The sequence below is a fragment of the Ruditapes philippinarum genome, unplaced genomic scaffold (assembly GCF_026571515.1).
Source record: "Ruditapes philippinarum isolate M1 unplaced genomic scaffold, ASM2657151v2 ctg815_1_1_1_1, whole genome shotgun sequence".
Classification (NCBI taxonomy): domain Eukaryota; kingdom Metazoa; phylum Mollusca; class Bivalvia; order Venerida; family Veneridae; genus Ruditapes; species Ruditapes philippinarum.
In genome coordinates, this window is record NW_026856539.1 from 46,727 (window position 1) to 190,905 (window position 144,179).

The 144,179-nt window shown below is 32.2% G+C and overlaps 11 protein-coding genes across 19 annotated transcripts in view; 7 read left to right on the forward strand and 4 right to left on the reverse strand.

Annotated features, from left to right (window-relative positions):
- LOC132746911 (opioid-binding protein/cell adhesion molecule homolog) overlaps window positions 1-590 on the forward strand; it is an 8,353-nt gene extending 7,763 nt beyond the window's left edge. Inside the window, exon 9 of the mRNA XM_060736185.1 lies at window positions 1-590. This exon is cut by the window's left edge and continues 735 nt beyond it. The gene's annotated coding sequence lies outside the window, so the exon portion shown is untranslated.
- A 760-nt stretch (window positions 591-1,350) lies between these two features.
- LOC132746912 (ileal sodium/bile acid cotransporter-like) lies at window positions 1,351-3,249 on the forward strand. Its single transcript, XM_060736186.1, has 3 exons — window positions 1,351-1,795; window positions 2,131-2,335; window positions 2,698-3,249. Exons 1-3 carry the CDS (start codon window positions 1,398-1,400, stop codon window positions 3,160-3,162), a joined length of 1,068 nt encoding a protein of 355 aa, XP_060592169.1. The 5' UTR covers window positions 1,351-1,397; the 3' UTR covers window positions 3,163-3,249.
- A 1,419-nt stretch (window positions 3,250-4,668) lies between these two features.
- On the forward strand, window positions 4,669-8,768 carry LOC132746908 (collectin-12-like). The gene is made up of 4 exons (XM_060736182.1): window positions 4,669-5,014; window positions 5,572-5,657; window positions 6,934-7,021; window positions 8,512-8,768. Exons 1-4 carry the CDS (start codon window positions 4,669-4,671, stop codon window positions 8,766-8,768), a joined length of 777 nt encoding a protein of 258 aa, XP_060592165.1.
- A 454-nt stretch (window positions 8,769-9,222) lies between these two features.
- On the reverse strand, window positions 9,223-11,325 carry LOC132746913 (uncharacterized). Of its 2 annotated transcripts, none has more exons than XM_060736187.1 (2): window positions 11,196-11,325; window positions 9,223-10,494 (listed from the first exon to the last, which is right to left on the reverse strand). In XM_060736187.1, exons 1-2 carry the CDS (start codon window positions 11,223-11,225, stop codon window positions 9,568-9,570), a joined length of 957 nt encoding a protein of 318 aa, XP_060592170.1. In that variant the 5' UTR covers window positions 11,226-11,325; the 3' UTR covers window positions 9,223-9,567. The 2 variants fall into 2 exon arrangements, with proteins under 2 accessions (XP_060592170.1, XP_060592171.1); XM_060736188.1 differs by having other exon boundaries at window positions 11,285-11,306.
- A 7,623-nt stretch (window positions 11,326-18,948) lies between these two features.
- LOC132746915 (uncharacterized) lies at window positions 18,949-32,054 on the reverse strand. Of its 3 annotated transcripts, none has more exons than XM_060736189.1 (18): window positions 31,892-32,054; window positions 30,369-30,480; window positions 29,064-29,744; window positions 27,357-27,433; window positions 26,320-26,472; window positions 25,639-25,785; window positions 24,731-24,879; window positions 24,394-24,452; window positions 24,076-24,261; window positions 23,728-23,850; window positions 23,000-23,074; window positions 22,641-22,765; window positions 22,206-22,295; window positions 21,632-21,721; window positions 21,200-21,301; window positions 20,533-20,707; window positions 19,901-20,057; window positions 18,949-19,034 (listed from the first exon to the last, which is right to left on the reverse strand). In XM_060736189.1, the coding sequence occupies exons 1-17, from the start codon at window positions 31,919-31,921 to the stop codon at window positions 19,960-19,962; spliced, it is 2,472 nt and encodes an 823-aa protein (XP_060592172.1). In that variant the 5' UTR covers window positions 31,922-32,054; the 3' UTR covers window positions 18,949-19,034; window positions 19,901-19,959. The 3 variants fall into 3 exon arrangements, with proteins under 3 accessions (XP_060592172.1, XP_060592173.1, XP_060592174.1); XM_060736190.1 differs by having other exon boundaries at window positions 29,064-29,741; window positions 31,892-32,053; XM_060736191.1 differs by lacking the exon at window positions 26,320-26,472 and having other exon boundaries at window positions 31,892-32,052.
- Window positions 32,055-32,083: 29 nt separating this feature from the next.
- On the forward strand, window positions 32,084-42,526 carry LOC132746916 (protein rolling stone-like). 2 transcript variants are annotated; one of them, XM_060736194.1, is made up of 5 exons: window positions 32,084-32,220; window positions 37,055-37,296; window positions 37,568-37,778; window positions 38,330-38,446; window positions 40,023-42,526. In XM_060736194.1, the coding sequence occupies exons 2-5, from the start codon at window positions 37,087-37,089 to the stop codon at window positions 40,403-40,405; spliced, it is 921 nt and encodes a 306-aa protein (XP_060592177.1). In that variant the 5' UTR covers window positions 32,084-32,220; window positions 37,055-37,086; the 3' UTR covers window positions 40,406-42,526. The 2 variants fall into 2 exon arrangements, with proteins under 2 accessions (XP_060592177.1, XP_060592175.1); XM_060736192.1 differs by having other exon boundaries at window positions 32,099-32,243.
- A 2,650-nt stretch (window positions 42,527-45,176) lies between these two features.
- LOC132746917 (bis(5'-nucleosyl)-tetraphosphatase [asymmetrical]-like) lies at window positions 45,177-49,221 on the reverse strand. Its single transcript, XM_060736195.1, has 2 exons — window positions 48,926-49,221; window positions 45,177-45,794 (listed from the first exon to the last, which is right to left on the reverse strand). The coding sequence occupies exons 1-2, from the start codon at window positions 49,038-49,040 to the stop codon at window positions 45,478-45,480; spliced, it is 432 nt and encodes a 143-aa protein (XP_060592178.1). The 5' UTR covers window positions 49,041-49,221; the 3' UTR covers window positions 45,177-45,477.
- A 2,696-nt stretch (window positions 49,222-51,917) lies between these two features.
- On the forward strand, window positions 51,918-69,864 carry LOC132746918 (serine incorporator 5-like). Of its 2 annotated transcripts, none has more exons than XM_060736196.1 (14): window positions 51,918-52,081; window positions 55,322-55,489; window positions 57,610-57,788; window positions 58,819-58,895; window positions 59,987-60,080; window positions 61,083-61,132; window positions 61,512-61,685; window positions 63,010-63,105; window positions 63,340-63,428; window positions 63,753-63,904; window positions 64,583-64,637; window positions 65,097-65,142; window positions 66,360-66,498; window positions 67,112-69,863. In XM_060736196.1, the coding sequence occupies exons 1-14, from the start codon at window positions 52,058-52,060 to the stop codon at window positions 67,341-67,343; spliced, it is 1,575 nt and encodes a 524-aa protein (XP_060592179.1). In that variant the 5' UTR covers window positions 51,918-52,057; the 3' UTR covers window positions 67,344-69,863. The 2 variants fall into 2 exon arrangements, with proteins under 2 accessions (XP_060592179.1, XP_060592180.1); XM_060736197.1 differs by having other exon boundaries at window positions 52,032-52,081; window positions 55,322-55,407; window positions 67,112-69,864.
- Window positions 69,865-76,676: 6,812 nt separating this feature from the next.
- On the forward strand, window positions 76,677-94,997 carry LOC132746919 (sodium/glucose cotransporter 4-like). Of its 4 annotated transcripts, none has more exons than XM_060736199.1 (17): window positions 76,677-76,970; window positions 77,374-77,491; window positions 78,025-78,096; window positions 81,332-81,436; window positions 81,920-81,979; window positions 82,745-82,849; window positions 83,305-83,357; window positions 83,623-83,675; window positions 84,483-84,563; window positions 84,980-85,185; window positions 89,409-89,544; window positions 90,538-90,645; window positions 91,634-91,784; window positions 92,389-92,557; window positions 93,302-93,517; window positions 93,794-93,914; window positions 94,638-94,997. In XM_060736199.1, the coding sequence occupies exons 2-17, from the start codon at window positions 77,384-77,386 to the stop codon at window positions 94,844-94,846; spliced, it is 1,953 nt and encodes a 650-aa protein (XP_060592182.1). In that variant the 5' UTR covers window positions 76,677-76,970; window positions 77,374-77,383; the 3' UTR covers window positions 94,847-94,997. The 4 variants fall into 4 exon arrangements, with proteins under 4 accessions (XP_060592182.1, XP_060592183.1, XP_060592184.1 ...); XM_060736200.1 differs by lacking the exon at window positions 83,623-83,675 and adding an exon at window positions 83,676-83,728; XM_060736201.1 differs by lacking the exon at window positions 83,623-83,675 and adding an exon at window positions 83,941-83,993.
- A 1,576-nt stretch (window positions 94,998-96,573) lies between these two features.
- On the reverse strand, window positions 96,574-99,052 carry LOC132746907 (uncharacterized). The gene has a single exon (XM_060736181.1). It carries the CDS (start codon window positions 98,030-98,032, stop codon window positions 96,977-96,979), a length of 1,056 nt encoding a protein of 351 aa, XP_060592164.1. The 5' UTR covers window positions 98,033-99,052; the 3' UTR covers window positions 96,574-96,976.
- An 8,867-nt stretch (window positions 99,053-107,919) lies between these two features.
- On the forward strand, window positions 107,920-113,171 carry LOC132746921 (alpha/beta hydrolase domain-containing protein 17B-like). The gene is made up of 2 exons (XM_060736202.1): window positions 107,920-108,747; window positions 111,290-113,171. The coding sequence occupies exons 1-2, from the start codon at window positions 108,101-108,103 to the stop codon at window positions 111,507-111,509; spliced, it is 867 nt and encodes a 288-aa protein (XP_060592185.1). The 5' UTR covers window positions 107,920-108,100; the 3' UTR covers window positions 111,510-113,171.
- The last annotated feature ends 31,008 nt before the right edge of the window (window positions 113,172-144,179 follow it).

Consider the following 144,179-nt stretch of genomic DNA (forward strand, 5'->3'; position numbering starts at 1 on the left):
CAGTATGACATTGGATGCTATAACAACGATTTTATCTATATCACAAAAACTTCTTGTTTGTTTTTTAATTTAAATTCTACCTTTAGCAGTTTAATGAAGTTTTTCAGATTTCCTCTAATAATCAAAGACTTTTGTCCCTTATTTTCGACCTGATGTTTATCTGTATATATATTCTGTAACATTATGTATATATAGTGTTGATAAGACATACACCACTTTCTTATCATAATCCTTCATTTTCAATACGTTGATGGTAGTTCATATTAGCATAAACATAGTTGTAAGATAAGTACTTTCAGCTTTCATTATTAAAATTCTAGTCTACCCCCTTTGGCTTGAGCGATCGAAATATGAGAGAAAAATGATGTGATCCAAGTAGGTTCAAACTTAAATTCTCATAGATTGGCAGCAGACACATTTTCTCCAATATCTTGCTCCCAATTTAATATGTTGATGATCTTGTAACTAAAGAAAGTTGATAGAGCTCAAAAACGTCAGTGTAGTTCTTAAGATTTTACATTTTCTTTCTAAAAATACATATTTGTTTACCATTTTCGTACGAACAGTGCTAAATAAATTTAGACAATTTATACCTTTCTTTATTATATATGTGTCCATCTATATACCCTTGTAGACCATTATTTATATATACATGTACGGTGTCCAACATGTTGGTTTTTCATGTAAAATATTTCTTTATTTCAATCTGCAAAACGTCGAAAAGAGTCTATTGCCTTTGGTATCCACATACAAAATAAAGCAAGTTAATTGTAATGTACGAAATACCGGTAAGGACATTTCAACTTCATGAATTTCAGATGTCATCATCGTGAATTCACAATTTTAACTACTTCTTACTTGGATTTTTTTTACCGTATTTGTGATAAGCGAACTTATAAAAGTGCATCAGAATGTTAAGTATAAATTTAGGCCGTTGGTCGTTGCTTTCAAACCATTTGTCCCGCTCCGCTATGGGTTCGAATCCCGACAGGGCTTTTGCATTCTTTCAAGTGATGCAGCTAGCTTCCGGAACATCAGTGGTTCTACTCCGGTTCTCGCTTGTGCCAGAAATAATGCACAGAAGGGTACCATAAGTTTTTCCTTCACCAGTATAGTTTGAAAGTCGCCATGTGACCTATTCTATGTTTGTGTGTCGTAAAACCGAACAAAAATATTTTGAGACAAACAAAAATAGCCGTAATTGTAGAATAAGAAATTGCATCCATATCTCGTTTTGGACAATTTAAATACAGAAGACGGCATGGAGATAAATCAAACTTCTAAATAGTTTGACATGGTCATCTTGTCAGATGTTTATTTTCCCACGCACTTGACAAACAAACAACAGGTGCTATACTAGATTGTTTGATTCATTTGGCAACAATTTAAATAAAGAGATGGAAACTGTAACAGAGGCTGACCATCTCATACCGGATGTTACTAATGGAACTAATGTATCACTATCCGACTTTAATATTACAACAGCAGCAAGTGGACTTTCAACATTAAAAGTCGTTTCGGACGTTGTTATTACCACAACTTTAGTGATCATAATGTTTGGCATGGGCTGTACAATAGAACTGTGGAAACTTATCGGGCATTTACGGCGGCCAATCGGAGCAGCTATAGGAATGCTTGCTCAGTTTATCGTGCTACCATTGGTCACATTTGGATTCGCGCATGCGCTTCAGTTAGAACCTGTTGCCGCCATAGGGATGCTGGTAATGGGTAGTTGTCCTGGTGGTTCTACATCAAATATATTCTCGTATTGGGCTGACGGAGACGTGCCCTTAAGGTTGGTTATATTTTACAATAAACATAGTCGTTTATGTTCCGAGTTAAACTTATCCATACATTCATTAATTATTTTCTGTCCTTTTTTAAACATTACATGTATCTATGGTTTTTAAGTAAATTGCATCATTGTTAAATTCAAAAATCTACTGTCAAAGGAAATAACATTAAAATAAAGGCTTTCGTGTTTCTCAATTACGGAATTGCGGGGGATGGAACCTTAGACCACAGTGCATCTAGTCGCCATTAAATTTTAACATTTATAGTGTCAGTCAGATATATATTGCCGCTAAACAATAATTAACTGTCGTACATTTTATTTCGTTGCCTTTTCAGTTTAACTATGACATCATTGGCTACTCTTTTGGCGTTGGGTATGATGCCTTTAAATATATGGCTGTACAGTAGAAGCTGGACGAATGATGATCTTGTCATACCTTACAAAAATATTATTATCTCCCTTGTAATGACAGTGGGGCCTGCTGCTGTGGGAATAGCTTTACGTTGGAAGTGGGAAAGGGTCGCTTTATTTTTTGTCAAGGTAAGAACATGGAAAGAACAAAATTGAAATTAAAAATAAAATCGCAACTTGAAAGTTCAAGAGAAAATTCTTGGCATTCATTTATCAGATAGAGACTATTTGGGATAACTTTAAAGTGTTGTGTGAGGGTGTGCCATACGTATACTTTCCCTGGGTATAACGCGTCTTTACGAGTTTCTGACCCTTCTTAAATCTAATTAGATCTCCCGAGCCACAAAGAAGGAATTCAGTTGACAAGGAAGTTTTGTCCTGTGTCACATGATCAAATAATTCTGTTTCTGAAACATCTTTGATAAGTTTTGTTTAAACACTGTTTTCTTGTGACACTAAGATACGGCATGCTCTTTGTTTTTCTTTTTCAGATAGGAAGTTTCTGTGGTGGTTTGGCGGTGATTCTGTCAATGACTTTAATGAGCCTACTTTATCCGTTCATGTACAAATCTTCTTGGAAAATCTACATCGGTGCCTTCTTTTTACCCTTTGTCGGATTTGCATTCGGATACATTGTAGCTAAGATATGCCGAATGAATGCCACGCATGCGCGAACAGTAGCGCTTGAAACAGGAATTCAAAACTTTCCATTGTGCATGACCCTTATTAGTTTATCTTTCCCGAAAAATATGATTCCGAAATTAGCTCTTTTCCCTTTATTATACGGAGTTTTTGTGCTGACAAACAGTTGTGTGTTTGTGTTACTTTATCACGTGATGAAGAAATTAAAGGAAAAGTATGATAAAATGGCGGGAAAAGAATTTACCAGAGTACCAGTCAACGAAAATAACGGTACTGTTGATGTAGAGAATATAAAGACTCTAGGTATGAGCTGAAGGTCATTTTCATTTTTAGGTCATTTTACAAGGTAAAGATGATTGTTTTGAGTTCTGAAATAAAGTTAGTTATATTTGTAACTATTTTGAAAATGTTGTATAAATAAAAGAGAAAAGGAAGGTAATAAAAATATTATATATAAAACATGCTTGTCATGAAAATTTTCTGCTTATCCTTTACATGTATATTTAAAAAAGAGTATTTCTTACTTATGTTTGAGATATTTGATGCAATAAAATGATTGTTTATGTATCTATTTGAAACCTATTTTTGGTCATATCTTGAGGGTTAGTCCGCCTTATTGGCTTTCCTACAAATTTCTCGGCAAGTAACAGACTGCCTATCTCACACGATTTCTATATCAGCAGTGTGAGAAACATGTCAATTAATAAGACTCAAGTCTGACGGAGAAAATCGTCACCTTTGGGGATTGAACCAACCACTCCTGGAATACAAATCAGATGATGTGCCTAATGAGCAAAACGGGCGGACTCGAAAGTTGGATAGAATGATATGTCTGAAATATATTAATTTGCGTTCCATTGTATTGACTATTGACGCCTGAACTCTTATATTGCTAATATGTATACATATTGCTTTGATTGTTTGAAATGACAGTTTATAAATGCGATGGTGTAATATCAATATACTAAAAAAATAGTGTGCCACCTGACAGCATGGGAGTGCATGGGAGTGCAGACTGGCTTGGGTCCATGTTAAAAACCATGTCATTATACTTGCTAGCATTTACAGTGTCAACAATTATTCAAAACTGTGCTGTCAGTGGCAAAGGATGGTGTGTGCTCGTTAATGAGAATAATTGATGTAAATTTAAGAGCACAAATACATACAGTTTTACAGTGGGAAAACGCCTCAAGTTTTTGCACTCCCAAAAAATATATGAGCTTTCAATTAATGATACTGTGGACGTGTATAAACTTGAGAATTTCGTTTCTAAGTTTGATATCCATACTCACGACTGCTTATTTCAACTTGATAAATGTATGAACATTTCCAGTTTTTTTTACAGTGAAAAATGAAGCCTCCTCTATTCTATTCTTCACAAAAGTAAGACAAACAAAACCAAGAACTGTTGTGTAACCCATGTCAACCAGTTACTATATGTAGTGTCTCACAGTAGCAACTTGTTCATCATAAAACTGTAAACATTGGAAAGGTCCATTATCATGAATATGGATCAATTACAAAAATACAAATTATATTCTACTTTTAACTAGAGAAGTGTTATTGCTAAAGTATCCAAAAACATCACCACGCTTAATCAGCATCGCAAACAGAAATAATTATGTATGTGTGTCGTCTGCTATTAAAACAAGAACTGTGAAAGACCATTAACAAATTAAACATGTACATGTAAATATTTATAATCCGTCCTATTAAAGTTTGGCTTATTTGCTGTGCTTACACTACATGTAGTTATATAGTATGAACATTTCCATTACCTTTACCAAAGTGATACTAAAGCATTTTGTCTGAATAAAAACATGGAGTATGGCCTAAAGAAGTTTTGGGCGCGTCTGCGACTTATGCAGTATATTTTGGCAATTATGCTGTTGAATAATGAAGTTACGGCGGTCAATCATGTCATATCAAAATTGACAAGAGTGTCGTCTTTGGATGACAAAATATGTGTGACTAAAGATTTAATATTTTCTTCAAATTTTGGAATGTTGAACAGATGTCTGTTAATGTGTATAAATGAGACAAAGTGTCTATCTGTTTTTTATAATCAGATAGACGGCAAATGTCGCGGATGTGCAGAGATTTATTCATCTCCGGGCGGGCTGATTTCATTCACTGGATTTATATATTTTCAAAAAGAACCTAAAAGTAAGAACTTATTATAACTTTTAAAACAGCTAAATGTACAGTGTTTATATAGTCTATATCATATCAGAATTTTATATATCACAAAATCATATCTAGCCGTTAACAGGTGAGTATCAACATATAACATTGAACAAATCAGCATTTTTTTACATTTTCCTTTTATACTAGTACATTGTAACAAACAACCAAAGTCAGGGCTTATTATAATGAACACTGTATTGTGTCTGGTAGTAGTGAACGTCTTATCGGCTGCCAAAACAAAGGATCATTATAATTTTAAGATTATACGTTAAACTGCCAATCACGAGAAGGGACAATATTACAATTTTAAATAATCTACTTACTGTTTATTTTTCAAATACGTACTGTACGACATTTCATTCTAGTAGGATACTACATTATGATAAGTTAAATATAGATATCTTAAAGATGACATCTATGTAATATCCTAATACTGCTTTCTTCTTTTATAGTTTAGATACACATTTTTCTTAAGACAATACTTTTACTTACATGGATTGGGCAATTATTTGTACCTTTTAACACTCTTTCATTAGCAGTCTGTGAAGAATCTGGTTCGTGGACGGCCTACAAAGAGTCGTGCTACATGTCAAGTCCGAGTGGTACCTTCCAGCAAGGAGTGGTATGATTCAATTTGTTTCATATTTGAGCCGCGTCATGACAAAACCAACATAATGGGTTTGCGACTAGAATGGATCCAGACCAGCCTGCGCATCCGCGCAGTCTGATCAGGATCCATGCTGTTCGCTATCAGTTTCTCTACTTGTTATAGGGTGTGTAAGCGAACAGCATGGATCCTGATCAGACTGCGTGGATGCGCAGGCTGGTCTGGTTCCATGCTGGTCGCAAACGCACTATGTTAGTTTTGTCATTGCGCGCTCATTTGCTTTTCTTCTTTGCCAGTACATTGTATGATAATAATATATTGATAATAATTTATTAAAGTGTTTTACGTAATATGATTATAAACGCGATATACCTAGAACAATTTACTTTGAATAATGTAAAAAAATAATTATAGAGACCTGTTTTTGTATGTGACTTTATATTAAGACATTTGTTAGTATTTACAATAATAAGTCAGGGCCTGCGTTAGCTAATTGGGAAAAGGCCCCTGGCATAAATTGGGAAATAAAAATATTCGGCATGTTGGGAAATTTGTGAAATTTTGAGAAAATGATAACTTCCTAATACATGACTTGTAAATTTTGAGCATTTGTCAAATCATGAAACATGTTACTTTAAGAAACATGCCAAAATAGTTCAAATTTTCTCACAAGTTTAAACAGTTTGATAGTTTTGCGCTTCAACAGTTGGAATTCTTTTTCAAATTGGGAAAAAGAGGCTATTTTGGATAAGGAATGGGTCTTTTGTGTATTTTGATTACTAAATACGCATTAATACATTTTGTATTAGAAATGCAATACTGATATGTACTAATCGTTGCAAAACGTTTGCTTCTTATATATTATGATTGCTATATCTTATTATTTCTTTGGGTTTTTTGTTTGTTTTATTCATTGCTGTAAATTTTTCTGGTGTTTCGGAATCATTGATAACACCACGTTAAGAGCTGTGGATAGAATACCTTTGAAAGCGGTGCTGGGGGCATGACAGGAGTTGTATTTGGTATTATTTCTCACAGCAAAACTCAATTATTCTGCGATTTTAGCTAAATATTTCTTTTATTCTTGCTCCCTCTTTTAAAATATTTTAAGTCAGGTCATATGGGGGCTTTTTCAGAACCCAAGCCATGTAATTAGAACGGCTCGCTTACTTTACGTAGAAAAGCTTACTCAAAAAAATCTGACACTTTCTGCAAGAAATATTAAATATTAGATAGATACATGTGCATTGTTTATTGTATTTATTTTGATAAGTAGTGTCATTTAACACAGGATTATTGTCAGACGAACGGAGCACACCCTGTGTATGTAGAGACTTCTGACGAAAATGAGTTTCTAAAGACCTTTCTAGCAGAACAGGGTAAGTTTGGTTAAATATTATTCTTTTAAAGTATTCAGGAAATCACGTAAAAAATCGTTAAATGATACCTATATGCACGAAAGCCTTCATGTTGTAACTTTACTTTCTATTGAAGTAATACATCACCGTCTGTATTCATGGTTAAAACACAGACGCTTGGGGGTCAGATCCTGCCCCCCAACGTGATACGCCCCTGTAAACACTCTACCAAAACTATTTTAATATTTAAACACGAATTGTACATCTGTTACAACGATAAAAATGGTTTTCGAACAATTTTTACGTATATGAAAAAAAATACCGTATACCATCAAGTCTCAATACTTTATTGAGACTTGATGGTATACGGTATTTTTTTCATATACGTTAAAATTGTTTGAAAACCATTTTTATCGTTGTAACAGATGTACAATTCGTGTTTAAATATTAAAATAGTTTTGGTAGAGTGTTTACAGGGGCGTATCACGTGGGGGGGGGGGGGCAGGATCTGACCCCCAAGCGTCTGTGGGTTAAAATACCCGGTAAAAAATGACGCTCTGCAATTTGTCCAAATGCATGTTAAAATACAGAATTGTAACGATTAATTTGTTTAACTGGTTTAATTTCCCATTTTTATGTATTAGTAAAAATATTATTGTAATGCTGTAACGTTAAGAGGGATGTTAATTGGTGTTTTAAAAGGATGTTGTTACTATAAAATTCAATATTTGATTAGTGTTAGTTACTTTGTATTGATTATATGATAACAAACTAATGAGTATAAAATTATTTGCTTTAAGATTCAATAACTGAATAATAGAAGATCAATATTTTTACAATGTTTTACACCCTTGGAGTAAATTTAATGTGTGCACGTGGGTGGGGGACTTTGGTCGGGGGTATATATTGAATCTTCTTTGAAGCTACACTTTGATTGTGTTAACGATCATCTGTTCATAGTAACATCTTTTATGCAAACAGTGCTGTATATTGAGTGGGTCTTATTAAAAGCAATTCCGTTTGATATTTCAAAATACAAAATGTAAGTGAAAGTGTCTGTAAATTTTATCACCTTTAAACATAAAATATAAAGATTCAAAGTTGTAATATTCATCATTGGATATGGGGAAAAAATAAACAAAAAAACAAAGAACGAAACACACACACAAAAACAAAGAACAAAACAGCACGCTCATGTTTATTGCAACTAGGAAATGACCGAGGATTTTAGGTCCTTGCCATGGCAAATCGTACGAAATATATCGAATCGGTCTTGGCTACGGCTTGACAGCGAGGTGTTCTAAATGATCAAGAATTTCTAAATGGGACTTGAAACTATATAACTATTATTTAACGATACATTTTCTTTGTACGATAAAGGACAGGCAGTTATTTCTGGAAATCAAAAAAGCGCAATTTATCTTGTACATTGTATTTTTCTACAAATATTGAATTTCTATCCAATTGAAAACTATCCAAAAAGTTAATAAACGACATATTTTTATTTTTAGTTTCGAACAATGGTTTATGGTTCATGGGAATGAGCGACAGTACTAAACAAGGGGAGTGGAGATATTGGGGTACTAATGAAATAGTGACGTTCCTAGACTTCTTCCACTCAGAACCGAATGATGATGGGTCTAATTCCCAGCAATGCGCTGTTTTTGTGCAACCGTACCGTTTTAACTACCAATGGGCGGACCATTTCTGTACTGACATTTCTCCAACTGTTTGTGAAAAATCCTGCTGTGAAACCATATATACATAATTATAGTATATGATACAGAAACCTCATAAATAACGTACTATTAATAACGTCTTCTGTGTCATGTATCACAAGAACTGATATAGATGATGGTATATCACGTGACGAACACGACTTTATTTGCTAGGTACATATGTGTATTTAACAATGGTAAAACAAACATTTATACAAGTAACACAGAATCTCCAGCTTCTTTAGATTATTATTAATGAAGAACGTAACGGTGATATAAATTCATCTATAACATTCACCGAACACTTGATCAACTAGTATAGGCAGCTTTTGTTGTAAGTATCATTTATGAAGAGGACATAATAATGTTTGATCAAATCAAACATACATTGTAACTGTATAATTTCCTGTTCGAATAATAAGTAACAATGAGAAAAAATAACAACGACAACAGCAGCAGCAGCAGCAGCAACAACAACAACGAAAAATCAAACAAACGAACATGACACGGAAATGTTGTATATTGTTAAACATGCTTACATAAATGGTGTGAAGTTCAAGGCTGAAGATATATCAGTAAACAATACTAATTTATTTAAATTATTTGCCACCAAAATATAATAATGGTCATTAATAAAACCTGTGGATTTAAGAAAGGAATAGTGATCAAAATCAACAGTGTACTCAGCAAGTTTTAATGATGTATTGGTTATCTGGAAAACAAGCACATACCCTGCTCTTGTCATATGTAGCTTCGAAATAACGTTAATTATTTTATTTTGTTCCTTTAATTCAACACGTTAACAGGTCATCAAAGTTGTTACAATGTAACATCAAACATAGTTTCACTCTATAAATCATTAAAAATTGAATCAAAATCATCATCAATTTCCTTTTCAATATCTTCAATATTCATCCCTTGGGTGAAATATTCTAATGATAAAGCTTTTGACACAGAGAGGCGACTGTCAGGTTTAAAAGCAAGAAGTCCACGGACAATGTCTAAATAGTCCTGGTCAAAATACAAAAAGCGTTCCTCACTCTTTCGCAATTCGAAGGACCGCACAGAACGCATTTTCTTTATATATTTGGCGATTTTTGTCTGATCAACTTCACCAAAAGGAAATCGTCCAGTGAGCATGATAAACAAAACAATTCCGATACTCCATTCGTCAATTGCCCGGATGTCGTAGGTGTCGTCTGCTGTGGCACAAAATATTTCCGGTGGCAAATATTCTGGTGTTGTTGCTATGTAAGCGAAATCATCGTAGGTTGCCTCTGAAACTCTGAGTGCAGACCCAAAATCAATGATCTTTATGTCTCCTGTTGTATCGATCAACATATTTTCAAGTTTCAGGTCACAATGAGCAATTTCTCGGTTATGCATATGTTCAACAGCTGACAGAATTTGCTTGCTATATTTTCGCCTTTTTTCAGCCGACACAGGCCAATTACGGATGATATAATCATGTAGATCCCCTTCAGGTAATCTCTCTATTGCCATGGTAACTATTCTGTTACACGCTATACAATCAAACACTTTCACGATGTTTGGATGCTCGAGGGTTCTTAGTATTTCATACTCTTTGAGGAGACCATCACAAAACTTTCCATCTGTCACTTTGCAAGCGTTTATTTTACCATGACATTCAGCTTGATAAACGGACGAAGTGCCGCCATGACCAATTCGTCCGTTAAAAACATAGTTGCCAACGACCTTGCCCGTCATCCGTTCTTTTCGCCATTTTTTGCCCTTTGGTTTCTGTCGATCATTGTTCTGGGAAAAGAAAACTTTTTATTTAATCTTTTTTTAGCTGATGATATTTGATAAATCTTGCCCAATGAACTACTGATAGATGATAAATACACATAGATATGGTAGGATACAAATCGAAGACTTTGTCGCCAAACTTATATATTTTTTCTATTTTTTTCCTTTATTTAAAGAAGGTAACACATGAAGATATAGCATCGTAGGAAACAAATAACAAATCTTAATTTAAAATGTGGCCTTTTAAACAATATATAAATACACAAAACATCATGATATGTTAACTAAACTCATAACTGACCAAAGTCTCAATATTTGATATTCACTAAGTAAAACAATGAACAATATATAAATATATTAATTATGGCCGCCAACACGCAAAGTATGTAATGTCGAATGCCAACTTCCGGTGGAATATTTAAACATAGAATACCAAAAAAATACTCTTAAGTTTAAACTATAATATACATTAATACATTTGACAGAAAGTCGGCAGTTGTTTATAATTACGTACTTTATAGCGCATTTTATAATTTCTGGTTAAATTCTATGTACTATTTGTAAATTAGATATAAAAATCACTGATGATAATAGAAATAAATAACTCAAACAAGCAAAAAGAAACAAGTTTAACAAATATGGATTGATCTTTATTTTTTATCGAAATTATGTTTAACATAATAAAATTTCTTTGAAAGAATACCTACCAAAAACGTATTCACATCATCCAAGTCCATTATTTATAAACAGAATAAAGATAAATGTATGACACTAGTTTTTGTCGCGCCTTACTTACCAACTACTTCAGTAACTTCCGGCCACAGGGGTTGAAATGTGGTGACGTATATAATGTAAGTTATAGACGATTCAAGTGGGTGTAAATCTCAGCCTTTAGAACGTGTGACTAATATAGATGATGGAATGTACGTTAACCACGTTTTAATGATATTGTCTAGAAAGCACTTTTTTGTTACTTTAAATATCTATTTGTAAAAAAGAAAAGACATGTTGAGAGTTTGGATAAGGAGTTTGACTTACATAAAAGAACTTTTGTTCTGTCTGCATTGCCAATAGTCTGACATATTTGAAAAAAGAAAAACTTGTAGAATTTTGAAGAAACCTTAAATTCATTCAAAAATTAAATTGTTTTAATATACGATAAAACAAGTTACCTTTAGTGATAGTGATATACCGGTATTTTATCTTTGTAATATGAAAACAGAGAAATAAATGTAGCCTTATCGATATACTTCGCCGATATTAAATTCGGAATTGAAAACGGTTATCGCGTGCTAATGATTGAGTAAACAGGCACAGTTATTTGATTTTGATTTTTAACTGCTTTTCGAATGTTTAAAACTATTAAAATTCGTTTGTATCAGTTGTAGGCAGATTGAACACTGTTTCATAGAAATTATTTTAATTTCCTTTTGTTATAGAATATAATAACATATTTTAGCAACAAAAATGGTGTGTCTTTCACGTACATGTATTATGTATTTTCTAGTTATCTGCCTTCCAATTTCAAAAGTTTTATTCCAATAGCAGATAATTAAATTAGTCTAAAATATAGTTTATTATTCACTTTGGTTTATGTTTGTCATTTAATTCGTGGTCACAGTATAAAATTTCACGGAATTCTATAAAATATTTATTGTTCCTTAACTTCCAAGGAACATTCCGCGTGTAACCGTTGACCATTGGATGGTACCGACCGATCGGATAAACAAACGATCAAACGCATTTATACATGTATTTTATACATTGACATTCTTTCATTCGTTCGTCCGTCTGTCAGTGCCAACATCAAATGGTTTATTCACTTCATTCCGTCCATAACCACGGTGAAATAGAAGGACAGCACATTTGTTTAAGATAAAAAAAATCCTATAATTTATGTGGAAAAATGCAAAGAAAAAAACAATAAGAATAAAATAAATAATCAATACATTGTAAAAAGATAAATAAATAAATAGAAGAAAGAGTCCATAAATCCCAGATTTTTCATTCATTCATTCTTTCTTTCATTCATTCATTCATTCATTCATTCATTCATTCATTCATTCATTCATTCATTCATTCATTCATTCATTCATTCATTCCTCTATATGTCTCTATTTGCTATTGTAATGAGAACTGCACAATGATATGATAATATGGAAGATAAGGAAACGACATATTCTTGACGTAAATGTCTGACAAGTAATGTTGCCGCTGTTTCCCCCTTCACATTATTGAATACAGTATATACAATGTATATATCACTGTCCTTTTCAGGAAATTTGTATCGGAAATAAATTTCAATTGCATGTCAACATATATATACATGTTATTAAGATAAAGTGGATCTTTGTGAAATATTTCCTCCTTATAATAAATTTAACCCTTACACCGCTAAATTTCTAAAATTGACGTGTCCACCTTTTAATCTGGACGGCACCATTGAGCATTTTAGGGATAATTTCAAAATAGATAATGACTGCAAACCATGATCAGACGGCAAAGATGACCTTAATCTGTCGTCTGCACTAGTTACATGTTTATATTCAGCGTTCGCCAGTCGTGTTAGGGATAATATTTTTAAGTATCGTCATCTGATTTTTGATATGACCATTTTCTTATACCTTTGTCATATGTCATGAATTTAGTTTTCGGAAACAAATTAGAGGAACTCCGTTGATGTCGAAAACCCTTAAAATTTGAATTTCTTACTAATATCAGCTGGGGCACTTATAACAAGATAATAAATAAATATAAATGAAAATCGTATTTTTGTGCTATTCTCAGGTTCATTTTTCGCAAAAATTAATCCCGAAACATTATTGCAAGCCATGTCATGTCAAAATACCTCAGTGCAGTCCCTTTAAAAGATTTCAATACGAAATTCACATCACTTAATCAATTATACTATAAGACAATTGTAGACATGATAGTTCTGGCTTCCAAAACTTTGTAAGCCACTTTTTTAACATTTTTGTTTTTCATCTGTTCACGTCATGTCATAGTATATACACGGGTGCGCTGAAGACCTTAAGCTATATATACATGGGAATGTATGTAGTTGTCCTGTTACTTTCATAATCTTCCCAAACAAAATATTCACACGATTTAGGCTTATTAACCCCGTAACAATATTCAAACAAACTCCTCGCAGCGGTTACTTCCCCTGACAAGACCAACCACACTACATTCAAAGTTTCGCCCCGCCATCTTTGCCGTCTTTGTCCAACAAGCAATATGTATATGGTAATTTTGATCCCAAACTACACAACCAGGTAAAACAAAATACATTTTCTCAGCGACGAAGGGATACTTTGGTCTAGGACCTTACCTATATGTAGAAAAACAGCTTTCGGGTCTTTACCAATCAACGTGTCCTTGGTGGAAATTTCAGGCAAGCTCCAAATCTTCTGCCGATGCCCTGCAAATTCTCTACGACGTAGGATAGAAAGAAATGTGGCAGAAGAAGTTATTTACTATTACAATCGCATCCTCTCGGTTCTTTCCTGTAATTTTCGGATTTGTATTAATTATATAAAATGATTTATTTGTAGTGGGCAATGTCTCCAGGATAAAACCATTTCTACTGCTGCTGCTATTGCTACAATGTAGCTCTCTACTATTGTTACTACCGACACTATACAGTATGGTTTAGCATTTTTGTATTATTCGTATGCTGTTCCTTGCTGTATTATTCAGGGGCGTTACTATTTTGATAAGTACTCCTTAACTATGGGGGGTTCGGGGGCATGCTCCCCCAAGAAAATTTTCGAAAGAGGAAGCGATATCCTGGCATTTCGTGACTGTCTAGATGCTATATTGACAACATATTGGTGATGATTTCAAACTATTTTATTAATTTTAAAATACAAAAAAAAATGTATGTAAAATGAACAAGTACGTTACATATACAATAAAACCGTTTTTTATATTTATAATCGAATTTTTTGGCATTAAAAAGTTATTTTGCGACCTTCAAACTGATGTTATGGCAACAAATCTCTCGTATTCAGTAAATCTTAATCGCTAGACGTCTGTTTCGTTGGTATGCCAGCTTGTCTACTCGGCATTCACTACCCTATCTTTATAAACATTTATGAGGCCTAGACCAGACATACGCTCAGTCTCCAACGTACGTACTTCTGACGTTTTAGGTCAGTTGTTGCCGTTGACAGACAATGCCTCATGTTTGGGTACAGAGCCTTGCTTTCTTAAGAAAAGATGGGGCCGCTGGACGGCAATTGTCAAGTTCAGGTTATTCCATCACATAAGTCACAGCTAACACTCGGAAAAAATGCGAGGTACAATGCCCCAATGCTCTCTCAGGAAAGAATGTCATACTGCACCTTCATAAGTAGCAACTGTTGTAACAATGTATTAATTTAAGAATGATAATAGCGTGAACATTGTGACTTATTTGGCTTGTAAAATATTTCATTACATTACAATATATCAAAAATACCGCGACATATTACACGCTAAGATATGTCAAAATTAATAATCGTTGCGTAAAACATAGATTATTTGGAGTTAAATATATAACTCACGTGAATACATTAAAGGATTCATTTAAGATATTTTGTTATAAAGTAAATTCATTAGCAGATATACGACTTTAATAATGTAACTTGCTTGATGACTCATCGCAATGTTTTGATGACCACAAAGAATAATAATCTCAACAACTAATATTAGAATCTGGCATTCTTTTAAATAAATGCATAAAATTGTACACTCTTTGTCTTTTTCTGCCTTTTCGGCACGGCCAAGTAATTCTCTGCAGTAATCAAATGATAGAAACGCCATTGAGAAATAACATCAATTTGTTACTTGTTTTCTAGGTAAAAGATGAGAACAAAAATCAAACATACAAGGCGACGTTGGCAGATAGCAGCCCCTACACAATCCAGCCCCACCAGCAGGGCACCCAGAAGGAAGGCACCAAACCAAAAGCAGAAGAGGGAGAAAGGGCCGATACGGGAAATAAGGAGGAAAAAAATACTGCGGGCGACCTGCTAGCCGAATAAGAAGCACGGTGCGCAAAACATGCCGCCAATGCTTGGTGGAATATCTCCGCCAAGAATGGGTCCTGAACCAGGCACATTAAGCTTTTCGTCACTTATCTCCGCTGAATCTGTATAAGATATTGCAATATAGATCATTTTAAAAGATGTATGTTATGATTTTTTTATATAATGATAAAGTCGAAAGAGTCAGATCGAAGGCCTATACAAATATATGTGCCCGACCACACTACCCCCTCTGTTTTTATCACTTTTTTAGAACTTTTAGCGCATGTATTTTTTTAGAATAAAGGATTGATTTGTACACACGGGCGTACAGGAGTACGCCTAGTTAAGCCCCTGTTATTATACTTCACCTAGATAGAGATGTGTACACGTGTATATGCAAAATAATAATTTCTTAACTTGTACAATCTTATTTTATTTGTGAAATAAAATTAACAATATATTACAAAAAAACAACCCAAAAAACATTGTACCTGTTTATACACATGTGAATATAAATAATTTCTATTAATTAACCCACTAATTGCTTTTTATGCCAACTAAAAAATAAAATGGTTTAACATAATGTACTTGGTCCGTCAAGAAGTATGTACATATATGTATATTGTCAATTTTCAGACCTTTTTCTCAAACAATTAACAATACCACATTGAAAACACTTAGGTCTTAAATTGCATACGGTATCACAAGGTCAAAATGTGATATGCTTTAAAACTCAATTTCTTCCTAATATTCTAACACCGTTTTGCTTCATAACTTTATAATATTTCAGCATTACTAGAATACGGCCACTCATGCCTATACGATGAATATAAAAACGTGTTATTTATAGCATTAATTGTGACTTAAAATAGGTAAGCAAAACTAAACCTGAACTACAATTACATAACACCAATCAATGGCTATTAACATACTTTCTTCTAGTAAATCAAAGATTCATAGATTTTGTTTTCAAACATGTTCTTATTCATTTCACAATTTGTCATTGAGGACTTCAAATGTGCAAATGTATTTATAAACCTACATACCAATATACACGGTGCTTATATATGATGTATTTTATATGATATACAGTAGACAGTATTCAGTATTTTCCGTAATGTTCATGTAAACCACGAGAGAATGCCCCCACCCCCACATATATTCATCATGAATATTTTTATAACAATATCCCACAATGGTCCACGTGATTATCATAATGCCGGGCAATATCCTACATTGTATTATGGCCGTACACTGGTCATGTGAAGTGAAACCTCGTGTCAAGTTCCCTTTCTAACGACAGTAAATTTTTCTTTCGTTTCAATGTTTATTTTCTCCATTCTCGGGAACACAACTCGATACCTAAAATAATACATGTATATACACAGATCAACTCATAATTTGCATCATGATTATTAAGAAATATAATTATAGCATTATAAACAGAATATTATAACTATTAAAAGTTACATTTTCATAAAACCAGTACACGCCGTGTAATACATTTATGGATAAAATCACGTGAACACGTGCGGGCTTGTTGCACGTTTACAAAACATAATATAACTGACTGCAATAACACCCCGTTAATTTCATTATCAAAACATATCACATGCACAATCAAGGAACTGAAATCTTTATACAAAAACAATTACTGAGATATGAAATAACCGTAACACATGTATAAGTTTATGCAATAATAACGTTCATGCATTTTTTTGCATTTTTGCCTTCGGACTTATTAAATCCCTGCGGGCTCGGACTTTCAATCAATGCTTGCGCACCAATTTTCGTGCATAAACATCTGCATAATCACACGTTTATGCACGAAAAATGGTGCACAAACCCTCTATTTCAAGTGATTTATTATCTTTAATATTTACATTATTTCATCTAGCCGTATTACGGTCGTCCCTCTCGGGTTTCTTTTGTATCCCGATTCTATTTTCTCAATGATATCTGGTGAATATGAACGCCATGTGTCCCCGTCAAGCCACATCCATTCTACTTTTTCTTCTAAGCATTTACCTTTAAAAGAAAACAGAACATATTTTTACCCTTTTCCGTCCCTTCAGTACACGGCCAAGTCAGCCAGCACATGCAGTATGTCGATGCATTATGCTGTTGGAAGTTCAATTTTTGTATTTTGATATTGAAATCATTTCCTTTTTCAAACAAACTGTTCCAAATTCAAAGCTGTGAAAATCAATAGGTTAATAGTTAATGATAATTGAAAACCGATTGGTATATATCTTCAATACAACAAGTAGTGTGTCTATAACTATCGTAAGAATCCAGTTTATTTCATTTCAATGTTTCTCAACTTTATCACTATTAATATAATAATATGCAGTATAATTAGTTCTTAAGATTAAAAATTCAACAAAATAAAACAGTGAAAACGGATTCCTATAAAGAACATCAAAAACGGTATACACATTTTTAAAACAAAAAAAAGATATCTAGAATAATTTATTCATGCTATAGGCTCACCTGACCCACCCTTCGTAGTTCCTTCCACAGAATGTTTAGGTTTATGTTCGGCAAATGATGTACTGATATTTTCTGCCGAACTACTTTTTATCGTGTCTGCATGTTCTCGTTTTAATGTATTATTTTCACCATTTATATTATTATCTGACGGCATATTTTTCACTGGTTGACTGTTTCTTTTATTTTTATTGTTTTCGACACTATCGTCTGCAGGTACTTGTGAAGTGGCGCCCCCTGTTGGTTCCGACATCTCCATGTCATATATTGATCTGTTCCGCTCGTTCATTTTCTGTACTCTCATTTCTTCTGTTAGATCATCGTTTGGTGGTTTGACTTCTGTATCTTTAGGAACGATCTTCTGGACGATTTCCTTCTTGTGACCACTTGTACTAAAATGTTTAGTTGCAAACAGAAATGACGATTTAACAAGAGCAAAATTATCTCAGAAATGTCATCAGAAATGCAAGAATTAGTTTGCAATGTTCAATACAACATTTTTTCTGCGACATGGTTAAAATTGTTATTGCATGTAATCCATTTATAGTTGTTGAAAAAGGTGTTTTTGCTGTAATAAAAAACAAACAACAATAACTTTCATGATATCTTGGAAGAAGGTAAAAAAACTACATGTATTAGCCGCTGATATCACATAATACATAAATAAAAAGACTGCGAGACTTCTGAAAATATTTGTGAATTTAAACTGTACTCACACTATTTCTAAATCAAACTTGCCCTCCGCTCCGAATTTGTATGTATTCTTACTACCATTATCCCAGCGAACCTAAAACAGTATACACTAAATGTTTTCTTACTTTCACAAATAAATAATACGACTGGCTTCTTTGTTATTGTTAGTACTTTCATGATACTATATTTTGTCTGTGTCAGTGTAAAGCAAAGGAGATAATATTTCTGGTTATAAAAATGAAATATAACTAAAACTGATACATACGCTGACAATGCCATTTGGTTTTATACTATAAACACTTCCCAAGTTGCCTGGCCCTCCATCCTGATCAGGGTAGCACCAATCCTTGCCTGAAAAATGTTCATCATGAGTGGCATTTTTGAACATCAACATCATTCAAAATTGATTAACGACCCACACAGTGTTAAAATAGTCAAACATGACATCAGTCATACTTTAAAAGAATTATCCTAATTTGGTTCAACAATTGTATTAAAGAACAGTCTATTGTACGTATAATGTAATAGATGAGACAGGAGAAGAAAACTAGATCGAAAACTCGCGACGTTATATAATATTTTCATTTCTTGGATGTAAGAGAAGTTAGCTTGTGTCAAAAACAATTCTCAACATTTTGGGGAGATAACCTATGCTATTAAACCATTCAAGCCGGGCTAAATCATTTTGCATTCTGGTAATGTTTTATTATAAATAATAGTATTTGTATAATTTTGTTAAGTGCAACCGCTTAGGACTATTTAAAGATCCTGTATGTTGTGTGATCAAAGTAGTAAACCACACTAAGTGAAATCATATACGTGTATATGTACATAATTATGCAAATAAAACAATTTTCAAACATCGAAGAATATTTAAAATATGTACTGCAAATATTTGTACATATTATATGTAATCATTAAAATATATGCATTCATTTCTTATTGTAAAATTTTACTTAAACTTTATAGAAAATAATTTTTTATTACCTCCTTTTATTTACATGAAATGTTAAAATCGGATATATCTTTATAAATAATGCTTTTTGGAACCTACAATATTGATCAATCCTAATTTGAGCATCATATTTATGATTTAAAACCATAAAAAATTGTGTTACATGATCTTTAAAGAAACGTTTACATATTTACGTGGATATATGATTTGAAAAGGAAACACTTTGCCATGTTTTAGTCCTTATACATGTATACATATTTACCTCTTGTCACTCGGCATCCTTCTGCAATCATTTCGTCGTCCTTCAGTACCCGAGGTTCGTCAACAACAATTAACGTTACGTGCACCAGGTTGGTACGGTTTCTTCTCTCGTAATTTACCGTTGTCATTCGGCTCGTCCCACGTGATCCCAATATGACCTATTTCATAAACAGTCCATGGATATAGAGTATTGTTCGGTTGGTTTTGTACATTTTATAAACTAAAGCACCAGGTTCATCTATAAAATGTTACTCTTTTTAGGCATTTAATCTTAATACAGTGATAAATTTTAATGGAAACATTTCTGTTGTTGGAAACCAACAAACAATCATGGTGTCCTCACCAATACTGAACAGATTAATGCAGTTCTTTCAAAACTATAAAGAAATACAGAATAAGTATTTCATAAATCTATGTGCTATAGCGCAAAACCATCCAAGTATGCATTCGATTTTACAAATTAAAATCATTTAAACACGAAAAGAGAGAAAGTACACAATAAACTTTCCATGAAACTAGGAAAGACAAGCATTTTACTATATATAATACAAATAAAAACAGTTAAAGCCGGTAAGTTGTTTTACATATCGCTTTAAAAAAGAACACTTCACTCGGTGTTAAAGCAATGCTCACCATCAGAAAAATGTTTTGTTATTGTCCCAATAGCCATTGACTCTGTCATTATTGTTGATCCAGGATTGTGACCACGAACACGTGACCCTAATGGCGGGAAAGTGTCCGTTTCCTGGTCGTCTGAATCCTCGTCTTCTTCCTGTTCATGTCTGTGTAGAAATTCCTCCATCTGTATCTGTTGTAGAAACATGACAACATTTACTAATTATAATACTTTGACAGTATAAGTATATTGCAGTGATCACTTAAATACAAACTTTGTTCACACTTGTTCAGGGCTTCATTGAAGCATCAACAATTCATAATTCCATAATCGGCATTTCCAACATCTTATTTCCATAGCAAACTGTGTGACACATTTGTTTGTTATAATTATTATCTTCTGTTCTTTTTTATTTAAAAAAGCAAAATGAATTAAAAGTCGAAACCAAATAACACTTTTCGAAATTTTGTGAATTTAGATGAATATTGTAATTTAAAACATGCACTGATCAAATAATGTAAAATAATAAAGACAAAACTCCACCACAGAAAGGAATTAAAATAAGTGTTATGCTTGTTTTCCAATCCATATATATTGTGATGTAAAATGATACATGCTTGTAAAATTGCTAAATAAAATATGTTTAGACTGGCTAGGTTTAGTTAAAAGCTGAGTAAAACCAACCTTATCTTCTGGTGATGCATTAACAGCGTCCAACATCATCGTCTTCAGACCTGGAGCTAGCATCTTAGCGAATGGTCCTCCACATAACTTGGCAGCAGCTAACTGAGGGAGGTTAATGAAACTTTGGTATTACTTTTCATTTTCAGTAGAAATTATATCTTAATGCAGGGTTTCGAGTTTAATAAGCAATGTAATGTTAAGCTTAATGATAACTTAATGTTAAAGTTTACTCAACTCTTTTTTTTTAACAAAAACATTTAATTTTTGTTATTTGGTTACAGTTTCGGAAACAGCACTTATTGGTCATAAAGCTGAGTTATTATTGATTTTAGGCTATTAGTCAAATTACTGTGATTTTGATTGATTTGTATTGAAGACAAATTACCACTTTGTTTAAATTTTTAATTTAAGAATAAGAACAACGAAACTTACATAGTTTTTAAAAACTCTGGACTGCATTCTCCAATCTTCTGGTGAAATCATTTTTCCTTTTGAAATTTGTACAATTTTCTCTAACAATGTCTACAAAGTAATATTTGTTTATTATTGTTGTATCCGATTTAACAATATTCTATGATGTTAGCTATGTACATTCAATCAAGTTTACACTTTATACAACATCTTTCTTTTAAGTACATGTATATTGTTGACAACAGTCATACTATTTTAAAGAAAAATACAGCCATGAATATTACCTACCATTTATAACCACAGTAAGCTTCTTGTATTAATAACAAATATTTAAGTGTAAAATGCTTGTTTTGCTTTTATTGCTATTATAACATCCAATGTAGTTTGAACCTGATTAAAAATTATCATGTTTTCATGATACATGTATATTAATAAACGAGTATACATGAAATTTACCAGAAAAAGTCTGCGTGGTAAGATGAGTAATAATAATAATGCCTAACAACTTCACAGACAATAGACTTAGTGTATTTCTTTCATTTTTGCCTAATTTTGTTACTAGGAAATCTTGTAATAAAATAAGATAAATTGATACCGCATCGCATTCTCCAACCGGAACTGTGTTAATAGTCACGTGGTATTTATCATGAAGTTCTTTCACCACTTTGAGAATAGGAAACTGCTCCTGTAGTAATAATAATCTAGCAATTAATGACATTGTATAATCATAAAAAATGAACATTAAACATTTGTAATGTCTTACTTATCGAACACTGACTATAAGAACATCTTATATCTACAAATAAATATGGTACAATAATATGCGAGTGCAAACATCCTATTAGAACCGTTTGAACGTGAATGTTGTGAGCTGTTTTCTCTTTAAGTCAAAAATTGAAAGCAAGAATCTTGAAAATTTCAAGGAATTCTGAAAAGAAATTGTTTAGTATTATTCTTTACTCTATAAAAACAAAAATTTGCAAAGCGTGGATATTTTTCTAGTTTAAGAAACTGAAGACTCGTATCTCACCTGTTGTAAAAGTTCTGGTGGACATACATCTGGTCCTGAAACCATACCGGCTGGTGTTGCTCTCCCGTCCGTAATCAAAAATACCCTAGGATACATTCTATAACCATTGCATTTGAAGACCATTCCTAAGAAAAGATTAATAATGAAACTAAAGATTGTTGAATAACTGGGTTACTATATTCTTTATTCGTAATGAGTTGAAAAGAATGCATGTACAAATGTATATAAATTAATCATTGGATGCATAAAGTAATATACTTTCTCTTTATGCATAAAAAATTCAACTTGGGCTAATTAACAATCTGTGGATTCCTTCCAGCGTTTTCAAGAACTGAAGATATTGCAAAATTGAAGCTAACCGGCCCCAAGAATAGCGGCGTGTACCATCTGTAACCCTGCATACATCGGGGAGGGACCACTTGGTTTGAGACGATCTGAAAAATAAAATCATAGAAATACACCAAAAATTATCATAATTATATCCAATGATAAAGTGACAGAATTTACATCTAACAAAATGACCTCAAAAAACAACAGGGGAATTCCGAATATTTACATCACACGTGTGTCACACATATGACATGGGGATGCAGAAAAATGTTGTAAAACTAGGTTACTGAGATACAAATCCGTTATATGTATATAAATGTCTCTGTTCATTTCATTTATACGATCAACACAATAAATATAGCTTTTAGAACTGTCCTGTAAGTTACAAACATGTTCCGTATGAAAAAGATTGTGTAAAAACACAATTAATATATGAGCCGTGTCACGACAAAACCAACATAGTGGGTTTACGACCAGCATGGATCCAGACCATCCTGCACATCCACGCAGTCTGATCAGGATCCATGCTGTTCATTTACCAAACCTATTACAAGAAGAGAAACTGAAAGCGAGCAGCATGGATCCTGATCAGACTGCGTTGATGTGCAGGCTGGTCTGGATCCATGCTGGTAGCAGACCCACTATGTTGGTTTTGTCGTGACAAGGCTCATATATTTTAACTGAGTAGCAAACTATTGTTCTTCAATGAAGATAGTACAAACAGATGTTAGAGGACTGGAAGGTGAAATGTTCTTACACAACTTCCGGAAGATCTCCACATAATCACAGGTCAAATGTTGTTGTACTCGAGTCTCGCTGCCATACGTCACGAGGGCTATGTGTTCGTATGATGTGTCCATTAATGTAGAATTTTGAATACCTAATATGATGGACAAATAAAACATCAAGAAAAGTAATGCCATCGTGTGTTTTTATATAGTAAGTCAATCAATATATAAATGTATTTAGCTGATTAAATAGATAAAACATTATTGTTATACAATTAATTCAAATATGTCAAAAAATAGACAAAGGCATAACTTCTTAAATTTTATTTCAATCATTTTAAGTAATAATTTAGCTTCAAAATGTGAATAGCTATTACCTTCAACAAAATTCTTTATAAATGTGGTAGCTTGCTCCCACGCATATCCCCTCATGGAGTGTGATAGGTCAAGACAAATAACTGTGTCCATACCACTTTCACGTACATCCTGTGCTACCTTTCCCTTCACTACCTCATCATTTGCATATTGAACCCACACGTCTGGGTCTATATCAATTCGTTCCACTGAAGTTCAAATGGACAAACATGTATTGTTATGTATAAAATTTATGCAAGAATAAGCGCAAAATAAACGCAGACGGAAATATAAACACTCTGTCAACTCATAACTGTTATTATAAAACTTTACAAAATTACCTTCTGAATCGTTTTCATCTGTTTCATTTTCCTCTGTTTTATATGTTAATGCTGCAGCACTGTAAACAAAAGTTATGTAGTAAGAATTCAAATTTGATTAGCTGAATAATCTACACAGTATAGACTATATTTACACTTCTTTCACTGATCAAAGACACACACATGTAAGACTCTTATGCATGAAAAGATCAAAGAAAATAACAAGTCGACAGGTTAACCATATAATAATGACGATAAACGACAATAACAAAAAGCTAGTGCTCCAAATGCTTATCGTTAAAATTGTAATAAAGATTTGTTTCTGACATTTAAACCATGTATATCTGTAAGATTAAACCTGTGCCCAAAAGAAGTGTCACGTGACTTGTCACTTTCGTCATCTTCTGCTTCGTCGTCGTCTGCTTCGTCATCATTTTGTGATTCTGCCTGTCCTAATGCTTGATCCATCATAGATTTAAACTGCCCAGTCCATAAACCCTGTCCAGCCTGAAGTATTCAAGCACCAATATAACAGTCTGATTACGCAGGGCATAATATTTTACAAATCAGTGATACGTCTGTTTTGACCAATATAAACGAAGCAATCGTAAGGACATGAAATATACAAAGAAAACTGAAATAGACAAGATTTTCATTTTGTTTACTACATACTTGAATGTTGTCATATCTAAACTTATTATCTACTGACACACATGCAGTTACTATAATTAGAGGTCATCATTTAAAGGGTCACTGAGGTTTTTTTTGACATGATGTGATTGAAATTTTTTTCCCAGATAAATATACTATTTGATGTAGGTTTAGACCACTAATCATTTCGAATAATTTCAGATCATTCGCGCACTTCGTTTTTCCTGAATAACTATTCAAATTGGTAAAAAAATGGCCCAAAATGAAAAGCGTTTAAACGCTTTTCACTCGAATTCCGGCTAAGAAAAGCATAAAAATACGATTTTCAATTTATTTCAAAGTATATTTCTTACCTATCTTTGCATATATTTCTGTTTAAAATGCCCAAGCTTATTCATGTTAGAAATTCAATGTTATATTTTTTAGGCTTTCAAACCTCAGTGGAGTCCCTTTAAAGGTTAAAACAGATGATGAATCCTATATCATCAAACTAATAAATCATTCACTTTGTGATACAATGACTAAATACAAACCAATTCTATTTGACTTTTCGTACATAATCATAAATTTATAACAGAACAAAAATAAAAACAATAATACGTCAACAGGTATTACCTGAACACATTTTAACAAATCAATTTTTCCATTTTCATCAAAAAATGAATTCGCTAGTCCAGCTACTACCTGTTGATCCTCCTCACTAAGATTTTCATCAGTTGAAAACATCTTAAATATCCTCTCCATAAATTTGTCTTTCGTCAGCTGTAACAAGTCATGAATAAATAAAACCAAGAAAAGTGACACGAATAGTATCATTTTATAGAGAGATGAATTGTACAGAATTGTCATTTCCTCACACAGAAAGCGGAGCATGCATAGAACTTGCATAAAAATGTATAGTCTGGAATGAAAAAGTTACAAAATAAGCATACGGCATAATCAGCACTTTTATCTCTGATATGTCTGTTGTCGTTATGGTTCTTTCAGTCCCAGCTAGTGGTATACAGTTTGAATAATTACCTGACTAAACTACTGCATGAGCAAGGCAGAAAAACATATAACGACAGACTGCAGGGTGGAAACAATTACTTAGTCTAATCTGGGAGCAAAAATATTTCTTTATTTGTCCCAGGTAAATAAATCTTAAGTCGATGCAAATCAGAATAAAGCAAAGGCGGAGATTTCAATGTGGAATATACCGGTAATAACATATAACTAATAAAAAAGGAAACACGGAAACATGCCAAACAAATGGTTCAATCAAATATGATGGATCATAAAATAAAATGTCATTACATTTAAAAATTCTAAAGGGTTAACAGTCTCTCCTTCTCCGAATAACATATTAAGAACAGGGACCATCTGCTCTCGTATTCCTTCTTTTTGTTGATCATCCACATTCATGTGCTCTGTAATCGTATTTAACCAAGCATCTCTCGACAACTGTATCTAAATGATAGAGTATCCAATTCTATATATTCAATCAAAGATATTTCCAATAACAACGCACACGAAATACAGTTGAATCTCAGTATTTCAAAGGACAAGAATTTTTAACTTCGAGTTAAACGACGTTTGAATTGCCATAACGTTTGAGGCATAAGCCACATTAACTTGACATTTTTTATCAATAATTAAAGAGAAGTCCGATTTAACGACAAATCATTGCAAACATAAATTCTAAGTAATATGGATCAATATTGATGTAATACATGTGCGATTACAATAGAAATTAAGACCCCAATTTGCCTTAATAATGAATAGCCACTTAATTGCATGCCTTTCTACAAATAAATAGAACCTTCTTTCCAATGTTGTCAGAAGTAGCATTTTCATTCAATGTATGACATCAATTAACGGAAATAGAAGTTAAACAAGAAAATAACATTTAATAGTCAAACAAGGCAAGAGTTCATTAGTTAAACAGAATGATAACATTTGATCAGAACGTGTAATTAGTGATACAAAACAAAATAAAAACAATGAAAGGTACATTTAATTAGTGAAACATTACATTTGATAAGAATGTTTAATTAGTGAAACAAAACAAAATAATACCATTTAAAAGACACGTTTAATTAGTGAAACAAAATAAAATCACTTGATAGGAAGGTGTATTTAGTGAAACAAAACAAAATAATTACTTAATAGGCACATTTAATAAGTGAAACAAAATAATAATATTAGATAAGAACGTTTAATTACCGAAACTGAAACATAAAAAAAACCAAAAAAAAAAACATTTGATAAGAACATTCACTTAGTTTAACAAAATAATTAACATTTGAAAAGAACATTACTTTAGTTTAACAAAATAAGAACATTCGAGTTACCTGGACCCCTGTGTTCTGTAATGATCCTAACATACCAGCCATCTGGTCCTGTAACTGCTGTCCCCCGGCACCGTCTCCTTCAATAAAATATACACATTAATTCAAACATACAAAGTTTGGAAAAGGAAAACTACATGAAAAACAATAAAACAAAAGCAATAGGAAAAAAACTTCTGAGATGAGAAAGAATAAAATAGGCACATCGTCTCTAACTTCCATGGCACCGGTGGCTTAGTTCATTTCAAAGACTTGTTAACATTAGGGCCAGAAGCGAGCAAATAATTCAAACGTGCAATCTTGGTAATTATATAAAAATGTATAAACGGTGCAAAATTTAAGTAGCTCTTCATAACAGAAATAATAATAATAATACATGTAATAATAATAATAATAAAGTGTATGCAATCTGATTAAAATTAGCTCTAAATAACGCTCCGCTTTTAGATCTAACCGTGACCATATACGAAGTCATTTCTGGTGACCTTTCATACAGCCAATCATCGGCGAGCTTTCATAATTTTGAAAGCGATATGGTCTGGGAAAACCAATCCTGAGTGGGTAATTTTCACGATTTCGAGAACAAACATGGCGTTGTCCATATAGCCACAGGCGCTAGTCACATAATCAAATATTTTACATGACCGGTCTATATATGTATATCTTATTATAGTATATAGCCCATATAAAACTTTAAAAAGTTTGTTTCAAGCACCTGTGCATATAGCCGCCAGGTAAACTGGCAAAAGAATTCTTGCCCATTAAAAATTGACTCTATTATTTCAAGTTAATTTTTTAAAAATTACTTCAAACATTTTTTCTAACAAAAATCAACAATTTGTTTCAATTCCACGAGTAAAGGTATTTGATACTTCTTCTAATGCCTTAGTAAAGACCGGTTTGATTGCATGGCTAAAATAGCTTTCTCGGGAAATTCGAATAATAAAGAAGGAGAAACATATATCAACATATATACGGTCGTCATCAGATCTACATATAAGAAATAAGTAGATTTGAACTTTAGTCAGATTGTAAGTGTATGCAACTGTACCAAAAACTAATGACTGCTGATACAGCAATTTTATAATTCAAAATCTTCAAAATTCATGTGATGAATAACCATTCACTCGATCGTTGTATGTGTAATATTATTTGAGTACATACAACAATAGAATGCAACAAACTACCAGATTCAAAATTATACTAAAAACCTGAGAAAAATGTTTTTACTGAAAGTCTGAGATAAGAATATTAGACTCTGATAATACTTATTCAGAAGCACTTTCAATAGTCTGGCTCTTCATGCTACCATAAATAATAATCAGAAGTGCGGGTGCCAATAAAATGAAAGGTAATATTACAAGTTTGCAGGAAATTTTGTAAAAAAACCCCCAAAAAAATTTTATATTTCTTGGGGGAAAAATTTTCCTTTTAAGGAGGGTTTTTATTTTTTTGTTAAATTTTTTTTTTTTTTTTTTCTCAGGGTTTTTTTAAAAAAAAAACCCCCAAAAGTATCACACGTTATTTGTTTTACGACTTTTCACCTTGCCACACCCAATCGTAAAAAGAAAACAACTTATCCACAAGTTGGTCCGTTGCTTAAATAAAATAAGAAGTAAAAACATTCATGAAATTATTCATTATTATGGTCAATATTAACTTTCTTCATTTTCGTAATACAAAAGATGATATATAGCGAAAGAAACTTACTACTTGGAACTTTGACTTTCATTTCAGGACGTGGTTGCGATTTCTCTAATTCTCTCTTTTCAGTTTGTTTCTTCTTTACCTTACTTTCAACAGCGCCCTCTGCGCTTGGAGTCGTTTTTGAACGGCTTTGGCTTTGTCGTTTAGAGATAGCAACTTGTTTCTCTTTTGGTTTTGACCTCTCAGTAACACTACCCTCACGTGAATCTAATGTCACTTGTTTATTACAATCATCATTGACTGGCACTTTAGTGAGATTACGTGTTGGTGCAGTCGCTTCATTTGTGACAGGAGAAGGAGGTCTTCTACTTTCGTAAACGTTACCAATGTTTGGCTCAAGTCCAAATTCTTCACACAATCTGTTGTCTTGATACATTTCTACAGCGTTTCTCTTCAATTTACTCCCATACATTACATGATTAAAATTTAAATCTAGACGTTCCTTGAACCCATATGAATGTTTTGATCCTACTTTAGGTGCTTTGAGAATGCCTTTAACCTTTTCGTCTCTGTTACTTTCACCATTAACATTTTGGCTTGCCTCTTCCATCATGTTTTCGGTAGGTGTACTGCTTTCTGAGGGATTATCGTCATCTTTGTGGGAAAGGGTAGCCGTGTCTTTAGTAAGTTCACTATTTGAAGTTTTCGATTCATTATCATCACCAACAACTTGACCAGATCCTGCTATAGATAAAGAGATATATTTTAATCATTTATAAAAACATCATTAGTCAACGAATATATTAAATAGATTCATACAACAGGCAATTATTCAGAACTGAAGTATATCGGTACCAGTATATATTTCAATGCAAGCTTTGATGGTCAAATCATGTATGCTTAACATTCATGATATATAAGTATTGTTTACGCTACTAAACGTGTCATGCACGAGTTACATAGAAAGTAGGTTGATTGTGAAAAACATCACTAACATGCAATTACTGATAATGTATTATGAAAGATATTTTATTTAGCTCCATGAACACTTTTTATGTGTGTTTTTTTCCTTCTAATATTAGATACAAAAATTGATTATAGGATGAATCCTCAAATCAAAATCTTGTACATGACTGTATTGAATGTGTACGCGTGATGTTGACGGAGTGTCTGCTGGTTGACAAAACGTAAGAGCAGATCGCGACAGATCTTCAAACTTTTGTTAAGACTTTTATACAGTATTATTTAATGGCTTGATCTCGTTTAAAAAATTAGATCAATTAAAACTTTCAAATTTCTTTAACTAGAAAACTCGGATATTTGATACTGATTTCAGGAAACAACAAGTTATAACAATTCAGTTCCTACCGCCTGCCGCTGTCTGTTGATTGTTTCTTCTCTTTTCTATGACATCTAATGCAGTGTGGATTTCCTTATTCAGTTCTTTGATAGTGTCCAATTTCCCTTTGGTTTCTGTTAGCTATAATGCAACAATCATGGTCACATTCTTTATGTTATATATTTTATAAGAAAAATTATTATAGCAATATTGAAAAATCATCATCATCATCATGATCATCACAACCACCACCACTATCATCTACATGTATTACTATTATGGTTGTTGTTTTGCAAAAATGGTGGGGAGGGATGAGGGTCTTCTTCGAAAAAATTTCAATTTTGGATTAGAGGGTTCAAAATTGTCCGGGATCGAAACAATATAATAAATTAAGGAATAACTTTTCCCTTTTGTTTTTTTTTTAATCCAAATGAAATACTGTATGTTTTTCTCTCTCTCTTTTCTTTATGAAAACCCTTAGCATAATTCGACTGTGGTCAACGTTCTCTCTTAATTTTCATAAACAATTAGTGTGAATACGGGTTATCATATAAGGACATTATCAAGTTTACGAAGTGATCGATAAACGCTATTATTCTTTTTTGTGACACATTTCTCATCTATTTCCGTATGAAACATATAGTCAGCAAGGTTACATGTAGTTGATAACATAATTACTTGATTTATCTGCAACGATCTAACGATCAAAAAGCGTTAATGTTAAATAATTACAGTATGTGTAGGCAATCCGAATCTAAGGCAACCCGAATTACATCATTTAATAACTTTTATATTCATCAATTAATTAATAATTGACAAAAGAATCAGTTGATGTAAGTTTTAAAAAATCAGCACTTGTGTGTAAAGAAATATATGTTTTGAGTAATACAGAACTGAACATGAATGACAAGTTTTTTTTAGATAACCTTTATTTTAAATGAAGGCTTTAATATTTTCAAATTAACTTTTCTGTAGTTACTGTTACATGTTAAAATAACCAATTTTTTTTTTCATGTTGATTTCTTTTTTTTCTTCATCAGTAATTGATATGTCAAGATTTCAAGAAAACGTTGACCAGCAGTGTGACAATTCCACGATGTTTAGAAAAGAAATGACGCCTGTTACTTTTAGTTTGTGTATGAATATATGAATGTTAAAAATAATTTAAAGCTTTTCATAAGGTGATTCCGATTGCCTACACTGACTGTATTCCAATTATTTTCTATTGAATCCACAATATGATTCGAGTCTATTATGAAAAATATTTTAATATTTTACCTGTTATAATTAGCGCTTCATGTCATTACTTAAAAAAACAACTTTGTCTTATACTGATTTTTTTAAACATTCATGAATAGGAGACAAGAAAAATCCATTCTAGTTAAATAATGACACATACAGTACCCTGGACTGTCCAATGTAGGTGTTAATTTGAGTGTAGAAATAATGTAAATCTACACTGTACACTACAATGTCATAAAAATAAAGCCACAATCTGAATACTCATTTCACCAAATAACATCAAATGATATTTATGTATACAGAAACTTACCATTTCAATTATATCTGTTTTATTTTCCATCTTCTTAATAGATGTTTGAAACCGAAAGTAGACTTTTAAGACCGAAACAAGGAATTTTCATTTTATGAATTAAAACATAGATGGCGCTTGGATTTTTTCATAGATAAGATGTAAACAAATATTTATATATATATTTTTTTTATTTAATGATGAATAACGTACGTCTAATGTATACATATAATCAGTATGATGTATGTTCATTAATTTCACGGGCACTTTAAATAACGGACATAATTTACACATGACCTCTCTCGAAGCGGAAGTAACTTGAAAGTCAAGGTCAATTATTTTGGAAAGATGTAAGAACATATTTTTTGTTTTGGTAAGTTTTTAACAGAAGAGGTTTTTCCATTTGTCAAGTTATACTCATGTCTTTTATCGTATGTACTACCAAACCCTTACCAAATATGTCTTTCCTTAAATTTGATTTTTTTTTAAATGTTTTCTTCAAATCCGTGTCTTAAAACTAACTTGGCACCGAGTCATCTCGGTTTTATAACTATTCGTCACGGGTAAGCTCGGCCCATAATTATATATTACTGGTAATGATTACTGTTATACATTTTTATATATTTTCATTATTACTTTTATTGCATCAAATTTAATTTTAATACATGATTTACTCATTCAGCTGTTCAGTGATTCACTGATTGCATCAAAGTTTGCATCATGTCATGTTAAGCTTAGTCACAGCGATTCACAATGTTTGTATATTGAATTTAAGATTAAAATTTACTTTGAGTGACTTCAAATTTCTACGGAATTTCTACTGGATGGTAATAATGCCTGATCGGGCTTAGACATAAAATATCATATTTCTATAAAATTATTAATATGTTTCTTTCTCACTTGTTTTGTTTATTAAGCATTGATATACATGTATGATACAAATCAAAATCAAAATATTTTGGTTATCTTTTATCGTCCTAGAATTATTTCCATTTTTCCCATTTTCTAGAAACAAAATATTTGAAGTTCATAAAAATGATATTATAATTTAAAATTCTAAATAGAAATGTGTCCAACAACTTCATTTTGCTCTAGAGTATTGCGCCAATATCTTTATTCTATGCTGTGGGATCACCTAAAACCGGCGACAATATCTAATTCCGTGACGACATCAATCCATGACATGTACCTAAAATCCGTGACACTCTTCATTTACCGTGATATATAATGCAAGGCACTAAATACCGTGACAAACTATATTCGCTGTTATTCATCTGTCATGAAGGGTACATGTAGCTAAAACCTGTGACGATGCAACTAATCCTAATGATAAATAATCATTCTTTCTTTCTTTTTTTTCTTTTTTTTTTCATTTAATGAAAACATAATATTATGACATGTGATGAATTAAGGGAAATGAGTAAAACAAGTGACGATAACTAACAGTATTAAATTTATTATCAACAATTCAAATTTAAACCAAAGTTTTAAAGTACATATTATACATTGTGTACACTACATGCGTTTTTTTCGTCGTATGTTTCTCTTTTGGGGGTGTGTACATTTTGTACAGAAATACGGAATGTCATCACCAGTAGAGGTGCAACGATACCTTTCGATGCATCGAAAACTGGTTTTATGAGCGCCGATTCGATTCCCGATACCAACTGTAACATTTTCGATTCGATTCCCCACCCAAAAATAAACATGGAAAAAAGTGAGAGTTTTAGTCTTTCCCTTCGCGCTTTATCACGTTACATACGATTGGCCAGTTAAAACTCGGTCATCCAATCAGTGGGCGCGTAATGTTTTATTTTCGGCAAACAAGTCAAAATGGCTACCAACATCAATGTTGATGAAATAAAATTAAAAAATCCTCCTAAAAAATTAAAATCAAAGGTTTTGGAACACTTTGGGTTTCGGGAAGGCCAGGACAGGGATAAAGCTACTTGCAAAATATGCTTTACGGACGTGTCATATCCAAAGTCCGGCAGTACGTCTAATTTAATGCAACATATGAAACGAAGACACGATGTGGACTTGTTTGGTCAGCTTTATCCGTGTCCTGGCCTTCCCAAAATAAGTTTGATTAGTACTACAGTAAGTAGGCATATTTGACATTGGGATTGATTATTATTTCTTTAGTCAAGTGTGAAAAAAAGTGATAATTTCATGAATTACATTTTTTTCTGTATTGTTTACTAGACTAAGAAGTATTGTGTGACAACACTGACATTAGGATTGATTATTCATTTTACATATTATGGGAATTATAAACAGAATATCTGAATATCAGTTCTGACAACCTTGTGAAACTTTGTTCATTATTATTTACTTTACAATTTACATACTTTGTTAAATTCCTAGTCAGCAGAAGGTATCTGTGATAGTCATGTAACTGAGATGAATGATTATTTGCCTGATTAAAATTATTTCTAAATAGACAAGAGCTTTTTATTCTCATAAACACAATTATTAAGTCAAATAAGTTTATATAATAGTTATATTACAACAGAAAAGCAAAGCACTAGGTTGAAGGCCACTCACTTTTTGAGCAGACAAGCAGAATTATATACCAAAGATAAATTAGTAATCAGAAATGTATCGAATCGAAAAAAATCGAATCGGAGTGTCTAAAATCGAAATCGAATCGAACATTTGGTGTATCGTTGCAGCCCTAATCACCAGGAATGTCAACTTTTTGTAGACCCTCACATTCAGGATGGTACCATATTTTGCATTTTTTGCAAACCACATTACATACAGACGGTCTTCTGGCATTCGGCAAGAACAAAACACCTTAAGAAATGCTGTGTATCTGACACCATTCGGATGCTCGAGCGACCGGGTGCCAGCAGGAAATGGCACAAGTTGACCCTTTTCCAAGCATTGTATCAGGTGACCCTGAAGCAGTTCTACGTCATACCTTTGGGTGCAGGGATCTATACCGTTAGCTTCCGCAGTTACGTTTGCAATTGCATACTGATAGAGACCACAGTCATTGCCGTTTTCTCGGAATGCACAGTCCATAAAATTCAACAATATTTTATCATTCTTTTTTGGTTGGGTATCTTTTCTAAGTAAATTATAAATAACCTGCTGGGTAGAAAAACTTAGTGATGTGAAACCTGAATCATAAATTTTTACTTCCGACTTATTTGTTTTCATAGTGGATAATGTCAGCCAATGTGTCCCACCCTGTTCTGGCGTTCTGTTGACGATCTGAATTAAATTTCCAAAAGCATGAGGAAACGTTAGAGTTGCTGCATTAATTAGGCAACTGTCCAGACTCGGGCGGGCAGTGAATCCCCATATATGTGGGAACTGTGTCTTTAGAATAGAAGAGACATTGCCGCATCAATCAACCGATCATTTAACCACTCTGTTGGTGAATACAGGATACTTTTTTCTTCGTCCTTAAGTTTAAGCTGCCCAATATCTAGCCTTTCTGGTCCACTTACCGATGTGTTTGGCTGTACTGGCTCTCCTGATTCAGTATCCTGCTCAATATATATCGTATACGATGGTTTTTCTGGCGGCTGAGTCGTCACGGATTTTTCATCATGATCCCGAGTTGGTACTGTCATGGGTGAATCTAATTTCTGTGACGCCTGAATCGTCACGGGTTTTTCAACTTCATCCGTCACGGGTGACTGTAATTTCCGAGATGGCTGTATTGGAGCCAAGTTCGGCTGTGAGATTTGTTCATTGCCAATGTACTGAATTACAAAAGGACCGTTAATGCAATCAGGTTCATGGTAAACTTTAAAACAAATATAACAAATTCTTTTGATGCGCCATTCTCGGTATGTTTATAAAAATACTTTTTCTTTAACCGCAAATTTTTGCGTGGAAGACCCAAAGTGCCTTGGTTTATGAAACGATGTCCGTCAGCTCGCCAATCCAGTGTTTTTAGACCGTCGCCTTTAAAAATCGACGTTTCGTCACCTCTTGTTCTGAAAGGAAGCGCCGATATCGGCGGTCAGACCGTATAAGATGTAAAATTTGGTCTGTACTTAATGACATTTAATTCTATGTTTCTACCATCTTAACTGACGTCATTACTAAGTCAATCACATGATGTTATTGTAATATAAAGTTGTGATCGCAACATGATAATAATGTAAATTAAAAGATCAAACTAAAATAATCATTCATAAAATCAAATAAAATCTTTGGTTACTTATATTTAAATGAATAATCTAACTTAACAAAATAACAAAACCCGTGACATAACCCATGACAGTAAATTATATTTTCCGTGATGATGCCGTCACGGGTTTTAGTATATCTGCTATGCTGTATATTTGGATTAAATATTCTGTTTCTGGCATTTATATTTTTGACAATTCTTTGACACTGAACATTATACTTTGAAGTTTTCTCTGAAAATTGAATGAAATGTATGCTGATTGAGCCTGACAGGTGTTGGTGCAATGAAATAAAGTATTTATAAAGAAGTTATTTAACCTATTTTGTTTTAGTACTTTTACACTTTGCATATGTAGCATACTTTTTAAGGACTTCAAAAATTATGTGTTATAAAAACATGAAAAAAGGGAAATAAATCTCAAAAAAGTGACAGTAGCCAAATATTTTTCTTTCTCACTGTTTATGTCAATATTATTCTCAGTCAATGAACAAACAATGTTTAAAAGAAACATCTCTATTTCTTTTCTAGAAATATGATTTTTTCTGACATAAGGCCGATTGCGCATTTTCACCAGCCTGTTCTACTTGTCTTTCTTTTCTAGAAATATGATTTTTTCTGACATAAGGCCGATTGCACATTTTCACCAGCCTGTTCTACTTGTCCTGCATTTTATGCATGGTTTTTTAGATAAACTTTACCATGCAATTAATGCTAGAATTCTCATAATTTAATTATTGTAAACTGGAAACAAAGCTTGTGTATAAATCGCGCACTTTATAAAGCGTTGTCATGCAAGTTCCAGTCACACCCATATCTAATTAACAATGTGTTCAGAGCTTTATAAAGTATGCAATTTTTACATGTTAGGATGTATGCTTGATGTAGTTCATGTATTATAATTATTTGACAAAAAATTGTAGTACTATGGTCCATTTATTTGACCTATCAAAATAAAAAAAGTAAACCTTGATGACTTGTGTACGGCTGGAATTTTCTAGTGTATATATAGCTGGTTGCTTTCTTCTTTACAGTTGTGATGAGTGATCAAAGATAAGACTCCAGAATGATGATCAAACTGTCAGTTCGGCTGGTTAGAGCCACCCAGGAAGGTATGGTGTTGGCCCAGAGAGCTGTACGCACCTATACCAGATATGCCTACTATTCATTCCGTGACAGAAAGGGGAGACAATCAGATGGCTCAAAAGCATCACCAGTAGATGGACCAAGACACAGCCTTATGTATAGTCAAGTTGAAGACTTCTTATTATCTCAGGTAACGTAATATGTTTTCATGTGTAGCGGACTGAATGTGATTAATGGATTTCAGTTGACTTTCAGATAACAAATAAAAATCTCCTGAATTTAATCTTTGCAACAAAAAAGTTCATCCAGACAGTTCCATGAGTGTACAATATTTCAAGAATTTCACTGTACATATAGTTAATTGAATTATCAATTATTTTATTCCATATCATACGTTTTCTTTTACCAAGTTAGTATTGAATTATTTACTATACAATGGTTCAATTTTTTTTTCTCAACAGTGGAGTGATAACCCAGTACCTTATGCAATATATCGAACTATTGTAGCAGCATTCTTCTTTATCATGGTATTTTACACATCTATATATGGTGTCCTTGGTGCTAAAGCTGCCATAATGCTCACGTATTGGTCATTTTATATTCTGGTGGCATGTCAAATACTGCGGGCAGTGAACTGCTGGTATTACATTTCCCTCAGGAAACAAGGTCAAGGTATGTTGTATATATAAGTTTATTGTAAAGGTATACAATTATGTATTTTGCTATGATATCTGTAGACTTAAATATTTGTCTTGTCTGTTTTAATTGTCTGTGAACAACTTGAACCTTTTGCGATTAGTTGAATTTCTTTATTTGTCGTGTAATGAGGAATTTTCATAAAACTTGACAAAGTTTATGCATCAAGATAATGTGCCATTTTGTCATAGTTTTATGGTAAAAATCAGAATTTGAGATCAGGTAAGTCAGAGGTTTGTCCTTACTTACTATTTGGTTAGGAGCCTTTATTTATTAACATATATCATTTGATGTGTTTTTAGGTCAGTTGGAGTTAGTTTTATTGAAGCTAAAAGTAGTTTTTTTTCTACCTTCTTTTATTGGATTCTTTATTGACCAATATCTTGAATATTAAGTAACCATACATAGACAATTCAACATCTTCTTTTTGAAAAAAGGTCTGTAAGACTGAAAATTGTCTGTTTTTTCTTCAGCAGAGTTTGCTAATATATTAATTGGTTTCTCTGATATTTTTGTTGTTTTAACAGATGTAAAAGCTTGTCTACAGAACAAAAGACGTATAAAGATGCAATGGTTGTTACATAATCTAGGCAGTGATGCTGCACCACTAGTTTCTGTACTGTTCTGGACTATAGCATATGATGGTATGTTTACCTGTTTACTATGTACATGTACGAGGGTTGTCCCAAAAGTCCGTGACAAATTTTATAGCCGGTTCATTTTTAACGCCAATAGAAAATAATTCACACATATAACCGTTAAGTTTATTATTTAACATTACAACAAATCATTTACAAAAAATTTACCCTAGTTACTTAGAAATTTTTAGTATTAACGACATTGGTTTGAGTTGCCGGCGCACGTCAAATAATTTACATTTTGTTATGAATAGGCTGAAATTAATTACGTATATTTCAAATATCTGATGATGTGTCTGCACAATGTCACGTTGACTTCCTCTGCTGCTATGTTTAAATCATCTCTGAAAATTTTAGTTAAATAACTTAAAAAACGAAAAAGATGCGAATAAATGAAAATATCTCATATAAAATAGGAAAGTTAAAATGGCGACGTTCGAAGAATTTACGGCGCAGTGAACATGTCACTCAGGTTTCATGGCTATTTCGAGATGACACATGTAACGATTTTCAACAAATATACCAAATATAACAGTTTAGCAACATATTCTGAGCATTTGTGTACAAAAGGCATGAACGGAACCAGAGTTTTGCGCTACAAAAAGCGAAAATAAGGAAAACACGGATAGGAAGACCGATCTTCGTCGCCTATTTTCCTACAGCTAAAACAGGAGTAACGAGACCGGAAGTTTGCGTATAGCAAAACTTAATGTATGCCATCCAAACATTCAACAGACATTAACAACCACATGATTTAAGTCAGAAATTGACGATTTATGGGTACCATTATTGCGTTGAAAGCCATTGAGAGTATTTGAGAAAGGCGCCTTATATAGATTTAACGCCGTCTTTGACGTTGGACGTGCGCCGCGATTCAGTTAGTTGCCATGGTGTTTATGGCATATTTTTGTTGTTTGTTGATATTTATCTATGAAAATTTGTGAAAATGTTTAAATTATATGGGTTTATAACATATTAAAATATCAAATTCGTACCTGTTTTATTTAGCTTTTAATCAATCTTGTCACAGAATATTGGGACAACCCTCGTATTATTGTAATTATGTAGGTCCCTTAACATGCTAAATTTCTTGAATGGACTTGTCCACTTTCCATTTTTGGAATTGTTTATTATCAAGTTTGGGAAAAATGAAGATGAAAATTTAAAGTTAGTAAAACAATAGTATAGAGCCTATTGCAAGGTTGTGCATTTTTAGACATTGTCAGTCATGATATACTGTATTGTATTTTAACTTTTTAAAACACAGGGACCTTAACTCTGTTGTAGTACTGTATTTTAAAAAGTAATCATACTGAATTGTTTGTTGTTGACTCTCTAAACCCCATACATATGAATATATCCTGAATGCCATTTCCAACTGTCTGGCTTGCAGCTGTAGCTTAAAATTGTCATCACACATAGTTTGTTGTTACTTTGAATGTGATTAGTTCAAATGCAAATAAATCAATGGTTCAGCTAGATTTGAAGATTTTCTCTTATATCAACATCTTATGAATTTTGTCAATAATTTGAAGATCATGATGTTAGTGTCTATAAATTAAGATTATTATTATATTTTCAGGAAGTGGTGTAACCTTGGTTAACTGCACTACACACGGCATCAATGCTGTATTTGTGCTGGTCGACACACTGATATCTCGTACACCAGTTAGAATGTTACACTTGTACCAGAGCTCGTGTATGGGTTTTGTGTACATGCTGTTTAGTTATATATACCATCTAGCCGGTGGAACGAATCATAAAGGAGAGCCGTATATCTACAAACCTCTAGACTACAATAATAACTTTAGTGTAGCAATCTCTACAGCTCTCGTATCAATATTTCTCGTAGCACCGTTGATTCACTGCTGGATCTTTTTCCTCTACAGGTTTCGATTATTTATACATAGGTATCTTAAGGCTGTAGAGAAAAGGGTTGAAAATTTGCCTGAAAAAGCTCAGTAGCCGTAGAATGATTTTGCTAAAAGAGGCCAAAATTAACTGTTAACACATAGTGATACACTTATTAAACAAGATTTTTCTAAAACAATTAGATTTTACACAGTTCCTTTTGAAATACTTGTATTTTTTTTGTATGAAAGTATATGTCAAAATTCTCTTCAATTTCCAATTAACAACTTAAAATGCCTTTGGGGCTATATTGCCCTGCATTCTGTAACAATCTTCTTTGTTTGCAGTCAAGTTAGTCAAGTTAAAAATATGTCTAATCTTACACTGGCATCAGTATTTATTTAATACTTCAAGTAATGTTTTGAAATGCAATATTGTACCTTATTATAAGTTATTAATCTTTTTTTATTAATCTTTAGGTTACTGTAAGATTTATTTGGAATATTTACTGAATTATATACTTTTATGAAAATGAGATTTGTTATATAACCATATTCAAGTATTGGGAATAGTTAAAGAGCTGGCAAATTGTTCATTTGACAGCTCTTGTTTTGTTGTGAGTGAGTTTGGTGAAATTAATTTTGCATTTTGATTTTTACTAATTTGTCATGACAAAAGATCTTCATTGTAAAAATGAATGGATAATACATTATAACTATGATCATTGAGATAGTATCTGGTCAATTCTCTCCACCATTTCATGAAGTGTATATAGGATTTGTTTTCCTTTGAGATGGTAATAGGTTAGCTTTAATTCATGTACATTACAAAAAGATAGCAACTGCTGTAGGAGTTTGTATTATATACCTCAGATAATTTTATAAATAAATCTCAGTCTATTCACATGAACATGTCAAATATTTGTAAGAAAGCTATGTTTGAGGAAAAAATGTCTCTATTGTGTTATATTACGTAAAAATAATGTCACACTGTGTAAGACACTAATGTTTGAAACAAAAAGTTTCATGTAACTTGAAGACAAATTTGAAAAAAAACGTAATAATTTTTACTATAAATTCTGTTATTCTGAAAATTTGACTACGCATTTGTAACAATTATCCTTTTAAACTAGATACGAAAATATTTTGAAAATAAACTGTGATGTAATATGTACTTAACAATTTAGAATGGCAAGCTTTATGGCCAATTGTTACACTACAGTATTTAGTCTCGTTTCAAATTGCTAGTTCTCATGATACATGTGTACATTGAAAAAAAAAACCCAAACAATATTACGATGCAAGTATGTAAGTTTGCTTATTGTTTAAAACAATGGGGGTTTTCCAACAAGAAATTAGATTATTTTTCAGTCTATTTTTGAGACTGAAGTTGGAATGGAATGAACTGCCATACATTTAGGAATTATATTGAGTGTATTAGTATATTATCTTGTTTGTATAAATCAAAAAGGAAGTATTAAGATGGTTTTTTTTAATGAATATGTTGTTAAATTTAGATTAGCATTCCACAAGCATTATATTAAACTAACACTTCAAAAAATTTGCGACTTGGCCAGCTGCTAATTTTAAGCTTGGCATGTTATGACAAATATCGAAGCTATTTTTGTCTTATTCATTAATTATAATTTCACTTTTGACATTATTATGTTAATCCTCAGTATGAGATTTACACGCTACTATGTAGTAAAAGTTCAATAATTTCTATGTTGTTATTGCATGATTTAACGGTTGGAAATGAAATGACTTTCTTACTTTTAATAATGTTAGGGGTACTTAATTTTCAATATTGAAGTGAGATGCAGTATGATTTACACTTACATGTACTCATTATGTGTCACACAGTTATAACTACTACAGTATTGAATATTTTCACTATTTTATCATCACTTGCTGGTCTTATATTGAATATTTGGAATGATTTTATTTTATCTTTATACAAATGTTTACAAGAAATGGTGAGGGGGTTGGGGCGTCTGTGGTCAAGAAGTTATGGTTGTTGATTTCAAACAACCTAGCCCTCGCTGCTGTAGGTTTGAATCCTGATTTTTTCATGTGAGGACGTTATCTAGCTAGCTGATGGAATGTCGGTGGTTCTACTTAGTGCCAGTTTGTGAACCCGAGGTCTTCCTCCACCAGTTAAAGCTTGAAAGTTACCATATGACCTATACTTTGTTGCTGCGACGGAACCCCCTTCCACCTATTGGACCCCCCCCCCCTCCAAAAAATTAAAATATTATACTGCATGATGTTTGTAACATTGATTTTCATTGTTTATATTATCAACAGCTGCTGCAAAGTCAATACAACCTGTGATTCTAGATTTTTAGAATCTTAACTATAGTTAGAACTGATATCTTGAAAGCTCGCAGTTTTTACTAACTGAGATGTTTTGAACATGATGTATACATTACTTAGACAAGTATGTGCCTATCACATAGTGTCTTACCTTGTTTAATGTAATATAATAATTTTGAGCCGCGTCACAACAAAACCAACATAGTGCATCCGTGCAGTCTGATCAGGATCCATGCTGTTCGCTTACCAACCATTTTTTCAAGCAGAGAAACTGATCCATGCTGGTCGTAAACGCCCTATGTTGGTTTTGTCGTGATGCAGCTTTATTGTAATGCTTGCTTGTTGTCAGTAAAGATCTTAGATTTAGAGATAATGCTAGTCATTTAGAATAGTTGAAGCTTTTTATGCTCTTTGAATTTTTCTCCGAGCAGCATAATTACAGTTGCAGATGTATTCTTGCTAGAAAAGTGTAGATACTTATTATATAAGATCTACACTCTAATTTGTACCATTTATGTGTTGAATATGATCAATTTGAGCATATCAGACTTGGAGTGGGGACGTTCTGAAAGATTTTAAAGGATTAGATGGCCATTGTGATATACATAACAAAAGTAATGTAGTTTAATAGAATAAAAATCATTTGAGCGGCGTCATGACAAAACCAAATAATGGGTTTGCGACTAGCATGGATCCAGACTGGATCAGGATCCATGCTGTTCACTGTCAGTTTCTCTACTTGTAGTAGAGTTGGTAAGCGAACAGCATGGATCCTGATCAGACTGTGCGGATGCGCAGGCTGGTCTGGATCCATGCTGGTCGCAAACCCATTGTTAGTTTTGTCACGACGTGGCTCATTTATCATTAAGGATGTCATCATAAACATTCCAGAACAATTTTAGGTTATGGTTTTAGTACAGATGTGCTCACTTGTTTTATTTCTGCTCATTTTGATGCTGCTGATAGCATATCATATAATAAGTTTGGTATATAGATATATAGTGATACAAAATACAGTCTTTGAGATACAACATCTGATTATAAATTGAGGAAAATAGCTTGTTCAAAGTTTTATGTACAGGCCTATGGATAACTGACCATGTTTTGGGTATTAAGGGAAATACATTTGCCAAGTACATGTACACAAAAATCATCTTTGAACAAAGGCAGTCATTTTATGAAGCAAATATCTCACATTTACACTGACGCTGTTGAAATTATGCAATTTATATTTGTTACCTCTAATTTTAAAGTTGCATGCCTCCAGATGAGCCATAATATTCCAAGAAAATTCAACTTGAGATAAGTAAAAAGATACATTGCTGTATTTATCAAGCATGTTTACTGCGTTAATAACACAGGGCTTTTAATAATTTACATGTTATGTACATTGCCGTATTTATCTAATATGGGCACTGCGTTACCAACACAGTAAGGGCTATTTTTGTTTATTTTGACCTCTTTTTGGAATTTATTTGAATTGCAAGTGCTGTTTGCAATGTGTAAATTATTTTCTTTGTTCACTTCACAATATTTTACTTTTAATAACATTTGAAAGTTGGCATGAATCTGGAGGCATGTGGCTTTAACTAACTGATACAAACAAAACTTCCATTTTAACAGTGGCAATAGTGCTAATCTAATTCTTGCTGTAGAACAAGGAATTTTGTTTATGATGCTTAAATGTTTAATAAAATTTCGGCTAGGGACCTGAAAAATAATGAGAATCAACTGAGTTCTGTATGGCAATAATGAATTTAACAAAACTCACCTTAATAAATTTCTGTTATTTTATATAATTTAGATTCAAAATTCAGGTGAAGAATAACTATATTCTGTACATTTTTAGTGCCATCTAATTTTGGTGTTTATCATTAACAATTAACTGTACTGTTTATCTGGAATCACTATAATATTATGTTTTGATATTATAATTGTACTGTCCTGTTTTAGTTATATCTTGTTTTATTTTGGAATCTCAGTATTTCATAATGTTTTGTTTTTGGTTTGTACATTGTAAATAAGTTTTCTTGTAGGCCAAAAAAAAAATTATGTTTCTGGTCTCCTGCCAATAAAATGACTACAAAAAGGGATTTCTTTTCTACGATTTATATTCATATGTATTTATTTTTTCATACAAACATATTGCAAAAAGATTTTTAAAAATAAACTGCAAGGTAAACATTTAAGATTAGTAGTTAATTAAAGGAGACCCAAAGAGACCTTTTTTTCTCTCCATCATACAACTTAACCTTCATTTAGAGTTGGATGATATTGTTTTGTAAAAGTGCTATGTATTTTACAATTATATAGAATCTACCAGTATTGTTTGTCAGTTGAAATGACAATTTATAAAGTGTTTCCTGTTTTTGTATAACACATTATGAAGTTTATTTCATATATTGATAGCAGATGGATATATTTATTTAGTACTGCTGTAGTAAGTACAGAAAAGATACAGCAAGAGTGAATGTTGTTTTTATCAGTGATTTGAATATTGCATAGGTTTAAGGGGTACGAATTAGTCAATATGAATCTCCACTTTACAGGTATTATACCTATGTAACACATATTTTTACAACTTTTATTGTTTGTTTTAAAACAATGACACAAATAAATCATTATCAATTGTCAGTGTTCTTCATTCTTGTGTACCTTACGGTACCTACATGCAAACCAACTAATGTAATGTCAAGATCTCGAAAGGAATTTGCAATGAAACAATGTACATTGTACTTTCAACTGATTTGTAAACACTTGTAATTTAACTATATAGATAAGCCTGTAATTCTACTTTTTTCAAGAATTTGAAGGGAATTAATGTACTGTATAGTCTTGCCATGAAATAAAGTTTATGTTTTCTCAAAGTTACTAGGAGCCTAAAGAACTGATATATGAGTGAGCTTTCTTTAAAGTTTGTCGCAGATCTTCATACTTTGCAATCTCTACAGCATCTTCTATATTTAACCACTTCATATCCTTATGCTCCTTTGACAATTTCACAGAAAATTCTGGGTTCTTGAGCTCAGATAACCAGTAAATGACTTTTTTTGGTTTTCCTCTAACTACATAATGTAATTCATCTTTGAAATCTTCATAGAGGTGAAGCTGATCTAATGTTATACCAGCTTCTTCTTCTGTTTCTCTCAATGCAGCTTGTCTCTCAGTCTCGCCCTTATCTACATGACCTGTAATCAAAATAAATACAGTATGTCTACAAGTACATAATGAACAACATGCCACCATATTGCAAATCAAACTATGTAATAAATATCTATGAAACTGGAATTCAGAACTAACATTCACTTGCTTTATATCTATCTATTCAACGAGTGAAAGAAAGTTGTTTCATACTGTGTATTACTTGCAAAGAAGCTCAAGTCAATGCATACACTTGATCACTCTATATAAAATCAATTTTATCATTCCCATTCAGCTCAAATCCCACCATTTACTGTACATACGGAATATTATGTTGTAGTAGCTTTCTGAGGCTTTGTATTTTTCTACGAGCAGCGGTGGAAAATTGATATCTCGCGAGACCGAAGGTCGAGCGAGATATCAATTTTCCAACGTTGCGAGTAGAAAAATACATAGTCTCAGAAAGCTACTATAACATAATTTTCCTTTTATTATATACCTTTTCGTTTTATTCAGAAAATGAAATGTAGTTGTCAAGAAATAAATTCATGACTGACGGATGAATACGTAATTCTTGCAAACCGGCCACGCCTTTAATAATTTTGGTTCCCGTTTTCAAATGCAACGTTATACAAAGCTAAGATCGGAACCAACGCCAAAAATAGTCCGGCACTTCCATATATGGTACCGTATTTGTCACTAACATAATACGGAAATTTCTATTCGTTGAAGCGTATTTGCGCTTCAATATTTGCGTGTATTTTAGGGAGAAAATTTATAGGTATATAATGAAAGTCAATATCATTCCCACTCAGTCCCAATATCTTATCTTTATTGTACAAATAATATCATTCCCACTCAGTCCCAATATCACTTTGTTATTGTACAAATAATATCATTCCCACTCAGTCCCAATATAACATTGTTATTGTACAAATAATATCATTCCCACTCAGTCCCAATATCACATTGTTATTGTACAAATGATATCATTCCCATCACATCATTATTTTACAAATAATTTCATTCCAACTCAATCCCAATATCACATTGTTATTGTACAAATAATATCATTCACATTCAGTCCCAATATCACATTGTTATTGTACAAATAATATCATTCCCACTCAGTCCCAATATAACATTGTTATTGTACAAATAATATCATTCACATTCAGTCCAATATCACCATTATTGTACAAATTCTATCATTCCCACTCAGTCCCAATATCGCATCATTTTTATCAAGTAACTATTATGCATCATAACCTGCATACAAAGTTTTTATATTACAGGTAGATTCTGTCTATCAAGTCACTATTGTAGAGGTAGATTTTGTACATAAAATAAATAAAATTAAATACTAGGCCATCCTTAAAAAATTGTTTGTTTGCAGTAACGCTACTCAGAATTTTCAGTGTGGGTAGGTAGGTCGTTTTTTTTTTTTGATTTTTTTTTTTTTTTTTTTGCATGAACTCTACATATACTACCATAGACTAAACAGCAAAACAAGATCACTAATACCCAATATAGCATTTGTTATGCCTTTGTTAGACAGCTTTTCCATGGGCGCTGCCATGTTGAATTAATAAATGAACACAAAAAAAATAAAAGCAAAAACAAAAACACTCTGGGATTTTCGCGAAAAAAAAATTTTGCTTTGCCAGACCCTAAAAAATAGTTTGGGTAGGGGCAAATTTCGTGAGTCGGTAGCGTTACTGCAAACAAACAATTTTTTAAGGGTAGCCCTACAGGTAGGTTCTGATAAAGCTTAATTCTAATAGTGTATATCCAACCATTCCAGTAACAAGTTAATATTATCTATCTTTTTCCTGCCATGCCAGTCATTAGTAATTAAGAAGAATAAATGCCTGAGATATAGAAAGTATTGGTACTTATCTAATCCAATCCAATTCTATCCTCCCCTATTCTATCCTATCGCTTATCCTATCCCATCTCCTATCCCCCTATCCTATCTCATTCTGTCCTATCCTCCCCTATCCAATTTTATATCCTATCCCATCATATCTCCTATCCTATCATGTCTCATATCCTATAATCCTATCTCATACCCTATCCTATTTCCTATCCTATCCCATCTCCTAATCCATATCCTATCCTATTTCTAATCCTATCCTATCATCTATCTTATCTCTGATCATATCCTATCTCCTATCATATCTATCTCCTATCCTGTCTACTATCCTATCTCATCCAATCTTTATCTCCTATAAAATCCTATCTTTTATCCTATCATATTTATCTCCTATCATATCATATCTCCTTTCATATCCTATCTCCTATCATATCTCCTTTCATATCCTATCTCCTATCCTATCCTTTCTCCTATCCTATCCTATTACCTATCCTATCATATCTCCTTTCCTATCTCCTATCCTATCCTATCTCCTTTCCTATCTCATCCTTTCCTTTCCTATCATATTTCCTTTCATATCCTATCCTATCTTCTATCCTATCCATCTCCTTCCTATCCTATCTCCTATCCTATCTCATACTATCTCCTTTCCTAGCATATCCTATCTCCTATCATATCTCATCTCCTATCCTTTCCTATCTCCTTTCCTAGCATATCCTATCTCCTTTCCTAGCCTATTCTATATCCTATACTATCCTATCTCCTATCCTATCCATCTCCTTTCCTAGCCTATCCATCTCCTTTCCTATCCTATCTCATATCCTATTCATCTCCTATCCTACCTCTTATCCTATTCCCTATCCCATACTATCTGCTTTCCTAACCTATCTCCTATCCTAACTTATCTTCTTTCCCATCCCATCTCTTATCTTATCATATATTCTATCATATCCTTCACTATCCTATCCTATCTCCTCTATCATCATTTCCTATCCTATCCACATGTTTCTCTTGTTTGGCCATAGACATGTCTGCGAATAGTGAGAATTGTCTAAGAAATATGGAAAGTCAATCTCATAAACTAACTTGAAACGTCAATTTTCAAAGTTGAGGAACAAGAAAAGTCCTTTGAGTGAAAAAGAAACATAACAGTTGTCTAAAATGTTATTCGGTCAAAATGGGATGGGTACGAAATGTCACTAGACCGAAAGACTTACTTTCGTTTTAAACAGTGTGCCTTATTTTGATAAATTTATCATATTGTCTATTCTTAAAAACTCTGCTCATATGAATGTTTTTTACCCTTTGGAGGCGACCAATGAAAATCTCCATACGACGCTTGTAACATCAGGTACTGAATCTCTTTAGCGACCCGTCTGAAAACAACCAACCCTGCAGCAACAACCGGTTTTGACATTTTCTCTCTTCAGCTTTGATCTCTGTTGGTATGATCCCTTTGTATCAAGGTAGATATTGTAGTCATTCACAGTGCTCAATCTCGTGCGTTTCGGGAAAAACTTTATTCACGCAATAAATTGAATATAAACATACAGTATCTATGTTTCTATCAATGTTGCAATATCTATAACATTAGGTTGAACATAACTAAATGTTTTCCTTTTCTCGCCACTGGGGAGGGAGCTTTGCTGAAACATTTTCAATTTCTTATTTTTAAATGCCAAATTTACAAGGTATCTAGAACTTCATTTGTTATGAATATTTTATGGCATTAATACATTAAAAATACCAATTTTACTAGGTATGTAGAGCTTCATTTATTATGAATATTTATGCCATTAAAACATTAAAAATAACAATTTTACAAGGTATCTAGAGCTTCATTTATTATGAATATTTTATGACATTAAAGCATTTGATAATGATAGATCTAATGTTTTTTCTGACGTTCATTTTCTAAAATCAACAAACATCATATTAACAAATAACAAATGATTTATCACAATCAGGATGCCTTAAAAAATAATTGCCGATATTTTTAACTTAAAAAATAATAGCCAATATTTTTTAACTAAAACAATTTTAACAGCCAGTAACAAGGTATCCAACTTTCCGCTCGTTGCCCCGTAAAAATATACAATCGTCACAACTACATCATTTTTATTAGCAATTTTGTTGCAAATGTTAGAGAATGAATTACTGTTAGATGAATACCACTGAACATCAGTCTAGATTGTGTTTAATTCATAATTCCGTACTATTAAAATGAATCAATTAGTAAACCTAATGTTCATCTAAATAAAAGATGTAAAAAAACTATTATGTTTTTTATACAAATTATTGTTTATTAACGACATTTTCAGTGCGGTAAGCAAATACTAGTATGGAAATTGTGACTGTTTAAAAAAAACTGTTGAATTAATCACATATAGTTTTGATTACCTTTGAATTATACAAATATTCTATTTTATTTCATAAATTTATTCTTAAGTCTATATTTTGCAATAAACGTTAGAATGAAGTTAAAATCTTGTATGGCAGTTATAATAATTCCATTTAAATTGCAGTTATGGGATAGGGCGATACCTATTTAATTAGTGCCATCTGTTGATAACATTCCAGTGGTGGTCTACCTTTTGTTGTATTCACTGTTTATTAATTTACTCATATTATAACTTCTGCTTTAAACTAATTTAATTCTAAACCATTTCATGGACAGATGGATCTCTGCAGTGTCTTTCAAACAGAAAGACTCTGATCTGTGTCATTACAATCTTTAATTAACGTATTTATACTGTATTATTAATTACCAATATTAATTTCTATGTCGACTAATGTATACATTTTTACGAACTTGTTTTTCAAGTGTTATTGATTAAAAGATCACTTGTCAGCTTATAATAATTTTTATTTATTATGTTTAACAATTAGCATGAAAATTAATCTTTATTCCCTGCGGTCTTTGGTCCGGAGACCGCAGGGTATTGGTACGCGTTTAATTTTTGAGGCATGGAGGAGCACGTGACCTGTTTTCAGTACATGGAGGAGCATGTGACCTGTAAACCGTACATGATTGGTTAATTGACCTTTTCGAAAACCTAGCTAAATACCGTTTGCCGGTACGTTACGGATTTACCTCTTGGGAATAAGTCCGAATTACACCTAATAAAGAAGAAAAGCTAGCCTATTACGTGATATTTCTAATTTTATATAATTATTTTACCGTTTAAGTTTGAAAACTTGAATGACGTGTTTGAAAATGATCAATGTATCTTTAAAATCTATCTCAAATTTTACAAACAATAACTTGTTTATACTAAAAATCTACAAAATTTTAGATATTCGTAGTGGCATCTGCCATAATAAATAGAGATATTTTCTGCGTAAACTTTTGTGTTTATTTTATTCTTTGTTCGCTCGGAGTTATTCATAAAATGGTAGGCCTATTTAATCATTATCTTAAAAGAAATAATTGTTTTATGTTCGACCTTCTCCGGTCTTCAACGGTCACCAGTTTCCAAAGACCTTCTTCTATATTGATCGATTATTGTCAGCTATATTTCCTGATACAAACGTGTATTTATGCCCGCCCCTGCCCCCCCCCACCCCACCACAAGCATCTTTAAAATAGTTCAATGAAATATCTTTATATTGTAAACGGGGAACAGTCTTTCGGTTCGATTCACAGGACCGTTTGTGTAAATTAAACAAAAGAAATGATAATAAAGGCAAATGTAAGTTTTATGAATTGTATTAAATATTTAAGTCATCATATTTCATAATTAACATACATAAAAAATAAATAAGGTAGGGGAAATAAAAGAAAATCGGAAAACTTCCAAGAAATGAAAACAACCGCTTACCGCAATGGTGGTCAGAGCGCTTCTGTTCTTCTTATGACGTCAAACCTTCACGTCCAAGTGTTCGTTCAAGTTTGACGTCATAAAGTGACGTCATAAACATGTTAATTAACAGGACACTTGTTAATAGCAATTAACATACAGAATGGGATAAATTTAAGTTGGCAAAAGTGCCAATGATTTCAAATACTTATTGTTTAGCAGCGTAATAATATTGCCTAACTTTAAACAAGAAAAGTGATCGTATAGTGTTTCAAAAGTGATCGTATAGTGTTTCAAAAGTGATTGTAAAGTATCAGTACTAGCATAATGGAAATTAAGATATCAGAATTAAATAGAAATATAGTACTTATATAAAGTAAATTTGGTCATCTATTACACTATCATTAAAAATGATCCCCGCAGGAAACCATTTTACTTGTATGTAATTATGGGTGTCTTCAGCAAACCTAGTAGGTATATCAATTTAGTGGTGTTCAGTTTTATGCAAATATTTTCGTGGGGAGGTGAATTGAATTTCCAAAACAACAGACTAATTGTTTGATTTTACGATATTTATCATGGATAAGGAATGTATTTCAGTACTTTAAGTTTGCTGAGATATCTTACTTGAATAATGGGTGGATGTTGTTCATCGCAGGTAAAAACATTCAAACCATATTTCTGAAAATATTAATTGGTTTGTGTACAAGTATTCGGAAAAATCATTTTCGGATGAAACCTTTGATTAAAAAAAATACCTGGAATTAACATTGAAGTTGAACACTGTTGAAAGATTTTGAAATTTTAATTTCAGCTGTTTTATATATCTGAAGAGAGATTTGGATATATTAGGACAATGGTAGATTAAAGACACTGGGACATGATATTGACAAATGCTTTTTAATTTAAACAGGTTAAAGTTGTTGTTTTTTTTCATATGAACAATGTCTTTCAAATGGAATCTAAAAAATTTGAAAGACCCAAATATGAAGTATCATGGCAGGAATTTTTAAAAACCTGTATTACTGTTTATTGCTTACATGTATATATGAATATCTAGGATTTTCATGGCCTGGTTGGGAAGCCAAAAGTTCTAGCCATAGGTGAGAAACCTATGGTTAGCCAGTACACAATGTATACCATTTTTCCATAGAAATGGATGTTATATTTCACGCATGCACATTCTGCGTAGGGCAAAAAATGCAATAATGATAACTACTAATGAATCTGAAACAGACAAGTACTTACAATAAAACATGGATATTAAATATAAAATTACAATACACCAATAAACACTTTCCGAACTAGCAGTTCTTAGTTTTACGAGTAAAGATAACAGGTTGTGTATCTCACTATAAATCGTATGTAAAATGGTCTGACATGTGGTAGGTTTTACAGTTAATTTAAATACTTTGGAGTCAAAAGATTTGTTGAAGTATATACACTGTTATGAAGCTAAGATCCCAAGCTTTCCATTGGTGTAATCAATTTTAAAACCGGACATTTAGTCACAACAAACAAGCAGTTTAAAAACGGCTTAATTTGTATTGTTTTAGCATATAAGAGATATCGATTTTACTCGAAGATAAGGCCATAAGGGAAGCAACTTGTATTTTTTCACTCGATATACCTCGGTTATTTATGTAGTTCATATCGAAAGTATTTATGGGTGTATTACAAAGTTTAGATTATATACAAATAATTTAGCCATTGAAACTGGACGATATAACAATATTGACCGACAACAACGCTACTGTACTCAATGTAATATGAATATGGTTGAAGATCCTTATCATTTACGAATCAAAACTTTCACCCCGTATTTTTGCAGATGCATGGCCATCTATTCAAAAGTTTACTATTTATTAATTTTGTTAAGTGACAAATAGTGTGATGTGCATTTAGTATTTTAGATGTGTTACGAGTCCTAAACCATATAAAATATGTGTTATTTCACTACCAACTACCCATCTTAACTTCTCAAGATTTTGATTTTTTAAATACATTTATGTGGTTTAAATATTTTCTGTTTGGCATCACAGTCAAATCTGATAAAGGATAAAATCAGGTTGACTGAAAACTAAAAATGCATTTTCGCTCGTTCTGATTTTTTCAGAATGATAATTCACCTTGATTCCATTATGTAATAAAAATCCTTTAGTTTTAACAACAAATAACAATTATGGTAAATTTATGACTGGCAATATAAACACATTTTAACTAAATCAAGATAAATTAATACAGAAAAAGCAAAATAGAAAATTATGACAATTAACAGTAACACACAGAGTTTGAATTTGCCTGTTAAAAAAACATTTCATACCATATCACTCAGACTGTTGATAGATCTAAGTCAAATTTCTAGGCAATTGAAATAAATGAATAAATAAATCAGTCATTTAAAATAATTGGTAATTGTACAGGCCCGTCGTCACGATTTTGTGATTGGTGCGGCCAATTTGCTTGGTTTAAGCCAGATTCTAGGGGGGTACGGGGGCATGCTCCCCCGGAAATTTTTTTATTCTAGGATGCTCTCAGGGCCGTTTTCCCGTATATTTGGCACAGTTTACAGTCTGCCGTTAGTACAAGTTATAGTAATATGTTAACGATTTTTTACAGATTTAAGTGCGTCGTGAAGGACGGATAGGTGTACATAAAAGATGAATACATGTAATTGATATTTGGCAAATGAAAAGCAAACAATAACTGATGTTGTTATAATTCTTTAGATGTATTTTATCTGATAATTATAAATAAACAAATACAAGAAATATTACAGTACTAGGATTATTGTTTAACATAAATCACACAATGGTATAAGCTTAAATAACAATCGATGACATGATGGAAGAATAGCACATTATGAGTCAACAGGGGTGGTAGCCAACACCGTTCCCAATCTCGGATCATGTGGGCGCCTTCCTCTTCCGGGGAACATTTGGATCGTTAACATCGACTCGATCACTCTCACTTTGAACTTTAATGCATGAAAATTTAGAATATGTTCTTAATAGTAAGCAGTATGACAAATATACCAATAAATTGATATGATTTATCTTAATAAAATGTTCCATTTTCCGTTAATAAATATTTAGAAAGTAGAAATATGATTGTGAAATGAGTCTCAAATATATGAGTCTGAAATGATATATGTCTTTATTCAATTTAATTTATCCTCATATGGAAGCGTTCCCCTTTTAAACTGAGTTTAATTTCGTTATGTTAAAGAGTAAATTGAATGAGTTTATTACTGAATTTATTTCACAGAGTTGCGAAAACAATGATATCAAGCTCTCGGAGAATTCAGGCATACTAGTTTAAGATACTCATAATGCATATTGCAAATCTCATGCACTGCTATATCATAATATACATAACATTGATGAAAAAATGTACTCACCAAATGTTCGTTTCGGAAACGAAAATGATTTTGGTTGATTTGGTTCCGATGGAATTGTGTCAAACATCATGATATTTTACTATCTTAAACTATTCATATTAAGATACTTGTATGTGAACAGAGGTAAAATTTAAAGAATTGTGATGTTACTATTTTGAATAAACATATATATACGGTGAACTGTCGGAAGCCACGTCGATGTCAATTAATGCCAATTAAGATAATTTCACACTTGACTTTGGGGGACACCGACATGTACCTGGTCAATAAACAGTGTACAGTTGTTCCTTCGCGTCATGTTTGTATATTACCGCGCAATTTGCATAGGGGGCTAGTTAAGTGTCAAATCGCTAATCAGCGATGCGTTTTTTTTTTGTTTTTTGTTTTTGTTTTTATCATTTTTGGCCAGAATATTGGTCCGGCCAAGGCCGGACCGGCCGGACCATCGACGACGGCCTTGTTGTATCACAATAAATGTATTCAAAATTGAAATTTCAGTTCGGATGTTGGTGTGGCCCGGCTTCGTGTGGTTTGTGCTGTAGTGGATGCAAGCCAATCAATGAGTCAACAGGAACCAGGATTATGTATACAACTTTCCTGACACTAGGATTCTTAGCTTGCTGTCTCATGCTTTCACCACAGCTGCATGATCATGTCTCTAATAATGTAAGTGATGTGCTTCACCTTTCGTTCACTCATTGTGAAATTATTTCAGTGACTTGAGAAATCCTGGGTCCTCACTCCTTCACATCTGTTGCATGTATCTTCTTTCCCTACCCTCAGATCAGTTAAAAAAATCTCCCTCTGAACAAAAATGGAAATATAATTATGCTTTTTGTGAAAAATAAAATTCATTGTAAATGTGTTAAGTGATATTTTATTTAATATTTGACCTGAAAAGAAATGACAAATATTCTCCAATAAATGCTGAAATTAAACCTGCCACCAAAGGGTACCAAAATGTATTTCCCAAATTGGATATTTCCCAAGGGCTCTGGAATCTTTTCTAATACACTATTTATGATAAAAATGATCAAAGGCCAAAGTATTGGGTCTAAGTTGTTGCTTGTACTGACTATCAAGACTGCATTGCATTTGATGAAATATAACTTAAGTTATGTAAAAAAATTGATACATTTAAATTAACCTGAACACAATTTCATGTTTTATCAGAACCCCTTTATTGGCTTTAATGAAACTGTAGTTTTAGTGAACTTCATGTTTTATCAGAACCCCTTTATTGGCTTTAATGAAACTGTAGTTTCATGTCACTTTATAACATTACTAGACCTCTCTATAACTGAAAGTGTTCCCAACTTCACAGGTGCATGACCATCACAATGTTAAGTGCCATTATTTTATGGCCTTGTAGTGATCTACTTACATTCTTCAGTGTCTACTTTCCTCCTAATATCCTTTAAGCTTGAGTGTTCACAGCTGTATATGTCTCTGGTTACACTAGAAAAGCTGTTCACTGATGCATGTCTTTTTGTATGAGTATTGTTTAGCAAATGGTGCTAATTTATTTGCTAGATATCAGATTATCATCCCAACATGAATATAATTTAAACGGAGTTATTGTGATATTGTTGTTGATCATTAGGGTCATCCTGTCAGTCCAGTGATAACATGAAAATGTTCAATACATCTTTAATTTATATGAGCCGCCTCATGACAAAACCAACATAATGGGTTTGAAACCAGCATGGATCCAGACCAGCCTGTGCATCCGAGCAGTCTGATCAGGATCCATGCTGTACGTTTACAAACCCTATAACAAGTAGAGAAACTGATAGCGAACAGCATGGATCTTGATCAGACTGCTTGGATGAGCAGGCTGGTCTGGATCCATGCTGGTCGCAAACGCACTATGTTGGTTTTGTCATGATGCGGCTCATATGTTTGTACATATCTCACTATAAGCATTGCCAAATAAATCAATATTAGTTAGTTACTATTTAAAATTTGTATATTCTTGTTGTAATTGGATTCAATGAATTTAATCATTTTTGTATTAATTTGTATGCTTTACTTTTCAGGAATTCTATAATAATATACTTTGACTAAATGAGGAAATACATGTAACATGTAACATTATCTTATTTAACATTTTATTGTTATATAGCAAAATGTCATTTACTGCAAAAGCTATTTTGCTAGACACATATTTTGCATAATGTTATGAACTGTGCATCATTATAAGTAAAGATACCAAATTACTTTTCACCCTTATTTTCTCATTCTCATATTCTGAGATATATATACATACATGTATATGTTATATTGTGCTTAGTAGATTCAAGCAGGTGGTTTGTATCATACAGAAAGTTTTATTGATAATACAAATTTTCTTGTTCTGTATTTAAGATAAAACAATTGGCAAAGAAAAATACTTAACATTAATATGCATTATTTAAAATATCATTAAGATAAGAAGATGTTTGATAAAACAATTACTGCCAAATAGTTCCATACATTAAACACTCACTGTCAGAGTTACTAAAATTACACATATCATTATCATAGAGTTCTTTATTCCCTTACTGCTGTGGGTTTGAATCTCGACAGGGACTTCTTTCATGTGAGATAGCAATCCAGCTAGCATACGGAATGGCGGTGGTTCTACTCAGGTGCCTGTTTGTGCCTGAAATAATGCACAGAAGGGCACCAGAGGTCTTCCTCCACCAGTAGAGCTGGAATTTTAGTCGCCATTGAGTTGGTATGACGTAAAACCCATAAAAAATAAGATTTCTTAATCACAGATAAAAACAACTATTTGTTTGCAGGTTGGAGGTTTTAATGAAACATGTGTGATGCTAGGTATTGGTGAGAATTGCTCCATGTTGAAAGGTTACAAGGCAGTTTACAGAATTTGTATAGGAATGGTTGCATTTAGTTTACTTCTTATGATTATAACAGTATGTGTACCTAATAGCAACCAGTGGAGAGGACATATACATAATGGGTATAATCATTTAACTGTTATTTGTTAACTTTTATCCTATTTGGTACTTCTTACAGTTTTAAGCTTAAAGGGACTCAACTGAGGTTTTTTTGACATGACAGGGCTTGAAATAATTTTTCAAGATTAATGTTCAATTTGATAAAGGGTTAATGGTGCATAATTTCAGATCATTCACTCACTTTGTTTTTCCTGATTAATTATTTAAATTGTGAAAAATGACTCAAAACTGAAAAAGCTTTTCACTCAAATCAAACTAGGAATAGCAAAAAATAGGAATTTCATTTATTTCTGAGTATATTTCTTAATTATTGTTTGCATATTTTTCTGTTTATGTTTTTATGCCTTTGGATCTCAGTAACTGTTGAGTTCCTTTTATATTTAGAATGAGAAGTGGGGGTATTTTTTTCACCAGTGCTTATGCAGTGGTATTACATTTGGTTCAAGTTCAACATGTAAAGTTACATATCCCATCAAGGACTTAAAAGTATGCTGTAGAAATTTAACACATGTCTTTGGATTTAAAACTGTAGATTGCTGTATAAGACAAAAAGCATAGCCTTTTGCAAACTAAAATAATTAATGTTTTACAGTTTTTCAAGATGAATCTATGAAACTAGAATTTTTAGAAAATATATTAAAAACTAACATTTGGGGGTAGCAGTCTTAGAGATGCACTTTGACTTACTGACAGCAATTGAGAACCGCCCCTTGAAATCCCAGTGGATATTTTGCACTAAATCTTGCGTCTGACCCAACTTTTTGAACTTTTAAAGTTCTTGTTAAGATTCTGTATACATGTAAAACAACTAATGATTATTTTCACCTACAAGTTCGGGAACTGAGTTTTATAGTTTCAAAATAAATGTTTGAAGAGAATTTCTCTCAAATTTACTATTGGTAGTTATAAAAAGTTATACAGAGTGTTTCTACACTTTTCTGTCTTGATATTTTTTTATTTCATCTTATATTATAATCGATCAGATGAATGTTTATTATTATATGAGAAACAAATATATGAAATATATTTCAGTTACTGGTTGTTCAAGTTGATATTGTTGATATGTTGCTGTACTGGTGCATTTTTCATACCAACAGGATTCTCAATTTGTAAGTATAGTTTTACCTTGTCAACTGCAGCAGTAGTTTTCCTTTACCATCTGTTAGTGTAGTATTCCTTTGCCATCTGTAACTGTAATTTTCCTTAACTACTCTTTTATCTATGGATGCTTTTTTCCTCTAACATCTAAAGTGGTTATTTATTCCCTCTGACCTCTTTAAGTGTATTCTTGTGTTTTTCCTGTCACATCTTTTAGTGTATTATTTCTCTGTCATAATGTAAGTGTATTTCTCTATGGCCAATAAGTATGTGTATTATCTTGGTCACCATTCTTTAAAGGCACATTATGCCTCAGAAATTGATAAAAGATTCTTATTCTGCAGAAAGGGCAAATATATGTTTTATGATGTTGCAATAATGTATTTTTGAACACATGAGATGTTTATCATCTGAAGAAACTGAATTGAATGTCAAACATTTTGTCTTAAGGAATGTAAGCAAATTAGTAGTATTTTGACTTCCGTACAAAATACTTTATAATCACTATAGCTGTACTCATTGCCAAAATGCAAAAGATGCAAATTAAGCCAAAAGCTATATGCTATAGGAAGTAACAGTTTGGAAACTGTAATAGGACACTAAAAAATAAGAAGCTTTTAAAAAATGAAAATGAAAGAATTTATTAGGCTTTATGGGTCTTTAATTGTATTTTCCTTTTGTCCCTCTACTACCTTTACATAAATTTTGGTTTAACTATATACAAATGTCAAATCTAATGCCAGTATTACATAATCATACAGCCTTGTTGTATAAGTTTTACATATTTACTTATAATTTAGATACAAAATAATAAACATAAGGTTATGTTATGATAAAAGTACTTGATTATTGACAGCATATTACTATAACATTTTAACCCTTGCCCTGATGAACTTCTTAGCTTCCATTTTTAAAACTGTCCATCATCATCTTTAGGGGTATCAAGATGAAAGTTTAGATTAGTCATCCAACAGAATAGAGTCTGGTCAGACTTGTATATCGTCAACTTTTGTTTCAAACATCCCATAAAATATATATACATGTATTTTTTATTCAATAAATATATTTGAAATTCATGTATTTATTCAAATGTATATTTCAGATTGGATGTATGTAGGAATGGCTGGAGGATTTATCTTTATTTTACTTCAGCTGATTCTACTGGTAGACTTCACTCATGCATGGAACGCAAAATGGTAATGTTTATATCTATTTGATCAGTAAATTTGTAATAAGACATTCATTACCAGCTTAAGACATTCATTTCCAGCTTTTAAATGTATAAAGATATATTTTTTGCATATCAGACTGGCATTTCCATTAGTTTTACCCATGCTGGAAATTTCGTCTGGTATGGGGGGGTGTGTGCCAGATAAGTCGCGTGCCTTACAACAACGTCATTTTAGCGCATTTTATGACATCACTTTGGCGCATTTTAGAAGGGAACTATGTGTTTAGGACGATGTCATTCCGCTGTTGTTATTAAAGTTGTAAATTCATAAGCTATTGTAAGAAAATAGTTATGAATGAAATGACATTAATTTCCATGAACAAAATATCTTAATGAGGTAAACCATTTTAAATATGAAAGAATATGGCAGAATATGCAAGAAAAAAATAATCTGACATATGTTTGCGGTTCAGATTGAAATATCTATCCCTAAGGTACCCGTCCATGGGCGGGGTAAACTCGGGACAGATATTCAGAACCGTAACATATGACAGATTTTATAAATCTGCTGACTGTACACGTAATTTACAAAATCATTGTTTCAATTTTGAAAAAGAATAATTCTGAAATACTTGTATGAAAGAAATATTTTTGTATATTTAATTAAAAGTGAATGGTGCATTAACAAAGTCATTGTGAAACAGTTAAAACCTTATTAAAACAGCAGGATAATATTTTGTTATTGATATTTTTTTTATCCAGATTGAAAGATGGACAAGATATTTAGCATGGTATAAGGGTTCAATGGCTAAAATAATATTGATTAAAACTTCAAAAAAATACATAAAGTAAACCAGGCTGGCGTGATTGCCATTAATTGGTGGCAAAGTCTTTTTGGTTCCAGAAGGGTGTCTTTATCTAATATGTAGATTATTCATTTATATTGAAGATGATGTACCATAAATGAAATATTTCTGCAGTTGTTAATTATGATGTGTGTTTAACTTTTATATACTTGTTACTCAAGGTTGCAATACAATTCTGAGACAGGAAAGAAGAGTACCTGTGGCTACATTGGTAAGTTTTCTTATTATGTAAGAGAGGGAACATTATATCTGCCCTTGTCAATCCATCCTGCTGTTCTTGTTTCACATTGCCCATTTGTAGATTGACAATGCAGTGGAATGTTGGGGCATATGTGTCATATGGACACATTTTGAATAGGACTGTTCTTTTACATTTATCAAGAGCAGTCTCATATCAAGATTTTATTTTGTATTTAAAAATCTTATCTTAGTTAATAAATGAAAGCAAAGATATTAGTAAAGATTTAAATAGTATTGAGCAACCAATATCTATAAAGTTCTCCTTTTTCATTCACTAGTCCATTCAGACATGTAGAATGTTACATGTAATAACTTTGCAGACAAAATAAAAATAAAGTTTTAAATTGCAGGTACCCTTTTTTGTGCCACCCTGTTTTATGTTATTGCCATAGGAGGGGTAATATTACTGTACTTCAACTATACTAGGCTACATGGATGTCAAACTAACAAGATATTTATTCTTGTCAATGCTGGTCTGTGTGCCATCTTATCATTCTTCACCCTACTTCCTGTCACACAAAAATGTAAGTTACATTCGGTTATACTTTAAGATTATTTAAAAATTAACTGTACAATATGGGAATATAATTGAAGGAGTAGTCAGCTGGAGAAACCATATTGGACGAGTCACCAGCTTATTCTATATCCAAATTAATATTGATTTAATGAAATGCGCGTTAATATTGTTAAGGTATGACAAGACACTTAAAATGCTCCTTTTAGAATTCATACTTTTGTTGTTTACGGCTTTTATCATTTATTATTAAGCCAATATCATGAAAATGGAAATATATTGGATGGTCATGTGGTACATGTGGTACAATTTAAAAGCAATGATTGGATGTTAATAATTTATAAAGAATAATTAACATTATTACATAACACTTGCCACGCTAAATATATTAAATAGACTTGTTGGTCTTTCAACTTGGAAAAACCATTTCATTTTTAGGAAAAATTTCAATAAGTTCTGACTGAACTTTGTGTTTAAATGATATGATAATTTGCAAGGTTAAGCTTTAAAAGTCATGTTTGAACAGATAATTTAATATAATCCAGAGTAGTTTATACAGAATTTATTTTGTAGTAACCTATAAGCTAATAGACATTCTCTTAAATCCATACCTCTAACAAATCAGTACTATTCAAGCAATGGGTTAAAGTTTCTTGTGCAAGGAAGCACTGTCTTGCCCCTAAAGGGGTGTCAAACTATGTGGCCGGAAATATTTAAATTACTAGTCTGATATGTTAACTACTTGGCTATACTGTCACATATTGTATCACTATTGCATGCATCAAAAATGAAGTAAAAAAAACCAACAAAATGACGTCAGAGTTACTTCCAAAATGACATCAGAGTTACTATCAAAATGACATCAGAGTTACTTCCAAAACGATGTCAGAGTTACTTCCAATATGATGTCAGAGTTACTTCCAATATGACGTCAGTTACTTCCAAAATGATGTCAGAGTTACGTCCAAAATGATGTCAGAGTTACTTCCAATATGACGTCAGTTACTTCCAAAATGATGTCAGAGTTACTTCCAATATGACGTCAGAGTTACTTCCAAAATGATGTCAGAGTTACTTCCAAAATGATGCCAGAGTTACTTCCAATTTGACGTAAGAGTTACTTCCAAAATGACGTCAGTTACTTCCCATATGACATCAGAGTTACTTCCAATATGACGTCAGAGTTACTTCCAAAATGATGTCAGAGTTACTTCCAAAATGATGTCAGAGTTACTTCCAATATGACATCAGAGTTACTTCCAAAATGATGTCAGAGTTACTTCCCTGCTGTGTGTAGTTTAAAAAAAAGTTATATTATTTGTTTGTATTTACAGGTAATCAGAATGCTGGGTTGTTACAGTCATCAGTGATCACATTATATGTGATGTATCTAACATGGTCTGCTCTCACCAGTGAACCTCCAGAAGAAAGTAAATATTTCTGTATATTAAAATAAATTATCATTTTATACACTTAAACATTCAAGTATATCTTTGATTTTTTGCATGGAGTTTTAGTTGACCATAATTGACAACAACTTTCTTATTACCAGTTACACTGTTCAACTATCTTACTACTAATACTTTCAATAATTATTACTTACAAAATCTGTACTGAATAGTCATACTTACATGCCAATAATGCATGTGATTTTCTTCCTTCAGTCTCGTTCATAGAATCAATAAAGACACAGGTAGCATTGAGTATGTTAGCTAAACCTGCAGATGGTGTTGAAGAACTGGAGGATCCTCATGTAAGTTATTACTAGTTGTAATTAACAATAATCTATGCTACATTTGTCAAGGGTTGCCTCAGTGGCTGAGTGGTCAAGGTAGCCGACTTCAAACAACTGGCCCAGCAGGTTTAAATCATGCCATGGACTTAGTCCTTTAGCCATGAAGTCATCATGACTTTCTTGTTTCTATTCAGGATCAAAATAGTGGGGCATGCTTTCCTTCACCAGTCTAAGTTGCATCACTAAAGTAGAGATTGTCTACTAATAATGTATTAAATTCAGTAAAATGCATGATAAAGGCATTATATTTAATGATGTACATGTATGTATTTCTGTATACAGATTGGATCTGTGAGTGGACCAGAGGAGCACATGATACCATCATCTATGAACAGTACTCAACTATGTCGACCAACTGATGTAGATCCACAACGGGAGATGATTGCAGCATATGCTGGGCTCTTTATTATGTTTGTGATGGCTGTATTTGCAATGTATGTACAGTTTGTATATACTATAATGTGTATTGTTAGTGATCATTGATAACCAATATAAGTATGTATGTGACACTTCTGGAAGAATGTTAAATGTTTAGGTTAAACACTATTTAAGTTAGATTGTTCAGAAACCTTGTAGATTATTTGAACCTTTTTTGGGTCCATTACCTTGAACTAATTATTACTGGTGCCATATCAGGAAAAACTTTTGTGACATTGATAGGAAATAAACCCAGGATTACTTGGTTGTGAGGCAGACAACCACCAGGCCACCTTTCACCTTAAAATTAAAAGTTTGTAAGCTGGTACTGATTTGATTGTTATGGTTCAAAAACATAATTTATGGATCAGGTGATCCTACTTTGTCAATGGTTATAATCATCCTATTGTTATAAATAAATTTGAAGTATTTGGTCATGTATGAAGGTTTCAAATACTGATATCTTAAAGAATTGAATTTGTTCTTTGTTTAAATTAAGGGAAAATGATAAAAAAATAAGGGGAAAATTATGCAAATCTAATTCAGAATAATAGACTCAAAATAAGGATAAATCCTAGGGTCAAGATTTTAATTTGGATCAAATCTACCAAACTGAAGTCTTGTCATCTGACAGTGAACATATTTCTGGTTACTTTGCAAGTGTGTTATTACCACAATTATTGTTGTGTTTTCAGTGTGAGTACATCAGGAGACTCTCATAAACTAGGAGTTAGAAGATCTGCCCGGCAGGTAAGTTTACCATCACACTAATATCAAGTACTTACATTGGATATTAGTCCATCGTTTTCAATCATTAAATAATTATTTTTTAATTTCTTAGATTTTTTCCACTGAAAAAAAGTACAAAAAGTTTATTATATCTTGAATGTACAGTAAAACCTGTGTAGAACAACACTCTTTGGCAGACATAGGTTTTGATTGTTGCTGTAAGGTGTTGCCATAGAGATTTTTTTAATTTTATTGTGATGTCTTATTTTGAGAGGGTATTGTTCTACAGATGTTGGACAATGCATCCTCACACTTCTTGCTTCAGTGCAAAAATTTCTTGTCTACTTATAGTAAAAAGCATAGCTAATTATTGAAAGATTTAAAATTGACATCAAGTTTTCTTCAAAATTATTCTGTAAACTTGTATAATATGTATATGTTATAATATATTTGATGAACGTTTTCATGTATGTGTTACAGACAGTGGACACTTATGATTGTTGTTGTTGCTGTAAAGTTAGACAAAGTAAGTCTAATATACATGATACATTTTTTTTTCATCCTGTTTGTGCCTGAAATAATGCACAGAAGGGCACCTGAGGTCTTCCTCCACCAGTAAACCTGGAAAGTCACCATATGACCTAATTACTGTGTTGGTGCGACATTAAACCCAATCCAAAAAAAAAAAAGATAAAAAATTGAAAATATTTTATGCTTTATAATTATCATTATTATGTTTCCATTTATTAATACAATGAAATTATAACAGTGAATTTATAAATATAATTTTCTTAGCCATATTCTGCCATATAACATGAGAAAAAATGTATATAATTTGTTTAGAAAGTTCAATGTCATCATACATCATGTTAGAAATTTAACAAAATTAGAGAAATTTAACGGAACTAGATTTCAAAACTGATGATGTGACGTCATGATATAATGACGTCACAAAGGAGATGCGAGACGTTACGCGGCAAAATCAGTAAAAAATAGCTTTAAAAAGCATAAAATAAAAAGAAAATTTATTTGTTTTACATATAACATTGAAATATATTTCATTCGTGAACACCAGCTATTATATTTTCATGAGTGGCTACGCCACTCGTGAAAATATTGCATCTGGTGTTCACTCAGTGAAATTATATTTCAATCTTACATGCAAAACAAACAAATATCCTCTATATAACTGAAATACAGTGTTTATCTTGCTGATTCATGAGAAATAGTAATGAAAAGGTTTGCACAGGTTCTATAACTAGCCTGTCTTCTAGATGATGTAGGATGTAACTAGATGATGTAGGATCTTTATTGTACTCAATAATGTTTATCTCATATTGTACTTGTGATGGTATTCTTTTCTCAACATGGAACTTTTTGTGTGTTTAATCATTCCTGGTTATATGTGTGTAAAGTATCAATCTTGTCTGGCATTGAACTGTTTCTATGCTGTCATAAATTTGTTATCAGAAGTTTATCTTGAATGAATTGATTGTTCACATCATTAGAGTGACTGTAATGAATTACTTTTAGTACCTGAAGTTAGTAAAACAATTGTGTCCTTCCTGTGAAAAGTATGAAACCTGGCATGATGTAGGAAAACATATTTCATTGTATTTATGCCTAAGATCCAGGTTGTGAAAATCCAAGCACAATGAAGCATAAGTGTGCCAAATGTGATACTTTTCACAACAGGTGCACAATTTGCCTTATATTATGTACAAATTGTATGTACTATTTCAGGATATAACCCATCAGAGGCTGGAGGACAAAAAGTTTTGTACAATGAGGCAGATGGAGTTATTTATAGCTACGCATTTTTTCATTTTATATGTTGTACAGCCATTCTGTACATTATGATGCAGCTAACTAATTGGTACCGGTATGTATTTCCATATTCACTTCTCATCTTACTTTAGTAGTAACACAGGTATATTAGCTCGATTATGAAAACAAATTCTACATACTTGATAAGTTGATATTAATCACTTTCCAGTTTGCTCCCTAGACTAGTGTAGTAATTATGAGGAAATATGATATTAGTACAATTAGAGACAGACACTTTAACCACATTGCTTCTGCTTCCCTCACTACTTAATGTCATACTACCTTTAACAAGAGTATATTATAGTACATTATAGATTGTGTTCAGATGAAAGTTTGTTTAGTTTTTTGAGGTAAATGTCAAGGACACTACCCTTTTGAATTGAAATTATTTCCAATGAATATATGAAAAATACAATAACCATGCATGGTAGCATCTAATGGCTGTTTGTTGGTAGAAGACCTCCTTCAATTCGGAAATACCTGAAATACCTGGGTTACATTATGATTTTGAAGTTACTGTCACCATGACATTCAAGAGTTTCAGTCCGAGAAATAACAGTCTTAAGAATTTGGTGTTTAGATAAATAAGAAAAACATTTTCTGATTATTTTATACTTAAATATTTTAATATAATAATTATATTAAGAGATTTATATTTTATATTATAGTCCAGCAGGGTCAGATATAAACAGATTTGGTTTGAACTGGGCCGGTGTTTGGGTGAAGATAGCCTCGTCTTGGACTTGTGTAGCAATTTATCTATGGACTCTCTTCCTGCCACGTTGCTGGATGGGACGAGACCAAACGTTCGCCTCGGGCAACTTTGACAGGGTTGATGGTGGAGAACAGGAAAACTTACGTTGTGAAGAAGTTGTAGCATCCAGGGAATCTGTATTGTAGACATGTTATTGTAGTGAAAGCATCAATAAGTGTATTAAAACATCATTGAGGGTCATTGCTATAATTATAGCATAGTTTATTACAAAAGTAATATACTGCTTAAATCTTATATATTAACATACCAGATATGATCAGGATCTGTCTGATAATCTTTTTGTAACACTTTTGCCACAATCTTAATGCCTATGCATTAGATACAGGATTGTATATTATGTGCAGCATGGCCTAGGGAACATTTTCCAAATTGATCAGAATATGATCCCAGTGACAAAGTAAACATTACCAGGCAGTCACTCGTTTTGTGAGTATATACTCATGTAAATGGAACAAAGTTGCTAGATATGATACATAAATGTAGATGTCTCGGGTGACTTTTTGAAGAATCTCTATTCTTGATTTATCTAGTTATCAAGTAGTTTTTTTTTGTAGTTTTTTTTTGGTAATAAATTTTTGGAAGAGATGTGAAGATCTTTAAATGATTTAAAAGCACAGCCTGATTTAGGAACTAATTTAATAAATTGATTGAAATGTTTTGCTCAATATATGAGTTTTGAAAGAAAGGAAATATTCATTCAACCTTTAATCATTTGTCAGTTTTTACTAATGGAACCATAATATTTCATTTATAAATAAGAGAACTTTTACTCAGAATATTTCGTGATTCAAATACATATACCATAAAAGTCAATAAGTTTAGTTAGAATCCATTCTACCATTACCTTTCAGGGAAAAGTTTATAAAACATTTTATATGTTCTTGTTGACATGTATTGCATGTGCAATTCATATTATATTGTCTTCATGTAAAACATTTACCCTTATATTTTGGATTCATGTTATTACCGCCCATCAAAGATATAGAGATATAGATTTGGGGTTGTCTTTTCCACTGTTTGTCTCTCTGTCTTTCCACTTATTACACAATACCGAAAAGGACAGGGGGCCATCAAACTGTAAACAGAAGTTCATTTAGTAACAATAGGGGAAAGGGCCAATGGTCAGAGGTTAAACAAAAGAAAGTAACAAAAGAAATGGCACATCATCCTAATCTGGTCACATGTCTGTACGTTGCCCACTTGGAAATTGCCCATCGTATATTAAACTTTTTTCAGTTTTAAATATTTAACTTTATATGTGGTTACAACTCATTGAGAAGAAGTGCTGTGTGTAAGAACTATAACTCTTTTTTGCAAAGTTTTGGAGTATGTGCTATTCTTTATTTTTGTATTGAGCATAACTAGAAAACTATGGCAGGTATAATCTTGAAACTTTATAGATTGATAAATCACATATAGAAAAGGAAAGTTTATTAGAACCATTACTGCGAACGCCAGTAAGTAAGTAGTATTAGAACCATAACTCTCTCTTGCATAAATTTGGAGTTATCACCCTTTGTATTTTTTACATTTTATATTTCTCGGATCAAAACTTTATACATTGATAGATCTTATTAAGGAAAACAACATTGTGCAAAACCATAATTCTCTTTTGCATAATTAAAGACTTATGCCCCTTTGCATAGGAACAGTAACTCTTAGAATTGAATATAATATTTATGATCTGACGTACATAATACTAAGAAGTCTCAATTAAACCAGGATATCAATTAGATTATTTTTCCTGTTTTGATTTGATAGTGTGCTTATGTTATCTGATAGGGTGCAAATGAAAAATATCAACTTTTATTTTTTTTCTCATAGCCTTACTTATATTACGCAAAGGGATACATTTTGTATGAAATACTTTACATTTATGTGCCTTATTTTTCTATTATAATATTTCTGTAGATTGCCTGTGCAATTTTTAGCATCATTTTAATGATTTATATCTGTTTTCTTATTTTATTGTTTACTTGTTGAATGATCACTTTTTGTATACCACATTTTCATTATGACATTTTATAAGTCTCTCATTCACAGCTGCATTTATCACTTGTAATTATTTTCTCTTATTCACAGCTGCGCTTTTTTACATGTTTTATAAATACACAACTGTATTTATAGCTTAAAGATGCAATTTATTGTTTGAACATAAACTGTTATATACAGTACAAACTATAGTTTTTAGGTGAGTCATAATTTTTGCCTATGTATTTTTCTTAACATTTTTTGATATGTTAAACATGATGATTACATATGCCACATAGTTTTTAATGCTCTGTAAGGGATATAGTTTCTACTTTGTCTTTAGTTTTTAATGCTCTGTAAGGGATATAGTTTCTACTTTGTCTTTCTGTTGTTTTTTTCACAAACTACTGTTTCTCAAAGCACCTATATCATTAACTGATATCTTAGATACATGATGTGATATGTAACTATGATAGATAAATGATGTAATATGACTGATATCTGAGATATTTGATGTAATATGACTGATATCTTAGATATTTGATGTAATATGACTGATATCTGAGATATTTGATGTAATATGACTGATATCTTAGATATTTGATGTAATATGACTGATATCTGAGATATTTGATGTAATATGACTGATATCTTAGATATTTGATGTCATATGACTGATATCTGAGATATCTGATGTATTATGACTGATATCTTAGATATTTGATGTAATATGACTGATATCTTAGATATCTGATGTATTATGACTGATATCTGAGATATCTGATGTAATATGACTGATACCTGAGATATCTGATGTATTATGACTGATATCTGATGAAATATGACTGATATCTGAGATATTGGATGTAATATGACTGATATCTGTGATATCTGATGTAATATGGCTGATATCTGAGATATCTGATGTAATATGGCTGATATCTTATGTAATATGACTGATATCTGAGATATCTGATGTAATATGACTGATATCTGAGATATTTGATGTAATATGACTGATATCTGAGATGTTTGATGTAATATGACTGATATCTTAGATATCTGATGTATTATGACTGATATCTGAGATATCTGATGTAATATGACTGATATCTTATATATCTGATGTATTATGACTGATATCGGAGATATCTGATGTATGACTGATGTCTGAGATATCTGATGTATTATGACTGATATCTGAGATATCTGATGTAATATGACTGATATCTTAGATATCTGATGTAATATGACTGATATCTGAGATATCTGATGTATTATGACTGATATCTGATGTAATATGACTGATATCTTAGATACCTGATGTAATATGACTGATATCTTAGATATTTGATGTAATATGACTGATATCTGAGATATTTGATGTAATATGACTGATATCTTAGATATCTGATGTAATATGACTGATATCTTAGATATGAGATATTTGATGTTAAATGATTGATGTCTTAGATATTTGATGTGTTACTACTTATGTCTTTGATATCTGATGAGTTCTGACTGATGTCTTAGATATTTGATGGGTTCTGACTGATATCTTTGATATTTGATATATGACCATTTTCTTAGGTATTTTCTATCATTACCAATATTTTAGATATTTGATGTGCTGGGACTGAAATTTTAGATATTTAATTATTTGATGTGTTTGTACCTTTCGTGGATTTCTGTCTTGATTGATGGTCAATTGTGTTTTAGTCAAGGTCACCTGCTCTAAAAATAGATCATTTTACTTTTCCTCAAATTGAGGCAATGTTTTTATCTTTTGTCAAAGCAACATCAATCAGTGTGTATTATCATAGTTCATACTCTAATTTGTTTGGCCAGTAAAAAATGTGTTCATGATTATTGTATTTGTGGTCATCTGAGCAAATTTTCATGTTTGTTCTTTAAGATGAGAGATTAAAATGTTATTGTTATTCTATTGTTGAAAAATATAATGTTACTGTTGTGTACAGGCATACTCTGAAAGTTTAGAAACAACAAATGGTTTTTAAAAACTTAAAAATTTTTAGTATGTTTTATTAGCAAGTTGAAGTTGAAATATTTTCTGAATATTTTAACATGTTCTTTTGTAGATACTGTACCATAGCCCAAACTATATAGTTTATAGATATTGTATCGTGGTCTAATCTCTTTACCTTATAAATATTTTACCATGGTCTGATCTTGTATACTTAATCCATAGTCTACCATGGCCCTGAATAAAACGTTTTATACAGTAGGTACAACACTTACTTATAACATGTCAAACTTTATTGAATCATTTTAAAAACAATGTGTACTTTCATGTGATGTATGTGTTCAAAATTTTGCTTAGTAGTGCAATATTTCAGTCAAGTTATTGGTAGCAAAGTTATTGGTAGTAAAGTTATTGGTAGCAAAGTTATTGGTAGTAAAGTTGTTTGTAGTCAAGTTGTTTTGTAGTCAATTTTTTGGTTGTAAAGTTGTTTTGTAATCAAGTTGTTGGTAGAAAAGTTATTGGTGTTTGGTAATCATATACTACAAATGTACAATTAATATTGATTTGGTTTCCTTTTTTTTTAAGATTGTGAATTTTTTAAGGACACTTAGCTTTTTGGGGAATATGAAGAGCTTATTTATTGTACTCCCGTTGGTATGTGTGTTGGCATTACTGTCACACTTTGGTTAAGTTTTTGCATGAAAGTTGGTATCTCCATAAATACTGAATGAAATGGGTTAAAACTTCACACACCTTGTTTACTGTGATTTTCTATCATGATAGGCATAGATCCCAAAACTCTGAGTAAGCTTCTTACATAGTTATGCCCCTTTTCGTACTGTAAAGCATTGAGAATAGTGGAGCATGTTGTCTAAAGGATGGCTCTTGTTTTATGTGTAATAAATTCTTACACTTTTAAAGAATGAAGAAATATGTATTATTTAAATTATAATTATATTAAATTGAATTATTTGTTTGAATTTTGATTATTTTATTTTTTATTAATTTTACCATTTATTCTTTCATCAATTTATTAGTTTAACAAAAGTTATTTTGTAAGATTTCATTTGCTACATAGTCCTTTTAGACTTTTTTTACTCTGTTGCAGATATGTTTTTGTTATATTACTCATTAGTACACAGTTTATTAGTGCACAGTTTATTAGTGCACAGTTTATTAGTGCACAGTAGTACACAATTTATTAGTGCACAGATTTGCTTTATGTATTCAATCAGTATTTGAAATTTAGCATAATCTTCATGAATAGACACAAAATAATATATTTTTGTCACCTAGCAATGAAATTTCAGAAGAGGGATATTTTGTTGGAATGGCTGTAATAAATTTTGTTGTGATGTTATTTAACATTAAAGATACAAAGAGACCAATCTAATGTATTACAATGTAAGTGGTTAAATACAAGTTCTAGTTGGATTTCACTAAGTATTTTACTGATAAGGATATATTCAATGCATTTACGTGTTTATATTTTATTTCTTATATATATGAGTACATCATTTAATCATTAGTTTGTTTTTGTACATTTGTAGTGATGTTGTGGTGTTTGATGTATTTTTAGTTATTAATGTTACTAGGACCAAAAACAGTTCTTGTTCAGGTGTCTTTTCATGTCCAGTCAAGTTTTTTTCAATTTTTCAAATCTATTCTTTGCAATATATATTAAATAAAATTTGTAAAAAACTATTTAAAAAAAAACAACCCTACTTATCTTCCCTCTTTTTTGGCCAGATGCGGAAGATGAAACTTTGAATAAAACTCTTTTTTGGCCAGAGGCCAGACATAAAACTCATTTTTTTGGCTGGAGGCCGGAAATAAAACTCTTTTTGGCTTGAGGCCAGAATTAAAACTCTTTTTTTTGGCTAGAGGCCAGAATTAAAACCCTTCCTAGAGACTAAGAAACCATTTATTACAGGACAAGTGATCTGATTCTATTTTTGTAATTACATCATATTTTGTGTACATTGAGGGTCCAGCCATTTAAGTTTAAATGTATAAAACCCAACAAAAGTGTTTTTGTTGATATGTCCATTTTGTATAGTTAGTGGAAATTTACCTTTTTTGTTATCATGTAGTATAAGCCTATACATTTGTGATATATCTGTTCTACTGTTCTACAAACATGTCACTAAATGTCTTCCATAGTTTTATATTTTATACCTTTCCTTTTATATTATTATATTTGCTCATTTTATGCTGTTGTCACAAACCGTCTGTTGTTTTATAAATTATTTCCTTCATTAATAAAAACATTTTTTTTTAAATGATATTGTGAGTGAAGAGGCAGTTCTATAATGATTGTGAAATGTTCTTTTTCGTTAACTTACACTTTCTTAGGCCAAATTACAAATATAGTAGTGATTGTATTTTAAGTAACGCAGAGTAAAAGATTTAAATTAACTAGTGTAAAATTGAAATACCATTTTCTGACAATGGTATATTCTAATATGATTCAGATGAACTGTTTAGTGAGTTTAGATAAAGATGTAAGCTGATATTTTCATCGACAAAGCTATAGATAATAATATAATTACTACATCCAAATGCCAGTTTGAAAAGTAAAGAATAAATATGAGTATGTACTTACTTTATTTATGAGTATGTACCAGTTTTTTTTTTTTGTCATGAATTCTAAAGAATATTTGATATTCGTTTAAATCTGTTTTAATTAGGTTGTGAAAGTTTGATTTTAGACACTATATTGTTATAAGATTGCGTTACTGATATTACTGGTAGTATACAGAACAGAACAAACAGAATTTTATTTACATACTTATATATAGTACATTGTCTTGTTAACAAAGATGTGATTAAACATAGTCACATGGTATATAACAAGTGACATTGATTTTAATTAGTTATTTCAATATTTAAGTTATAAATGTGTTACATAAATTTATTACATGATGATCTTGCCAGCTATTGTTACATTATGTGAAATGTGACACTGTAGATATAAACTCATCACTGTAAGCACTTGATTGAACTTGAAGCTGAATTATACCTTATTTTTGCTATAACAGACTATCTGTTTTAAGACAAACATTGTTGGAAGAAAAATTACTTTGTTTTCTACTGCTTCAAAGCCAGATAGATTTTTAGGCTTCACTAGTTAAACCTCATAATACAAAATATATTTTTTTAGAGATTACTGTGTATTATTATCAAATAAAAATTTGATTAGTACAAATTTATTATTCTAATATTATTAGTTTGATATGATATCCTCATTTTATCAACTTGTATATTTTATTATCAATATGTTAGACTGGTTGTTAATGTTTATACAGTGGATACAGGTGATCGTTAAAGCAGGGTAGTACTCCAAGATTTAAGTCCCTAAATGCCAGTGATAATTAACTAACCACCAGAGTCAAACAAGTCTGTATATGATCACTAATATAGGCTTATCTGTATCTAATGGCCGGTAAATTATATCACTTGAGTATTGAAATCACTTTGATTAAGATTATTTTCCCTCACTATTTTTGTAATTTTAATTTCCCATAGGTCAGTGGGAGTTATTCTTACTGTTACTTCACTGTATCATGTGACTTGTTACTAAGGTAACAGTTCTCTTTCAAAGTATAAATCTGAAAAATAAAAAAGCCCATAGAAACAGTATCCGAATGAAGTATTTGTTCGGGCTAATAAAAAGAATTACACATACGTTTGTGAGTAACATAAAAAAAATCATCCCTGTAAAATACATTTTTTCCACAGGATGCTATATTTACTGATACTCACAAATCTATGTATTATTTACATGTTTATAATGAATGGTTTAAAAAAATCAAGTTATTGACATGACACAAATTAATTAATGTCGTAGATTTTAAGGCAGGTCTTTTAAAGTATATTTTCACCATTATTATAAAACATACGTGCATTACTAATCTGGACAAAGAATCATATATGTAATATTGTTTCTGTGTTTGGTATGTGTAGTTTATGTTTTCAAATCTAGTCTGTATTTGTGTTTCGTGTTGAAATCATATATCTTCCTGATTAAAAAATATTACTAGAAAATTTTGCTTGTTATAATTTCATTTGCAAGTATTGCCAGTTAATGTAGTACTTTACAGTACATTATATTGTTTTTCTGTTGTTTTTACACCGACTTTAACATACATTTTGGCCATGTCTCATAACTGGCTATCCTGGATAACCAATCAGTAATTACCACGTGACCGACCGATTCTACGCGAGTGACCGACTACTAACAGTATGTTTACAGGCATTTATGAAGAAATCTTATAGACATTCATGTCAAGTATTACCGGTTCAAATAAAAAGGTTGTGAAAATACCTTTTCTTGTAGACAGTTTTATTTAAGAAAAAGAATAAACATGACCAGAACTCTAACGACTTTGTAGATTTTGATGGCATTTATATCACTGCAGTACTGACATCCCTTTGTTTCCAAATTCTTAAAATGTAGCACACCAGTTTCAAGGCACGAGTCAAGTGGAAAGTTTGAACATTTTTTTTTAAAATTATATAACAAATGGTATATTTTATTAACAATGCATCGGTGGATTTTGATTGTATTTGATCGACATTATTTCCTCTTTGGTAATGGACCAATGTATTATGTCCCAGATTAGTATATATATATATGTCCCAGATTAGTATATATATGTCCCAGATTAGTATATATATGGTGGGAATCGAATCAATCTAACAGACCTGTTGTATAATATGGTTTAAACTAAAATGCCAATACAGTTACATATGTACTCAGTTTGATGATCTTTTCATATGCACGTTAATACAACTTTTCATTACAATCTATCCAATAATTTAAAACCTAAAATACATTTTTAAAGCCCCACTTTTCCCGCATCTCTGGCACATTGTTTCAGATACTATTTGCGAACAAAAACAAAGTCGATGAACACTGTCTAGTTTAAGATCTATTCAAATAAACCCCATTTAAGATTATTTGTTCTATGAACATTCATGTAATTACCAGAGCATGGATATCTGCATTAAAATCACTCTATGTCATTAGAATGCAGCTTCACGTACAGTGAAATTAATTAAATAGGTATCCGAGTGAAATTATTCATTCATCGGCACGTGACATATTTCTATTCTTAACATTATAAATGTTTAACGAGTTATCGTGTCTTAGAAAAAAAAGGTATATTTAAAAAAAAGTAGTTCGAATAGGGTTAAAAGTAATATTAATGCTCAGCCAGTTTAACTGTGGCCACGACCGCATTGACAAAGTGGACGCGCTCCACTTAGCATAAAATGTAAATTCGTTATGCAGTATTCAAGTAAATTTTAACTTAATATTTTGTATAGGGGGTTTTGTACCGAATTTGTGTAGTCTTACTCGATTATAATACTATTTTAAACCGATAGACATCATTTACTTGCTTTTTTAAAATGTTTTATGACACGAAACCTTTAATGTTATGCATATCAAATTAATGAAGAAAAACTTAAATAAATACATAGTACAAGCCTCTAACAGATTAAGTTTATATATTTAGTCGGGTATAAATGTTTTATCGCTCTCATTTTGTTGACATACATCTGTAAAATGCAAAGCAACGTTAATGTGAATGTTATCTTACCAAGTTTAAAGACGGAATGTAAATAAATCTAAATAAATGATTCAAAATCAGGGAAAGTTCAATGGCGATACATTTCAATAGTGATATGTTACGTTATTATACGCAGGAGCTTGATTAATTCATTTCCACTGGTCAGGCAGTTTTGGACAGTCCGTCATCCGTTGAATACGTTATACTTGTCCAGTTAGAATGTAAGTACTCATTTAGTATATTGATGACTTCGTTAAAGTTTTTTTTTCTGAAAGTTAATGTAAAGTTAATTCAGTTATAATATCTTAAATTAAATATGTTTTAAAAGGATATACGGACCGGTGTTAACTTTGTAAGGCTGTATACTGGTAAGCGAGGGTTATATGGAAAACAATAGTTTATACATAACAATGGCATGTAACCGTAAAAAAACAACGAATTTATGATACTGAATTATTGCTTTAATATGTAAAGATGAAGTTTGTTTAATGAAAAACAACGTCACAAACGAGTAGATAACGATTCAATTATAATCTACGTCCATCATTGCTTAAAAAAAACATTCTGACATCCTTTAAGACTTTTTGTTTGCATTAATATCAATTTAATATTGTATGTTTTCAGCTGCAATAGAATGTCGTCTGCCAACATAACGAGTGCATTCAACAACGCCGGCGTCGGTACAGCTGACGTTGTTATTATAATCATCTACCTGGCTTTTTGCCTAGCTGTAGGACTTTGGGTAAGGCCGCTCGTGTGAATACAAATATTTATTGTCTCTTCAAGGAACAGTGGCAGAAGTATCTTCCAGAAGTGTTTGTCAAATTTCATATTTTGAGAGTTAGAAAAGGCAGCAATGTGTCTCAAAAGACATAACATACATTTCTTTGCTGCACAAGCATGCACTTATTTAGACGGGGTCTTTGCTGAAAGTCTAAACCTCACTTCTTGTAGCGCGAGACGGCACGTGTCCGCGAGACGGCACGTGTCGGTTTTGCCAGTACAGTATTTTGTAGAGTATTATATACAATTATAGACTTAAATTGAGGTCTATTTATAGTTTTTTTCGGACCTGTGAAAAGTTATATCGATCACGGACGACAGTATAAGATATCGTATGATGTATCCATATCAGTTAATGTTTACTTTAAGAAGAAAAACAAATGTGTTTTACTTCGGCCACATATCTAGCATGTCGTCATAAAAATTTCGTTGTTTATTCAATGCTTTTTATATTCATTTCATTTGTATAATCTGATTTTTGTATCACTTCAGGCAACATGGCGAACTCAGAGATCGAGTGTAAGCGGGTATTTCCTGGCTGGCAGGGACATGCTATGGTTTGCGGTAAGTTATTTGAACCTTGGTACAAGGTCGTTCTTGCAACAAATACCGGTATGTAGCAACGGAAAATCATTTTAAGGTATGGTTACAATACACCTGGTAGTTAGATACTGGAAAACAAGCTCTTCCGGTTTTTCTTTGAACAATTTTACTAATCAGCGATTACACATGCGTTACTGATTAAGAGTTGACTTGTATAGTTGACCATTGCGAGCATATTATATTAGCCAGCACGTATAGCTGAAATCGGTTAGAGCGCGATACTTGTAATCTCGACATTGTGGGTTAGATTCCCGGGTTGGCCAACTAACATTACCAATCAGTCTTTCGGATGAGACTTTAAATCCAGGTCCCATGTATGAGTGCTTAAAGCCTTAAACATTTGACACGCAGAAGAACCAGGGGAAGCTTATGGAATTGGGGCATCTTTCTGTATCTGTATCTTGCACGATCCTCCAAAATCAAAATTGACTAATACTTCTCAGGAGGATTCGCCCATGCGAGTATAAATAAACTCAAATAAACTCGCACACACGCACATGATATTGAAGAATAATAAGAATATACATGTACTTGTAATGTTGCAGTTAAATATGAGAGCCAATTATACATGGAATCTAAGCTATTGTTGGTATATATTAGGTACACATAAGGTTATTTGTTATAAGGGAGATATGAAGACATGCTGAGTGACTTTTTACCGATTTATGGTATTTATTTTTAAATTTCAGGCAGATATATATTATGAAAGGGGAAACACCACGGTGCTTTTCTTTGGCTGACATTCATTGACACTGATTTTATCCTACACATTTTATTATAGCACCGTCTTGTCTGATTTCAATTTATATCAAACATAAGATAAAGATATCACTCGTTTCTCAAGTCGGACAAAACATATGTAAACAATGTAAACAGGATTATTTTACTTAGTGAAAACTGAATGTAGTTTATCAGTGCGAATGATATATTTCTGTTACGTAGAAAATCAAAGCACAGAAGGCGCTGAATTTGTTTGGGTCTCAGAATGTAAGAAAGGTGCAGGTTGTGAGATTATATGTTTAGTGCCACCAATGCTTTCCAGCGTTTTAATTGTAGTAAATTGGCTATAAGACTAATTGCAACACTGATATTCAATCCAATGTTTATTTGACTTTAACAATTTAAAAAAAATGAGTTACCTTTACTGGGATTTGAACTCCAGACCTCTCGCTTCTTAAGCGAGCCCGAAAACCCTTCAGCCACGGTTAAATTTATATGTGAACGGCCTGAAGAAAACCATATTATTCTAAATTAGGGCTTGTAACGACTTTTAACTGTTGTTTAACACAGATGTAAATAATCCTGAAGCTTACTATAAGCATGTATATTTATAAAGAATCAAAGGGCTTCAAGTTCTTTGGTATTTTCTGATCTTTGCAATCTAAATCGTACTGTATATCTGTATGCATTTTTCTGTATAAGTTTATTTTTATGTTTTATAATTCATTTTGTAAGGCACATACGGAATTCTGCATAACTAGAGTTGCATCAAAAAATCATTTATGTACTTTTTTTACGACAGCCAATGTAAATCATGGCTACTTCCTTAACAAAAACAATTAAAAAAAGAATTTAACAAAAAAAAAATTTCCTCGACTGGGATTCGATCTCGAGACCTCTCACTCACTACGCGAGCGCGTTACCACTGTACCACGGAGAAGTTATACACAGAATGTCTGAATAATATCAAGTCATTCTAAATTTAGAACTTCCATTGCATTCAGGTTTGTAATCCTTATTAATTTCGAGGTATAATGTTCAGGGTAAACCTGTTGTTTAAAATTGAAGTAAATATTTTAGCGAAAATCCTCTCGCCCAAACAGTCCGACATGTAGAATCTATATATTCCAATACTCGGTTTGTGTAGTATTCGGCAATCTACATGGCTAAAAATAGTATTTTCATTGATAAAATCATATTCATCCGCGTAATTTGTGATTGTGCATTTATTGACAATTCTATAAGCCAACGCTATTGTTTAACTTTAAATGCGTTGTAATTTGTTGGATACTTGTAACAAAATAAAATATTTCTTTCTTTTAAATCGCTAGTTTTAAGCTGTTTTGAGAACTACTTGTTGTTAGGTTTGTCATAAACTTCTGTGTCAGAGATTGAATGTCCGCTTTGTATTTAGTTATTTTCGATCAGAAAATACCAGAAAACAATATTAGAAATCTTTGACCATTCGGGAATTACTTTGCTTGAAAATTGATGCGCCTGTCTTTGACCATCTTTACGCAGTGATCTCCCTTGAATTTTTCGGCTTTAGTGTACATACAAAAGGGAAGTAACCGCTTCAAAAAAGTGGACTACTTTCGGCATTTGCAATTAAGAACATTAGACTCTGAAATTTCGCTACCATTATTTGTTTGGTCTGACGACCCAAACAAATAAAAAACTTCCGGATGGACTACATAAATTGAGACATGTTTTCACCGAATTGGTATACTAGAAGTGTTCCTGTTAAATCTTTTTGACATCGACAAAGTCATAAATTGTCACTTGGAGATATCTTTTACAAAAAGAATGTTGTATTGATATTGATAAGACTATGATCTTTCCGTACTCTAAAGTGCAAATGATTATAAACACTACTTGAACGATCTATTTCTTTACGGGGAATGAACAAACTTATCTATGCAATCATTATTTTAATTTGAGTTATAACAATTTGAACGACAAAGCTTTATTAAATTGTTTAGTTTCTACGGTGGCACAGAGGTGACATTTGTGTGTTTTTATTTATCTCGTACGCACGAGTTACTAAGTCGTACACACGAGACAATTAATTCGTGCGCACGAGTACTGATCAACTCTATCACATGATGGTCCCCACCCTTTAAATACCTCTGTGCCACCGTAACTTTCTCATTGTAACCTTTTGTTGCTGGAAATATTAAGATCGATTTTTATATGAATATAAAAATAATCAAAAATGTTTCAAGTTTGATCATGATATTCTACATTTGATGTATAAATGCTCTGATTCGTAGCACTGTCTTATACTTGCATTGGAAAGATCAGGATCTTATTTGCAACGTTGTTTTAGCTTTTCTCGTTCTTTTCTCAGGGGGAGGGCGTGTATTTCTCTATTACGTTACGATATTGCATAGTCAGAAAACATATATAAATCTTTACCCTGATAATAATGTTATCCTTTCACATATATTATATGATAATGAAATATTTTTTCCAGATTGGAGCATCTCTCTTCTCCAGTAATATTGGTAGTGGTAGCTTTGTTGGTCTAGCTGGAACTGGAGCAGCATCCGGTATAGCAGTTGCAAGCTACGAATTGAACGTAAATATCAAACAATCTATTCTTTTTAAATACTAAATAGAATTTTGTTACGTTATTTAGTATGACATTCTACCAAGTACAAATGTAGTTTATCAAATAGTAGCCTAAAGCTTCAAGAGACACATATATTTAAGCATTAAATTAAGTGTGCTTCAACAGTTGACAAAAATTTTCAGTCTTGAAATTGGCCTCTACCCGTTACATTTACATGATTGACAAAATATTAGACATATATATTTACAATATAGAAAGTGTTGACAAGTAAACAATTTGCTCGATGCGTATTGTTTTCTACCGGTGAATATTTGTTATTTTTTTCTCATTAGCGGTAGCTAACATAACGATCTTTGACTGTACTGAAGTGAAATGATGATAGTAATGAAATATTAATCATGTATCATAAACAAAATTGCACATGGTATATGACCTACTAAATAAGCAAAACATGTTGCAAGTGTATCAGTTTATTTTGTTCCATTGCAGGGTTTGTTTTGTCTTCTATTGTTAGCATGGCTTTTTGTTCCTGTTTACATTGCAAGTGGGGTAAGTTTATAATTACATAAACACTAATCTTTTCGTTTGTTTTCTGCAATCTTTGATGATGGTGAGTATAAATCAAACCTCTCCTGGGAGGGGACAATAGCCCACATGGACAATATCCGACTGGGACTCAACTGCTGTCCAAGTAGGATATTATCCAATAGACTCTTTCCGAGTGAACTATAATCCAAGTGGGATAACATCCAATGGGCTATTTCCCCGGTTGGCTTTTATCTTAGTGGACCTTGTCCTAACGGGCTGTTGCCCGGGCTGGCTATTGTCAAAGTGGACATTGGCCTAGTGAGATTTTGATCTACACTCACTCTCTGTCATGCTCACTGTTCAGTTCTCATAATTTAGCACATGTGAAACATTTCCAATGATTATTCTACACATGTTTAAATTTTATCAGGTTTGAAAGCTTGCCAAGGAAATACATATATTAACACTGTGAATTGCATTGAATCTTACGCCATTCTGTTTAAATATTGTTACATGCTATATTGTAATTAGTAAGGATATACGGTCAGCTATACATATGAATAAATAAATATACTGTAACGCCGCGTGGAAACGTCAGTATGGGATGTTCTGCTATAGGGTTTCATAATCGATATGGTAGCAAATTGACTTATGATTGTAGAATTCATTTCCATTGTAATAATAAATGTATTCTGGAAAATCATATTAACTTTCACAAAAACAATACGATAAACATAGAAAACGATAAGAATAGCAGTGTTTTATACTAGATTACGTATATTTCAGGTATATACCTTACCAGAGTATTTGAAGAAACGATTTGGTGGTCAACGATTACAAGTGTATATGTCAGTTCTAGCACTTCTAATATATGTGTTCACTAAGATTTCCGTAAGTTATTGCCTTATTAAATGTATGTTAACTTAATTACGTGTGTATTTATTAGCGTAGATACGGACTGAAAAGGGGAAATAACGAAACATAACTTATTACTCAAAGATCCCTTTTGCTCCACGTGTATTGTTTTATACAACCTACGTATACGGTAGATACAGACATTTGCTATAGTTGTAGTTAAAATATTTATCTTAATAACACGGGTGATAAAATCCTGTTACTGTTTTGTGGTTGTTATAATTAAGTAATGTATGGGAAGAACATCAACTTCCTGATCTGGGGGGTCTTTGATTCGAGTAATGGAAAAATAGCATCAAAGACCAAAAAAAAAAAAAAAAAAAAAAAAAAACAACAAAACAAAACAACATAATATTTCAGTGTAAATCCATACCTCCCTATCTACTTCTGGTATTATTATTTATCTGTTGCATTTTTCCCCCCAATTTCAGGCAGATATATATGCTGGTTCTATATTCATACAACAAGCAGTAGGCTGGAACATGTATGTTGGAATCATTGCTCTGCTCGCCGTCACCGCTATATACACTGTCTCAGGTATGTTGGCATCATTGCTCTTCTAGCCGTCACCGCTATATACACTGTCTCAGGTATGTTGGCATCATTGCTCTTCTAGCCGTCACCGCTATATACACTGTCTCAGGTATGTTGGCATCATTGGTCTTCTAGCCGTCACCGCTATATACACTGTATTAGGTATGTTGGCATAATTGCTCTACTCGCCGTCACCGCTATATACACTGTATCAGGTATGTTGGTATCATTGCTCTACTCGCCGTCACCGCTATATACACTGTCTCAGGTATGTTGGCGTCATTGCTCTACTCGCCGTCACCGCTATATACACTGTCTCAGGTATGTTGGCGTCATTGCTCTACTCGCCGTCACCGCTATATACACTGCCTCAGGTATGTTGGCATCATTGCTCTACTCGCCATCATCGCTATATACACTGTCTCAGGTATGTTGGCATCATAGCTCTACTCGCCGTCACCGCTATATACACTGTCTCAGGTATGTTTGCATCATTGCTCTTCTAGCCGTCACCGCTATATACACTGTCTCAGGTATGTTGGCATCATTGCTCTACTCGCCGTCACCGCTATATACATTGTCTCAGGTATGTTGATTTAATTGTTCTACTCGCCGTCACCGCTATATACACCGTCTCATGTATGTTGGCATCATTGCTCTACTCGCCGTCACCGCTATATACGCTGTCTCAGGTATGTTGGCATCATTGCTCTACTCGCCGTCACCGCTATATACACTGTCTTAGGCATGTTGGCAATATTGCTCTACCCAACGTCACCGCTATATACACTGTCTCATGTATATTGGCATCATTGCTCTACTCGCCGTCACCGCTATATACGCTGTCTCATGTATGTTGGCGTCATTGCTCCATTCTCAAGCTTTCCAGTCCAGTCTCCTATAAGTTTCAAATTATAAATGTGCATATAAAGTTTGCCTTCCCGTAGCTCACAGTACACTACAAACAAACAAACACATAAACAGATTTTTGTATAAAACAATGAAGAATTGTTGGACACAATCTTGTTATATTATATGGGATATGATCATACCAATGTTATATTTATTTTTTCAGGAGGTTTAAAAGCCGTCATCTACACGGATACGTTACAGACAGTAATTATGGTCGGCGGTGCTATTGTACTCATGATTATAAGTAAGATTTGTATATAACTAGTCACATTACCTTTATTTGTTAATCACAAATGCGTATTCTTCTTGCATAAAACAAAAAGTTAATGTTGATTTTGTGTAAATTATTGATTAAAAATAATTTCTGGAAAAGAAATTGCAGATATGACAAAACACAACGAATATCTATAAAATACCGGTAGCACAGGTACTTCTAGGGTGTGGAGCTCCAAACACCTTAGAATCCAAGTAAATTGTACATCTGTCAGTCCTAGCTCATTAACTTATCTTAATTATATATGTTAATAAAATATATAAACGTTGGAATATGTTTTTTTATTCTAAACGGCGTATAAAATAGAAATAGTTTGAAAAACAAGTGGATTGTTGTTCACTAGTTTACACCATTCACATATTAAATGGAGGACATGTTATTTACAGGTTTTGTTAAAGTTGGTGGTATGAATAAGCTTTACAAGGAATACCAGTATGCCGTACCAAAAGTCCTTGTGAATAATTCTGACTGCGGTAAGCCAACTGATGAAGCTTTTCATCTCCTTCGTGATGCTACAACAGGTGACCTCCCTTGGCCAGGAAACGTGTTCGGCATTACTATTCTCAGTACTTGGTACTTCTGCTCTGACCAGGTCAGGTTGTCTTCCTCATTATTTACTTTCATTACATGTTAACAGGGAAAAAGGGGGGGGGGGGCTTCCTCGGCTAAGTTGTTAAAGCCACTGGCCCATCACCGCTGTGAGTTCGAATCCCATTAGGGGCTTTAGTGGGGCGGGAAATAAGGTCTCTGCTGTCAAAATAGTGCAAATTGTGATACAAGCATGAAACTTTCAGGAAATTATCTTTAGACCATGTAGATTTCAAAAGTGAAGTGGGCCAAAAAATATCTCTGCTCATTCAAGATGGCCGCCATTTTCAAGATGGCCGCCATATAAATTTGACGTACATAATAGCTTATTCATTCCAAATTTTTGTACAGACTTGAAACTTACACCAAAGCATGCATTATAGTTTCCCTTTTCAAATGTTTAAATCTTTAAGCAATTTCGCTTGCATGTTTCTTCAGAATCCAAGATGGCGTCCAATATGGCTGCCAATTTTAATGAAAACTGATATATCTCTTTTGTAGTATAATTTTTTGCACACAGTATGCTTATTTCCATATAAAATTGTTAAACATATTAGAACAAAAATAAAATTTTAGGTTAACCACATTGTTAGTCATGTTTTTAGTTTTTTGTACAAAAAAAAATCTTTAACAGTTTCAAAGAAAAAGTTCCACTTTTTGCATTTTTCTCTAACATGGTTTTCTAGGTCTATGTACAAAATTCCAAAAGTTACATAGTTTCTTAAAGTGTATTTTATATTGAATCAACACTGTTTTATTGTATAATTGTAACGAAAACAAAAAATGTGAAGGTTTTATACTTATTCAAAGTGGGTGGGGTAAACTCAGACAATTGTAGTACAAAATAACGTCTTTTATGAATTCTTATGCAAATAGTCACTGTAAAAGTATTTTATTGTATTAAGGTATTTTTGTCTTCCTTCAGGTCTAGAGGGTGTACTTAAATATCAATAAATGCAGATACACTCATATGTATACATTCAGTTTAATATTAAATGTGTTTGCATGATATAAGTTGTTTCAACATTCTTAATATAATTTGATAATTGTACAGAAAGAAGACTTGACTATTCATCAACGAACCATATGTTAGATAAAATCATGACTGGACCTGAGTGAAATGTTGTCTATTTATGAATAAAATTATTTCCTTGCTAAAAGCTTGTAACAGAATGATTCAAAGTTATATTTACTTGCACATCTTTGTAACCAAGTATAATTGAGTTAGAACTGTCCATTTCTAATAACTTATGTAGACATGATATTTTCAAAAGAAACAAAAATTAAGGCGACTGATACATCATATTATCTATGTGTGCTAAAATATGTATCAATAAAACCGCTTGACCCACATAGCATAGCTTATGATTTGGAATATAAACTAAATGTATTCATACTTTATTTTCCCCATTAAACAATAGAGAATAGTTGACCCTAGATCACTCGCCTAAGATCCACTGCTGGAATTTTAAGATCTATAATTCTTTAATACTGAAGAATGCTTAAATCATATAAGGAGTATCTTTTTTCACCAAATACAGTCATGATTTATATACTATTTGAAAAGAAACATGCCCAATAACTAGGCTCTCAGAACTACAAAAAGACTCATATAACTATATTCCAATATGAGTCCATGTAAACTAAGTGATTTTGACCCTATGCCAAAATAGTTTATATAGCATCACAATGTGATGATATACAATATATTTTCTTCTCTGTACACTGTATTTTCAGAGAAGAATTTTAATATATAAGTGAATGTAAACAAAGTGACAGGTAAAGCCATTTTGGACTGCAGGAGCATGATTTAAATGCCCTCACGAGGAACACAGTTTTTAAAGACCTGTGTCGGGAATCTTATTGAAGTTTTTTTTTGTTGTTATTTTTAAAAAAATCAACAAACAAAGAAACTACAATGCCTAGAGCTTAGATAGTCACCATGTAACCTTGCCAAGTAAAGAAGACCTCTTTTAAAGTTACATAAAACACTTTTGGATCATTAAGTGTACATGCAAAATTAAAAATCTTCTCAAAAATCAAAATGCACAGAGCACAGGTACTAAGCATGTAGCCCCACCTTGTGTCTTTACCAACATATTTAATGTACCGTGCTCATAGAGCTACCTGGGTTCACAGTCTTGTATAGGAAAACACATTAAAAACATCTAGTGTTAAACTACAATGACTTTAACTAAGATATTTGGGATGTAGCCTGATATAACATGCATACATTTGAATGTATGATGCTACTGCAGTCTAAAATGGTTTTGCAATGAGTATCACTTAATTTACTAAGACTAATGTATTAAATCTGTTTTCTCCTACTCCTAACCAACAGTATCTCAATCTGACGCATAGACATTAATCATGTATCATCATAATTGTGTTATACTCTACAAATATTTGATATATCATGGTCAACATGGTCAAAATTTACTAAGTTTATATAGACTCATATATGAATAATGTTATTAAAGTCCTCTCGTGTGAAAAAATTGAAACTAGATATTGAGCATGTTTCTTTAAACGCAACCGGATTCAATTATGACACAAATCATGTGTGTTCTGACATAATTGACACTCCCAAAATGATATTGTTACCTTTTTTCCAACAATGATCTTAGGTGAGTGATCCAGGGTCATTATTCCCTCTTATTGAAAGAAAAAAAAAAAGAGATACGATTACTTTAGGAAATACACTTACTTTGTATCTTAACTTTTCAAAAAACTGCATGCAGGCCAGGCCATATCATTGATATATCTGTTTCACATCATATACATTTTGTTGGCTTTTAAGCCATGTTTATATTATAAATATAAAATTGTGAAGGAGGCAAAAATATGCGTTTATGGACTACCTTTATACCTTACATTCCTGTACATGCTTGCTATTTTAAGCACGTTTAGTTGATTTATTGCCTTCTTATATGTCTTTACAATTAACAATTAATATGTGATATCAAGTATATTGAAACAAAAATTATCATGCAACCAAATTTAATAACTGAATGTATACAAATGTTTGTATGTGCATTTCTTGCTTAGCCACTTGGCCCGAAGGAAGACAAAAATACTTTCATCCAATAAAAACTACTTTTTAAGTTGGAACATTTGCATTAGAATTCATAGAAAAGCAAAAAGGCAAAGAAATAGAATGAACTTAGCTATGTTTATTTTCTGTTGTTTTTTCTTTTACAATAATTACCGTATAAAATTACCCCACCCACTTTCACAAAATATAAAACCTACAGATTTAATGTTTTTCTTACATTTTTAACAATAAACACATGATATTAATGGAATGTCAATTCCAGTTTAAGATATAAAGTAACTTTTTTAACTTTGTACATTAATTAAGGAAATCAAATTTGAAAAATATGAAAAAAAAAGGATTTTTTTCTTGATCTTTCTGAAAAATATTTCTAAGACACAAACTTTTAAAATGTTTACTTTTATTGAAATTAACATATAATTTGATTATCTTTGATATGTTTAAACACTTTTTATCATAATAAACATAATTTGTGCAACAAATTTTACTATAAAAATAATATAACAGTTTTGCACAAAATCAACGGCCATATTGGACGCCATCTTGGATTTGGAAGAGGTATGAAAGAGAAATTTTGTAAGATTTAAATTTTTGAAAAGGAGAAACTATATGCATGCTTTTGGTGTTAGTTAAATGTCTCTACTAAAAATTGGAATGAATGAGCTAGTATGTACGTCAAATGTGTATGGCGGCCATTTTGAAAATGGCGGCCATCTTGAATGAGCAGAGATATTTTTGGGCCCACTTCACTTTTGAAATCTACATGGTCTAATGATGATTTCCTGAAAGTTTCATGCTTGTATCACAATTTGCACTATTTTCTCAATTTCCCGCCCCACTACTTAGGATTCCTTCGTGTAAGGAAACTATCAAGCAAGATGACGGAAGATCAGTGGTTTTACTCAGGTGTCCGCTTGAATCAATACACGGACGGGCAGTTGTAGTTTCCTTCACCACGAAAGCTGGAAAATCTCCATATAAACATAATCTTACTAAAAACCAAACAAAAATATGCATTTAATCATAAAACGACGCGCGTTTCTTTTATACTATACATGTATTACGTTATAATAAATTATAAACACTTATCATGTTTAGGTTAGGGATTAGCAGAACTGTGTATAATTTATTGTACTCTTTAGACTATTTAATTGTTTAACAAACTGTTACAGGTTTTGGTACAACGTTCTTTGGCAGCTAAAAATATGCACCATGTTAAAGGAGGGTCAATTTTAGCGGCATACCTAAAGATTCTTCCATTGTTTACTACAGTATTTCCCGGAATGATTAGCCGAACACTATTTCCAGGTTCAGTATTGTACATTTTATACAATGTATTAGAACTACAAATAAGTGTTTTTTTTTTATTGATCGATTGAAAGCACAATTGCTTGCGATTATTTACTAATTCTCGCTTTGTTTTATTTTATTAGTACCAACCATTGTTTTAGAAGTACACATTTAACTTTATACTAGGATGAATTTAGAAGAAGTAATTTTATGTAGGAAAGAGCTAATATACTAGTACCAACGAATAGACACATTTTGAGCAAGCGATGTCTTATAAGTAATCTTAAAACATGTCAGTGGCGCTCAAACCCTTATTAATTTGTTACAAGCAAGAATCATTACTTTGATCATCGATTTATTGAATTTTATTCCGGAATCGAAACTTTGCCTAATGGTTCTGATTGAAATAAACTTTGAAACTTTATGTAACACAACAAACACAGACTTTGCATGCCGTTCAAGAAAACGTAAATAACAAAGGCGAATACATGTCCCCTTGTCTCAGTCCATTTCGAATAACATTTGATTTTTGTTTTCAACGTAATCATGTCATATCCAATACTTGTCCAATAAACATAAATTATTATTTGAGGCTGAATATCTGAAATATTGTATCTACTTTTTTCTACTTTGAATGTTTTATACTTCCTGACCAGGTCTTCCAAATATAGTCAGCTTTCATCCTATTTTATCATTAAACTTCGTAGCTTTCATCCTATTTTAACATTAAACTTCGTAGCCTTCTTCCTATTTTATCATTAAACTTCGTAGCTTTCGTCCTATTTTATCATTAAACTTCGTAGCTTTCGTCCTATTTTATCATTAAACTTCGTAGCTTTCGTCCTATTTTATCATTAAACTTCGTTTTGTTGATACAATAAATTAAGTGTTATAACGTTGATAACATAGGAACATAGGAATTAATAAAAATGTCAAAACTTTTATTATCTGGTCGTTTTATACAATACAAATTTTAATATTTAAAGTTTTGTTTTCTGTGTCTTCTGACAGATCAAGTGGCGTGTGTAGATCCAGACATTTGTAAAGCTGTGTGTGATAACCCAGCCGGATGCACTAATATTGCTTACCCAAAACTGGTTGTTGAGTTAATGCCTCTAGGTATATATTGTCTATACTTGTATAACTGCAAATCGGCTCTTACTCGGCAACCGCTTTTTTCGTGAAGAAACCAGTGCTAATAGTGAAAATTGTGACATATTTTAATTAGCCAGGTCAGGTGTTTCTAAAAAGGCTGATAACACTGTAGCAATGTGAGGATACATTCAATTTATTACATAGATAATGCACGTGGAGCTCAGCTCGCAGAGACAAATGAGTACATATCCTTTTAACTCTAAGAAAAATGTCAATTATTAATTGCTGACTGTTTCTATTTTTTAGAAAAAGTAAGCAAAACATTATTTTGTTTCATATGACAGGAATGAATTGCATTAACAATCCTAGGTATTGTTGAAAACTCATTGTTTTACTTGCCAGATTAAGTAATTGGACCCCATCCTTGTTTGTACGTGACTGCTGGGGGAAAACAATGTTATGCTTAATTAAAGAAGTGACACTTTCTATATTTTTATCTGATATCGAGTTGTAAGAGCCGATTTGCAGTTATATTGGTAAGAGTTTGATAAGACTCCCTATGGTGGTCTTAATACAAATTCTTACCCATACATCATGTTATAATGATCTGATTTTTTGTCTGTATGATGTAGCATATGTATCGATCTAATCAGGTTTACAGATTGTTTCACATTGTGTTTGAAATTATGGTTGAAATAATGTAGAATGCTCATGCCTTTTGTCAAATTCATCATACAACACACAAACGCCATATAATGTCATAGCAACTTCTGAGTTTTTTTTAAAGTTGAGGAAAAACTAAGATGCCCACTGAACATTATCTTAGACACAAAACTTATGTAAATTTACCGCTAACTAATTATCTCAGATATAGATCTTTGGTAGAACCACAAGACTAGTCAAAAAGAATGTTCATATTTTGCGCAGAATTCTTATACACGATGGCTAAGGGCAAATAAAATATTTCAACTTTTAAAGGCTAGTCGTGGTTTTATGTGCCCGTATGTTACAGGTTTGAAAGGCCTGATGCTGGCTGCGATGATGGCGGCATTGATGAGTTCTCTAACATCAGTATTTAATAGTTCAAGCACTATATTTACGATGGATATTTGGCACAGATTCAGACCCGCCGCTACAGACGGAGAATTACTTGTCGTGGGAAGGTAATGCTCTACTAGCGGCTCAATTGTTTTAAATTTTATAGAATATTCATTAGATTTATATATCTATTTTATATATTTCGTTTCCATAAAAGCATTTTTGAAAAGATATTCTGCTAGTTATCCCGTTATTTAATATATACATAGACTGATGAACAAAAAAGCGAAAGTTGCTTCATTTTTCTGTATAGAAAACAACATAGAATTTTCAACAAATTTAGGGAGGTAATCTATTATACATTTGTGACAATTTCGACATATTGCGTTTTTTCCATGTTTTATCAATATGAAAGAAACATCTAAAAAACAAAAGCAACACAACGTTTCAATGATTTTGAGCTCAGATGTAGGGAAACTGAAATAATAAATTACACAACTTAACGTTATAATGCATGTATCCTCAACAGAAATAGCTCGAGCATAATTTAAAAGTAACCATGTTTTAAGTATCATGTGAATGTGAAAACAGAAAACACGGAATTAAATAAACGTTGAAGAAAATAAAACAATGCTTACAAGTTTGATGTTGCTGTCATAGAGCACGAGATTAAGTATTTTATTTGTATTATGATATTGACTTTGTAGTTAAAAATGTTTGGATTTTCAGGATATTTGTGTTAATTCTTGTTGGTGTGAGTGTTGTTTGGATTCCGGTGTTACAAGCGTCTCAAGGTGGGCAACTCTTCAATTACATACAATCGGTGACTGGCTATCTCGCACCGCCTGTACTCTCACTATATCTTCTAGCCATACTTTGGAAGAGGACAAACGAAAAGGTAGCCTTACGCAACAAATTTTAGATACGTATTATTTAAATGTACATAGCGATGCCGATTGTTTCTTTTGCAATACCTGATGATATTTTGAGTGTGTAACTGTTCGACATTAGTTGCGTTGCCTAAATAAAAAAGAATAAAGCGGAATACTGGAATATAAAATGTTTTTCACTCTGACCTCTTTGATATGACATTTACATGTTCAGCAGGACGATAGCCAACCATTTATAGTTTTGTTGTCACGTAGTGTTAACTGTTTTTGTTTGTCCTTTGACCTCTTTTTATGACTATTTAACCTATGGATATGATGTTTGGAATAAGTCTTTGAAAAATTTACTTATTTAAATTTCTTTGAATAACTGAATTTAACATTGACCCAATGGTATGATTGTGAAAACGTTTGCATGAATGTTCACAAAATTTTTGACATGACACAGTAGTTGCAAGATATTTATGCTATACATTTTATAATTTTTGGCATTAAAGAATAGTCGGACACCTTGCAGTATTTTACACAAGATTTCTATGTGTATAAAGTCATAAAACTATACTGCAATGAAATGAAATGAAAATACAATGCAAAGTATTCATATTTTTTGTGATGATAACGCAGGCAAAAATTGGTCTGAAATTACTTTTTGATAGTTTTTTCATCTTTGGAGATACTAAAACGTTTGCGAAGATACTCGTAATTTCAAAGTCTTTAAGAAAAAAGACAACATCAACGTTTTTTTTTCTTTTAAGGGAGCGTTTTGGGGCTTAATGATTGGCTTGTTGGTAGGCTTAATTCGGATGGGTCTAGATTTCGGATATGGAAGCCCAGCTTGTGGTGAAGAGGACACTAGACCAGTCATTATATCAAAAGTTCACTTCCTTCACTTCACCATTATATTGTTCTTCATTAGTCTGTTTACAACATTTACTGTTTCCCTTATGACACAGCCAATCAAAGAAGAGCATGTAAGTAGCTATTTTGTAAATCGCAGAGGAAAGTCAAAAGATTGTTGTTTATTACTCAAAAGAGAGTAACTTACACATTTCAGTTTTCATTCTTAATTTCTTCGAATTTATTGTCTTCTTTTGCTATTTTTAGTTACTGAAAGGTTTGTTATGCCAATTTCATTTGTATAAAATGACAAGTGTACATTGGTGTATTTGAATAGAAAAAAATGTTTTGTGTGTTTCATTCTTACTTTGTAAACTTTATGAAGAAAAATTTGTGAATAACATCTTCAGTTACAACGTTTGACATGGTGGAGTAGACACAGTACCATAGAGCGTATACCGTTTGATGAGGAAATAGATTACAAGAAACGTGCGCTCGAGCATGCGCAGAAACATGCCACACACGAACAAAGTAAGAATGTAAATTGTAAAGTCCTGGGATATACATATGTATTATATTGATAGTTATTGACACAAAAAAGTTAAACATCCAAATGTTATGTCAAACATGCAAGTGTATATTGAGTGTTTCATTTTGTTTGAAACCACTTTGAAGCCTGTTATCATAATTATTATTGTCACAGAAATCATGAGTTGACAACGCGCAAAACTGAGGCATCTACATGTTCGTTTTAGTGAGGTTTTACTGTAACTGACTAAATTGTGATACATGAAAATATGTTTAGTTTATCGTCTATACAGTAATACAGTAAGCATATATTTACGTTGTTATCAGTAACTATTGTAGTTAAATTGTCAACTTAAAGACTTGCAGCATATATGTATCCTGCATAACCTTTTAGTTCTATTATATCCATAATACAAGGATGCAGTTTATACAGAACTTATTGTAGTTCGATGCAAATTGTGTAGGCAGCTATACGCTTATTGACACGCTCTTGAATCCATCCCCGCACAAGCCAACACTAAGCAACGTAAAATTTCTTGCTGGGGTTTAAACCCATACGGCTAGAAAGCTTTAGACTACCAGTCTGACGCGTTAACCACTTGCCCTCGCAGCCACTATCGTGATGCGTTGACATTTCATGTTGAACAACCTTTATAAAGCCTAAGTAATTATGATGTCATCAACAAGTTTCAATGCATATACATGTATTATATATATTTTTGTCAGAGGAATTACCGGGATGGCGCCGTGTTGTGTACATTATTTGTGGGTATGAATCTCCGAAGCCACCGGAAGAAGTGACAGCGGAGGAACATAAGGAAAGGGAACGGCAGCTTACGTCCATAGAGGAACATCCTAAATGGAAGTGGTTTGTCAACATAAACGCCATTTTCCTGATGACCATTGGTATCTTTCTCTGGGGATACTATTCATAAAATAAACACTTAGCAAAATATCTAGTGTCTTATAGAATGATTATACATAGAAGACATTTAATATGCATTGTAGTTACTAAGTAGATGTTTCAATAAATCGTTGAGATAATAATTATTGTTTACACAAGTTTACAATAAAAACGTCTGATGATTTTTTCTGTTGTTGCTGTCATTTCGATTTCTATCAGGAGTATGAGAACAACTTAGCGTACATACAATTCAAAAACCTTTGAAGAGGAACACCCTTTGTTTGTGAGACAAATATTTTAACATTTCTACTTATTAATCGATTAAATGTTCACTTTAAAATCTTAAACTCTAGCTAATACGCAGACTATCGTATACTCCGTCAGAAATACCAAGCATAATACCAAGCATTCAGCGACATCCACATCGTGATTTAATGTTAGGAATATAGATTTATCCACCATTAAAATGCCGAATGTCTTAAATAGACTTGTCCAAGTTCCATTTCCGGAACTGCCCAGTGTCAGTTTTGGTGATTAACAATGTAGAGCCTGGCTCTATAGTGCAGGCAGTGATCACTTCCGGTTCCGGTAGCGTAATGGACAACTGATTACTTTCATTAACACAAAAATATATAATAAAATCCTTTGCTTACGGACAGATCCCGTACGTGTTATTTCTGAGTTAAAAACGAAATGAATGTCGTTAGTACTATTGATTTTAATAAAAGATTTGAGGGATAATTATTATACAATATTTGATTTGTAGGTTTTTAGATTATTGTAACAGAGCGCATTGTTTTGTGCAGTTGTAACCCCCCAAATTATCGTAAAACCTACCTAAAATGTAAATGTCTCTAGCTCCACGATGCAGTATATTTAACGACGTCTTTATAATTTACTAACTATTCTAGTATAATAAATTAGATATTTTATTCGCAAAGGAATTCTTTAATAAATGAGAGAAAATAAATTTGAAACTGTCTTAACAAAACGATCCGAAATATTTAAATTCACTTTGTTTAGAAAAACAGTAACAATTTTAGGCATTGTCTTTGAATTTAAGTTTTGAGTATAGCTTGTAGAATTAAGCCAGTGTGTTAACATGGGGTGAACGTTTATTTTGATCAGAGATTTATATAATCTAGCCCTGATTCCATTGAGTAAAATAGGCCGAAAACAAAGCGCAGATAACTAAAAAAAAGGGGGGAAAAAGATATTTTCCGGCTCAAAATGTTTCTTTTATCATATTCTAAAATCCTGTAGATTAGATTAGTTCTATAAAAACGTTTCCATTCTGTCTGAAAAAAGCAAAATTCATGTCCTTAAAGGACCCCCACTAAAGTCTGATAAAATTTGAAACTTTTTCATGGATTAACTTGGTAACAAAAAAAAGTAACATACGCGAATATAATAAAGATTACATGTATACTCAAAATTAAATTACAAATAAATTTGTGTGCGATTGTTAGCCCAATTAGAGCTAATATCGTTATAACGCTTTTCATTTTTGGGTCATTTTGCACAGTTAAATGATTATTCTGAAGAACGGATTGAGCGAATAATTTGAAATTTTGCTCAGTTCAAATGATTGTTCTGATGAAGAAGAAGAAGAAGGACAACAAAACGTATCGAGCAAATTATAAGAAATTTTGCATATAAGTTATTTGTCCAGACCTGCATCAAATAATACACAAGTCTCAAAAACATATTTTCAGTCACGTCATGTCAACAACAACAACAACAACTCAGTATATTTAAGTAAATTTTATTGGTAAATCAATAAAATGAACAGTTTATTCGGATGTTTTTTTCAGCACAAGATAAAGCGAACAATGGAAATAACGAATAATAAAGACACATGCAGTCTCTTGGAGAACAATCAAATACAATGTACGTTTTCTTTTATGTCAAGCGCATTCATGAAAAAAAAACAATGTGATAAATTCGTCTTATACAATTACGCATGGTTATCATAATATTCTAAAATCTAATAAATGTCAAGTGAACCAAAGAAAAGCATTTCAAAATATTAAAAATTCACATAAGACACGTGCATATCATCAAAATTATAAACTATACGATTCTGTTTTCTGAACGAAGTTCGGTCTTGTTTAGTAAATAATGTTGACCTGGCCTATTATGACGTCATTTTCAAACGTGGTCAAGTTTTCAAACATGCCATATTGTTTGATATAGTTCCGTACAGGACTTTCCCATTTATCACCAGTTTCCGGTATACAATACGCCCTGTAACTGCTCCAAACACAAAGGGGAAGAAGTTATAGAGACGCTTGCACGGTAGACTAAGCTGTGATGACGTACTTTGCGTCTCATACTTATGCGAGTAGACTGACGTTACACATAGTTCAATGTTGTATGTCTTTGATAATACGTTTTCCGTGCACCTTGGCACGTGTACAATCAAATGTTCAAATAAGCCAAAAGTCAGGGGAAATATGTCTTTCTTGTGAAAAATGTAAGTTGAGCTGTACATCGAGTTTTCGTCCCAAATATGCGTATCATTCTCCAAGAAAAAGAAAATATCTACATATGGCCATGTTATGTGCTTTGCATACATTTTCCCTTCGGAATTATCGGTACAATTATATGTGTTAATTTTTCGTTTCTTGTAAAATTTCCACTGCCTATCTGATGGCGAGTGTATTGCATATTTAGACGTATTTACCAGCACCTTCAATAGTCGTTGTTTATCAGACGTGTTCATAAAGACGTCAATGTCGTCATCCCATGGTATCACACCGAAATGTCGGAACGACCCAAGCAGTGACCCACCGTACAACATAAATGTTAAATTGTTCATATCACTCAATGCTTTAAACTGTTCCAAAATATCAACAAATTCTTTATAATCACATCCAGTTATTCTCTGATCAAATGCTTTATATCGAGCCACGTGCGTCTGTTTTAATAAGTTTCTATAATCCCAAGAGGGTAATTTCTCATAAAATATTGACTGTCCGTATTTCATTTCATAGAACGTTGTCTCTGTGTTACCAATGTTTCTAGTCGGCCAATAATGTAAGATGAACTGGCGGATATTTGGATAGTTTTGATTGATATTAGCTTCAACAGCTAGCTCATTATTCTTCTCCAGATCGAAATGGCTCGTACACAATGCAAACACAAAATACGCCACACAAACAAAACTCACACAGATAACAAAAGGCAACTGTAAACGATTCTTTCTTGCTTGCATAATTTTTTTTCTGAACTAACACTACAAATTTTTTAAAACGTAACTTGCTTTGCAACAAAAATGGCGAGCATACCGTAAACAACGACACACTGTATATAACGAGGACGGTGTCAGGCTCATACTAAGTTGTTAGAGTTGTTTCCTTTGTTTTATAAATTGAATTGTGCAGGTAAAATTACCTTCTCACGTGCAGAACTTTCTTGTAGTTGCATTTACACTCTTCCAGACGTTGATAAAACTTAAGAACATTGACTTTCCTAATAAAACACTTATGTTCAATATGATGTCGGACCCCATTTTATTTAGCTATTTGAACAATTCAAATAATTATCAAATTTGTTGAAATATTTGTTGAAATAACTGCAACATGATTTTATTTTAATAAACTCCTTGTGACACTTGTTCGTCTCCATTATACAATACAGTTATACCAAAAACACTCTTTATTCCCTTCAATGCTTTAATTTGTAGTGTTTTTGTAAACATACTTTTTTCTATGCACGAAATTGTCATATTCTTGTCGTAAAATTTCTTGTACAACAATTCCACATTTTGTTGATTACATAATTCAATTTTAGTCTGGATATCTTCAACTGAAGAAAACAACATTTATTTTACTGCTCATTTTATGTGGAAATCTCCTTAGCTACCACGTATCAGATCACAATAATTGTTTTTATCCGGGATTATCCATAATTTCTTAGCGTACTAAAAATATCCAATATCTAGTATAAATATTACTTGTTGAGAAGACATTGTGGACAGCCCGATCTCCGCTTCTTCTGATATATTTTTTATAAGAATCCGTTAAAATATTACCATATATCTCCTCCAGTATTGTGCATTCACATTCCATTAAGTACCGAATGGATACTTCCTCTCTTTATAAACTTTTAGAACATCATTAATGGTCCAAGCAAATTCAATTATTGCACACACACACACACAAGCATTAGGCTGGTATAGGCATTATTTTCTCTTGTTGCTTTTGGTGTTACAGCTGTCTTGTATTATTGGATGAAATATAGAGTGGCAATTGCGGTCCCCTTGACAGTTATAGTTATTGGATATCAGCGGGATAGCGTGATGAGTCTGCATCATCCTTCTATAACATAACAGATAGTCAATACGCAGACGACTCCCTAATGACCGCTTTCCTCCTTTTGTTGTGACTTGCAGAAGTCAAATTTTATTCTTCCAGATGTTGAGTATATACAATGTATTTATTTACATCCTTATTTTTTTTTCTCATATGTAATTCTCAAAACTTAAATTTATGAAAAAATCTCAATATCTTGACATGGATGTTAATATATGAAACAATCACAATATCTTGACATAATTTCATTTTAACCATGGCATATCATTGGTTTTGATAAAACTTGATCTCAACTCTAAATTCCATGCAAGGCACCAGGATTTCGGTCAATACAAATATAATACAGGCTTTATTAGGATTTATTTTAACAATATATGCCTTCCTCAGGTAAACTCCAAAACTACATAGATGAGAGATATAATTCAGACAAACTTTTTTTCAAATATCTAAGTTATTGCTTAAAATTCTAAATAGGTACTGGTGACGTTGGTAAAGCATGTGAATTATAGATTTTCGTGCATTCCAAATCTATTCGGTTACGATCAACAAAAAAGATGTTCTGAAGAAACATTTTTTAAAAAATAAACCATGGGAGAGGCAATTTTGACAAATCTTTAATACCACTTATTCATGGCCATGTTACACACATCTAAATACAAGGTATTGTGGTTTTTTGACAAGCATATTTCTTTCCTATTAAATGCGCACACCATTGTATTTACAGAAGATCTTTAATATGTTTGTTCGGGTAAAATTAAGCAACCCATAGTTTGGGTAAATTTTAGACCCCGAGTCTAAATTTTAATACTATTATAGTCTTTATACGACATGTGCTTACCTTTTTCCAGATAAGACGTATTTTTATGATTTTCTTACATAGACATATTGCTTTTTTTCAAATGATGAAAAGACGAGTCAAACTTGATGTCATAACCTTGGTAAATGTTACAAAGATAGTGACAAATGTAATATATCTAAGTCTGTTCTTCAGAAGCTTTTTTGAGATATCGATATCAAAACAATAGATCTGACATTGTTTCAAAGGCCCATTATGCATAGAAAAGGCTATTATTTTTTTATTTCTTAAACATTTTTTAAGGCACATTATATGTATTAGAAACGAATAAATTGTTCCTTCTTAGAAATGGCAAAGAAGAATTTATATTATTGTAGTACATGTATTTTCTTTTGGTTAGATCATGACAGAGTGATGCATTGTAAATCTTTATACAAATAAAGAGATATTTGGCGCGTCTTTACACTGTTTGTATAACGCTAATGACGTCACGTCAAAATATATGCACGGCCGTGCAATACCATATTTACGGAGTCGCAAAATCGGCACGGGTGTGTGATAAATATTGTTATTTTTGTCTGCACATGCTACATGCGTCGTGTCATAAAACCTCAGTGGAGTCCTTTCGATATACGGTCCCGTACGTTTCCGTACTTTCAGTTTCCCGTATTTAACCCTTATGTTTATAATATATGGAATTCTGTACACTTCCGTATTTCCATTTATGTTCCGCAGTGGTCATAATGGCGTTAGATGCCGTTTAGTGGAAATTTAACTCATGGCAATCTTTCACTGACAAACAAAATAACGAAACCAAAGTGATAGCGTGACTTTTATCCAAGGGGGGGGGGGGGTTGAGTAACCTACTGTCTTTTCATATCAATTTCATCAGGTGAGGCTGATATGGGCTAGAAAGGGGCGAGGCTTGCCGAGCCATCCCGAACCTGATAACACACCGTACAATCAAATGGGTAGACAACCGTAGCCTACTAGTATATAAACATGTCGGTATAAATACATAATTGACGGACGGTAAGTATTTATCTATTTTAACATATCTCAACTGTGTTCGAATAAATCAATATGTTATGGATTCATAGTCAACATCTAGAGGAGTCTGTTAACAAGTTTCTGGCACTGTGCAAGTTTTACTTTACGTGAATTTTTGATTGAAGATAATCACACTTTCTGAATCATTTTTTTAAAAGTCAGAAAAAATTTGATGGATATCGTTAGCATAACGTCCATTAGAAAGTACTATTAGTTAATATATATTTTAAATGAACAAAAAAGCTTTACTCCCTCCTAGTTACTATAGCACAAAAGTACGGAATACCGTTAGGGCCATCGTGGTTATACGTTAACATACAGAGGGCGACAATGCGAGAGTGCGACAATGCGATGACGAGAGTGCGACAGTGCGATGACGAGATAGCGACAATGCGATGACGAGAGTGCGACATGCGATGACGAGAGTGCGATAACGCGATAGTACGATGACGACAGAGCGATAGTGTTATCGCACTGTCGCCATCGCATTGTCGCACTCTCGTCATCGCACTGTCGCACTCTCGTCATCGCGTTATCGCACTGTCGACTCTCGCCTTTTGGTGGACGGTTCTAAACTGCTGGCGAATAAGCTGACGGTATAGAATATGGGATAATTTTACTTTTGTCATCTTTTTTCTTTTTGTTCTGTTTCTTTTTATTATTTATTTGTTGTTTTTTTTTCTGTATACTAATAATGTTTAAATGAAATCATAAATTAATAATAAGAATCATTTTGTATATAAATACTGAAAGAGTTATACATAGACGGAAAATGTAATAAATTGTGTGAAACTTTAATATCCTCAGATGAAAATGATCTTATGTTGACATTTAAAAGATGAAAAAATAAATAAAATCATTGTTTATTACTTTTATTAAAAAGACAAACGAAATATATTCATAGATCGTCATCAGTGGTTTTATTTTTTGTAAATGAATAATTTATTATATTACTAACATTGTAAATAAAGATACATGTAATTAGAAATTTACGTCAACAAATAATTTTTTCTATATATCTAATATTAATTGGTCAACAATTTTCACTTTAAGATTAACTTAACAGCAGATCCTACTACAATGTATAAGTTTAATTGGTCAGCATATTGTACTATAGCCAACTGACTCCGCTGGTGGACATAGTGAGACAATGTGCTTCAATGTTGAAAAACACATCTATCCATTAAATTTAATGCGAAAAAATTCTTACTGTTTAGTTTTGTTGTTTTTTGTTGTTGTTGTTCTTTTAGGGAAACATGCAAAATTCGAATTACCAACTACCTGCCGGTAGATAGTGGGGAATTAATAAGAATAACCAACTACCAGCTGGTGTAGTAGTTTATTCGAATATCAAACTACCAACTACCTATCAAATTGACGCTTCTTTAGATTTTTATCAATATCTAAGATCGAGCCATTTTTGGTGCTTGGTGAACATAGCGCTTTTATATTTCTTAAAGATAGTAAATAAATATGATTAAATAAAAAAAAAAAGAAATATAAAAGATAAGTATACTAGATTTCTGTGTCCACTTGTTTTATATATAGCCAAAGTGATTTAGCTCAACCTTGAGAAACTGCTTATGGACAGAGGAAAATGATATTTACAGTGAAGTTTTAATTTATTTTGCAATGTTAGTAAAAATTGGTTTATGGTTTATGCCATATTTTCTTCTTATACTATATGGTCAGCAGACTTAACTTACGGTGCTTTAGGTACACATGTATACTAGAATCTGCTGACCAAGTAACCCATTCCCGCATAAGCATTTTGTGAAAAATGGCTGTTTACATTGAACCCCCCCCCCCCCTGTTACACAAGTTCAAATTGCTATGAAACTATAATGTCGGTTGTTCTACTCAGGTACCCGTGCCTAAAATAATGCAACGGAAGGGCACCTGAGGTCTTCATTCACCAGTAAAGCTGGAACGTCGGTTTACTAAGCCATAGCATTTGTATCTTGATTTCCTGTTACCATGACAACTAGGGGACATTTCAAAATCTCTATGTTGTGTTATTTTTTCCATCAAAGCTGCAAATTCCCGATGGGTCGGGACAGATTGAAGGGCTTTCAGCGTTGGTTACACGTTACCTTAAGATCGACCTGATGCATTTTTGAGCCTCTCACAATTTTATTTTTTTCTTGGAGTTGAGAGGGACGGCAGTCACCCTTCAAACCCCCGTGCAGAAGAGGGTACCCCCTCTCTTGCACCCCGATGTATCTTATAAATAGGGCATGGTTTTCACTATTTGAGGCATCAAAAGGGAGGGTGAAAAGGCGTGAAAACACGTCTATATGAGGTAAAAGGTAAAACATATATAACAAGAGCACCGCTAGGCGGAACATTATATGCCCTAAAGTCCTTTTTAGTAAGGATGAAACATTTGTAAGACATTACATGAATTAAATAAAGTATTACCTCTTTCAAACAGCAATCCTCCAATAAAGTTTGACTATTGTTGGCCAAATGGAACTTAAGTTATACTCTGGAAACTGTTTTCATTTTTGAGGTAAAGGTGACCTTGAACTTTGACCTTGTGACCCCAAAATCAAAAGGGGTCTTCTACTCAATATGGACAATCATCCTATGAAGTTTGAACACTATGGGCCAAATAGAAATTAAATTGACAAATTATCCCATATTCTATACCGTCAGCTTATTCGCCAGCAGTTTAGAACCGTCCACCAGAAGGCGATAGTCGAGAGTGCGACAGTGCGATGACGAGAGTGCGACAATGCGATGACGAGAGTGCGACAGTGCGATGACGAGAGTGCGACAATGCGAGAGTGCGACAGTGCGATGGCGAGAGTGCGACAACGAGAGTGCGATGACGAGAGTGTGCGACAATGCGAGACTGTGACAGTGCGATGGCGAGAGTGCGACAATGCGATGGCGAGTGTGCGACAATACGATGACGAGAGTGCGAGAGTGCGATGACGAGAGTGCGACAATACGACAATGCGATGACAGTGCGATGACGAGGGTGCGACAATGCGATGGCGACAGTGCGATAACAGTACTGCTCTGTCGTCATCGTACTCTCGCATTGTTGAACTCTCGTCATCGCACTGTCGCACTCTCGCCATCGCACTGTCGCATTCTCGTCATCGCACTGTCGCATTGTCGTCATCGCACTGTCGCACTCTCGCATTGTCGCCCTCTGTATTTTAACGTATAACCACGATGGCCCTAACGGTATTCCGTACAAAAGCCCTACAATTGTTTCGTTGAACGGTTTTCAGCGTTATTCATTCTTGCTGATGAGTGGATGTCGATTTTATCATTTAGGTATGACCCACCTAATGCATTACCTCCACTTTGAAGAGTACTCAAATAGGCTAGAACTACTGTCAACTGCATTGAAACTGAGGGGCGCGGGTTCAAGCCCCAAGAAGAGGCAACTTTTTTTGTTTCTTTTTTTTTTTCTTTGAACATTATTTGTGTCTCTCAGATCGCTCTTGATAAGAAAAAAGTGTTTCATTTTAATTATTATTGGTATTTATTGGCTAAATTGTGTCAAATTTATTATCAAATATGGTACCTTGTATTTTCAAAGTCTAATAAAATAAAAACTAGATGGTAAAAGTATTTTATATTTGACAAGCGCAACCAATATACCTTTTAGAAAATTTATGCACTCTTTGAAAACAGCCCCTGATTTGAGTAAATTTTAGGGATATTTTGAATAAGGCCCTCCAAGTAGAAAAATGAACAAACAACTTCTTAAAGTGGATGGGGTAGGGTAACATTTATATACATATTACAAACATTTTGAGTAGAAACAATAATTTTGCTGGGTCATTTGTTAGCTGAATGCTATTATTTGTTTCTTAAAAAAAAATTATAGGAAAACATTAGTTCATAATGATTATAAAATAGAATAATTAGAGTTTCCCATTTCTGAAAAAGAGCCCTTCTAATAGCCAAGTTTTACTTTAGAAAAATCTCCATAACTCGTAAACCATACGGTAAACTTTGTTTAAATTTTGCATTCTTGTGTCTTTTAAGGTATATAACTGACCTATGTTGTCAATTTTATAGTTCCTTATAGTGCCCATTATGGGGCTCATTCCTTAAATAGAGGCAAACGGTTGATGACGTTACTCAAATTTTTAAGACATTCAAACTCAAATACACTATAATTATATCTTTAAGAGAAAATCGTTTTACTTTGTCTGCCTTTTGTTCTTCTAAATTTCTATTTCCTATTTCTTTTTATTTCATTTCATTTTTGTTCCTTTCTTAATAAAGAAACCAACTACATGTAACGCGTTTTCTTTTAAAATTTTATTTAACAATTTAACAATCAAACTATTTAACACACTACGATTGCGGAATATTAAAAATTGAATATATGGATCAATATACACATGTATAACACATTTCATTTCATTGTATTATTTACATTTCTGATAATGCTTTTTCATGATGTTTGACATTTCCCCAAACTTAACACAACTGCATATCAATCCGTGTACAAAACCTATTTGTAACTATTTGAAACAAAACTAGTCAAATAAGAAAAAGATACATATCATTCAAATGTAATGGTACCAAACCATGTTACGAGCATGAGACAAAACTGACACGGACGCTCGGCCTACTGCGCTATCAAGGCACAAGAATTTTACTTTGTATCTTATTTATTATGCTTCAGTCTGCCTTACTATTTTTCGCATTGTTATTAATATTTATGCTCAATTTATTGTCCCTGCAAAAATGCCCCCTGGTTAATATTTGAAAACAAAGCGTGAAAAATATCTCCAATATTTAATGCATATAAAACGTTTTTGAAACGTTCAGGTTTTGCAAAATTAAAATAATTCTATTATATACATATAATGAATAGTAGAAAAAACTTTAAAGTCAGAATTTTCCAAGAAGTTAAATATGATCCGTTTAAAATTTCATAGCGGACTTGGAAAGGCGTTAACTGGTTTGTATTAATATTGTTGTATATAAACCAATTCAAGACATATCTGTAAAAAATAGCCTCCTTATCAGAAACAATAAGGCAATGGCATATATTTTTGAGTCTGCCTTTTAAAGGGCGGAGAACTCTTTGGCACGTATTCAGAAACGATACTTAATCTCAATCTCAAAGGTCTGGAGTAGACTTACGGTAAGTAACACACAACGTGCAAAGTGGTTTTCATTAAGATGATTTTGTTTACTCAACCATACCTCTCCGATCGGTTTTTATTGCATAACATCACTCAATATACACTGCACAAGTGTAACCATGTGGTGTAAAAGAGTGTATTTCACCGAAGTGAATTTTTTTAAAAAAAGAATTAATCTATCCACGGATGATGACAGAATTGTTGACCGGATACGACCATCAATATACTTTATAAAATACAGCCTTTCCAGAACCTTAATTCACATTTTACCTGGCTACAAAATTGGGTCTGGCATGCGACACATCATCTCAGTGTGCAAATAGTTCAGCAAAAATATATTTAAAAAAAACTATTTACTAACAGAGCTTTTCAAATTTGGAAGACCGCGGTAAAACTTATTTTTCTTTAAACTTAACGAAATCAACAAAAAAAAACGAAAGTGAAAGACACATTTTGTCTCGGAAACGGATACATTTTTATTCCTTTAGAAAGTGCAAACATGAGTTATTTTACTTGTGAATATTGGTTTGAGGGCATGTTAGATTATTCTAACCTGAAGAATGTATCGATAAATGTGAAATTATTTGTTATAAAAGTGGCAAAATGTAAACACAGAAGTATTTTGACATCCGTACAATACACACAATCACTTTAATGTAATAAATGCAAAAAAGTTACAAATGCAAATAAATGGTTATGTGATTGGCCAATGAGAAACTTTTGAAAACTATAAAAGTACACCAAAAATAAAAAAAAGCTTTTGAGAAATAAAAATAAAAGCATTTCTGAGGCACAATATGGACCTTTAAGAGAAGTTTTGAATCATACATGATTTTTTTTATTTATCATCATCTGTTAATTGTGTGCATATTTCACCTTTTATATCCTTATTGCTATTTTTTTTTCTTATATATTGTCCAGATAAAGGACCTAAAGAATAGATTTCAAGAATGTTTTAAAAAAGTACGCTTATCATAATATAATATCAACAATGACATTAACTAAGTTAAAGTTCACACAATAATGAAATCTGGAAACAAAGTGATCCCTCGGAAGCATTAATCACAGCAAAATTACAAGAGAATTGCAGACTCGGTTTGATTATATGTCTGTACATGAGGGATAATGAATACGTGCAACATCCCTCACGCTCCCTAGCACCGGCTTGAGCGGTACTCAATTCTCAACACTTAATAGTGCTGGCATCAATGATCCCAAAGGACCAGAAAAATATAACAACACTGAAGTGAAGTACGGGACAACCTTTTACAGCTGCCACACAGCACTTGACACCTTCTGTTGTGAAGTATAAAAATCTGGAAAGAAAGTGATCCCTCAAAAGCATTAATCACAACAAAATTACAAGAGAATTGCAGACTCGGTTTGATTGAGTCTGTACATGAGGGATAATGAATACGTGCAACATCCCTCACGCTCCCTAGCACCGGCTTGAGCGGTACTCAATTCTCAACACTTAATAGTGCTGGCATCAATGGTCCAAAAGGACCAGAAAAATATAACCACACTGAAGTGAAGTGCGGGGCAACATTTTACAGCTGCCATGAAGTGTCATATGCAGACAGTCCTCCCCGTTTAGACGGACCCGTTAAATACCGGAAAACGGAAACCATTTATTAGTAGGTATGATATTTAGTGGTGTTTAACTTTTTTACGGAAAATTCCGAATAACAAATTTGTATTATTTTTTGTTGTTTATTATTTGAATATTATTCTAGACTTTTACCTTTACTACTAATTACAAAAGATATTGTTTTAATATCTCATTATTATAAAATAAATAAGTTAAAGATTCTGGATAACAACATTTCCGGTACATGACGTCACCGGAAATAGAAAGAAAGTTATTCATCGATTCGGGAGAGGTTTAATGACCCGATTATTTCACAAACAATGACTGTTTCATTGCCATCCTTTAAGTAAAGTGTATCGGATATTTGAAGAAATATCTTGGACAATCTCAAAATATTTTAGTAAATATGAACGGGCTTTCAATAAGCGAACTGTGTTGTCTGTTTTGCTGTCCACCATGTCCATCAAAAATAGCAGCAAAGCTGGCATTTCTCCCACCAGAACCAACATATTCCTTAGTCCAGGATGAAGCTGGATCACGGTACAGCTTTCATCTCACAGATAGAGCAGAATGGCAATATACCCAAAGAGAATTAGACTGTATAGAAGTGTTTCAGACAAGAACATCGAAAGGAAATAGGATTTCGTGTATGTTTGCAAGATGTTCACCAAATGCCAAGTTTACTATGTTATTCAGTCATGGCAATGCTGTTGATCTCGGACAAATGAGCAGCTTTTATATTGGACTTGGAAGCCGTATAAATTGTAATATATTTAGCTTTGATTATTCAGGTTATGGTACAAGTACAGGAAAACCTTCGGAGAAAAATCTCTATGCAGATATAGATGCTGCTTGGCAAGCTTTACGGACTAGATATGGCATAAGCCCACAAAATATAATTCTTTATGGACAAAGTATAGGGACAGTGCCAACAGTTGATTTAGCATCCCGTTATGAAGTAGCAGCAGTTGTGCTGCATTCACCACTTATGTCTGGTATGAGGGTTGCTTTTCCAGAAACAAAGAGGACCTGGTTTTTTGATGCCTTCCCAAGGTATGATATTATGTCATAGCTATGCCCCAGGGAGGGGTTTCTCATTTTATAAGTGGCCGGGAAATGAAAAGATTATAGATTGGTTACAAGTAAATTTACTTTTGTGACATTCTTCTTCTGCCCCAGTTCTCTACAGTGTACTTTGAAATAGTTGTCGGAACTTGTCCAGGATAACCGGTGTAACGTTTTAAGGCACACAAACCCTGTCGGTGAAAAGCTAGCTGACCACCGAGAGTGGTTAAATTTATGTCCTTATATATTGGATACTTTCCTATAATTATGTTTATTAATCAACATTAGTTTTTGCATATTGTAATGCTCATTATGGGTATTATGACGTTCTACCAACGTCGTTACATTACTTTCCCCTCCGAGACTTGGCCTGGGAAATCTGTGGGTACGGCAAACCCTGTCTGGCAGTTGGGCCATCCTTAAAAAAATGTTGTCTACATCCCCCAGAATATCAGAGATTTTGCAGTGTCTGACTTCCAAATTTTGGAACTTAGTGGAAGCCCTGTCCCCCACACTGGCCACAAAATGTAACGTTTTAAGGCACACAAACCCTGTCGGTGAAAAGCTAGCTCACCACCGAGAGTGGTTTATGCCCCTTTATATTGGATACTTTCCTATAATTATGTAAATTAATAAACTTTAGTTTTTGCTAGTGTTGTCCCGATTGTCTCTGAAAATCGATAACTAATCGGACCACACCATAATCGGCAACAATCGATAGTCCTTTTTAAAAATCGATTATTTAATGTTCTACCACCCCTGAATTGCCTATGGCGTAACTTTTTTACATGCAGTCAAAAAGAAGTTTCCCGACCGAATCTCTTTAATTCCAGACAATTTTAAAGTATTTTTTGTATTCAAAACCTATTTTACATGGTTAATACTACTTTAGTAAATTATAGTTTGCAGTATCATAACATTATAAATTTATATATCTACTGTAGTTAAATTAGTGATCTTCAATACTACTCATTGATATTTTGACCTGTTGACTAGTACTAATATTGACTGCCATAAAGTTGTATATTACAAAAATTGACTGTCACAAAGTAGTATATTGAGGTATTTGTGTTGTTTGTTTTGAATTCAAAGAGCAAATTAAACTAAAGAAAAAAGGGCCATTATAAGTGCGAACTTGATGGTACTATCGGCAGACAATCGATTGTGGTGGTCCGATTATCGATAGTGATTTTTGAGTCCGATACCCAACACTAGTTTTTGCATATTGTAATGCTCATTATGGGTATTTTGACGTTCTACCAACGTCATTAAACCGACATGTAAATTATAATTTACAGTCTAAGCAAAATAGTTTTCCCAAAATTAGTACAAACTTGTGTATTTCAACTGAGAAAGTTTTTTTCATTCATAGAATGACTCTTCCAACCTTTCAGCTCTTTAACGACATTCAACTTAAATATGTTTTTTTGTTTCAGTTTCTTTTTTATTCTTAAGTTTATTTTTATTAAGTTTAAATATTTTAACATGAGTCTAGTCAGCTATAGCCTCTCTCAATTTCCAAATTTCACCATGGGTAGCAAGAAAAAGACAGACAGGTCGTATCAACCATTAGGGGAACCTAAAATATGAAAGTGAATTGGACCAACACATACTGACCATTAATTAGTGATTTAAATAGACCAAAAGTGATAAACATGAATCAACAGAACAAAGCTCAATTTAGCTGTCTTTCAATTTTATGGTTAAAATATTTATGTTGGGCTATAGGATTTATAGAGCCCTGCTGATTTCTATTTTATAAATATTCAATTAATTGTGGTAACTGTAAAAAAATATTTTGTTGTACTTGGGGGTGGGGGAAACCCACAATTGCAGGGTTTTTAAAGCACTAATTAGAGTCAATCATGGCCTGAATACAGCTAGTGGTTAATCCTTTTTTACATATTGCATTAGGGCATTAAACCACAGAAAATAAACAATCTTAATTGATCTAAATTAATGTCCATAATTGTTAGTTGATAGGGGCAAGGTCATTTAGATTACCAATCAAAGGATTAGTGTCAACATTTTCTGTGTATTTCCAGAATCATTGATATAAACTACATCTCTGGTATTTCTAAACTGTCTATGAACAATCCTTTTGATATCAGCATTTATTTTATAAGAACAATTAATAATATTAATTATTTGAAAATAAATTGCCTGATGGCAAAGAATTGTTATAGTTCTTACTGCAAATATGCCTATTATATTCTTAAAGGGATGACATTATTATGTCTATATGAAGTATTAGAAATCATAGCTATCACAGATTTGTGATTTTATGTTGAAATGGATGCTGAAATGGACATTTGCCCCCTTATTTTGCAGCGGTGATCATTTGTCCCCTTGTATATTTGGAAGGTCGGACATTTGCCCGCCTAAATTTTTTTTAAATTATTGAATTTTCAATCAGAACATGTATAATTAATTAGTTAACTTATTAAAATATGTAAAAATTTATGTTAAAAAGATTTGGTTATACACATAAGATGTATTTGTTTATAATTCTGATAATTGACATTTTCAGCATTGACAAAGTGCAAAAGATAACATCGCCTGTGCTTGTAATTCATGGAACAGAAGATGAAGTGATAGACTTTTCTCATGGACTAGCTATACATGAGAGATGTCCCAGAACTGTAGAACCTCTCTGGGTAGAGGGTGCTGGTCACAATGATGTAGAACTTTACGGACAATATCTGGAGCGACTAAAACAGTTTATCAGTGTGGATCTAGCCATGAATTGACGTGAGGAGCAGGAAGTAGACAAAGACAGCTCAAATATAGCACATCTTGATGTAGTAACAGAGGTTGAAACTCTACTCTGAACAACATAAATTTGTAATATCAACTGTGGTAGATTTTAACATGGAAGTTTTATCTTGCTTTACTGGAAAAATTTAGAGTGAATACTCATCTGTAAAAAAATAAACTTTATAAGTCAAATTAAATTATTGTCAGCAATTATTTCAATTGCTTAAGTTACCTGTAGTTAAATACCAAAGTAGATTAGTTTGAATTAAAGTTAATATGAAAGAAATATAGTAAGTTTCATGGTAAAATGAAGGCATTTCCTTAGTTTAAAGGAAGGGAGATGCATATCGAGTCATGACAGGTGTCGTAAATAATTTGTTTTTTAATTACATTGTGTTTGCTTCTTATCTTGTTGGAAACGGTATTTAACAAAAGTACATGTGTAGTAAACAATCACATACATGTAGTGATCCCACCTCATTTATACTATTTCATAAGATTTTGGCCTAATTCACTGGTCTGATATTTTATCTCACATAGATAAGACATTTTTTTCTGTCTTCACTGAGTTTCAGATAAAAAGGTCATACTAAATGGCTTGCAATATTGATAAAGTTATCTTTTTTTACTGATGACATTCAATTGATATTTTCAAAAACATATTTGAGTTTTTCAAAAAAAGTAAAAAATCCAGACACTTACGGTAATCAGACCAAATTTTTGTTTATTGTTTTTTGTGTTTAACAACATTTAAAATGCCTTACCATAATCATAATGTTTTAGCTTTACTTGAAGTACAGTTAAAATTTGAAGTATTTAACTACAGCTTAATAATGATTGTGTGATCTTTTGTTTAGATTTTTATTTTCGGTTGTTTTAAAAAAAGTGCATTTAATGGGGCATGATAATGTACAAAGTAATTTTGGGTATGAAGTGTGTTAAATTTTTCATTATTTTTATCATCTTGGATAGACGTGTATATTAATGATGTGATGGGTGGGGGGAGATTCTGTAAAGACTAAAGTAAAGGCAATGTAAAGACTCAAGACAAACTTGCTTGTCGTGATGATAGAAAGTTCTATATTACATTATATGTATCATGTAAGTCCAGTTTGTTGGTGTGCAAGACTTAAGAAGAACTTGATTGCCTTGATGATGAATAGTTCTATAATATTAAAGTCCAGTTTGTTGGCATTATATTAATAATAGGGTTGGAGAAGTGTGTAAATGCCTAGAACAGTTGATTTGTTTGTTATGATTAATAGTAGTTTGTAGTTACAGAAATTGATTTTTCTTTTATTGTTTACATTTAATGAAATACCTTTGTATTTGATAATGAATTATTTTTGAATAGATACATGTAGGTTTCTGTATAGGTCCATTGAAAAGTTTTTGCATATTTACCATATTGATTTTAAATTTTTATGTCCCATTTACATGTAAATGATTTATATTTGAGATAATACAATAATAATTTAAAATGTTATTTTGGGAACAACAATAACAACAATATTCCAACATATTTATTCAATAACAAAATAAAGAAGTCAATTTGTAGTGCTATCTTGACAAAAGTTAACTTTATAGATTGTTTTCTAAATAATCTCTGGTCATGAAATTTTGATATTTCATTAATTAACGAGATGTTGATAAGTTAGCTGAAACTGTATACTTCATTTTGCTCTTCATACTGATTTAGACTTCTTTTTACCACCATTATTTGTTAGTTCTACCCAATCATTGCTGATATGTAGTGAATATATGTATTAACAATGGCACCAAATTATATTTGTACAAGACCATTGCTAATTATCTGTCTGTTAATAGCTTATTTACATGTATGCACACTGGGGATATTTCATCACATTGCTGGATAATGAACAGTTGTGTTAGATTGTTAATGATGATTGTTATAACTATTGATTATAGGTGAACAAGTATGGTATAATATTAATATGATATACATGGCGGTTTTTATCATTTTCTGGCAAGAAAAATAACTCTTTTCACCTTGTTAGTCAAGCCACTACATATATTCCATATTTGCATTTAAGCATAAAACACAACATATTTTTGTTGTCTTAACATTTATCTATATTGTTGTTGATTAACCAACATACTAAATTATTAAACAAATGGGAACATATATCAACTTGATTCAGAATAATTATGTTTCTTTTGTCATCAGGGCTCTCAGTAGGGTCAGAATTTCACGAGTCAAAGACTCTTTGGCTAAAATTTTCATGAGTCAAATAATTTTTTTCTAGTGTCATTTGACTACATGAATCATTTTTATTTTACAAAAATAACTGTATTGGAGGTCATTTTTGGAGATTCCAAAGTCTAAATTGACAGAAAAAAATGCCTAATTATAAATGTCTATACCCCCTCCACCTAAAAAACAAACAAAAAACAAATAAAACAAAAACATGAATTGCTGTGAAAGAATAAAATAAGCAGCAGCTTTTCTGATTAAATGTAAAAAATATAAAAAAAATATCTTTACTGGTATGATATATCATATAAATTTTAAATACCAAAATGTACCATAACAAATGCACAGGTACTCCAAGTAAATCAAAGACGTATTATAACCCTTTAAAAGCAATCAATAATTGACACCTCAAGTATGTAATTCTTATCAGTTGTGTAGAGCTATTTTTAGCCTGTCAAATTGCAGCCACTGAATTGTCACGCTTCAGTGCACATGGTATAAACAATTGCCGTGTGTAAAGCATTTTACACACAGCTTATACTGCCTGTTGACATTTTTTATGAGTGTGATTTGAACACATGTAGGATTTGATAATTAGGGGTGGATTTAAGGTAATTATTATTGCATAGCTGAAAATCCCATGTGGCAAATTGACTCTTGAGCAGATTTTATCACGTGTCAAATATGTGCATTTCCCGATTTTCACGAGTCAAAACCCGGATCCCCGTGTCAATCGAGAGCCCTGGTCATTATCAACATTTATAAGTTTTGATTTCTTCTAACATATGTTTAATAAGTAAGTTTTTATGTACATAAGTGTTAATACCCTACTTTAAAGATTTAAATTAGAAGTGTGTTCATTTTCTCATGAAACTAAAGTCGAATGTTTAGTGTAACTTCCTGAGACATAAGTGAACACTGATGTCTAAGTATAGGTTAAAGTTTATTAGTACGTCTTTACAAAATTAAATTGGTCAGGCATGGCACAGCCACCACCTTAGTGTTTTAAATTATTTTTATAAACAGTCGATTTACTAGACTGATTAACAGGTTGCCGATTTACTAAAGTAAATGTGTTACGATTCATTTGAAGTACTGCAATCCTATTGGACGAAAAATAATTTCAAACACTAATAATTGGTACTATCTGCATATAAAATACCACTGGAAAATATGACAATTTGTAAGAGAAAGTTGATTAGTGTTCCTATACATATTCTTTATAAAGATGACAGAATAAACAATTTTTTCCATGACAAATTATCCCATGAGGTATGACATGTATATGTATGTACAGTTAATTAGTCTCAATTGAGAAGTTCGGGAACATATCTAAAATAAACTATAGAACTGTACACAATACATGTTGTGTTGATATCAGAGAGCTGTTTTTGTCGATTTCCTGCAGGAGGCCAGGTTCAAATATTTGTACAGATTATTATTATTGTTATTTCCCTATTTTTGATTCAACATTATTTGGTCGATTATAGTACTTAATCATACGTTTCGTGTTTAATTGAGTGGTAGCATTTACATTGTTGTACAACTTTGTTGCTTATGTTTTTGGTCTGTGTAATGTATATAATAGTGTTTTAAATTGATACCATATACTATATGTTTTGTATTTTTTTGAGATGATTTAAAAAATCATATCAAATTAAATAATTCAAATTAACAAAAAAAAAAAATGATTCTTACATGTTTACATTTAGTTGTTTCTAAAAAGAGTGATTTGTCACATGATTTATGTGTTACTTTATATATTTGTTATAGATTAGGAAGAATATTTGATGGTTCGCCTTTTAGTGGACCTGTATTTTTAGTGTTTATTCAATATTTTTAATTGTTAATTTAATTTAGAAGTCCTAAACTACATGAAAACTTTGGTCAGTAGTTGTTTAAATTGTTCAGTTATATAATGAAAAATATCTGTGAGATATAACTGATATCACACTGTTTGAAACAGAGTGAGATTTATAATTTTGGTTCCCATTCTACATATTTGAAGAAAAAGCAAAGAAGACATTATGAATACAGGTCTCATAATTAATGTCATGAATAAAGTCATATAAATAAGTGTAATTGGCTGCCAATTAAATTTTTCTCAAATTTAGGTCAATAGAAAACAATATTGCTTGTGTAAGAATTTAAGGTGGTTGTTTAAACTTATTCAGGAGCTGTGTTATATATTTATAACAGGAAAAAAAAAGTTGTACCTCGTACATATATAACTCATAATCAGAATATATGTTGTTTTTAGATCACTGGAGCTAAGTGCTTACAGGTTACTATTCTATTGGTTTGATGTCAGTTGTATATTGTGGGTTATGATCTACAATGTCTCCAAAAACCACTGCTAGGTTTTGATTAAACCTTACTGGACTGCTTCCAAAGTGACCCTCAACATAAAATATATAAATTTGTCCAATCAAAGGGAGATTAGAGGTATTTTGCTTAGACTTGTTAGGTAGGAAAACATATGAATCTTTATTAGGTATTTGGTCTATAGGTTACTTGTTTCATTGAATTGAGTTACAAAGTAACTTTTAAAAAATCTTGGGCATGGAATATTGATATTTGGCATGTAACATTGTCTGGTGCACCCTGTTGCAAAAGTTATACATATTCTGTGCGTAAAAAATGGCCATTTGTCCAGAACTACTTTTGTTACATAGACCTGTCAGATTGTGAAAAATAAGTAGTCAACTGCATTTTTTTGAAGAATAAGAGTACAGACCCCAGACCTGTTAGGAAATTAGAGAAAAAGTGTCAAAATCTGAATGTCCATTGACACACTTTACATTCAGTGTATGCAGATATTTTTGTATGAAATAACCTTCACATTGAATGACTGTGAACTTCATCAAGTGCTCTACTTCCAATCTTTTATGAAATGACCCTCAGACTTAGATCCATAGCAACCTTGTTTTGAATTTGTTGGTTTCAAAGTGCAAATTTGGTCCATTTGGACATATTAGTGCTCAATTTACAATTTGACTGTGAAAACTTTTAACATGACACTATGATGTACCCCAACAAGTTTAGAGTTTTGTTTACATGTAGCAAGAACTCTCCTTGTGTGAGCATTGCCTTGTTTTTTTCCTCAGAAGTCGGGGATGATTATAAAGAGTTCTTATAATGAAATATTATATAAATGTATTTACAATAAAAAAGATTTATATGCTCATAGAAAAACAGTTTTATATACTCCAGGCATGCTTTTTACTTCACCAAATTTATACTTTGGATTTCTATATGTGTTGAGCTTTTTGCAAAGAAAACTCTATTTGCCATTTTTTCTTTAGGCTAATTTCTTTAAGCAAAGTCTTACATGTTTACATGTTTGAGTTAAACTTTTGTTGTGAGTTGTTATGGTACAAAATGTATGCAGGAATACTTACATGTACTGAAGGTCAAGCATTTGTACAGATGAAAAGGCTTTAATGATTCTATAGCAATTATTTGTAAATGATTAGTGCAATATATGTATAGACAAGTTTGTTACCCACGTATATTTACTTAAAAGACAGAGCACACATGAGTTTTTGTTGTAATAAATTGAACTATTTTTATCTCTTATTTCTGTTACATATTGTACTTTGTGTTGAAAGTGTTGTATACTGTATGCTAGTTGATCTGATTATCAGCGTGAGTCGGCATGTCTCTTTTTCCTTCACTATAAATAAACTATACATGACTGTGATCTGGTGTTGTTAATTTTTGTTATCATCTCATATGTAACTGTGACAACTCTTGTCCACATTCATTATCATATAATGTCCATAACATTTAAAAGAAATGAAAATGCACACTATGTGGTCTTTTTTATTACTTGTTAAGTATATTGTATAATACTGTTCGCACAGTCAGTTACCTAAGTAACGTGTTTATCAGTTAACACTTATTTAGTAAAAAGAACTCGCACACTCACTACCAATACAAGAAGAGATTTCTTGCAACGAGTATGATAATGTTTTTAAATAATTTCAAATTTAATCTTGAAACAAACATCAAGAACAACCTGTGCAAATTATTTGCTTTGGCAGTTACTGAGTGTCGTAATAAATACAATAAGATGTCCACCCATGTGTGTATTCTATATTGAAGGAGGGTCCATCCATTATAAGGTACAAAAATAGCTTTTTCTTTCGAGAACGGACTCGGGGACTAGGTACATCCTTAAAGAGCACAAAGTGGTTATTTACCTCTCGTGAGTATGAGCCAAGAAGATGAATTTTGAGTCTTGGTCACCGAAACGGCCGATCGTTGTTATGCCACCGCAGCATCTGCGATGCGATGGCATATAGCGATTCACTAGTGTGTGTGTTTGTGTGTGTTATATAGATTATATAGTGAACTTAAAAAATCTTCTTGTGAAAAACCACTAGTTCAATTTCAACCAAACTTGACAGAATTGTTCCATGAGTGAACAGCTTTCAAAGTTTTTCAAAGAATTCGATTCCATGCAGAAATCTGGTTGCCACGGTAACCAAAAGTAATTATGACATCTTCTTGTAAAGACCCACACGGCCTAGAGCTTAGATATTTTGCATAAGGCATTGTCTGGTAGACCTCTACCAAGATTGTTCTAATTATAGCCCTGGGGTCAAAATTGGACTGGCCCCGGGGTCATTGATACCATTATGTACATAAAAACTTAAAGAATCTTCTTGTCTGACTTGTCCGAAGGTACAAGGCTTACAGCTCTGATATTTGGTATATAATATCATGTTTAGGTCCTCTACCAAAGCTGTCCAAATTTAGCCTATAATGTCATAATTAGCCTGCCCAGGGGTCATAGCTTTTCTATATATGTATATGGAAAAATCTTAAAAATCTTCTCTGAATTGACAAAGGCTAGAGGAGATTTGATATTTGGCAGGAAACATTGTTCAAATTACAGCCCTTGGCCAAAATTGGCCCCCCGCTGGGGGGGGGGGGGGGGGGGTCATTGATTTCATTATGTACATAAAAACTTGAAAAATATGTTGTCTGAGGGTACAAGGCTTAGAGCTTTAATATTTTGTATATAATATCATCTATAGGTCCTCTACCAAAGTAGTTCAAATTTAGTCTCTAGTGTCAAAATTAGCCCCGCCCCGTTGGGTCATAGGTTTTCCATATATGTATATATTAAAATCTTAGAAAATCTCTGAATTGATTAGATATTTGGCTTGAAACATTGTGTAGTGGGCCTCTACCATGATTGTTCAATTTATAGCCCTTGGTCAAATTTGGCCCCAACCTGGGGAGGGTGTCATTGATTTCATTATACACATAAAACTTGAAAAATCTACCTGTCTGAAGGTACAAGGCTTAGAGCTTTGATATTTGGTATATAATATCATCCATAGGTGCTCTACTTAAGTTGTTCAAATTTTGCCCCTAGTGTCAAAATTGGCCCAGCCCGGGGGGGGGGGGGTGTCATAGGTTTTTTCCTTTGTGTTATTAATAAAAATTATACAAATTTTCTGTGCCAGGTTTATTGACCAAAGGCTAGAAAGTTAGGATATTTGACAATGAAACATTTGTAAGTGGATTCTCCCAAGAATTTGTTCAAATTATAGGACTTTGGTTAAAAATTGCCCCCGCCTTGGGGTTTCATTTGATTTTCATCATGTATGTATTAGTAAAAACATATAAAATATTCTTGTGTTGAAAAACAACTTAAACATTGGGAATGTCTAATAACATGTTATGCTATTTATATTAAAATATTTCAATAGTTATGAACTCTTAGGGCAAGACAGTGATTGAGCTTTGTAGAAGAATTTAAATGAAACAATTTGAGCCACATTATAAGGAAAATTAAATCATTCACACCATGTATATAATAATGATTAATTGTTTTGAGAAATTGATAAGGGCTTTAATTTAAAAAGACAGTATTTAATAAAAAAGAGTTATTCTACCTGCATTTTAAGTTTAATTGCTCCGCGCCCACAGGCGTGGAGCTATTTTTGTTGACTTTTTTTGTCCATGCAATTAATCCCTTCGATTTACAGCCAAAAATAAATTCGGAAGCAAGAATTCCTTCCGATTTCTTTTATGTAAAGTCATATATTGGTTTCCCATTCGGTGATTCGCAGTATGTCATTTTAATGGATGAGAACGGGAACAAATTCATATACAAAAGCAGTATAAAAGACCAAATAAAAAATAAACTTAAATTTGGTAGTTTATTTCTGACATTTGTACCACCGACCCTGATTTCCCGAATTTTTGCTGTAAGAAGTTGATTCTATTTTGTTTGGAGGCAATCGGTTTTATTGTGGTTTGAGTGGAATGTTGATTTGCCGAATACTGTGACATTTTAATAGTGGGGCGGGAAATTGAGAAAATAGTGCAAATTGTGATACAAGCATGAAACTTTCAGGAAATCATCTTTAGACCATGTAGATTTCAAAAGTGAAGTGGGCCCAAAAATATCTCTGCTCATTCAAGATGGCCGCCATTTTCAAAATGGCCGCCATATAAATTTGAGTACATTCTAGCTCATTCATTCCATTTTTTTGTACAGACCTTTAACTCACACCAAAAGCATGCATATAATTTCTCCTTTTCAAAAATTTAAATCTCACAAAATTTCTCTTTCATACTTCTTCCAAATCCAAGATGGCGTCCAATATAGCCGTCGATTTTGTGCAAAACTGTTATATCATTTTTATAGTATAATTTGTTGCACAAATTATGTTTATTATGATAAAAAAAGTGTTTAAACATATCAGAGATAATCAAATTATATGTAAATCTCAATAAAAGTAAACATTTAAAAAGTTTTTGTCTAAAAATATCTTAAAAAAGATAAAAAAAAATTCCATTTTTTTCATATTTTTCAAATTTGATTTTCTAAAGTAATGTACAAAGTTAAAACAGTTACTTTATATCTTAAACTGTATTTGACATTCCATTTATATCATGTGTTTATTGTAAAGAATGTAAGAAAAGCATTAAATCTGTAGGTTTTATATTTTGTGAAAGTGGATGGGGTAATTTTATATGATAATTGTGAAAGAAAAAACAACAGAAAATCTACATAGCTAAGTTCATTCTATTTCTTTACCTTTTTACTTTTCTATGAATTCTTATGCAAATGTTCCAACTTAAAAAGTACTTTTTATTGGATGAAAGTATTTTTGTCTTCCTTCGGGCCATTTGATGGGTGAGCAAGAAATGCACATACAAACATGTGTATACATTCAGTTATTAAATTTGGTTGCATGATAATTCTTGTTTCAATATATTTGATATCATATATTAATTGTTAATCGTAAAGACATATAAGAAGACAATAAATCAACTAAACGTGCTTAAAATAGCAAACATGTACTTGAATGTAAGGTATGAAGGTAGTCTATAAACGCATATTTTTGACTCCTCTACAATTTTATATTTATAATATAAACATGGCTTAAAAGCCAACAAAATGTATGTGATGTAAAACATATATATCAAGGATATGGCCTGGCCTGCATGCAACTTTTTAAAAAGTTTAGATACAAACTAAGTGTACTAGTATTTCCTAAAGTAATCATATCTTATTTTTTTCTTTCAATAAGAGGGTAATGATGACCCTGGATCACTCACCTAAGATCATTGTTGGAAAAAAGGTAACAATATCATTTTGGGAGTGTCAATTATGTCATAACACACATGATTTGTGTCATAATTGAATCCGGTTGCTTTTAAAGAAACCTGCTCAATATCTGCTTTCAATTTTTTTTATTTCACACGAGAGAACTTTAATAACCATATCTATATACGAGTCCATATAAACTTAGTGACCTTTTGTGTTTGGTAAATTTGGACCATGTTGTCCATGATATATCATTATTATAACATAATCATGATGATACATGATTTATGTATATGCGTCGGATAGTGTAGGTTAAGAGAAAACAGATTTATTACAGTAGTCTTTGTAAATTAAGTGATACCATTGCAAAACCATTTTAGACTGCAGTAGCATCATACAAATTTATGCATGTTATATCAGTCTACATCCCAAATATCTTATTTCAGGTCAATGAAGTTTAACACTAGATGTTTTAATGTGTTTTCCTATACAAGTCTGTGAACCCAGGTGGCTCTACGAGCATGATTCATTAAATGTGTTAATAAAGACCCAAGGTGGTGCTACATGCCAGCTTAGTACCAGTGCTCTATGCATTTTGATTTTTGAGAAGATTTTTTATATTGCATGTACACTTAATGATACAAAAGTGTTTTATGTAACTTTTAAAGAGGTCTTCTTTACTTGGCAAGGTTATATTTTGACTATCTAAGCTCTAGGCATTACAGTTTGTTTGTTTGTTGATTTTTTTTAATAACATTAACAACAAAACATCTTCAATGCGATTCCCTTAACAAGTCTTTAAAAACTGTGTTCCTCGTGAGGGCCTTTAAATCATGTTCCTGCAGTCTAAAATGGCTTTCCCTGTCACTTAGTTTACATTGACTTATATATTAAAATTCTTCTCCGAAACTATGTGCAGAGAAGAGAAAATATCGTATATCATAGCATTGTGATGCTATATAAAGATTATAAACTATTGGCATAGGGTCAAAATCACTTAGTTTACATGGACTCTTATTGGAATATAGTTATATGAGTCTTCTTGTAGTTCTGAGAGCCTAGTTATTGGACATGATTCTTTAAATCATGACTGGTGAAAAAAGATACTCCTAATATGATTTTAGCATTCTTCAGTATAAAAGAATTATAGACCTTTTACAGCAGTGGGTCGTAGGCGCGTGATCTAGGGTCAACAATGCTCTATTGTTTTAAGGGAAAAATAAAGTAGGAATACATTTAGTTTATATTCCAAAGTATAAGCTATGTTATGTGGGCCAAGCGGTTTTATTGATACCTATTTTAGCACACCTAGTCATTAGATAATATGATGTATCAGTCGCCTAAATTTTTGTTTCTTTTGAAAATATCATGTCTACATAAGTTATTAGAAAAGGACGGTACTTATTCAGTTAGACTTGGTTACAATGATGTGCAAGTAAATATAACTTTGAATCATTCTGTTACAAGCTTTTAGCAAGACTAAATTGTGTAGGAAATAATTGTATTCATAAATAGACAACATTTCACTAAGGTCCAGGCATGATTTTATCTAACATATGGCTCGTTGATGAATATTCAGTCTTCTTTCTGTACAATTATCAAGTTATATTATGACTATTGAAACAACTTATATCATGCAAACACATTTAATAACTGAATGTATACATATGATTGTATCTGCATTTATTGATATTTAGTACACCGTCTAGACCTGAAGGGAAAAAAAATACCTTAATACAATAAAGTACTTTTACAGTGAATATTTGCATAAGAATTCTTAAAAACGTTATTTTGTACTACAATTGTCTGATAAATTTACCCCACCCACCTTTAATAAGTATAAAACCTTCACATTTTTGTTTGTTTTTGTTACAATTATACAATAAAACAAAGTGTTGATTGAATATCAAATACACTTTAAGAAACTATGTAACTTTTGGAATTTTGTACATAGACCTAGAAAACCATGTTAGAGAAAAATGAAAAAAATGGCACTTTTTCTTTGATTTTTTTAAAGATTTTTTTTGTACAAAAAACTAAAAACATGACTAACAATGTGGTTAACCTAAAATTTGATTTTTTTCTAATATATTTCACAACTTTATATGGAAATACGCATACCGTGTGCAAAAAAATTATACTACAAAAGAGATATATCAGTTTTCATTAAAATTGGCAGCCATATTGGACGCCATCTTGGATTCTGAAGAAATATGCAAGAGAAATTGCTTAAGGATTTGAATTTTTGAAAAGGGGAAACTATATGCATGTTTTGGTGTAAGTTTCAGGTCTGTACAAAACATTGGAATGAATGATCTATTATGTACATCAAATTTATATGGCGGCCATCTTGAAAATGGCGGCCATCTTGAATGAGCAGAGATATTTTTGGGCCCACTTCATTTTTGAAATCTACATGGTCTAAAGATAATTTCCTGAAAGTTTCATGCTTGTATCACAATTTGCACTATTTTGACAGCAGATACCTTATTTCCCGCCCCACTATAACAACAGAAACTTTCGTCTGTAGTTTCAACATGAGGTGTTGATACAGGACGAGGATTTTGAAGCAATTCAACAAAATAGTAGATTGATCTCCAAATAAATCAATTAATAATATCTCTTTATTTATCACCAATGTCAAATAGCTTTTATATCTTTGACTCGCATGAACATGATTTTAGTGAAGTTCCTCATATCTGTCTAAAATTCAGGTAACCGTCTCCCATTGATAAATAATGTTTTACTATATCAACATGCAATGCATTTATTCATGATTTTTAATTTACCATTATTTCTATTATCGCGTATAAAAAAAAATTGAATTTGGTCTTTTTGAATTCATCACACAGTCTTCATTCCAGTGTATGTTCTACTTCCAGTATTTATCTGGGACTTAGATATTATTAAAAGTATTAAAATAACCATTTTTCTTAATTTGACACATGAAAACAATGCATGTAATATTACTATATTAGTCCCTTTTATTGCTATTTTTATATTCTGTTTGTATATTTGTTACCATTATAATAATACAAAACAGACTTTGTTAATTTTGACTACTGTTTTGTATGTTCCATAGAAAATACATTTTATATTCTTATCTCAAGCAAGCCTATCAAAGTTCATGATGAACAATGTCTTTCGTCCGCCCATTCATCTATGATATATGGTACATGTTAATCCTATTAACCATTAAAAATTTATTAGAATATCTGGTCATCAGATGTCTACTAGGTCATCGTCGCTTGCTGCATTTCTTGCTTGGATGCCCTTTGATAATGTACACAAGTACTAATGACTTGTGCGCAGGAATGATTTGGTAAGGTATCTGTAATTGAGCGCATTTTTTTTGCGCGGAGCTTCCCAATTGCTGCATTGCAGCAACATTGTACTTGTTCAGCTATGTTATTCAGTTAATACCTATTTTTTGTCAATAAAAATTCTTCTATTTTTGAATCAAACTATGGCCTTTAATTGTATCTTAACATTTGACACATCTGCACATGTGTCTAAAGATTGGACATGCTGAAATATGACCTTGACCCCCAAATTCACTAGACACAACTGCATTATGTCAAAGTTCAATATAGTAAGTATAGTAAGAAAAATAATCAACTTCTGTTATATTAATGTGGTGGAATAGCATTTTTTCACAAATGCATTTTTTGTTTTAGAGTTATGGCCCTTTAAGTTCTTTTCCTTTTTAAAGTTTTGTCTAGACTACTTCTCTTATACTACCTATGTAATTTCAGTGAAACTTAACAGGATTGATTGATTCCTCAAGTACTTGTGCATAATTAATAGATTTTTAAGCTGACTGATTTTTGATCAAGTCATGTCTCTTGAATTTATAAAATTGTTTCTGCCTGTTAATGATTTTTCTGTCTCCTGCTACAGTAGCTACAACTTGTTACAAAATAGCCAGGACATAGGGAAACAAACTGGTCAATCATCCATCATTACAACTGCTTAATTGACAATCATTAGGCGACACATGTGATAACAGATTTATCTTGTTTGGGTCATCACTGGTTTTGTTGCGCATGTCTTGGTGACTGTGCTCATGTTGTGATATATTATGTTACACTACTTAACCTTGTATTGCCATGTACCTTTAGCTCATACAAACCCGCTTGCCAATGGAAAAGAAAAAAAATGTTGCGTGCATTGAAAAGAAGAAACAAGGTACCGGTATTCAACAAACCAACATAATACATGTATATATGAGGGCCTTTGTCCACCATGTAATATACACGGGAGGACTTTTGTTTATCCTGTTAATTTTATGGGAGGGCTTTTGTCGCCCTTTTAATTACACAGTATTAATATTAATTTTATTTATGAATAATTAACTTAATTCATTCAGATTAAACTTTATCATGCTTTGGTACATGATACCTGGTACAGTTTTTAAAAGTTGTCTTCCTTCTTTTTAATAAGATTAATTCTAATTTTATTTTGATCAATATGAAAAGAACATTTCCTATCCACAAAAATTAACTGGAACATAAGATATGCAGAAATTTCTCTTACTGTATTAGTAACAAAATATCATTTTGATGACAGCTAAAGATTCATATTCAATGTGAACTGAAATAAAAATAAGTGATTGAAGACTTTAAGAAAGCAATATTAACATGTTGTATGACATTGTATAAATTTACATAGATCTACGAGAATTCAACAAACAAATTTTACATAATGGATATAATGATGAGATCACAAGTCTTAAATAATTCTTCTCCATAGAGGGACTATATTTCTGTCTAAAACTGGCTATAATTTTAAATGTTTCATAGAGAAATGGTAATAAAAAGGACTGTTGTTGGTAATAAGGCATGTATAAACGATCTACAGCTTATGACTTCTGTGTACGAAATTGTTCAAGGTAAAGGTTTTAAAATAGTCATGTTAGAAGACTGGCTGAGAACACCGAGTTCACTGGTAAACTTATTATAACATACATCAATCACCATGTTAGACCGTTTTTCTTTAGTGTTCAGAATAACTCTAGACTTTGTACCATGTTGATCTATTTGTACAACTTTGTTTTCACTAGCAACATAAATGTTTCCTTCATCATCACAGGTTATTCCACGAGGGGTTCTAATTTTTCCATGTGTGTATTTGAAGAGTGTATAACCTTTAATGTCCAAAGCAGTAACCGAATGAGTTCCCTGGTCAGAGACAAATAAGATATCTTGGGCATCATTGGATGTGAGATGTTTTGGTTCCTGGAACAATGGCCCCCCTTCATTGTCAAAACATATTTGTTTGCGTACAGTACCATCATAAGATATAAACTGTACTTGCCATTCTGGTAGTGAATAGTTTGTAGGTATATTAAGTGATATAGCGAGACCTTCATTGAAAACTGCTATTCCATAGCATTTTCCACAGGTACGAATAGAATCTATGCCACCTTTGTCTGCATATTTAATAATCTTTTGTAGAGCAGGAATGGTGAAGTACCATCCAAAACTTTCACGAGAAGCATTTTTGAATGTGCAAATGCCTGCAGGTGTGTGGCGTCCTGACTGCTTACTTTTATTGTCTTTCATCTCTCCAGATATTTTATCTTGCCACAGCAACATAAGTTTATAAATGTTGTAGTCATGCAGCTTAACAAAACATCCTATTGAATTCCACATATCATCAAGATTTTGTGTCAAACAGAGTAGTTGGTTATTGTGGTCATATTCCCTACAATCTGTATAATTTGTCTTGTCATAATCACATTTGTGAAAACAGTAATTGTCAAAAAGAACAAAACTTTTCTCAAATATTTTCTTTTCATTTCTCAGTCCTTTGAACTTGTCTTTTCCTAACAGCACATGACTTTCTGACAGTGGAATTTTCTCATGATGTTTACAGCAGTTTAAACACATAAACTTTTCACACATTTTACAAAATCCAACAGCTTTATTTTCCATGTTTGCATCACAAGTTTCACAAAATTTGTCAAATTTGTCACAAAGGTTCACTTTCTTGTCACCATAATTTGTCAGCCGCTCTGTAAACCTCATAGTTTCAGTTTGAGCACAGTTTGTTGTAACTAAATTACTTGTCTGTGTTTTTGCAACTGCTGTAACTTTATTTGTTTGTGTTCCTGCAACCTTTTTCATTCCCGTTTTGTTAATGGTTTGTGTTAATTTAGATATTGTTGTTTTACGATTAAGATATTGAGTCACATACCATGTCACAAAGATAACACAAGCAGTAACTATGGCAGCACTAACATGATCAAATTGAAATCCATCCATTTTTTTCTGTAACTGTATTATCGAAGCAACTCTATTACCAACATGCCGTCATGTGTTGAAGTTCAAAATATTTGATGTCATTCAAAAAACAAATGTAATAATTACTTTAATTTGTTCTGCTTCACACAAAATATTAGTTATTAAATTCATAAATGAAATTCAATGCAGATATATAGGATATTTTAAGTACGTAAATAATACAGAGTCCCATGCTATACACAATATATATTTTCTACGGCCTTTTACAAATGCACTTTATTGATTATCACTATTTTGTTATTTTATTCATTAAATTATTGATCTTAAGCTAGTATTGCTTTTTAAACATTTCAAACATTATGATGTAAAGGTTTTATTTAAAGTTTTTGTCAGTGGGTCGATACCTAGACATTTTGTTATGTAAACTAAAGGTTTTGTCACACATTATGGTACTACTTTTATATATTTATAAATCTCTTTAACAGATGTGTCGCTCAAATTTAATTTTATTTGAGTACATGCAATTTTCTGTATTAATGTATGTATAAATGTCTGCAGAAGGATTCAAGACAGGATTTTAATTGAGACAGGGCTTCATTGACTTTAATTTAAAGTTTATTGATTTTGTATCGTGTCCGAGCTTCTGTCTTATAATTTCGGTAGCGTTTGAACTATTCAAAATCATAGCTTTGGCTATTATAATATATATAATTTTGTCTTATGAATGGTAATAAATGATTCTCAAATGAATTAAATAACAGTGAAATCAATGGCAATTTATAAAGATACGATGTTTTCAATAAAGCTCAAATATTTTACTTTATGAAACCGATTGGAAATACTATATCACTCCTATGGTTAGCTTTTTATCAATGGTTCTAAGTAAATTTACACATCAACCTATAAGAATTACTTTACATTCTATATGTTAAGACGTCTATCGTCAGCTTTTCACTTATCTCACAAGCGACCCGAACAACTAAAATAAAACTAAGATTAAACCCTGAACACAAAGCGCAATGCTTTAATGTTAAGATATCAGAACGCAATGCTCTAAATATCTGGGCCAATCTTATTATGTTGTACATGTATTTACGGCAGGAATTCTTATATTAATTAGCTGATAATTAAAACTTATATATTTATCTGGCCTTCCTTGACGATGTCTCGGCTGCAACTCCTCAAATGTTTGTTTGTTTTTGAGTTTATTTATATTCGGCGCCGGAATAAACCATATGTTCGAGAATGTAGCATCCTTGCCGGTCCACTATAATAGTCTCACCGAGGACGATTTTTTTTTCATGCTGAATCTTCGATAGCCCGTTCTTCGTTCAGTGGTGGTGAAGGAGTCGACAATACTGCCAAGGCATCAGCTTCCAGACCAGCGATAACAAAAACGGCCCTCGTAAACGCCAACACTCCAGAGTTAGTCACGACAGGTCAACCAATCATCTCTGGTACTTAAGGTGACTTGACCTTGACCTGCCGTGTGCCTTCTCCGCGACGTGCACGCCTCTTGAGGGATTTGAAGAACTCCTCAAATCTGTCCGTGTCTCTGCTTTTATATTTATGGAAGAACCGCGTGATCTCTGATAACCAATGAAATCAATCTACATACTTTACTATATTTTGATTGGCTGGCTAAGAACTATTCTTGCTTGGTTTATACAGAATTTATTTTAGTTCGATTGTGTAGGAAGCTATAAGCTTATAGACACACTTTCGAATCCGTTCCTGGAATCATCTAGTACTGAGCAATGAGTGTAAAGTTTCTTGCTCAAGGAAACAACGACTTGCCCCTGCTTCAAGAGCGCATGACAGTTTATTGATTAACTTGCTTGACAAATGATAAAAATCCTTTACTTATAAACAATAATCATATTTATATTAACTTCCTTAAATCACTAAATCTAAAGTTTAAAAGAGATCTAAAACATATACAAATCCAAATTTATCAAACGAATACTATTTACCAACGTTTCAGGCAGGTTTGTTTTTAACCATACAAAAAGGGTTTGTAAAACAACGGGACATAACTCTGTTAATAAATATAGGTATCAGGCTATTTTCGTCACATTACCCACGCCTCCGGGCTCATGCGTCCCGCATGAATTTCTATTTCTTTTCTTTTTATGCCACCACAGCATCTTTGATGCTTTGGCATATAGCGACATAAATGTGTGTTTGTGCGTGCGTGCGTGCGCGTGCGCGCGCGTGTGTGCATGTGTGTGTTTATGTTTGTGTGTTTCATAGGTTATATAGAGAACTTAAAAAATTCTCTTGTGAAAACCACTGGTCCAATTTCAACCAAACTTGGCAGGATTGATCCTTTGGTAAAGGGCTTCCAACGTTGTTCAAAGAATTTCATTCCATGCAGAAATCTGGTTGCCATGGCAACCAAAAGGAATTTTAAGTTTAAAAATCTTCTTGTTAAGACCCACAAGGCATAGAGCATAGGTATTTTGCTTAAGTCATTGTCTGGTAGACCTCTACCAAGATTGTTCAAATTTTAGCCCTGGGGTCAAAATTAAGCCTGTCCCGGGGGTCATTGATTTTCACTATATGTACATATAGTAAAAACTTAAAATACCTTCTTGTCTGGAGGTTCATGGCTTAGAGCTTTGATATTTGGTATATGATATCATCTATAGGTACTCTACCAAAGTTGTTCAAATTTGCCTCTAGCATCAAAATTAGCCCCGCCCCGGGGGTCATAGGTTTTCCTTTTATGTATATATAATAAAAACTTAAAAAATCATCTTTTCAAAATTGACAAAGGCTAGAGGTTAGATATTTTGCATGAAACATTGTGTAGTGAACCTCTACCAAGATTGTTCAAATTATAGCCCTTGGGTCAAAATTGGCCCGTCCCGTGGGTCATTGATTTTCACTATGTACATATAGTAAAAAATAAAAAAATCTTATTGTCTGAAGGTACAAGGCTTAGAGCTTTGATATTTGGTATATGATATCATCTATAGGTACTCTGCCAAAGTTGTTCAAATTTTGCCTCTAGTATCAAAATTAGCCCCGCCCCGGGGGTCATAGGTTTTCCTTATATGAATATAGTAAAAACTTTAAAAAATCATCTTCTCTAAATTGACAAAGGCTAGAGGTTAGATATTTTGCATGAAACATTGTGTAGTGAACCTCTAGCAAGATTGTTCAAATTATAGCCCAGGGGTCAAAATTGCCCCCGCCCTGGGGGTCATTGATGTCACTTTGTACATATAGTAAAAAATTAAAAATCTTCTTGTCTGAAGGTACAAGACTTAGAGCTTTGACATTTTGAATATAATATCATCTATGGGTCCTCTACCAAAGTTGTTTAAATTATGCCTCTAGTGTTAAATTTGCCCTTCCCCAGAGGCGATAGTTTTCCTTCTATGTATATAGTAAAAACTTAAAAATCTTCTTCTCTGAATTGACAAAGGCTAGGGGTTAGATATTTGGCACAAGACTTTGTGTAGTGAAACTCTACAAACATTGTTCAAATTTTGCCCCAGGTGTCAAAATTGGCCCTGCCCGGGGGCATTGATTTTCATTATGTACATATAGTAAAACAGAAACTAAAACAAATGTTTTTTACATTGGAGAAAGCTACAGCTTAGATATTTGACAAATAATGTTGTTTGGTGGACCTGTATCAAGATTTGTTGAATTAAACTCTTGGGTCAAAATTTTGCCTTGCCAAAGGGGACATTGACCTACTTTCTTGTCCTTTGATGTACAGCCATGAAATTTGGACTATGTGCACAGTTTTTGTTGTAAAATTTAACTTTGATATCAGGTGACCTAGATTTTGATTATGTGACCTACTTTCTTGTCCTTTGATGTGCAGACAGAAATTAGAACCATGTGCACAGATTAAGATGTAAAGTGAACTTTGATATCAGCTTGCCTAGATTTTGACAAAGTGTCTTACTGTGTTGTCCTTTGATGTACAGTCATGGAATTTTGGCCATGTGAAATATGACCTTCACCACCAAATTCACTAGACTCAACTGCATTGATGTATTCCTACTCTGATCTTTTATTTGAATAACAAAAGATTTAACCACTAATCTGATAATAAGAATTAGATAGGTCAGTGATCTATGCATGATGGCAATCTTCAGTTGCAAACAAAACAATTCTGTTCCTACATTACTATTTATTGGCTTTATAATGCACGTTTTGAACACCGATTTTCATTGGTTAAACATATCTTGGTTAATCCTGACGTTTTTATTACACGTCTCCTCCAATTAAAGAATTGTGCTGTATTAAGCGGTTAGAAAAAAATCCTACCGGTTAAATGGACATACACTAATAGGTGTTTTCAATATTTCCCCCAGCTAAACTGCTCGGGTTGTATAAGTTTACAACCGTTCATACTAACCCATATATCTTGTCCAAATCTTTATAACTAATAAAAGATGTTATTCTTTTATTAAATCTTAGTGATTTTATTGCAATTTATGACAATAAATGGATAATAAGTACATGTACAACAATTCGTAAAAGTCAATTAGATACTGTCTTTATTCAAAAGAAATGGCGTTAACCAGACGCCGATGTTATAAAATGAAAATGACATATATATGTAAATCACCCAACGATGGCGGCTTATTTGCGTAGTAATTTTAAAATCTTGTGTTTCATACTGTATTATTTCAAATACATCACACAAAGGGAGAATATTCGTTGCATATCTGAAAGTGACCACGGAATTTAGTAGGTTCCCTTTGTACAATATACACAGTTCGGGTTTTAGCGCTTCCAATATAAACGATATATTATAATATAAAAAGCTTTCGTTTTTATAAAAAAGATTGTATTTATATTTATGACAAACATATTTTATTATTATCACAGTCCCGCTGTTTTGTTAATCAGCTTGCAACCTTTCCTTTGCCATTGAAAGGAAACTGTTACTTGGCAAACATCTTTATAAGTTGCATTTCAATGATAATCAGTACCGACTTAAATTTCTGAAGAATTGCCACTAAGGATTTCATCTTCTACAAAATATACTTCTGACGAAACTTAATTTTTATTACATTGTTTAAGACAAGGTAAAATTTGTAAATTCAAAGATCATATAAACTCAAACTTCTGTTTTATACCCACACACGTTTCCTAACGAAAGTAACTGTAAATGTTCTAAATGAATGCCACTTAAACCTGCTTAATTTGTTTCATGGATTCGACATGCTATGAATTGGGAACAGTTCATTCAAAATTTAAGGGATTTCTATAACAAAATACAGAATTTGAACCACGAACAGAGTCTGCCAGTCTACGAAAGACCGATGAAAACATTTCTATTTCATGAATTCCTGATCGTAAATTTAGGAAGTTGAAATCGTGATTTCATAGAATTCGTTAATTCCGTATGTTGAAAATGTTAATTCACGAAGATAAAATTGTGAATTCACGAAGACGAAATCGGGAATTTACGAAGAAATGTCCTTACCGGTCTTTTGTACCAGTCTGCACGAAATAACATGCTAATGGTGACAAAAGTTTAACACTTTCGGTTCTATTAGGTTAAGGGATAAAATAGAATAAAAAAGAACAAATATGTAAAATGATAATGCCACGTTCTTTATTATCGAAATAAATACATTAACTTGATCAATTCAATTATTTGCTGTATATGATATGTGTATACATATCACTCATTATAATGTTTTGCAAGGTAAAGCGACGGGATCTACTACTAGCAATACTGACGCTCGTTTTAATCTGATTTACACATACTAGTACTTTTATACCAAAAATGAATATATACATAATCATAATTACATTTACAATACAGTGCTATAAAATATTTTGCAATAATCTTCCCTAAGTCCTACTAAGATCAAAATTGGCCCAAAACAACCGAACTTTTATCTCAAGAGCAACATTTTATCTCCGTTTCATTCAAAGCAATGCCAAATATGGCAATAAACTAGTCAAAACTGCTGCCTTCAACACTTATATCTGTCCTCCGACTAGTGTCTAGCATCCCTGTTTGTAACATGTAGAAAAGTTACAAATATCTAGGATAAAAAATCAGTTAAGGACAAGTTTACTTTTATTTATGGCACTCCAATACGTATATTTACGCATCGGTGAATAGAAAATAGATAGAAAAGTTTCTAAAGAAACCAATAGGAGGACATTCGGTCTTTTGAGAAATGGTGTCACAGTTTGAACTACAATCACTAGATACGGACGGTGCAGTTTTTATACTAGATGTAACAATTACTTTGAAGTTACTTTGAAGAGTAAGGAAAACAAATAATATATGACATTGATGCCATGTTGTCACGAAACTGTAACAAATGTAACATGCAATATTTATACAGAACTCATGAATATTTGACGGCTGTAAGTTTCAAAGATAACTTTTTTTTCCGCGTACATTTGTACAATGTTTCAGCATCCGCGATAACCTAGGCGTACTCGTTCCGTGTATTCATCATTCTTTTTTTAATGTACTTATATTTAGTGGAAGTAGGGGGTGGAATGTAATCTCTTATCAAGACTAAATCACGTGATATTGTTATCATGCTTTAGGAAGAAATTACTGTAAAAAGTCAATTACACAAGATGTATTTTATAGTTTGATTACAAATAAGGATAGTTTCACCTTCAACATTCCCTAGGTATTGTTACCAAGCGGGTTCTTGTTCATGTTTTTGTCGGCCACCAATACCGCCGGTTTTGTTTATTTGTCTTGTTTGAAAGCTATGAGATGTGTGAGTGACAAGTGTGGGCGTGTGAAGGCGATAGCCCCCATGAAAACAGTCACAAAGAATCGCTTTGAAATACCAGTCGTTATGTGCTCTGGGAATAGTTTTTTTTTATAAAAAGATAATTGTTTCCGACTTATCAGTAAACACCCACTATACCGGGCGGAAATACGTATAATTTTATATTGAAAATTGTTTAGTATAAACACCGAAATTGGCTTGCATGTTTCAATAAGATATATAATATACATTACATTATCTTTACTTCAATAAAAATAAGTATCCAAACTCCATTAGTTTCTCTTTCTATATCAATAGTAAACATTTCAAATTTTGGTACATATATCTATTGGTGTACTTTGGTTCCTAACTGACAGAAAAATACTGTTATAGTTATAACAATTCAAATATGCATTGAAATCACTTTACCGGGAAACTGTCTCTGATTTAATAATAATAATGACAATGACCATATCCCGAATCGCCATACATACAATGACCCAGAAAGGGTCTTTATCGTGCAATTTTAATTCATTTATATTCATTCATCTGAAATTTCAAATTGAGAGAGAATTAACAATGCTTTAACCGGCATTTTACAAACGTCTGATATTTTTTAAGCAATGCAATTAGACTAGCCTCGGTTCCAGTCTGTCGATTTTTTATGTGCTTCTGTTTGGCAAATCGACATACTATCAAAACTATCTATGACGATCGAGTATGATGCGCTTATGTTATGAATAAGCAAAAAATATCAACGCCTGAATCCCAGGCTAACCAAAGCCATGCAATTTCGCTAACCTCACGAATACCATATTGTTAAAGAGACACCATAACAGATCCGTTAAACATATGATGTAAAGCGTAAAGTTAAAATATAGGACATGATAGCAAAATCATAATTCAAGATTTAAGCATGATTTTCAAAGCTGAAAGATAGGAAAGAAGTATAATTTAGATTATGGTCAGTTATTTAACAATCGAAAACAATCTGTAACTTGAATTTCATTATATCAACGTTGTATATATTGATTCACGTGGTAGAAACATGATCTCGTAGTTGATTCATTATCATTAGTTTTTATTTACAAGATTAATGACATGATAATAGTATCACAATATTGTTGTGAACGTTTTTGCTAGTAACATAATTGCTATAGAATCTCTTACTCTCAAATTATAATTAACTTGTAAAGATATCTGTCATACAAGCAATCAATATCCGTACAATTTTTTTCATGCAAATATGTTTTCAATATTCTATGAATTTGAGTGAAAATATGATAATTTGTAGAATTTGCATTCATACTCGTACATGATTGATGACATTGTTATAAATGTATTTGTATTGAGATAAGTTTTGATTTTCCGTCGGTTTTTCTATAAGACTAAATGTGATTATTGCCACATGAAAACACGAATGTTCTGATAAAAGACTTATGACATCAATTCATTAGTGATAGTGGCAATTTTATAAAAGCAATTTAAATTGCACGGGAAAAGTGTTTAATATATAAAAGCAATTCAAACACATTTTAGGAAAGCTTCTTATATAATTAGAAAAAGTGTCAAATATGTGCTGATTCTGCTAGAACAACCCAAACTTGGTAGTTCTGTCTTAAAGTTATTGTTACTTTCATTTAATACTTTCTAAATTGAAAACCGTAATAAAACGACAAAACACATTACAACCATCAGACGAATGTTGCAAAAATATTGCGCATGTCTGTGGCATTAGACAAAAGGAGAGAATTAAAAATATATGTAATAAAGATCACAATACTTTTTTTACTTTTCTTTGACATTGATTTATTTACTTGAAGTGCTCAGTAGACAAAACAAGTCTCTTAAAATAAAATTTGTTATGTAAAATAATCCGTTTAAAATTGACACTGTATCTGCGACTATTTTACATTTTGAAAATAATTTTGTTTTCAGATGATTCTGTGTTATTTATTTGAAAAGAGGATATATTTTACAGAAGAACACAGTATAGAATAAACTACTGGTGTGTTTTTATATCAGTCTTTATCTCAACTAAATTGATTTTCAGGAATCTTGGCGAGTAATATGCTACGGAGATCAAGAAATCGACGTAAAATAATTACAAAGTAAAGTGCTTTATCAATGTAAATCAATGTGTTTATTTTAATTCATCTACTGATGTAAGTAAATATATTGATATAAAGAATTGCACGAATATGAAATAATGCATTAGTTTAAAATAAAAGCCAATGACGTTGCCCGTCAAAACTTTTGATATTTTCTTTTTCAGATATTTTTGGCGTTTTACAGCAAATCATATTCATTTATTGTGTCCATACCAGACACAAAGTTTTCCAATCAGACGAAAAGTAATCACGGTTTTCTTTGAGCAAGCAATAAATAATCACTTCACACAGACATCAAAGTATATTTTATTCTTACAAACATAATAAAACAGTACCGGAGAAAACTCTAGAGGTCATAACAGTGCAATCTGCAAGTCTACAAATTCACCATCAGAATTTATTTCAAATGGGCCTACCAAACACGTGCGTAAAACGAGTGCGCTTTCTGTTTGGTGATGGTTAAATTAAGTTAAACAACAAATTATGACTTTTTACAGCAACTTATGAAAAAAAATCGACTTAATGGGATATTTCTCTAGTATTACATGTACTTTCAAAAAAATAAAATTTTGTTCATCACTTCTATACGTTTTTGGTCATAACACTTCGTCGGTAAAACGTAAAAGCCAATAATGACCATGTTAGCAACCTGGTCAAAACTTAACCAGGTAACATATAGTTGAAAAAATTCTATCGTTTTCTTTTAAATCAGCTATATCTTAAGTCTTTTTCCAAGGAAAACCGGAAGTCGATGATCATGTGCCACATAATCATGCCATAAGTAGCACACACAAAACATGTAAACATCTTATGAAGAAGTTTATTCTTTGAATTTATTAAACAAATTCATATATTTGTCAAAAAGTTAAACGTATAACAAGTTTTATATTTGAACCTATCTCATTTGCCAAGTCATTTGGCAAGCTTCTTGGAAAAACATTGAGAAAGGCAGACAGACGTGCTAGACATATTTAAATATTTCCTTTTATCTTTTGTTTTCCTCGCCTTTTTCATAATTGTGTGTAAGTTAGCAACTGAGAAAACATGTCTGACAGTGTTACATCATAAAAACGAATATATTGCCTTATAGACCTCTTTACGACGCGGTCTGTTGTCAACACATGTTAATATTTTTTAATGCAAGTCTAATTGTTACTTCACAAATCAATAAACATTGATGAGATCGGTATATATAAAAGTTACTTAAATTACGATTTTCATAATTGTACGTGATTAACTATTTCATGGTTCTAAAACGTTCCGGTTGAATGATATTTATACAAGATCTAGCTGGAAATAAACAACCACGGTCGCGTGTCAATTTGTTTGGCACTTACCGCCTGGCCAATCCAAAGGAAGTGTACAATACACATTGTGTAATATTATGTAATACAGGGGTAATAAAATTTAATCTTTAACACCCTGCTGTTTAAATTTAAATTACGGATGAAAAAGTCGTCTAATGATACCTTAAACAGACGTCTTTTGTATGCGCCTTTTGACCATTGGATTATTAGTCCTGCATATTTATTATAATATAATCTGTTATAAATATCAATTGATGTTTTAAGTACTAACCGCTTTAAGTCATCCCAAAATTACTGTTTTCTGGTTGATATAACATGGAATCACGACTATTAAAGCCTTAGAGTATCATACAATGTTGTCAATTTTATTGCGCTTTTGCCCTACGCAGAATGCGCATGCGCGAAATTCAACATTGGTTGCTATGGAAGAATCGTATTGTAGAAAGGTATATATTCACGAGTCACATGTTATTCTTTTCGATGAATTGATGTAAACAAATAAAATAGCGTAATTCACAAAAGACACAATTGATCAAACAGCTCTACTGCATTTTACTTATATTTGTACAGAGTCTGTTTTGAATGTTAAATGATGAAAATCTTTGTATTATTTCTTGATTTATATCATTGGTTAAATGAAGTATGAAAGAAATTGTAGATTTTACAACATTTCCATATGAAGTCAAAGAACTTACTTTCTTTAACAAACTTAGCATTTTAATGAAGGAGTTTGAACATAATACATGTAATAAAAGCAACAGATAAAGTATGTATAATGTCATGGGTGCATACCATGATGATGAGAAAATAACAAATACATGTAATATCATCAGTTGATCATGCTATTCTAGTCTATAAACGCTTGCAGAAATAGGTTTGGTGCTATTTACATAGTCCTTTAAATATATCTAACTTGCTTTCTGTTATACTTGAACATAAATTATTCTCTGAAATTACAGAATTATCTTTTAATTTTGGTTTTTTGAAACAGAACAAAGTGTGAAACACCTAATGCGACCCGGAACGATCCTACAATGCATTACTAATGCATTAGTTATAAAATGAATAGATTGTTCTAACAAAATACATACATATTTCTTCATTTTAGATGTCTTAAAGTTACGGTATTTGATGTGTCTGCTGCAACCGGAAGTACAAATGTAAACAGAAGAGAAACAGGATTAAAAGCAGATTTCTTGATGACTAATATTGACTCTCTGTGCAAAACATGATTTTACTTTGATTATTCACAGTCGTGATGATCTTAATCATTATTATATTAATCTTTACTCTCAATTTATTATGCAATTTATCATATCATGATTGCTTGAAGAATCACTCTTTTTGCAATGTTCGACTACATGTCAAAATATTTAAAAGGAAACGATGCTTTAAATGCTTATAATTTATATTCCTTTAAGAAACTCATAGTTTTCAATAGTTGTCGGAGTTGCAATTAGACACGTTTAAAACTTTATGTTTAAATCTAGTCGGATTATTGACTATATTTTAAAATGATCGTTCATTAATCGACTAAAGAGAAGTTAAAATAACACACTATATATTCATGGCAAACATTACGTAACTTTCGAGCTATTGGTGATGCAGAATACATATATCATAAAATATTTAAGGTCATGATCCATCCTACACATATTATTCACAAATTAATATTCTGAGAGGATCTCATATGCATTGTCTACACATGTGATGGATTCGTATCATAACACACCGGTGCTATGGGATACCATAAATTTACAAATGTAGCAAAATCATTTCAACCGAGAATACACTTTTGGCTTTAAGTATTCATTTTATGCTAACCAATGAGATACCGTGCGATAAAATCTCCCACAGTTTATCACCTACAGAATGGCTCTGTGGAACTAATTTTGGCGTACGTTTCAATTTTAATGATTCCATCAATTTGTAAATTTACATAAATTTTATTTGTGACCTTTGTTTTCACATTGACCGTCTGTCATGATTTTTTTTACGTGACGTGTGTCTTTTTTCAGCGATTAGAAAGTGCTGTTATACTTATTATGCATAAATTAAAGAGCAAATTTGTTGTTTTTCCGTGAATATGCTGTATACTAAACATCGAAGAGAGCAAATACCCACATTTTTAACTGGCGATACGCAATATAGCAATTCTATCAATTCCTAGAAACAAGTATTCTTTCCTTATATAAAAATTCAAAACACATGTAGAACGTTTTTTTCCCCACTTCATCTTATAATCTGAAGCATCATTGATCAGTCAGAAAAACACAATTCCTTAAAAAATTCATGTTGGAAATAATTACCTAAACAAGATAATGTGTACTTTCTTATAACGTGCTGTACAGTAGAAAACTATAAACGGACGTGTTTGTGCCGAATCAATAACTTTGACACTCGGAAAGGTTTGTAACTGTATCACACGCTACAGTGTTATCTGTTTGCTAAATGGAAATTGATATGTTCTCTAAAAATGTCCCGTTCAAAATAATTTGGATGGCGGTAAACGTAATATCCTTATTGTAAGAACACGCGAGTGATGTGTTTAGTTATGCAAAAGTCCCATGTGTTGTTTATTTTAGAGTGTTTCCAAATGATGTAGAACGTCAGTAATGTAACATTTACTTTTGTCAAATAAGCCTTATAACAATATAACTATATAAGTGTCCTTGAATATAAACGTGCTAAATGTATATGTATTTCTCTATGTGGATTATAAGTAAAGATAATGAAGTTTTAAAGTGTTTAAGCGCCTTAATTATATTTTAACCCTGCCAAAAACCGGGCCATGACGAATACGAGTGGTTTTTCTAGCGTAGCAATCAGGCCAACGTTTACACAAGAGGGACATCTCAGTTAAACATTGCTGTAACCATAAGCCTTCAGGCGGTTGCAGCAGCTATTTTGCATTGCGATAGACAAACGAGGAGTTGTTTCTGGAAAATGATGTATTTTTACAAAAACTTTCCCCTTCACCGCTGTGGGTACCAATCCCGCTGTGGACTGTGGTTTTTATCATATGAGGAACCTAGGTTCGTTGGATTCGCATGAAACTGTATTGAACATTTAATGACAATCAATAAAAAGTCATTTAGGAGGCATAATTTCCTTCAAGCAAATTCGTACACTATTTAAAAATGTAGCTGTAAAAGATAGTAATTAACAAGTTAACAGTAACATCAAAAACAAAGTCTTTTAGGCTGAAAACTTACCTTATGTAACGTTTTTGAATTTTACATTAATGAGAAATAATAAAAAATGCCTTTTTTGGCTTGCACAAATCTAGGCCAAGAGTCAGTTTACAAACAAATTACTTAATGTATTTCCTGGCATTTACTGACAGATAATTAGACAAACTTACTAACATAGTCCTTACAGTTGCAGTTCTAAAAACAAATTTAAACAATTAAGGTATGCATATGCCAATTCATTTATTAATAAATTTATTAATATTTTGTCGTATCTTTTCTTGCACCAACATATGCATGGTGATATATTTGAAATTTACACATCTGACATATTAGGGTATATTAAGCCTCAGAAATGGACAAGAAAATTCTGTACAAAGGACAGATATGTATTTTTATTATGTTGTGATAATGGATTTAGAACATGTAACATGCTAATTTCCTGAAATAAAACATAGCGTTGATGGTAAATGATTTGTGATAAAGGTAGCAAACCCCAAGAAAAATAGTATATTGATCACTTTTCAAAATACCAGGAGTGGATGGATTGCATGATTTTAACATTCTTTTTTTTTTAAATTGCAAACACTTTTGCTGTATAAATCATGCGTTTTTTCCTTCTGGTGGCATTCCATTGTTATTTTATTCGGAATATTATCACTTTTCTGTACGAAAAATATTAATTGATAGAAACACTTAAACATTCGATTCACAAATCCGAGGATTTTTTGTTTATAGACTTCTCATTGTAGTCATAAAATTGAAAACAAAATTCATCTATCTTAAGATATCGGAACTCGTTTGAAGTGTATTTGTTAAGCATATATAAGGTACACCGACGTAACATAAGCTAACTGGATAGCTTCCTCACATGAAAAAAAAAAACAAACAAAGTTTCGGTAACTTTACACCAATCTTCGACAATTATATGAATGCAATTTATGTCTTGCAGGTTAAAGGCGTAAGGCAATATTCTTGTCAGCAATCAAAAGTTTGACACAACATTCCTTTCTAAGTTTATTTATCAATAAAGAATTAGTAGACACGACAACTTGAATGATAATTTATAATCGGTCCTTTTCATAACAGATAAAATAATTGTGAAAAATAAAAGACAGTGACCTTATATAACGTCGAACATGGTTTCTTAATTTCAAGTTCAAATCAGCTACTTACATATTTCAATTTTTTTTTTAGATAAAAGCGTGTGATAGTCTTTTTGAATCAAATATGTTATACTTATACTAAATTGTACAGGGATACTGATTTATTATATGTGTTGCAGTTATTTTCTTCAGAATAAAAATTTTCAATGTGCATTACCTTCTGATCCCTAACATGAGCGTCATGACATCGCTTATTAAATGGAAACACTGTCACAGGAGAACATTTTCATTGGAAACCGAAGATACATGACAATACTGTTATGTATGCAACATATTACATGTATATAGTTTATATCTGACCAGTTGGTATTTCCAATATTATCATTGTTCTATTTTTAGAACATTAACTACATGTATGTACTAGAACTTTCTTAACTGTTGTAGAAAACTCATGCATTATATTTAGATAGAAACTTCTGGAATGATCTTTATTGTTGAAATTGCTAGATTATGATTACTCTAGAACATAATAGACTTTTCTGGAATGTTCCTAGTTTATATATATATTACGGGATATTTTTCATCAGTTACCTTTTAAGTCATCAGTGACCTTTTAAGTCATCAGTTACGTTTTAAGTCATCAATAAATTTGGAGTATTATTAAGTGATTTATTGGAGCTTGGATTATTTTAAAATAGTTAAAATTATTCTTGTGGATTTTATTGTGGGAATTTATTCTAAAGTGTTCTTGGATTTAACTTGGATTTAACTGTGCTATTCAAAAAGGGATCATTCCAGGATCAGATAAGACATTTGAAATTTATATTTTTATTTGGACTTCAGGTATTTGTAAACATAAATTGTTCTTTAATTTTTCTTTAATAATTTTTCTGTAATAAATTTGTTATTGTTACAAGTTTGTTGCTGGCTTTTCTTTCTCGTTACGCCTGGCTCGTAACAATAAAGACACAACAGAAACATTTACAATTGTATCTTCATATTCATTATTCTAATATGACATATTGAATGGTGATATATTTGAAATTTACACATCTGACATATTAGGGTATATTAAGCATCTGAAATCTGTACAAAGGACAGATATGTATTTTTATTATGTTATGATAATGGATTTAGAACATGTAACATGCTTATTTCCTGAAATAAAACATAGCGTTGATGGTAAATGATTTGTGATAAAGGTAGCAATTCTCCAAGAAAAATAGTATATTGATCACTATTCAAAATACCAAGAATGGGTAAAAATGAAGCAACACGATTAATATATCAAGGCCACGATATCGCTACAAATGCACGTTTTGTTTTGCAGCTAAAATTACTTTATTTGGGCACAGGGCAAAACGAAATGAAACACTCATTGAATAATATTGATCACTTGTTTAAAAATAATGCAAGGCTAGAATAATCAACACGTTCCTGTTTGACGTCTCGCATCTTAGAAATTATGTCAGAACTCTTTTCTTAAAAAAAAACCCTAACATAACAGTGTCATCATACTATGAGTATGAGTATATGAATTTGTTATATATTTTTCTAAATCCTCAGGTGACTAAGTATCAACAGAATAAACAATGATACATGTGTTATTAAAATATGTTTTTTAGACATGCCTATCGGGATCTGTTCGAAAAATATCAAAGAAAGAAATGGTCTTTTTCAGATGGTTTCAAAGGTGATTTTGGCCTTGTTATTCATAGACATGTTACATTCACAATTATTCGAGCTGGTGTATTTCCACAATTATGAATATTCTCTGATTGATAATTAATCACTTTTTAAGACTTTTTATTGAATGGAAATTGAAAATATTATTTCATGTGATTTGATATTCTTTTAAAGTTTAATGTAAATATCATCAATCACATGGATGGATTGCATAATTTTAACATTCTTCTTCTTTTAGAATTGAAAACATTTTTGCTTTTGAAAATCATGCGTTCTGTCCTTCTGGCGGCATCCTATTGTTATTCTATTCGGAATATTATCACTTGAGTGCATGACAACATTTCTGTAAATATTTATTGATAGAAACACTCAAACATTTGTTTCCCAAATTGCTTTTTTTATTTATAGATTAAGTTTTAGCTTCTCATTGAAGAAATAAAATTGAAAACAAAATTCATTGATCTTAAGATATCGGAACTCCTTTAAAATGTATTTGTTTAG

What these genes read in the sequence shown, in the direction of transcription:
- LOC132746912 (XM_060736186.1), top strand. Translation starts at nt 1,398, where the DNA reads ATGGAAACTGTAACAGAGGCTGACCATCTCATACCGGATGTTACTAAT. An exon ending in GACGGAGACGTGCCCTTAAG is followed by an intron (nt 1,796 to 2,130) that starts GTTGGTTATATT and finishes TTGCCTTTTCAG; the next exon opens with TTTAACTATGACATCATTGG. An exon ending in TCGCTTTATTTTTTGTCAAG is followed by an intron (nt 2,336 to 2,697) that starts GTAAGAACATGG and finishes TTTCTTTTTCAG; the next exon opens with ATAGGAAGTTTCTGTGGTGG.
- LOC132746908 (XM_060736182.1), top strand. Translation starts at nt 4,669, where the DNA reads ATGGAGTATGGCCTAAAGAAGTTTTGGGCGCGTCTGCGACTTATGCAG. An exon ending in TTTTCAAAAAGAACCTAAAA is followed by an intron (nt 5,015 to 5,571) that starts GTAAGAACTTAT and finishes CTCTTTCATTAG; the next exon opens with CAGTCTGTGAAGAATCTGGT. An exon ending in GACCTTTCTAGCAGAACAGG is followed by an intron (nt 7,022 to 8,511) that starts GTAAGTTTGGTT and finishes TTTTATTTTTAG; the next exon opens with TTTCGAACAATGGTTTATGG.
- LOC132746913 (XM_060736187.1), bottom strand. Translation starts at nt 11,225, where the DNA reads ATGGACTTGGATGATGTGAATACGTTTTTG. An exon ending in ATGATGTGAATACGTTTTTG is followed by an intron (nt 10,495 to 11,195) that starts GTAGGTATTCTT and finishes TTCTTTTCCCAG; the next exon opens with AACAATGATCGACAGAAACC.
- LOC132746915 (XM_060736189.1), bottom strand. Translation starts at nt 31,921, where the DNA reads ATGGAAAATAAAACAGATATAATTGAAATG. An exon ending in ACCCTTTAGAATTTTTAAAT is followed by an intron (nt 25,786 to 26,319) that starts GTAATGACATTT and finishes GACTTGTTACAG; the next exon opens with CTGACGAAAGACAAATTTAT. An exon ending in AACAAAACATTTTTCTGATG is followed by an intron (nt 20,058 to 20,532) that starts GTGAGCATTGCT and finishes TTTATGAAATAG; the next exon opens with GTCATATTGGGATCACGTGG.
- LOC132746916 (XM_060736194.1), top strand. Translation starts at nt 37,087, where the DNA reads ATGATGATCAAACTGTCAGTTCGGCTGGTTAGAGCCACCCAGGAAGGT. An exon ending in AAGACTTCTTATTATCTCAG is followed by an intron (nt 37,297 to 37,567) that starts GTAACGTAATAT and finishes TTTTCTCAACAG; the next exon opens with TGGAGTGATAACCCAGTACC. An exon ending in CTGGACTATAGCATATGATG is followed by an intron (nt 38,447 to 40,022) that starts GTATGTTTACCT and finishes TTATATTTTCAG; the next exon opens with GAAGTGGTGTAACCTTGGTT.
- LOC132746917 (XM_060736195.1), bottom strand. Translation starts at nt 49,040, where the DNA reads ATGTCAAAACCGGTTGTTGCTGCAGGGTTGGTTGTTTTCAGACGGGTC. An exon ending in TCATTGGTCGCCTCCAAAGG is followed by an intron (nt 45,795 to 48,925) that starts GTAAAAAACATT and finishes TTTTGATTACAG; the next exon opens with GTCATGTAGATAAGGGCGAG.
- LOC132746918 (XM_060736196.1), top strand. Translation starts at nt 52,058, where the DNA reads ATGGGTGGATGTTGTTCATCGCAG. An exon ending in GAGTACCTGTGGCTACATTG is followed by an intron (nt 61,133 to 61,511) that starts GTAAGTTTTCTT and finishes TTTAAATTGCAG; the next exon opens with GTACCCTTTTTTGTGCCACC. An exon ending in GTGATGGCTGTATTTGCAAT is followed by an intron (nt 63,905 to 64,582) that starts GTATGTACAGTT and finishes TTGTGTTTTCAG; the next exon opens with TGTGAGTACATCAGGAGACT.
- LOC132746919 (XM_060736198.1), top strand. Translation starts at nt 77,384, where the DNA reads ATGTCGTCTGCCAACATAACGAGTGCATTCAACAACGCCGGCGTCGGT. An exon ending in TTGCAAGCTACGAATTGAAC is followed by an intron (nt 81,437 to 81,919) that starts GTAAATATCAAA and finishes GTTCCATTGCAG; the next exon opens with GGTTTGTTTTGTCTTCTATT. An exon ending in TATTGTACTCATGATTATAA is followed by an intron (nt 84,564 to 84,979) that starts GTAAGATTTGTA and finishes TGTTATTTACAG; the next exon opens with GTTTTGTTAAAGTTGGTGGT.
- LOC132746907 (XM_060736181.1), bottom strand. Translation starts at nt 98,032, where the DNA reads ATGCAAGCAAGAAAGAATCGTTTACAGTTGCCTTTTGTTATCTGTGTG.
- LOC132746921 (XM_060736202.1), top strand. Translation starts at nt 108,101, where the DNA reads ATGAACGGGCTTTCAATAAGCGAACTGTGTTGTCTGTTTTGCTGTCCA. An exon ending in TTTTTTGATGCCTTCCCAAG is followed by an intron (nt 108,748 to 111,289) that starts GTATGATATTAT and finishes TGACATTTTCAG; the next exon opens with CATTGACAAAGTGCAAAAGA.